The 140,375-nt window shown below is 46.2% G+C and overlaps 4 protein-coding genes and 1 long non-coding RNA gene across 12 annotated transcripts; 3 read left to right on the top strand and 2 right to left on the bottom strand.

Moving 5' to 3' along the window:
- Window positions 1-27,185: 27,185 nt before the first annotated feature.
- Window positions 27,186-29,210, bottom strand: FAM43A (family with sequence similarity 43 member A). The gene has a single exon (XM_056359063.1). It carries the CDS (start codon window positions 28,962-28,964, stop codon window positions 27,876-27,878), a length of 1,089 nt encoding a protein of 362 aa, XP_056215038.1. The 5' UTR covers window positions 28,965-29,210; the 3' UTR covers window positions 27,186-27,875.
- Window positions 29,211-37,715: 8,505 nt separating this feature from the next.
- Window positions 37,716-50,056, top strand: LSG1 (large 60S subunit nuclear export GTPase 1). Its single transcript, XM_056358769.1, has 14 exons — window positions 37,716-37,856; window positions 37,939-38,056; window positions 38,366-38,486; window positions 39,074-39,160; window positions 40,019-40,105; window positions 42,186-42,246; window positions 42,951-43,127; window positions 44,362-44,784; window positions 45,088-45,189; window positions 45,995-46,138; window positions 46,453-46,576; window positions 47,225-47,304; window positions 47,955-48,128; window positions 49,481-50,056. Exons 1-14 carry the CDS (start codon window positions 37,776-37,778, stop codon window positions 49,658-49,660), a joined length of 1,959 nt encoding a protein of 652 aa, XP_056214744.1. The 5' UTR covers window positions 37,716-37,775; the 3' UTR covers window positions 49,661-50,056.
- Window positions 50,057-67,261: 17,205 nt separating this feature from the next.
- Window positions 67,262-69,551, bottom strand: LOC130158206 (uncharacterized). Of its 2 annotated transcripts, none has more exons than XR_008825206.1 (2): window positions 68,983-69,551; window positions 67,262-68,856 (listed from the first exon to the last, which is right to left on the bottom strand). It is a non-coding gene; the product is annotated as an uncharacterized LOC130158206 (long non-coding RNA). The 2 variants fall into 2 exon arrangements; XR_008825205.1 differs by having other exon boundaries at window positions 67,262-68,853.
- A 276-nt stretch (window positions 69,552-69,827) lies between these two features.
- ATP13A3 (ATPase 13A3) lies at window positions 69,828-128,570 on the top strand. 5 transcript variants are annotated; one of them, XM_056358286.1, is made up of 35 exons: window positions 69,828-69,995; window positions 71,274-71,327; window positions 89,567-89,695; window positions 91,933-92,026; window positions 94,024-94,197; window positions 94,983-95,153; window positions 95,474-95,544; window positions 99,214-99,294; window positions 100,936-101,005; window positions 101,864-101,998; window positions 102,767-102,839; window positions 103,570-103,701; window positions 104,733-104,912; window positions 107,861-108,018; window positions 108,676-108,864; window positions 109,786-109,847; window positions 110,394-110,544; window positions 110,998-111,114; window positions 112,136-112,153; window positions 112,241-112,394; window positions 112,481-112,601; window positions 113,808-113,932; window positions 114,865-115,043; window positions 115,510-115,632; window positions 115,716-115,795; window positions 116,471-116,513; window positions 116,615-116,724; window positions 117,575-117,671; window positions 118,537-118,609; window positions 119,417-119,594; window positions 120,245-120,432; window positions 120,882-120,970; window positions 121,144-121,224; window positions 125,080-125,169; window positions 126,693-128,570. In XM_056358286.1, the coding sequence occupies exons 4-35, from the start codon at window positions 91,976-91,978 to the stop codon at window positions 126,888-126,890; spliced, it is 3,762 nt and encodes a 1,253-aa protein (XP_056214261.1). In that variant the 5' UTR covers window positions 69,828-69,995; window positions 71,274-71,327; window positions 89,567-89,695; window positions 91,933-91,975; the 3' UTR covers window positions 126,891-128,570. The 5 variants fall into 5 exon arrangements, with proteins under 5 accessions (XP_056214261.1, XP_056214260.1, XP_056214258.1 ...); XM_056358285.1 differs by lacking the exon at window positions 89,567-89,695 and adding an exon at window positions 78,079-78,146; XM_056358283.1 differs by lacking the exon at window positions 89,567-89,695.
- A 138-nt stretch (window positions 128,571-128,708) lies between these two features.
- Window positions 128,709-138,576, top strand: LOC130158025 (platelet glycoprotein V-like). Of its 3 annotated transcripts, none has more exons than XM_056358289.1 (2): window positions 128,709-129,164; window positions 135,092-138,576. In XM_056358289.1, exon 2 carries the CDS (start codon window positions 135,118-135,120, stop codon window positions 137,008-137,010), a length of 1,893 nt encoding a protein of 630 aa, XP_056214264.1. In that variant the 5' UTR covers window positions 128,709-129,164; window positions 135,092-135,117; the 3' UTR covers window positions 137,011-138,576. The 3 variants fall into 3 exon arrangements, with proteins under 3 accessions (XP_056214264.1, XP_056214265.1, XP_056214266.1); XM_056358290.1 differs by lacking the exon at window positions 128,709-129,164 and adding an exon at window positions 133,195-134,146; XM_056358291.1 differs by lacking the exon at window positions 128,709-129,164 and adding an exon at window positions 133,195-134,161.
- The last annotated feature ends 1,799 nt before the right edge of the window (window positions 138,577-140,375 follow it).

Here is a 140,375-nt window from a genome sequence, read left to right as displayed (position 1 = left end):
ACAGCAGGAGATGGGGTGGTGGGCAAGATGGGATCCTGAGCAGCTGCTCCTCTGCTAAGAATTTTTTATTTCATTGTAGCTCACAACAGTAAGTCATCTGCTCTTTTTTCTTTTCCCCATAGTAGCTTTTAAGGATCCCAGACAGAGGAGGGCCCTAGAATGCTGATGGTTGTGCAATGAAGCAAGGTCTTGTGGTGCCTGCTCTTAGTGGCCTCACTTGTCAGCATCTATCCTTGTCACCCTTGCAGCAATCCTGGCACAAACTTGGTGACAGACCAGGTGTGGGATATAAATGATAGTTCAGACCAGGGTCAAGATATTCCTAAAAAAAATGTCAGGGGGTCTGAACCTAGAGAGAAAAAATGAAACTGAATGAGGCTGCAGAGATCAGAGGGCTAGGGTTATGAATGTGCTGGTCCATGTCCTGGGGACTCTGGTGGTATTTCTATACAAAAAAGAACTGGCAAAGCACACAGTAGTGAGCTAGAAAGGCATGTCCAATTTATTTTCATCTCAGGAACCAGAACTTCCCCGGCAGCAAAGCTTCTCAGTCATTAAAAGTCAGTTGAATGGAAAGGTTTTTTGCAAGTGCTCTCGGCACCAGCACAGGCTGTATTGCGGAGACGGTATCTGCAGCAAACCAAAGCTGTAAGAAGTAGTGCTAATTGACCACTATGGAGTGAATTTATCATCCTGCTCAAGGTGCAGGAGTTAATAGAATAAAAGCCTTGTAGACAGTATGGAGGTTATTATTTCAGGCTATCATCAACCTTAATTCAAATTTCTCATTCCAAGGATGCCTGAGTGAACACTTGTGCTACATTAAAAGCTGAGTAAGCCTGGAGTTTCATTTAATAAATTCTCTCAGTATTTTCCTGTCTCTCATGATGTAATTGCATGATTATAGTGTCATAATCGATTGCTTAGGTTTAGAAATTAGTGTGATATTTAGCACCATGATAAAGAATTCAATTTGCTGGCCTGGGCTTGGGTTTTGTGTGAAAGAAACTGAAATACATGTGAGAACCATTCAGCACAAAATGTAGCTCAGCCTTAGGGAACTGTGTCTCCCAGTCTGTGCTGTGCTGGGGTCCCAGGGTCCCTCAGACTGTGACTGAGTTAGGGAGCGGTGCTGCATGTAGGGGAAGAGGAGAAATAGAGGTGGTGTTAGGAGCAGTATGCTGCAGATGCCTTGTTCCTATTCCAGGAGTGGAAGTCATGGGAAGCAGCGCCTTTTGGGATGAGACCTGCAGGTGTGTCCCCATCCTCAGGGTCCAAGTCTCGTGGCAGCAGTGCAGGAGTATCCTAGCATGCTGCTGCAGGCTTCTTCTGGAAAGGCCTGAGCCCCTCTGGCAGTGTGGTACCAAGCTGGGACATGCAAGCATTTGTCCTGCATGCAAAATAAATCTGCATTTGCAAAGTGTGGAAATGGGTGTTTATAGGCTCTCCTACCAAGTCCATATTCATGAGTGCTTTTCATGTTAGCATCGTGCTGCACTCTCCCTATTTCTTCAAGTCAATTCCTGCTTTCATATGGAAATCCTTCCTTCCCTCCAGATTTTCACCCGTGCCAGGTTCCTGGGGCTGGAGCAGGGGTTTTCTCAGAGATCTGGGCCCTTAGCTAGAAGAAGCAAATGTCCTCTGGTGACCTGGGGAGTCTGAGGTGGCCGGCTGAATGCTGGGAACTCTCAGTGCTGATCCACATCAAAGTGCTTGGCTGCCTTTTCCACTTTTCTTTATGGCTCTGTGTAGAGATAAAAACCTATGAAAGACCCAACAGTAGATTCTCATGCCTGTCACAGGGCTAAAAATGGTGATCCATCACGTGCCAGCCATTCCTCCCTCCCACAGTGCAGCGCTGGGGATGTGCTGGGGCAGTTTCAGGCTGAACTTCAGAGAGACCAGTGTGTTATGGGTAACACTGGTCACAACTGGTTGTTGTGTCATTCCCCTCACAAAATCTGAGAAGGTCACAAGAGGTCTTTTATGGGGTGATTTTAGGCTGAAACCAGACTGGCTGCAGGAGTGGCTGTGCACTGGATGGGGTGCTGTGGTGGGAAGGCAGCTTGGGTTGGGGAGGGTGTTGAAAAGGACGCGTGCAGGTGTCAGATCGCTTACCTTTGTCAAAATAAACAGTTAATTTGCTTTGCTTCGACATTGCAATGCATGTGTGCTTCAGGTGGTGTGTATCCCAGCAAAGTTAAATAGCAAACTGAAGGTTCATGCTGTAGGAATAAATATTCCTAAAAGTAAAGAGGGAGTCTAAAAGCAAGCCCTGCTCTGAGACAGGCAGCTCTGGGAAGGGACAGGGTGTTCCTGCCCCGTGGGAGTACGCTGAAGCACTGCACTGCTGTCACTGAGTTAGCAGAGTCTGGGGAGGGAAGGGACTGCCGGCACAGGGCTGAAGTTCAGCTGCTGAGCATCCCACACCCAGGGCCCTCTCTGGGGTAGATGTGTGGCTTGAACTGGAGAGCTCAGTTTGTTCCCACACTGAAAATAAACATGTAGGAACACAAGACCTGAGAGGGAGACGGGCAGCAAGGCTTTTCTCATGGTACCTCAGAGGAAAGAAGAGCAGATACCTGCAATAACTTGCAGTATTAAGCTTAAGGGCAGCTTCAGCATCTTGGAAGCAAGTAAAGTAATTTGTGGTATCCCGTTACTGTAAATATGGTTCTTTGCAACCAGAAGGAACGAGTCATTAGTGACACTGAGAAACCACTTGAGGAAAATCTGCGTGGATTGATCTGCTGTTGTGGCCAAGATATATTCTGCTGTCTCTTAGCAAGAGGACGTGTTTGTGACAGACTCCTATATAGTGTGTATTAAAGATCCCACTGCAACCTCCAGATTTATTTATGAAAACACTCCTGAGGCACCAACTGTGCTCTGTGCAATTTCATTCAGGCTTTTCAGTGGGTAGAGTTTGAATTAAGCGTGTAACTGCCCACAAAAAAACATTCGTTTTATTGCTCTCCTGATGAGAGAGAGCAGAAGACACGGCTGGGGTTTGGAGGGCTGCATATCAAATCCACCAGTGTCTAGACAGAAAACAAATACAGTGCTGAGAGAGATGTGGCAGCCAGACCCTTTGCCATGCGGATGCGGTCTGGGGAGGATGGTGAGGACAGAGGGATGGGGAGCGGGGGAGAAACACTGCTGATGATGTGGGGGCTTGATGGCCCGGAGGGCTGCTCTGCCAGAGCAGAGTGACCACGAAGGGATGGCTTTGTGCTGGGGACTTCCCTCTGCCCGGCTGTGATGCTGTGAGGGCTTAGTGCAGTTTAAACATTTACCTGCCTTAAGCGTTTAAGACCTGTTTGATGGCCTCAAGTGCTCATCTGCATGAGGAGCTTAGGGTGTTCTAAGCAGCCTTACCTCCTTTGGGAGGCTCAGTGCTTGGAGCTGCCTTTAATGGGATTTGTGCTTGGTGGCATGGCTCTGCTGCCTCCCTGCCCAGCCTGGGAGGGGAGGATGGAGCATGTTCTCCCGATGACACCCCTGGCATGGCATCCTGGTTTTTGCTGGGATAGAGCTAATTTTCTCCTCAGGAGCTGGTACAGTGCTGTGTTTCGGATTTAGTATGAGAATAATGTTGACAGCAACAACTAAAACATCAGTGTGTTAAGCAGTGCTTGCTCTAAGTCAAGAACTTTTCAGTTTCTCAGGCCCTGCCAGCAGCAAGGCTGGAGGGGCACAAGACACTGGGAAAGAGCACAGCCAGCACAGCTGACCTGAACTAGCCAAGGGGATGTTCCATACCATAAAGTATCATTCTCCGTATATAAACTGGAGGGGTTGGCCAGGAGGGGCCAGTCACTGCTTGAGGACCGACTGGACATTGGTCAGCAGGTGGTGAGCAATTGTTTTATGCATCACTTCTTTTTCTTTTGGTTTTTATTCCTCTCTTCCTCTCTCTTATTACAATTACTACTGTTGTGGTTATTTTATTTCAACTGTTAAGTTCTTCTTAAATCAACACACAAGTTTTACCTCTCTCTGATTCTCCTCCCTGTCACACTGGGGGTGGGGGGTGAGTGAGTGGCTGCGTGGTACTTAGTCGCTAGCTGGGGTTAAACCACAACACATGGCCACTCAGCTGGAGAGCAAAAGGGTGGATGACGACAAGCCTGTCATCAATTTCACAACAGCTTGCCTTTTGGGTACATGAAGGTCCCCAAAAAGAGCTGGGTACCACCAGGAGCAAGGGCCAAGGGTGCTCCTGAAGTTTTGCATTGGCCTGATGTGGCTGGTCTGGCTGGGGTGCAGCAGGGACCCAGCCTGGAGACTGCACAACCCCCAGCATCCCTGACTCAGCCTTTGCTGCCCACAGCTCTAGCAGTGCCCTTGCTAATGCTGCATTCTGGCTGCCAGTGAAATAATTAAGTAGCTGATAGGAAACAGATGGAGCTATGGCTGAACTTACACATCAAAAAGCCTCTCAAGCAGCTTGCTCAAGCAGCAAGGTGGATGTGCATCGATCACCTGAGCAGGCATGACTGGAAGTGAGCAGGCTTCTGCCGCAAGTTTCACAGAAACCACAGCATTTCATGACAAGCATCTTAGAAATTCACCACTGCCAGCCTCAGCTGCAGCCTCCCCAGCTCAGTCGATGGTTCCTGGCAGCCCAGGCGTGTGTGGCAGGGCTGTGTGCTGGCAGCAGGATGGAGAAACCTGCTGTCCCTCCTGTCCTTTGCTCATCAGAGGTGTAAAACTGGCCGGTGGGCACATACTGTGCTTAGCACTTCCAGTTACCGCCTGCTGCAGCCACCAGCAGCATGCTGGGGATGGGTAAATGAGCAGCGGAGCTGTCAGCACAACCCAGGGTTTACAGCTCTGGCTGCTTTTGGGAAGAGGTGCAAGCCCCCTCCTTGCAGGCAGGGGTTGTGGTGCAGCACAACCATGCCCAGCCATGCTTGCAGGGGCTGAGCCTGGCTAGTGCAAGGCTGCAGAGCATGGCTCCACTGCCGCAGGCATTGCAGGGCTGTCCTCTCCCAGCGGGACTGGACAACTGCCCCCAGCACTGCTCCCCACCTCCTTCGGCAAGCCCCATCCCTACTTTCATCTGTTCAGGCAGAAATAAGGCTGCTGTTGTCCTGGTTTCCTAAGGAAACAAGGGTTGTGCAACAGTGGGTGCCTGCCTGGTCATCTCCTTGCGTTCCAGGGATGTCTAATGGCATGTTTCATTTTGGGACCCCGGAGGTGAGCCCATGCAGGCACTGTGTGAGGGTCCCTGTGCCTGGCAGGGCTGCAGAGGGAGCCTGGCACTCACCCACCGTGCACGGGCTGCCCAGGGCACCAGCAGCCCCCCGCCCAGCCAGTGGTTTGAAGGGGCAGGAGGCAGCTATGGGCAATGTGAGACGGGGCTTTTGCAGGCGTTGCAGCAGTGGGAGGTCTTGGGGGAAGAGATGTATGTGGTTGTTGCAGGGGCGTAAGGTGTTTGCCACATTCATGGGATGCGCTTGGGGGCAGAACAAGCAAAACCATCCTCAGTTCTGCATGGAGGCACACTGGTGGCTGGCTGATCCCCTGCTTCATGAGGCTGCAGTGGTCCAGGGACCCTGGGGATTTTGGCAGTAAAATAAGAGAAGCAGGGCACAGCCTGCTTGTCCTGGAGGTGGTACTCACGCAGCCTGCAGAGCCAGGAATGTTTGTGTGGGAGCTTCACGTGTCATGGGGATAACAAGCACAGCTAGTGGACAATTTATGGCTGCAAAGAGTCAAGGTTCTGCTCCCAGCATACATTATCCACTCAGGGCTTTTTGCTTCACTGCAAGGGGTATGTTTTCTCCACAAGTACTCCTGCTCGGCCACATACAAGCTGGACATCTGCTTTGTGTGCAGTCGGCACATTTCTGGGAAGCTTTTAACTCCCAAATTTAGTTTAATAATTGATTAATGGACAGAATTAAATCCTATGGTTCATGTGAAGGTTTTCTGGGGGTCTCAGAAATGCAGTAACATGGGAGTGCAGGCAGGACTAGGAAAAACATGTTCATTGCTGTGTCTCTTACCCCATGTTTCCCTGTCCCAGCCTGGGCAGGGTGGGTGCTGCTGGGAGGGGAGCATGTCTGAGCTTTCCCCTTCCCATCTTCACATGCATTCCATGAGGGAAGGAGACCTATGGCACGGTACATCATCTGGGCCCTTTTCCCCTTCCCTGCTGCAGCCAGCACAGATTGCCTTCCCAGCTTGGCACTGATGTCTTTGAGGATGTGAAGCCCCCATTGCCCCGGACCAGCTGACTGGTGACTGCTGAGTACACCCAATGCAGTGAACTCCCCACTCCTCCCTCCACCACTGTCTTGTTCCCAAGGCTGTCTGATGGTCTTTCAGACCAGGCTGACCTACGGAGACCAGGCTACCTGCCTTGGCTCTAATGGGACACTCTGCTGATCAGCACTAACTAAACACCCCAGGGGAAAAATCCCTCCCTATAATTAGAAGTAGCCACCTGCATCTTGCTCTTGCCACCCTGCATAAAAGGGACTTATGGTTCGGCTCTTGAGCAACAACAAGTCCTTGGCTGTGCTAGAGCAGGCTGGCTTGGAAATCCCACTCCAGAGGGTGAAGACGCCAGTGTATTAATAGACACGGCTCCATCTTTAGCCCTCAGGCTGAATGTTATTAGCATTTCTTTTTAACAGTAAGGCTAAACCTAATTTAACATGTCTGAGTATCTTGGACAAAACTAGAAAGGCCCCAAAACAGCCCTGGATGACAGCGATGTGCCAGCTGTTATCAGGGTTATTTAGGTGCCCCCGTGCTGACAGCCTGTGCCAGCACCGCATGGTGGGAGAGCCTGACAGCGGGGACTGAGGGGACACGCTGGGGCTTTATGGGACTAGCTTGTCCCTCTTTGCTGTCGGAGGAAGTCACTGCCAGGGCTTTTCAAACTTGCAGTGCAGCAGCCAGGGTCAGCGGTGTTGCTGCTGCTTGAAAATTAAGATAATCTGGTTAAACATAGTGACTCCTGTGTCCCTTCCCAAGGCCAGTGTCCTGCCAGCTGTCCTCCCTGCACCAGGGCATCCTCCAGGTGAAACCCAGGCTGGCTGCCCCTGTGCCTCCTCCTCCTCCCTTCCTAGCACTGGTCCTGGTATTGCTCTGCCTTAGCCTTGCAGCTCTTCCAGCTATGGCACGCGATGCCTGGCATAAGCACTGGGGATCTGCTGCCTTGCCAGCACTGCCATGGATCCTGAAGGCACAACCCCTTGCCTCGTTAGCAGCTGCAGGTATGAAGCCAGTCTTGCCTGCCCAGATTGCCTGCCCGCTTGGCAGGATAAGACAACTTCTGGCAGAAGCACAGAGGAGAAATCACATCCCTGTGCTGGAAGTCAAAAACATTAATTAAACCTGCGGTATCATTGATTGCTATCTCAGGGGAGAGGCAGAGGGTGAGAAAAAGCTTGGGGGAAGGAAACAGGGGAGGATCTGCTAGGAGCCTTCCTAACCTTTAAAAATGGACTGATTATTTCTGGGATGTCAATGGCTTCCTAGGGGGAGGCCCTTAGAGCAAACTAAGCCCATCCTGTGGGTGTGCAGAGAGCACAGCCCCCTTAGGGCAGGGGGGACACATGGCCCAGTATCCCGGGACCCCTTCCAGCTATACATTTGATGCTGCCCAGGTAGGAGCCTTGCCTATGCTAGAGGACTTGGCTGGTACTCCTGTGGCGGGCACCCTAGCAGGCACAGTCAGATCCTGGGGGGAAATCAGCATCCTGGGGAAATCATCCCTTTTTGTCTGGGGATGGAAACTGGGCCCCGAGAGCTGGGCCAGGAGCACTGTCACAGAGCTCTCTGCTCCCCATATAATGGGATAGCACAAACCCATTTAGGCTGTCTGTGTTATCAGGCAAAGCTGCAATTACTCCAGAAGTATTCATCCAGCTAAACTCCCTCATTATGAGCCATTTGCACCTAGTAGCTTTATCTAAGCACAATTGCTTCAGCTGGATTAAGCTGTGCCAGAGGCTTTCCTCTTATACTGCAAATATCTAGCCCTCAAATGGCTCCTGAGCTCTGCAGCTTGTGAGCCTCCAGCAGCCTCTCCTTCCCCATGGATCCTGCCATCTCCCTGCTCATGTGCCCATGCAGAGGGTAGCTGTGTGGGGACAAAGTCCCTTTTTTCCCCAGTGCCCTGTGTGTGCCTGGTGCAAGGCTGTGGGCACAGCCCTGCCTACCTGCCCGTGCCCAGGACAGTGTCCTGCTTTACCAGCTGGAACCAGCTAACCTGCTTTACCAGCTAACCTGCTCTACTGACACCAGCTAACAGCCCTGGCCACACCGGGTGTCCCTGTGGTGTCATGCCTTTGGGTAGGGGATGCTAACGTGCCTCAGCACGCTCTTGGGGGTACCCAGAGGGGTGCTGGGCACTCCCACACTGGGGAGTGGTGGCCATGGTCCCCATCCCTTCCCCTGGGGACAGGCAGTGAGTGGCCTGGTGTTTGTGACTGCTGCTTGGCATGCTCTGTGCCCTCCCATGCCAGCTCTTTCGCAGGTAGTACTGCTCCTGCTGTCTCTCTCCTTCCCGTTGCCCTCTGTGCTGCCCTGCTGCCCGCATGGGCAGGGGACCAACAGCCCCTGGCCCCTCTCCCATGACCTGACACGTTTTCCAGCTACTCGTGCTCGTTCATCTGGTGTGGGATGCAATGAACTACTCAGCTGGCTTTGCTTTTAGCGGCAATAGAGATGCAGGAGCAGTATGAGGAGGCAGGACTGAGCATGAGGCTGTGGGGCGGCATTAGGTGTTGGGCAATGGGTTGGGTGGCTGCTGGGCACAGGGTTGCACAGCGCTTGGGCGATGCCCGCAGCCGCCGAGCCGGCCATGCAGCATGCTGGCATCTGCTGCAGGAAGTGCTGCCGCTAATGGGAATCTGCTCTGGTGGCACTGACAGATCAGGCAGCTGGGCAGGTGAAGGGGAAGGCAGGTTATCTTCCAGGGCCAGCACGAGAGGAGCCCCGACTCACTCCAACCCTGTGTCTGCATGAGCACGATCAGCACAGGAACAGCAAAAACGTGGTGGCATTTGTAGGCAGCCGTTCCTGCCAGCCGGTCCTTTCATCCCAGCTTGTCTGACATGAAATCCTGTGAACAAACCTCCCTGCCTGTTTGACTGCTTCCCAGGGATTCCTCTATTTGCATTATAATGAGGTCTTATTTTGCTGTATAAATAAACCTGAAAGTCGACATAGAAAGGACTTATCGGCTCTAAAGGTATTTGCACGCTCCCCAGGAGGAGTGAAAGAGCCACACAGGGATTAAGTAGGGACAAACTTGAAGTGCTGGTGAGGACAGTGAAGACTTGCAGCAAGATGCTCTCCTGGCACTTAATAAGAGAAGTTGTGCCCAGGGCTGTCACGGAGCAGCAAGATTTGGGTTGCTGCTGGGGTAAATGTCTTAAAAACTGGCCTGAGCCAACCCTTTTAGTAGTAGTGCTCCTCTGGCTGGTTCTGTTCCTGTCTGAACCCAAGGGTGGGATAAGGCAGTGAAAAACATGGCATATACTGTGTGTATATATATGAGTGTATATACTCTTGGCACAGTCTCCAAGTTTCCCACTGACAACCCAGCTAGGTTTAGAGAGGGAACATGAGCAAAGCACTGATCGTGCCGGTGCCCTTTGCCACAGGTCGTGATATGGTTTGGATGCTCTGGGCAGGCAGGTACCCATGTTTCTGCTTTTATTACCTGAGCTCTCTGCTTTCCACCAGCACTAAGGAGAGCAGAGGAGTCAGATGGGGGGTCAGGTCAAGCTGTTGTTGCCTGGCACAGAGCGGGGGGCAACCCCACCCCTTGCCTTGCAGATGTGTGCATTTACCCCTCCTGTGTCTCCTAGTGCAGGTCAGGTTGGTGTTCAATGGATGGGACAGTCATGCCAGCCTGCTTTGCACCCATTTCAGGACCCTTGCTTGACTCCCACTGAGGCCCACTGACACCAGTGGGTTTGTGGTTGGGTTAAGTCATGGTGGCACGTCAGAAAACATAAATACCTGAGTGGCTGGCACTTGCCTGTGCTGAGCCATGTCTGCGAGTGGTTTCTGAGTTTCTCTGAAGGAAAGCAGAATGCTGGGCTTGATCTCTTGCAGGCACGTAGCTCCAAGCTCTGGCCGGTCTCTGCAAAAGCTGTTTCCCTGACCTGCTTACTCTGCAACTGCACATCTCACCAGAGACCAGCTCCTGCTAGTGCCAACAGACCCGTGTTTAATCCACAAAAAGTAAACACCAGGTTTTGCTAAAACACTTGGCAGGATCATGGTATCGGAACGTAACCTGCAAGCCAAGCAGCAATGCATGGCAGCACACCAGCTGCAAAATCAGGCACATTGACAGCCCTCTGGGTGAGGACATAAGCATGGCTGCCCTGGCACGGCCCTTCATCCAGCCCGCCTGGCTCCTGCCAATGCCATGCTGGCTGCTGGAGAGTGGTCAATGCTCTTTCCCTTCTTAATCTCACGGTTTCATAGACAAGCATTAGGATAAAATGTCCCTGTGCAGAGCAAGGCACAGTGGGGAGCGAGTGTCTCCTCTCCTGGACAGTGGTGAGGCTGCTTCTGGCCAGCTTTGGCCTCTCTGGATCAGGGGAACTGGAGAGCATCCAGAGGAGAGCTGGTATACTGGTCGCAGCTGGTGTGGGGAGGAGAGGCTGTGAGAGCAGGGCTGCTCCAGGGAAGGGCAGGCTGGCTGGCCACAGGCACAGGCATGGGTTCTCACTGCAGGCAGGCAGCAGAGGATGGAGCCGGATGCTCCCAGGAGTTGGACAGAAAAGGGGCAGCAGCCCTAGAGTGGGCCTTGGGGTGTGTGTGTCCTACTGGGTGTTAGGACAGTGGCTGGGACACACCTTCTCTCCTCTGGGGACGGCTGCCGCCTGGCCCCGTGTTGGGCTCTGCCCAGGTGACCCACATCCCTGCAGCAGCCCCACCACCCCCAGGAGAGCCAGCCCATGCTGGCTGGTACCATTACACAACCCTGCTGCAGCCTGCTGCCTGCACGCTACAATAGGCACTATTTTTATTCCCTTTATGGTTGTCACAGGCAGCACAAAAGTCCTTGGGGTGGAGGCTTCCCTCCCCCGCAGTGTTATGTAGGACATTTCAGCCACTTGTCCTGGTGCCCTACTTGTGCCTGTCCCTGCCAGCCCAGCACGCTGGGACCAGCAGGGACAGGACATGGGGTCGGTGTCCTTCAGAGAGCAAAGCCCCAGGCTTGGGCACTGCTCAGCCTGCCGTCACCAGCTGAAGGAGGCATGCATTTCTGGGGAGACAGCGCTTTTGCCCCTACCCCACCTCTGCAATGGCATTGGTCCCCGAGATGAGGTTTCCCCACCAGTCCCTCAGAGAGGCAGGGAGCAGTTGAACACCCAGGTGCTGTGGCTGCCTGGCCACGGGCCCCGCTGATCCAGACCTGCATGTGGGCTGCCACCTTGACCTCAGCCGTGAGGTGGGCTGGGGCTGCCCCCAAGTGCCCTGCTCTGGGTGGTGGGACAGGCCCACTGGGAGGTCCTGCCCTGCTGCCCCGGGGGTAAGGCCCCCGCAGCACCCTTACACTGCCTGATGTTCCCAGGAAGCTGCTGTCGGTGGGGGGTCTGGCTGCTGGTGACAGCCAGTTACTCGGAGCAGAAATTCCTCATGGGCATGAAGTGGATGGAGTGATTTTCTGCACAATTACTCCAGTTTATTCAGGGTGATAAACCAGTATTAAAGAAGGAGGAGATGAGGCATGGGAGTGATGTATCTTCCTTCTGAACCTATTCCTTGCCATATAACACAGCCTGGACATTTCCTAATGGGGCTGAAAGAAGGGGGGGACCTGCAGCATAGGGATTAGATCAAACTAGAAATAAAATTCCTGCGCTTCCTATGCTAGAGATACATGTACTGTGGTTTCAGACTTCTTAGGCTTAACAAAATTATCTCTTTCTATGTGCTTCATGCAAGTAACAGGTGAGGGAAAAGCAAAAGGTGCTGCCACGCAAAGTTTTGTTAAGGAGGAGGATGGGGAAAATGAACGTCTCCTGACAGACAGCAGTGATGCTGTGCAGTAAGTGGGAGAAGGTGCTGGGGGATGAAGGTGCAGCATGAGCAGGGATGGCAGTGCATGCAGTGCAGTGCAGCCCCTGGCAGCATCAATGCGGTGCCCTCCTGTCGCAAAGCCCCCTCCCAGTGCCGCAGATCTCCCCCCAAAGGACAGCAGACAAGGCTGTAATTCCAGCTGGCTGACACGACATCGAAGTGCTTCTCCCCGCTGCCTGCCAAGTCATGTTTTGCACGGCATGATCCTGCATCACCACATTCACATGTTCTGGTGGATTCTGAGGTGCTTCATGCATCCCTTGACATGCTGCCAGGCATGTCCCCTTGGCAGTGCAACTTCCAAGACCTGGGGCTTGCAGCACCCCTTGGAATAGTCCTGCTCCCCTCAGGGCTTCCCCGCTCCCTGTGGAGTCTCATGGCTGAAGGTATCGGGCAGGCAGTTTCATGGGGGGAGCCTGGGGTAAGATGCATAGCAGGGTGTGCTGAGGGAGAAATGTGGCTACGATTTCATCACCAACTGGATGGACACCTTGTTGGTGAGGGAGCCAAGATAAGGATGAGGAGAAGGGCTGTTAAAGACGAACCCCAGTGGCTTAGTGCTTTTGTGGCTCCAGAAGCACAAGGCATGCTCTCGGAGGCACACTGCCAGCCTCCTGCCTGGCTTTCCCACCGCTGCCTCCTCTCCCCTCCCTGGACTCTATTCGCTTTTTATTTCTCCTTCAGCCTGGATCTGCCCTGCAGCTCCTCAGAGCCTGCTCAGAGCCTCCCCTCCCTGGGGCAGCAGCTCCCTGCGCCTTGCCCTTCCCAGGAGCCTGTTGCAGTCTCTGGTGGCATGGAGCCTTGCTGCGCTCAGCAGTAGTTATTCCTCTTTGCCCTTTGATGCACTGCACTCCATCGCTTGGGACCGCTGATGGGGACAAGCCCTGGCTGATGATCAAAGTCTCCCCGCCAAAATCTGCCGCTGCAGCCTGGCTCAGTCCCTGGGATTTCCAGGTGGGAAATCCCTAGGTATTGCTCAGGGTGGTGGTACAAAGCATGGCGTGGTGACCAGTGGGAGCTGCCTGTGTGCTACTGGGACCAAAGCCAGCATGGCACAACACCCAGCTGCTGCAAACTGGGTGCAGAACAGAAAAAGCGTTGCTCAGAAAAATCAGAAGCCACTGCAGCCAAACCCAGCCACTGGACAAACTCCAAATATGTCAATATGTTACTGGTGTCTACCAGGCGAACTGGCCAGGAACAGCGCGCTTGGCACTCGGTTGTTTGCGGGCACGGGCCGCTTGCCGAGGCTGGCTGCCTCTGTGCAAACCTGGCCGTGCTGCAGGCGGTTGCAGGGGCATCGGCGCTGTGCAGTTCACAGCCTTCTCCATGAAGGCCAAGTTAAACAACGACCCTGCAAAACTGTTCCACTCCCAGCACTACGTTCTAGAGCAGAGTGAGCTGCTCTAGAAACTCAATCCTTCCATATTTTTAGGAAAAGCAACCCCTTCACCCGCCTTCATGGCTGGTGCTGGGCTGGCAGAGGCCGATGCTGTAGTGCGGGTGCTGGCCCTGGCTTGCAGGCTCTGGAGCTCCTGAGCAGCAAGCACGGGGGGCAGGTGGTCCCTGTGCTTCCCAGGGAGAGGGCTCCCCAAGGCTGTCATAGGGAGCAGCACATGGTGGCTCTAGGCCAGTGGCAGAGCTGGTGGGACCCGTGGATTTGCTCACACCCTGCTCAGTATCTCATGCTTCTCCAAGGGGAGAAGCCACCTGCCTAATTAAACAGCAGTAACGAGCTTGGCATCACCAGCCATGCCTAAGCATGCTGCAAACTTCAGTGGCACTCAGAAGAGGAAATGTGCTGCCTTCTGGGTCTCTTTGCTAATATTTAGAAGGCTGACAGCTGTGCCCTGAGCCCAGTCAGTACAAGGTATAATTAGAAAAGCTGCTTGAATAGTGTTGTTGTAAAAGTGATGTTAAAATAATGGTGTGGAAGGAAAAGCTGGGGCCGTATGTTTCTGAGGTGTGCATGCTACACTAGGCACTGTGCCCAGTATGCTGCAGTGATACATTTAAGGCAGCCTCTGCTGAGAGAAATTAGCATCTTTGTGCTGTATGCAAGGTACACTCTGTTCTTTGGATGCAAGTTGAGAGTCACATTTAAAACCATCCAATAGAACATTTTCCAATTTTTATTTATCAACAAGCGTCTATGCTTATTCCTGGAGAATGAAATATTTATCTATAGGCACACGCGTGCAGAATGTGAGAGTGCCAATGTATTATTTATCACTGCTTCCCTCCTGTAGGTTATAAATAACTCACGAAGCCTGGTTGCCCAGCACAGCCTATGACCAGCTACCTAAAGCAGCGCTGGCTGCCACTGCATGCCAGCTCCAGGCTCCTCACCCCAGGCAGAGCATCCCCTGCCTCAAGGCCCTGCCAAGGAGAGGGCTGGCAGAGGCTGGCAGTGCAGGGTGGCAACGGCCTTGCTGTCAGATGCCTCCACGCAAGTCCCGCTGGCTCTCCCCGTGGTGGCTGGTGTGGGTCATGGCTCCCTGCCCGCAGAGTGGGTGACGGGACCCAGAAGCCAAAGGGAAAGCGCATGAGTGGAAGGGTCTTTGCTGTGCTCCCGTGGAGGGAGAACAGAGGGATGGGGGTGCTGGCTCTTGGATCAGCTACCAAGAAGGGAAACTGAGACAGCACCAGCCATGAGCCAAACACGGTATGCTGGGTTCTACAGAAACGGTCATCTCACTGCAGATGTCAGACAACGAGAGCTGTTGTGTTAGTAACATCCCCTCCCGATGTGAGATACATCATTTGTAATGAAGCTATGAGAGCTGCAATGGAGCAAGACACGCTGTCTGGGAGGGGGGGATCGGAGCGGCAGCTCAGCTGACTCCCCAGGGAGGCTGAGGCAGGGAGCCCTGCTGCGGGGCTGGGGCTTGGCCCAGAAGCCAGGCTGCTCCCTTTGCCTCCCCGGCCTCCGGGAGCAATGCAGTAGGCCTCATGGACACCACAGGGAGGGGGGAATCACCCAGAGCCTGTTCTGTGGTCTCCCAGGATCTGTGGGTGCAAATTGCGACCCCATGGTGCTGATCTGGGACCCTATATTTGAAAGATACTGTGTGTGAACGAGAGCAGACAGGCGTCAGACACATATAACTCTAGTTTTAATCACATTAAAAAAAATAAATTACCCTTCTGCTGAGCTTGAATAACACCTTTCTCAAGTGCTTAAGATGGACACAGATAAAACAGACGCCAGGGAGCTTTTTGCTTCCCCTGTAGAGTGACTGCAGATAAATCAGTGCTGCTGCAGGAGCCCGGCACCCTGAGCTGGGGCAGGTTACAGAGGCTGTTCCTGTGACACTGCAGGGGACAGGTCTGGGTCTGGTGCTGAAGGAAGAAGGGGAGAGGGTCCCCTCGGCAAAGCCAGGCAGTGGCTAAGGAGCTCACGCGTCTCACAAGTGGTGCTAAAGCAGTGCACAGCTCTGACTCTGGGACAGCATGAATGAGAGCAGGGGAGAGATTACACAAGACCTAAAAAAATAGAAAGCACAGTATTAATAACTAAGAATTGCACTAAATGACTTGATAAGTGAATTATCCTCCCTGCATTACCTGCTGACAGCAGGAGCATCCCTGCCTTCTCTGCAGAGAGAGGATGGACGGATGGGAACATGGCTTTCTTGACTTGGCCCCTCCAGCACTGCAGGTCGTTTGCTCCATGCAGAAACACTTGCAAATGGTGCTCACATGGGTGAGGACTCACTTCGTTCATGGATAAATAGCAGCTGCTTGGGGAATGAGGTGCTGCAGCCACCTGGCTTTGCACAGCAACCCTCTGCAGCAGCTGCGGGCGTGGGTCTGGCTGGGGTGGCAGGAACTCCCTCAGCAGATTGTAATGGCCTTCACTGTCCTCCATCCAGGGCCAAGCAGGCAGCCCACTCCTGGCCAGGGTCAGGGCTTCTCCAGCAGCCACTGAGCACCGGGTGCAGGAGGAGCTGGGGAGGGGGGCTCGGGGGACAGCCACCCCACAGCCAGCTCAGGGAAGTGGCAGCAGTAAAAGGGCTGTGTGGAAGGCTGGGGAGGGGGCTGGAGTGGCCTCGGATCTCATTGCTGGAGCATCCCTGGCCCCACAGAGTCCAGATGGCTGTGCAGCGCAAGGCTGAGCAGGACTCGGTGACACTGAGAGGGCACCTGGTACTGCTGAGATGCTCCTGCTGAGTACTGGCATTTTCCCATCTGGAGTTGCTGCTGGAGCTCTGTCCCCTCCCAGGGCCACATCTCCAAAGAGAAATGGAAACGCTACCCTGGCAGCCCTGCATGCTGGACTTGCTCGTGGGGGCAGAGCTCCCGGGGAGGCCAAAGTGCCTGCAATGTTTGCAGGACCAGAGGTGTTTTCCTTCCATGCCAGGAGCAGAGCTGCTCGCCTGGCCAGCTGAGCAAAGCCCAACACTCATCAGACACGGGTGCTGCAGGTCCTCAAGCCAGACCCTCGGTGCTGGTGAGCCGAGGGTTGGTGTGGCCAGGTGGGAGACAGCTGCAGGGCTGCTGCAGAAAGTCAGCAGCATCCATCAGCCTCCTAAGAGCATCATCTAGCACCGAGGTATTTCTAGGCCACGGTGGTTATTGGGAAGGTATTGCAGGGCTGTGATGTACAGCATGTCTCTCAGCTGGAGGTGTACTCATCAGCTTGGGAGCAGCACACGCCAGCTGTCCTTTGGGGGCTCGCTGGCTTTTGACTTCACTCCACATCCAACCCCGGGCTCCTTCTGTGCGTTTTAGCGACGTTCACACAATTCAGGTTTCTAGGGCAAGCGAGAGCTTTCATTCCATGCTGCACTCAGCAGCTCTGCGTGAAGGTAGCCTACAGTTAAGTAAGGTGAGAGGCTGAAAGTGGTTCAATTTTGCAACAATAGCTGAGAACAAAGTACAGATTTTACCATTTAAAACTGGGACAAAACAGAGCTGGAAAGTTTTTGTGGGGTTATTTTTTTCCATTTTCCTTTTAACACCCAATAGCCTTTTTTGAGTTGAATACAGTGTCCGTGGCCTTTGCCTCGTGATGGAGCATTCCCATTCACATCTGAATGGCAAAGCCAGGACAGGGCAGCAGCACCTGGGGAAGGAAGGAAGCAGAAGGGGAGGAGAGGGACCTCAGCGCAAGCTTGCTGTCCTGCCAGGGCTCATTCTCGTCTCTGCTGCCACATCCTCTCAGCACTATTATTTTTTTCTTCTTTTTTTGTTCTGCGCCTAGCTCATCCAGCTCACATCTGGGCCTGGAGTACATAGGAGTGACACCAAGACAAGCAGTTAATATTAATAGAGTTGGCCTGGTGGCTTTTGTTTTCCTTTCACCCAGGGCTGACCTGTAGAGCATCTCTTTACCTTGCCAAAGAGTATTTTTATGTTAAACAGCTAAAAGTCATCATCACCGTAACGGTTCTTATAGCAACCCAGCACACTGAGCTCTTAAAATTTCCTCTTGCTTAATGCATCTCTTGTATGGGGGCCGTTACACTTACCTTACCCCTGGGAATATGGGAAAGCCCTGGAGCTGAGCCAGCTCCTCTCTTAGCTGCCCCCCACACACACAATGGGAGAAGAGGGCTCACCCATGCCTGCCGAGGGCACCTGGAGAGCAAAGCAGGTGCGATCACCCTCATCTCAATACCCACTATTACGTTCCTTATGGATGCCATACGGTTCATAACAGCCTTGGAATCATTTCCCTCCTTACAGTCTGAATTTCAAATCACCCCACAGCCTCCTCCTGAAAACCTGCCAAGCTGAAGCCGCTGCAGGTCACGTTGTGCAATTTGCTGTTGCAAGACAAAGAAGACAAGTTCTTCTTTTTCACAATTACCAAACCACTTCATCAAGCAATTTCCCTGCTTCTGCGCTTCAGTTTCAGTTAACAGTATTCCTCGGGGAGGGAAAGTCTAACTGCACCTCCGAGTGCTGGTTCTGCTGTTCCAGAGATTGTGAAAAGTTGCTTAAGTGCCGTAACTTCCAGCAGCAGCTTCTCTGTGCCTTGCACTCACTAGAGCCGAGCCCGGGCCCCTGCTGGGACTGCAGGTAGACACTGGCCGGGGGGGCCACACAGCCTCACCCCCAGCCCTCCAGCTTTTATTTGCCTTTCCACAGGGTTCAACCCCATCTGCCTGTCTCAGTGTGGCTCTTGTTGGGGTCTCTGCTCTTGCATGCGAAAGTCCTGGTGCTGATGAAATGGCTGCTGCCAGGGGTCCCAGCACAGCCCCAGGGGCTTGGCACCAGCCCGGGAGGGGGAATGTCACTCCTCTTCAGGGCGGGGGGGCTGTCCTGTGGCACACAGCCGTTACCGGGGGGAACCACAAGCCTCCGTATGAAGCAACTCTCTGCAGCGGCTACTCACGTCCTGGGGCATCCCCACCACCCCGTGCACGGCTCCCCACACTGCAGCAGGCACCGATGCCGGTGGTGAAGCTCAGCCGCACCAAACCAGGGGACGCTGGTGTCCTCCCCATCGCCCCACAGCAGGAGCTGGCACTGGGGCTGTTGAGGCTGGCAGGTGCTCCCAGGAGGGCCGCGGCTGTCCCAGGAGCAGGCGGGCCAGCCCACCACCACCAGCTTTTAGGACCGAGCCATGCCGAGCTGCGGGATCTGTGTCTCCGCTGCCGCCTTTCCCACGCTTCAGGACTGCCCCGCTGGTGCTTCCCCAGGGATGGGGCCAGCATCGGGGCCAGGCATGGGGACTGAGGGCCAGGACCCCCCATATCAGCTCCTCTGCAGTGCAAGGGCAGCACCCCCATTCTGCGGAGGGCAGGACCCTGGCTCTGGGCTGGCTGCAGCTCACTGCCAGCCCCTTGAAGCCCCCGCAGCCCCCAGGAGCCCCCAGGGGTGCTTTGCTCCGATGCCTCCAAACTTCCTGCGTTTGTTTCACTTGAGTTATTTGGGGGACATAGGGTGGTGTTATGTCTTCAGCTCAGCCTCTATTTAGAGAGGGATAATGCCGTTGTGGGGGAGGACAATGAGAATATTACATGCCTAAAATTCTGTCTCTCACTGTTTTGACTAATTTCTTCTTTTTTTTTTTTCTTCTTTTTTTACAAACGGGTATTTCCTTGGAAAACTACAGTGAGATGTGATGGGCCCCGGGGGAGAGGGGTAAAGTGTGAGTCCAGCCCACCGAGATGAGCCCAAAAGGATCCCTGCTTTAGTCCCACTGCAGGTGGGTGAATCCTGCCCGCTGGCTGTGCAGGGGCAGAGCAGAGGAACGGCAGGTTAGGGCAGAGCATCAGTGGCCAGCGCAGGGGCAGACCTGCCCAGGGGACCTTGCTGCAGAGGACAACACCCCCACCCCATCCCCCGCCACTTTCCCAAGGCTATGTTTAGCTTCTGGCTTGCTCAGGGAACCCATATGAGCACCTGGGATGTCTTAATGTCATTGTCCCACCACAGCTGGCTTTAAGGGACATTTTCCCCCTGCAGGATATAACTAATTGGACCTGACACCAGGGAGAGCCATGCTGGCTCCTGAAATAGCTTTCTGCACAGCGTTACTCACAAGGTGCCGTGGGGAAACGTGGGTGTAAGTGCCCACAGAGCTGCTTCCACAGGCGCTGGAATGCTGCGAGGTCACGGAGTGTACCTGAGCTCAGGTCATGTCTCCACTCCTGGCAGCCCAAACTGTGGAGCAGAACTACCGACCGCTTATGGCCTGGCTGAGGAACCCTGGTCTGGGTTAACCTAGGGGTGCAGTAAGGACTCTCGGTCTTTCTAGCACTGTGCAGAGGTCCTTGCAAAACCCTTGTCCACAGCAGTCCTTGCTTTTCTGCCTCGCTTGCCAGGAGTAGCCTGGAGGGTCTTGTTTCCTTGGCGTTTCTCCCTTCACTAACAGCAGTGAAAGCCGGGCACAAGCAGTGGGTTCAGCTCCCTTCAAAGCAGCAGTAACTGAAAGGTCTCTGTGGGGTTGGGCTGGGAGTCCACAAAGGGAGAAGGCAGATCTTCCTGTGGCCTTTCAGGAAGGTCCTGCCAGGTCCAGCAGATCCTGGTGGACCTTAGGGTCTCCTGCACAGCTCTACCAGTGCTGCATGCTCTGCTAGAAATCTGCTGAGACCTCGCTCCAGCCAGCGCTAGAGCCAGAGTTATTTTACAGCGAAGTCACGTGTGTGGGATAACTGCTGTACTGGTGTGTATGGAGTAACCACTGTACTGGTGTCAGGGGTATAACTGCTGTACTGGTGCAGGGACTCTCCTCCTTGCCATGCAGAGCCTTTGCATTACAAGGCACTCTAAAGCCTGGACATTGCTTAAGAAAGTAAAATTAGATCAGAGCAGCGCTAAAGATAAGCAGCTCAGTTCTCATCCTGCAACTTGCCAGAGCAGTGTGGCAGGTGGGAGGCAGGATGGGACACAGTGTCACTTGCAGGGACAGTGGCAGACTGCCCCAGGTGAGCCTGAGCTCATAGACCTGCCCCAGCCTTGCACTGATCAGGGCTGGATGTGCGGAGGTATTGGGGATGCTGGGGGCATGCAGGACATGGACACAGGATGTTGCTGCTGCTGAGCCAGGGCAGAGCAGGGCAGGGACCTGTGTGTCATTCCTGTACTGGGGATCCCTCCAGGTGCGTCAGGCTACATCCCACATGAAAACAGATGGTAGGACAGAGAAGGGCTTCCCAACACCCTGGCCACTCTTCATGCGTCTGTGCATGATGGAGATGCAGCACATACCCTGCTCGCTGGCTGCATGCTCCCCTTGCTCATTTGCCTCCTGGCCACAGTGCCTGTTGCTGCTGGGGCCCTGGCAAGCTGCCTTCCATGCAGGCTCTCCTGGGACCCCAGAGAAGGTGGTGGGCAGGGCACTGACCCTAAGACCTGCCCCTGCTGCTGGGAAGCCTCCATTTCCTTCCAGGTGGGCAAAGGCAGAAGCAGGCTGCAGAGCAAACACCGTCCCGTCCGTATTCAGAAGTCATCATTGCTAACGCTCAGCTTTACTTTGCTATTGCCAACGAATGTTCCTGGCAGTAGCTGCCTGGGGCTGGCTCTCCGCTTGCACTGGTTTCATCTCCTGGGCCACTGCAGACATGGATGGAGCCACCCTGGGTGTCAGCAACCACAGTGTACACAGGCAGAGAGAGCGCAGGTCTCCCCGCTCAGAAGCAAGTATTTCTAGACTACTCTCCTCCACTTTCAGGAGAAGAGAAGATGTTTTTGTGCCAAAGCAGGCTGCTCTTGGACAATCCCATTGCTGATACTGGAGCTGAAGTTAAAATCCCTGTGCCAGGCAGAGGAGAATGAGGCTTCCCAATGCCCAGAACAAGGCTCTGGGGAAATACCACATCCTTACCTACTGGCTGCCTCGCCATCTCCGTGGAACTGTTTCAAACAGCAGAATGAGAAGTTGCTGGTAGGGAAAGCAGGCAGCTGCATTCACGTTTGGCTCTATTGTTTCATAATTATTAGTGGAGAGACTGAAAATGTAATTATGATAATTAAGCTAAATCGCAATCTTCCTACAGGAGCTACCGAATTATTTATATCAACTTTTCATCCTAATTCCCTTAACTGTTCCCTGCCCAGAGGAGGAGGAGCCCTCACTACTCCAGGCTGCCCACACTGTGTGCCAGCACAGGCAATCCTCGCCGGCACTTGCTGAAACAGCAGTGAGTGGCAGCTCTTACTCAGCATGAAACTGGGGTGGGAAAAGAGCCTGTGAGAGACAGAGGCCCTGAGGGCTGGAGCGCTCCAGGGGCCAGGAACCACAGCAAGAGCAGGGAGCTAGAAGGGAGCATGCAGAGCTGGGAAAGGCAGCACCCAGCTCCCTGCAGAGCTGGCTGGAAAGGGCAGAGCAATGCTGGGCAGATGCTTAGCAGGAGGTGGCTGCAAGGGCTGGATTCAGGCACTGCATCTCGCCTCCTGTCCCTTGGGGCTGAGCATGTACCTGCCACCATGATTTTGGAGCTGGAGTGAGCACAGAGCTCAGTGCAGCAGGACTCAAGGGCTAAGGCATGCCCAGGCCAGCCTGCTGCAGAGCCCGGCTCTGCGCACAGACCAAGCAGCAGTGGCTTCGGTGCTGTCACTCAGCCAGCTCCCTCCAGGAACGCTGTCAGCTCTAATTAATGTCACAGTTTAGCTTGCTCATGCATCTGAGCAGACTGTGCAACTTCACAGTGCCGTGGGAAGAGTGATGAATCCAATCCCAGAGCCTTTTCCTTGCGTCCCTTGGGGTCTGCAGAGCGCCTGCGCTAGAGCAGCAGGGATTTCCAGACCTGGATGTGACGCCCAGTGTGTCACCCCTCTATGTGGGGTGGCAGCAGGACCAGCTGCAAGACGCAGGCTGCCCAGCTACCCCCCATTTTGGAGCAGTGGAGCATGGGAGGACTCCATAGGCACAGCCCTTTGCTGGGGCCAGTTATCCAGGGGAGAGCTCATGTCCTTCCCACGGAACTGAGGACATGTTTGGGGCATGGGGATGGACGATGGGGCAGAGCTGAAGGCTAATAGCATGAAAGCCCAGGTGCCTGCAGCAAGCAGCCCCTGCCCTTCAGCAGTCCTGGGCTATCCTGTCCCAGACCTTGCCCAGCTCCTGCCAACAACGGGGCTTGGTTTAAGCCCACAGATGGGAGCTGGGCTCTGGCTTACTGAGGCTGAGCACGCAGAGCGTCTCCCAGCTTGAGAAAAAGCATTTTGCAGCCTTTCGCCTGCCTCCACCCCTCAGCAGCAGCATGGAGCGCAGTGACCAAGGCCGGATCCTGGAGGGTGCTGGGCAGCTGCAGCCTGGAGCTCAGCTCCTTGCAGAGCCACCATGTCGTGCCGAGGGCAGAATTGGGCCTATGCCCTTCATTATATAACTGTTTCTCTGAGTGTTTTCATAGCACTCAGCCCTCCCACTGGGCAGAGCCCCCACCGGCAAGGGGAATGTCATGTTTTCTTGAATGCACAGCTTTGATTTCATGCCGGGTCTTAGCAGTGGCCAATTCCACCGCCCCCAGCTCATGCACCTTGCAGGGCATTAACCAAGATGCAGCCCCCCATGACCCACCAGCCCACGAGCTGGAGGTGTCACCTTGCCTGGCGTCGGTGATGGAGCTGTGGGGAGAAGCAGAACCCCAGAGGCCAGGCCAGGCCAGTTCATCTGCAGACCTCAAAGAGCCCCACAGATGAACTGACCTGGCCTGGCCTCTGGGACCCCACGCTGTCTGTGCCCTGCCCTGGCTGCCTGCCCTTGCATTCCTGTCCCTGCACATCATCTCCCTCCAACTGCTGGGGAAAATAGCCCCCGCTGCTACCAGCAGCTGGGATGAGGAGGGGGAGCTGCCTTCATGGCACGTGAGCTCTGCAGGAGCTGGAGCTGTTGCTGGCTTTGGAAGTGCAGGGGTTTTTCCTCTTGGCTCCAGGAGAAGCAGGAGGTGAGGCACTGCTTGCAGCACTGTAGGTTTTTTCCATCACCAATGGGACCCTAGCCACCCTTGCCCAAGAAAACCAGGGGCTGTGCAGCGCTGTCACCCACACGCCCTTGAGTAGTTTGAAGGAAGGAGACCTGCCCTGTGCTTCCTTTGCAGGCTGAAAGTTGGGGATTTTCCCCTCTAAGTAATGGAGGGTTTAGTGTGATGGCAAAGTGACTGGGTAATGGGACAGTTGTGGTGTCTTAGGGATGACTAAGCAGTGGGACAGGTCAGCTGCTCTTCTCCAACACACAGCCAAGGAGGAAATCCTGATGCCTTCCTGCTTCCCCGTGACAGTCGCAGCATTTGTGCTGAAGGTGACTCAGAGTGGCCCCAGGGGCTGGAGCTGTACTTGATACTGGGTATTGCCTGTAGACCCCAAAAAGCAAGAGGTTTTCACCACTGACCTGGTGACATGCAACCAGACCTCGCACCTGGGAGTCCAGAGCAGCCCCTCGGCCAGCAGTTCTTGCAGCATCACCCCTAGCCAGGGAAACTGGATGTGCCTCATGCAGGGCATGTCACCAAACTGAACTGCAAATAATTCAGGATCTAAATCAGTACTGCAGTCTGGGACAAAAGTAATGTCATGACCTGGCTCACTCCACTTGACCACTGGATAATTTTTTCTCATTGAAGATGATTATTTTTTCCTGTTGTGGATGAGGAGGATGTGAGGATGGGAGAAGGGCATGCTAAGGGCAGAGAAAAACAAGCTGCATATGGGATCCTGCAGACACTTCCACATTTGTGTGGCCCCCCTTAGCCTTATCACTTATGTGCAGGAGCAAGTCTGTAGTACACCAGCAAATACACAAAGTTAACAAAGAGTGTTAGCAACAAGTGTTCTTTTTCCCTTAATCTCTTCATGTTCTGGGAATCATTGTTGTTGCCTGAAATAGCCACATGCTCTGTTTAGATGTAACACGTTCTGGAAATCTCAGGCACCTGGTGCAGTACCTAAGTTGACTTGCCAAAGCATCAGCCTCATGTGCCGAATTCAGAGCAGCAGCCAAAGCCTGCAGAGCAGGATCATTGCCTTTCCTGCTGTTGTATCATTTGCTGTGGGTACTTTCTGGCCGTTTCATCACATGCTGTCTGCTAGGTCAAAGCTGTGTGGAGCTCAGTGTTGAACCTTGCCATGCTGGAAACCTCCAAGGGCTGCCTGAGCCCAGGCGGGAGCATGGCCCACCGAGCCCCTGCTGATATGTCAGTGAGCAGGGCAGTGATCTGTACCGGGGGCAGATAGCAATGCTTAACTTCTAATTCTGCAAACATCTGTTCCCACATTTGACTTCTACCCACACAGTCCAAGCCTAGCTGGCCAGCAATCAGATTGCCTTTGCTCTCCCTTTGCAGGTCCATCCCTGGGAAAGCAGGGGTGGGATGGGGCTGCTGGCTGGTGGGGAACAGAGTTTCAGAGGCTGCGCTGCTCTTCGTGCATCCCACATACCTCAGCTGCGCCCGGGGCTGATTCACCATTCCCAGCCGTACAGCTGATTTAGTGCTGATGGATGGAGCCTGATCAATGGGGCAACGTGCATCTCTGAGCAGGGGCTGTGCCTTGCTCGGTGGGACACTGCACCTCATCTGTGGCGAGCAGCCCTGGCACAGGGGCTGGCATCAGCCCCAGTGCTGAGCAGAGACCATGGAACAGTTTGTCCTCTACTGATGGGAGCAGTGCCTGGGACAGGAATGGTTTCACAGTGATCGGCAGAACCTGCATCTCCCACAGAGGCCTTCCCGAAAACCCTGAGTTTCTCCTGGGCTGCCTCCCCATCAGCCGGCAGCAGGTTTTTCAGCTTGCCAAGAAGCTACTTGTTCCAAAGGAAAATCATTAGCAGCTCAGCCCTTTACTCAAACCTATTGCAGAGAAGGTCTCACTGTCCTCTCCTTTTCCTAGGGAGATGCTCCTTCAGACTTGCTGTGTAGAAAATATAATGGCTTTTTTCTCCTCACCTGCACTTGTTCTCATTTGCAGGCCCATGCATGCTGCTACAGGGAGGGCACAGCAGCTGATTTCTACCCCACCCCCACCCCCCACCCCCCGTGGTCCTGGTACCAAAATATCCCAGGTACAAAGGGATGTGGACCCTACATTTACAGCTGATGATCTGTACAAGCCTCTAAGAAAACTACACAGTAGCCCTGCTAATGGCTTCAAGGGAAAATGCTTCAGGCCCTGGCTGCTGCTAGTGCAGCTCAGGGAATTGGGCTTTCAGTTCTGGCATGCGATAAAAACCTTTCTTTACTGTTGCAGGCACGATGGCCCTTCTGGAGAGAGGAAAGGCACTGACTGAGCTAATGCCTTTAACCACCCTTAGGCACACACAGAGGATGCAAAGCAAGCACCGCTTTGTCATTCAGGAGCTGGGGTTAGCTCAAACCGGGCTGTGAACTCCCCAGTGCGCCCCGCTCTCGGGGTACTGCATCACTGCCCTGCTCCAGGCGCTACCTGCTCCCTCCACCCCAGGAGAGAGCAAGCAGTGGCAGAGCCCTGGGCGCAGACCTGGAGCACTTGTGATCTCCAGGGCACTGAAGGCCCCCGGCTGCAGGCAAGGCAGCCTTGCAACTCCCACCCTGGGGAAAGCACTGCGGGATAAGCTTTCCCTGGTGTCTCCCTTCCCCCCGCTCATCACCTACCCCTTCCCTCCCTGGGAAAGGCAAAGGGAGCCTGGCCAGAAAAAGAGCAGCAGGGCCGGCTTTTTTCTTTTGAGAGGTGTGTCTGAGCAGTGCCAGCCTAAGCGTGCTGAAATCCAGCTGCAGCCACTGTCACCTGCTGCATCTCGCTACCCATCACAGGCTGAGCGTGACCTGGACAAGAGGGTGCCCGTCCTGAAGGGACTCCCCCCTCTCACCATTTTCTTTCCCGTGCAAACCATCCTCCCTCCTCAGACTGACTCACTGAGGCAATGGTAAAAGCTTCTTGTCGGTGTGGTGGAAGATTTTGCAATCTGTTTTAATGAGGTATTTACAAGTTTGGAGGCTGCCTCCTTGCACAAGGAGCGTGGCCTGCCCCAGCAGCTGGTTGGGCTTTTCATTGACATTCTTGCAACTCACCCAATTGCAGCACAGGCACAGTGGAAAACATTTAGACATCAGAAATGCCAGATTAATTATCTCTTAATTGATACCTCCACTTGGGGACAAATGAAACCGGAACATCTCTACTGCCCTGGGAGCCTGCCACTTACAGATTTACAGCTAAAAATACCACGGCAGTCCCATGGCTAATCAACTGCGCTGCTTACCCTGGGTGAGGTTATGAAAGTGTCTCAGGCTGGCACTGTAAGCTGCAGCGGGACCAGCGGCAGCACCCAAATACAAACGCTGCGAGGGCTGCGCGGTGCTGCCAGCACCCACAAGCTTGCTGCCAGGCAAGGGGCAGCGAGCCCCACAGCAGCCTCCGAGCTGCGCAGCCAGGTTCCTGGAGCCTAGGACCCAGCCAGGAGAGCCTCGACACGAGGCTTCGCACACGTTCCTGCCCGTCGGTAGACTGCAGAAAGAAAACCTCACCCCTGCGTCTCAGGGGACCTTAATTGCCCGGTGCATTTCCCTACAGCATAAGATTTCCAGCTGGCTCAGGAATCACGCTCAGTGCTTGGAAGGGCCTTTCTGTGCGGTGCCCTCCTGCAGCTACACCACATCCCAAGGGATCTCTCTCCAATTCCCCCCCCCCCCCCCCCATCTCCTTACAGGAATGCACACACAGAGAGGCCAAATCGCCACAGTGACCCATTTCTTTTAAATTACTGTCATCTTTATTTTCTTCACGTATGTGCAAACAGAGGAGATCGCAATGGTGGTGTTCTTAAAAATAACAAAATGTATTTGCATACATTTCCCTATGTACAGGTGAACAGCCACAAGTAAAGTCTTCTTTTGCACAGCAAAAGACCTAGAGCATTGAGACTGGGAACAGGACCGGGGCCCAAAAAAAGGGTCTAACTTAAAAATAATAATAATAAAAAAAAAGAATTTCACAACAGTGCAAACCTCTCGGACACGACAGCACGATGGAGTGACTTTAATGGAGAATACGGCGCTGGGGGGGGGGGGCCCTCTCGGATGTGAGATTTCTGACTGTAAACAAGGCGCACACCTCCCTCCCGCTGCCCTCCCCGGGGAAAGCTATTCCAGGAATTTGGCAGATCTTCAAGGGCTGAGCCGGAGGTAAACAGCCGGCGCCCGCCTCCCCTCCTCGGACCACGGTGGGCTGGGGCCCGGCTCCGGCCGCCACCGGCACCGGGAGGGGCGGTCGCTCCCCGGGATGCTGCGGGACGCGTGGGTGCGCAGGGAACCAGGGCGCCCGGGGGGGCCGTGCGATCCCGGCGGGGCCCCGGCGCGCTCCCGGAGGGGACCGTGCGATCCCGGCGGGGCCCCGGCGGCTCCGTTCGGGCCCCGCGCCCCCCCGGCGCGGCCGAGCGCTCAGCCGGTCTCGGGGTCGCCGGGGGGCGGCTGCTCGGCGCCGTTGCAGGGCGGGGCGGCGCCGTCCGGGCCGTTGCTCTCCAGGGAGGACTCGCTGCCCGTGCTCTCGCCGGAGAGCAGCCGGCGGACGCGGAGGTCGGCGCGCAGCGAGCGCAGGTCGTTGCCCAGGCTGAGCTCGCCCAGATCGCGGAGGAGCTGGCCCAGCTCCGGGCCCTCGCCGCGGCCGGCGCCGGCGCGCAGCAGCTCGCCCTCGGGCTCGCCCAGCGCCTCCAGGATGTCCTCGCAGTCGCAGTGCATGGCCCGCTCCTCCTGCTCCTCGCCCAGCAGGTCCTCCGTGATGGAGCCCAGCTTGGGCGCGCTGCGGCTCCGCTCCACCGGCGGCTTGTAGCAGCACTGCCCGTTGAGCAGCTTGCGCAGCGGCACCAGCGGGATGCTCTGCTCGCCCACCAGCTGCTGCTGCTGGTGCCGCGCGTCGTCCCGCTTCTTCAGCCGACGGAACTCGGCCAGCGCCGTGGCCGAGGTCTGGTAGAGCAGCAGGGCCATGGCCTTCGCTTTCTCGGGCTTGGAGACCAGCACGGCGTGGCAGCGCAGCATCACCGCCTTGTGCTTCAGCTCGTGGCGGTAGATCCAGGCGAAGACGCGCGGCAGGCGCGGGTCGGCCACGCAGTAGGTGACCCGGTGCAGCAGGTAGAGGTGGCCAGGCCGGCGCAGCCCCTTGTCCTCGGCGTGGGCCATGCGGATGCCCTGCGCGCTGATGGTCAGCTTCATCTTGGTGCCCTGCCGGCCCGCCTCGCTCTTGCTCCAAATCTTGCAGACGGCCAGGTCGGTGCAACCCTCGCCCTTGGACTGGATGGTGGTGGCGTTGCCCAGGTAGAGCACGGTGTACGTGGGGTCCTCGCTGGTGACGCGGAATTTCCGCCGCTTGGAGCGGAACATGCTGCCCACGCGGTGCAGGGCGCTCTCGGGGCAGGCGCGGGCCAGCGAGGTGAGCGCCGAGTAGTGCACGCTCACCGCGTACCCCTTGGGCTTGCTCTGCCGCCGCGCCTCGCCCGCCACCAGCTCCACCTTGCTCCGCTTCCAGGGCAGCATCGCCCCGCGGAGCCGCGGCTAGGCGCCGCGCCGACGGCTCCGGGCGCGGGGGGGCATGCCACGGCGGCGGCGGCTGGGCTGCCCGCCCGCCTCACATCCTTGCGGGCGGCGGGCCGCCGCGGCCGTAGATATAGGCGGGCGCCGGCGCTCCGCGGGTGCGGAGAGGGGAGGCTCCGCGCACCGAGGGCGGAGCGCCCGCTGCCCGCGGCCCGCCGAGCCGGCGGCGCGCTGCTCGCCGCCCGCCCGCCGCCGCCGCTCTGCGCCGCCCGCCGCGGCGCCCCGGCCCCGGCCCCGCCGCGCCGTGGGGCGGGCAGGGGGCGGGCAGGGGGCGGTGCCAGCCCGCCCCCCTCCTCGCTGGCTCCGGCCCCCAGCGGGGGCACCGGCCGCTGCCGCCCCGGCCGGGGGCGCGGGGGAGCGGGGCCCGGGCCGCGGTGCGCCCCCCGCCCCGCCGGCTCCCCACGGCGCGGCCCCCGGGGGCTCACGCGGGAGCCGTCCCCACCGCCAGGCGCGGCGCCGGGGTGCCACAGCGCTCGCATGCAGCAGGGGCGGGGAGAGCGGAGGGGGCAGCCGGGGGCGGGGGGAGACACACTCTGGCAGCTCGAACCCTCCCAAACTGATAAAAATTTCGGGGCCGATGCGGGAGCCCCCCCCGGGAGAGCCCAAGCCCCCGCAGCCTGCCCGGCCAGGGCGTGCCGTGGAGGCGTCCCACTCTTGCAACATCATCCTCCCTTTGATTCGGTTCGGCCGGCTCTGAGAGCCGAAGGGCCTGCGGCGCATAGAAGCTATTATGTATGAGTAATGCTTCACCCTTTATTTATATGCAGCAACCGGGTAACAAGAAGCTGTCTTGTAATTTCTTGCTGGGGTTGCTCGAGTACAGTCACGGACGTAATGAGAAAGTTGGTCTCGGTGTCGCTGCTGTAGCTTCCCGTGCCATGTATCATAGCCTCTGCCGGAAAGAACTGAAATTCCGGGGTCGCAGGGGATGGCGCTTCATCAGAGGTTGAATAAACCCTCGACAAAAGGGGAGCCGTACGTACTCGTGCGGTAAAATCTGTAAACGCCTGCTTAAATTATTTGACAAATCATTTCTAGTGTTTGGATCGATTAAACCCGGGTGTCGTTATTACCGTTACTATTATTACATTATGCCATCTAGCAGATTGCTCAGGAACTGCAAGTAACCACAGTGCGTCTAATTACTAAAAACACTTGGCCGTTTGCTTACATGTCAAAATCCCCCCTCACTGGAGGGCAGCGGCGGCAGCGCCGTCCCCTGAGGCCGCTCAGCCACCGCGGGTACCAGGGGACGCCTGCCCGCACCTGTGGCTTCCCGGGGCTGCTGGTGGGTGTGGAGCTGTAACGCGCTGCGTTTCCTGTCTTCGTCGGCTCCAGCGCAGCGCTTTCGCAGCACTAGGAAGGCCGTCACTGGCCCTGAGAAGGGAATGCATTAATGCTCCCATTTTCCTATGGGAAAAATGCAGCCAGAGAGCTGCATGGGGCGGGCGTGCATGGGTCAGCGCACACGAGCTGTTGCGTGGCTGGGGCGAGCTGGCCAGGCCCCTTGCTGTAAAGCCCAGCACCCACTGAGATGCCCCTTTGGGCTCAGTGAGCCGAGCCCCCTGCCTCTTGGGCCCAGTCCTGCTGGGAGTGCGCAGGGGGGCAGGCGAGGGGCTGAGGTCTGCCCCAGCCGGCAGTGCCCGGCAGCAGCCCGCGGCAGCTGGGGAGGGGCTGCTTTCGGCCCTGCCTGGCCTGATGCAGGCTGAGTGCTGGGCACCCATTGAGACCCCCGTGGTGCTGTCACTGCAGAGGGCAGGGGGACTATGTGCCATGCTGCAGCCCGTTGCAGATAGCTCCTGCCAGCCTGTGGGACCATCCAGGGAGAGACAGACTTTGGATTGTACAGTAATTCATTTCACCTCCAAAAGCACCCAGTGTGCTTTTCCTTTGTCTCCTCTTGTCTTGCAAGGTGAAAACATGCCGCTGCTGCGCACATGAAATAAATCCAACAGCTTAGGGTAACATGTGACACCCGCACATGGTGTGGCCCTCCCACGGTGCCCACGGAGCTACCTCTCCCCTCCAGGTGTCCTGCTGAACCACTGTGCTGAGAGCCCGCAGCTCCCAGCTGGTGTCCCCAGACCCACACCTGCCCCGTGCGCGGTGGCTGCTACCTCCCTGAACAGTGCCTGGGAGCTGCAAGGCTGAGAGCAACCGCGGCTGCTCCTCCGAGACGCGTGGGCACGGCAGCCTCTCCGTGGGAGAGGGAGTTGCCTTGCCAAAGCCCTGCCTGCCTCCAGCAGTGGGCAGAGGTGGCTGTCCTGGGGCTGGGGCTGGTGGCTCTGCAGGCAGGTGTTTGCTCCAGGGGGGATGGAGCAGGCAAGGACCCACACACACCTCCCTGCAGCGCTGCCTCCAGAGGGAGGTTGATGCCAGGGGGCTGGCACTGGGACACAGACACTTCTGATCATGACTCCCACATTGCTGTTTGCAGAGCCACGCCGGGGTCTGCCAGCCCCATGAAAGTGACCCATGTTCAGGAAAGAAGACCTTAAATTTTCACTGCACAGCTCCCACAGGCTGCTGAGCCCTGTGTCTCTCCAACAGCCCTTGGGCTGTCTGCTACCCCAGCGGTGTATAAGGTGAGGAGCAGCTCGGACACCCTTGCCATCTCCAGCCCCCAGGTCAGCAGCGCTTCCATTTCTGCGTTGCCTCCTTGGGGCAGAAGTTACCTTATCAGCCACCCAGAGACCCGCTGGGGTCTCCACGCAGTGACCAGGGAGCAGCAGCACCGCTGACATATCTGCCTCCAGGCCAGCCTGGAAGTAAAGCTGCAGGGAAGGTGCGTTGTGGTTACATCCTTGCTGAAGGATGGAAACTGTCTCAGCTCAGTTCCTCACCACGCTTGCTCCCCAGTTGGTGTGCCAAACTGTCACAGACTTCCCTGCTTCATTAAGGGGCTTCAGGACCATCTCTTTCTTGCAGCGTGGTGGCTGCTTCAGTTCTGAAGTTCAGTTCACGCACTTCAGCAACAGAAGAGCACACTGCAAATCCTGGTGGCTTGTGATGGCGATTCCCAGGCAAAATGCTGACCCCTCCTAGTCCCATGCTGGGCTGCAGTGTTTGTGTGAAGTCTGTCAGCAGGGAGCAGCCCAGTTAAGCTTGGGGCACCTGCTTAACTGCTTGAGGCTATTCCTGTGGCATTGGATGTCTGTATTTCACTGCCAGGAGAAGCTGAGGCACAATGAGAGGGGGGTCTGCCCTGTGGGGGCCAGGCATGCTGCCTGGTTCCCAGTGAACACAAGGCTCCCTCCCTGCCCGTGAGGCCAGCAGCACCCGTGCTGTGTAGGACAGGCACACTGGGGGCTTATCTGCACGGTCCTGTAGCCTGGGGGAAGCACAGCAGCCTGCTCTCCATTTATGCAATGCCCCAGCAGCTACCGAGCATCACCTGCCTGTGTGCATGCACCTGGAAAGCCTGTACGAGGCATGGGAAAGTCTGTAAGATACCATCTCTCCCCGCGGCCCAGCCTGCCGAGTGCTGGCAGCGCAGTGAGCGCTGCACTTGGCCCTTGGCAGACCCCTCCTCACTGCCTTGCTCCATCCTCCTCCTCCCCTAGCTGCTCCGGTCTGTGCTGGAGCCCGCGGTTGCACCCCACCGGGAGCCCGTAGGCTGTGGGGTGTGCACTGCCCTGCTGGGGCACAGGCAGGCGGGCAGCTGCCCACCACCCCTGCTGGAGGGGGGTGCCCGGCTGCCCCTGCAGGATGCCCTGCTGCAGTGTGGGGAGATGAAGGGGCCTGCCCCATGGGAGAGGGTGAAACCCTGCAGAGAGAGCAGCCCTGCTGTGGGGGTGACTGTTGTGCCCAGCAGCTGGAGCTGGAGCTGATGCAGGTCTCTGGTTGGGGAGAGTAACGAGAAAAGGTGCTGGGAAAAGTTGGTATGACGAGACCAAAATACTTAATGGGATTGTATTGATTTTGTCAGTGTATGAAGACATCTCAGGCTTTCAGATAGCAACAGAGCTTGTGCCACAGCAGTCGAAGTGACACAGTCAAAGCGAAACGTTTCAAACCGGCATTTCAGTATTTTCCAAAACACAGTACTTCAGAGGCTCTGTAACTTTGCTAAATGTCAAAGTTTCAACTCTTTGTACCAAACCAGGACAAAGGAAATGCTGAACTGTCAGGATTTTCCATGAAACGGAAAGGCTGAGTGGCACCCAGGCCCTGTGGGCCATTGATGGGGACAGGTGGGGCCCCATGGCCCCAGCCCTGCCAGCTGTCTGGGTCTCCCTGGCAGTGGCTGCAGATGGCTGCCTGCATCTTGCAAGACAAGTTGGTGGGGCAGGGGACAGCGTCTCCTGCTTGGGGACAAGGGTCCTTAACAGCTCTTAATGGATGCCTCATGCGCCCCTGCTGCCCTCCTGCCTCTCCAGAGGGAAGCAGCCCCTAGTCCTGCTGGCCACTCTGCCCTGGCAGGGCTTGGGGGTTGAGGCTGGGGGCACAGGTGATGCTGGGACAGTGTGAGGACTGCAGGGGGTCCACGCGGTGATGACCCTGGGTGCACCCAGGGTGATGCCAGTGCAGCTTGGGGTGCTGCAGCCCAGGGGCAGCCCTGGGGCCGGGGCTGTGCTGCTCAGCAGGGCTATGGCAGTGGTGGCACACCTCTGCCACCGTTGTTTTTCAGTCACCAAGGGCGGCACACCCTGCTTCCTGCACAGGCGGCCCCGGTGCTTCCTGCACCCATAGCTATAATTAGAAGGGCAGCCGGCAGCCAGGGGTGCATATCCCTCCCCTGGGGGTCATGGCACCCTTGGCGGGGCTCACCAGGCCAGTGGGGCTGTGCCAGCCACCTTTCTGCCTGCCATGCTGCCAGGCAAGGGACAGGGAGATGGTGTTGGGGTGGCATTCTCTGCTCGACACCCTATCCTGGGAGCTGCCACCACAGGGCCATCAGTGCCTGTGTGGAGGGGGAGCTGCTGCAGGCAGCAGCGGGCAGCAGGGATGAGCCTGCCCAGGCAGAGCCGGCACATGGGGAGCTGGAGAAATCCCCTGCCGGCTCCCTGCTCAGCGCTTTGCACCTTCAAAGAGGCAGGCAGCTCTCTCTAATTAACCTTCCCCCACCCGGCCAGGCAGGGAAGCGATTTTATCTTCATAGAGCTGGTGGAAGAAGCAGAGTCTAAAAAACTCGCCCGAGGGCCCCGGCAGGGTCTGTGCCTTCTCAGGGCTCAGCCTTAGCCAGGCAGCCCTGCTTCAGAGCCTCCCCAGGGTGCAGCTCTTCTTAGAGGGGACTGAGACCTTCACCAAAAGATGGGGGAGCTTGTGGAGCAGGCTCCCCTTTTCCTTCGGTGTCAGCATGCTTCTGAGTACGGCTGGAAAGAAGGGGGTTCGAGCAGCTGCAGTTGTGCACAGAGCAAAATTGTCTTGGTGTTCTTGCAGGGGTGCTGTGGCAGGGTTTCTTAATGGGTCTGCTTGTCAGGCTGAGGCTGGCAGTACCGCTGAATCGAGCATTATGAGCCTACATGAATAATGAATAGCTGTCACATGAATATTTTAGAGACACAGTCCTGAGATCTCCCAGTGCTGCCTTAGAGGAAAATGGAGGAAAAGTTGTCCAGAAAGAACAATGTTTCCTTTAGGCAAAAATGCACGGGTGTCGTTGGCTTTTGAAAAAGAGCTGCTGCTGCTAAATAATTCTCAGGATTTGCATCAAAAACTGGAACAGTGGTTTGGCTCCAAGGCAGAAGAAGTTGGGAGGGAAGCCAGCCCTTTTGACACAAGTCAATGATTACAGTGTGCTAGAAGGACAGCAGACTTTGCTTCATCTTATGCAATGGTTTTGCAAGAAGTCGCAAAGACACAGCCACTCTTCAAATAGCTGGCAGTGCTGGACACTCAGTTAACGCACTTCAAAGGAGCAGCGGGAGATTTGGGGATGCACAGGAGGTGCTTGCTGTCTCGTGACAGCATTGCACTCCAGCTTGAGCACTGCTGTCAAGGAGCTGAGTTGAAAAAAAAGGCCCAGCTGTGAGACATGCTCATTCTACATGCCGTGGTAGCTGCTGCATCATATGGGAGTGGGCTGCAAATCAACAGGTTTATTGGACTTTGCAGCAGCATGCCCCTCTCCTCCACGCTCTCTGCACTCTTGGCATGCAGACACAGGTGCCAAATCACCCCTGTACAGCTCTTGTGACAACATCTCTTCCTCTGTGGCCCTTTTCACAGCATGTGATTAGTCCACTCGTAAATGTCTTTTAGGGGAAGCAGTTATCGTGTTCAGGTAAAACCATATGAAGCCCATCTCAGTCAGGTGGGCGCAGCAGAGCCGTAAGAGTGGGCTGAGAAACACGGCAATCAGGAGTAGGTAGTTAAGACTAGCTGAGACTCTGATGTCTCTGCTTGGATCACCCAGTCTGTATCTCCTTCAGCATTGCTCTGCTCAAGGCGATCCTTGCTGTGCTGCTGGCGTCAGCAGACAGAAGTAATTCCTTAGTGTTTATGAAGTGCCCAGAAGTGTAGCAGTTGCAAGAATGAGGGCAACTTGGGCATTTCTTTGGGAGCTCCCACAGAGGGGGCAGAAGATATCTGCAGTGACTGTCCCCGGAGTGCTTCTGTCTGGAAGTGGGAAATAGTGTGGGGAAAAAAGAGCAACGTATGGGAAAAACATCCCAGTCAAAATGCATAGATCTTTGCTCTTCAGGCTACCCCCAAACCTCACCTCCCCCAGGATGCACAGAGGGTTGCAGGCAGCAGGAGCAAGCCTGAGCCAGCCAGCCTGAGTGCCAGCACTTCTGCCCGTCCCCAAGTGTCTCTGTTTCCAGCTCACACCGCTGGCCACAGCTGCCCATGTCCCATGGAGGTCCATCAAGCTCTACGCTCTGTACTGGTGGCTGTGTCACCGGCCAAGGACCCTGGCGGTGCCGAGGCCAGGCTGCTGGGGCTGCGCCAGTGGGGTTATTAAAACATTTTGCTTCTGGTGGGGCAGCCTGGGAACAGCATTGCACGTGCCTCAGCTGTGGGGTTAGAAGTGCTGCCAGACCCAGGGCATGCAGAAAGGCTGGGCTGGCTGGCTGCTCTGGCTGATGATTATGCAGTGTAGAAGGAAGGTAATTTTTAACTGAAGTACAAAAGAAATGTAATAATGAGCACTTACATTACTGCCTCGGTGCCCACATAAAGACCTGAGATGTTTTTATTAAAGATGACTTGAGTAAAAATGAATTTACTAAATCGCTGCATGCAGTCTGCAGCCCACCAGCCTTCCACAGAAGCACCTTGCGTAAATGAAAAGGTGAACGCTGAGTCCCCTTTCATCTGTCTTATTTGCCTTTAGGAAGCAAAGGAAGGGCCGGGCCGGGCTGGCAGTGGTGGCAGAGCCTGGGATGGGCATGGCAAGGGTTCAGACGTACTTGGGAAATTTATGCCGTACGGTTGCCGGCTTTGAAAAGGAGAAGAAAGACAGAATTGCGTCTTCCTAATGAGTGTTTATCATGGGCAGGCATCACGTAGTGCTGAGCATGAGAAAAGACCACTCCTGCCCATGGGGTTTTGCATGCTGCCAGTGCTGCTGGCCACCAGCACCTCAAGTTAAGCTTTGCCTGCCTGTGTAGGCAGTACCTGTGTTTTCCAGGGATTAGCCAGGTTATTCTCTGATTACAACTGATACACATTACAGAGTTATAGTAAAAAATGTCTGGCCTCGACTCAACACCCATAAAGGATAAATGGTTCATAAATCAGTTCGCTGTGCAAGAACAGGTCGGGTTGTTTATTAATTTAACCTTCTCTCCCATCTTGACCTGGACCGGCTGCAGTGGCTGCTGCCAAAACCCGTTGGATGGTTCCCTGGCTGGGTGCTCAGCGTCCTCCATCCTGCAGGGATGCCTGGACCCTGGCTAGATTTTGGCAGCTGCCTCATAGCACACCTTCCACCGCCGCATCCACGGTGTCCCTCTGTTGCTGTCATTCCTCGCATGCAGCACTCGCTCTGTCGGGATGATGGAGACCGGGGACGGGGATCCCGCGCTCGGCGGGGTTTGTTGCAGGGCACGGGGCAACCGCAGCCCTGAGAGCCCGTGGCTTTCCCTGGAGGGACACACAAACCCCTGCCCCCATCACCAGCTGCCGGGACAGGGTTTCGCACGCCTCGCTGCCGGGGTTGGCTGTGTCCCGGAGATAGCATCTGTGCCAGGCCGAGCCGAGCGAAACCGGCCCCACCACCAGCACCACCGTGGGCTCCGTCGGGCCCGGCCGCTGCCCCTCTGCCAGGCCGCCTGCGCAGCCTGGGCCTGGGGCGCTGGCCGACGTGCCCTGGGCTTGGCTAGGGCCTGGTGGCGGGGCTGGCGGGGCTGCGGGACTGAGGGTTAGAGCTGGGCTTGGGGAGGTCAGAGGGGCTGTGTCTGTGCTGAGCACCACGGGGAGGGATGGAGGGACAGACGGGGCAGCGTGGGGAGGGATGGAGGGACAGGCAGGGCAGCGTGGGGAAGGATGGAAGGACAGACGGGGCAGCGTGGGGACGGAGGTGGGATGTACATGGGTGCTGGCGGACGGGAGGCCGGGCCGGGCAGCGTGTGGGTGAATGCCGGCCGGGCGGGCCGCGGGCGCACGACGGAGGGACGGAGCGGAGGGACGGAGCGGGGGCACGGAGCCTCAGGGCGCCGCCCGGCGGCGGGCGCGGGGAGCGCGGAGCCGCGGCGGAACCCGCCGGCCCGGAACGCTGCTCCGCGGCAGGCGGGGCGCGGCGGAGGAGCCCGGCGGGACGCCGGAAGCGGGGCGGCAGCCTGAACCACTTCCGGCTCCGGCGGCGGCATGGGCAAGAAGCGCGGCGCGGGGCTGGGCCGCAGCCTGCAGCGGCAGCGCGGGTTGGAGCGCCGCGGCGCCTCCTCATGGGTAGGACGGGGGGACCGGGGCGGCCGGGCCGCGGTGAGGGGCCGGGACGGCCCGGGCTGACGGCGGCGTCTTGTCCCGGCAGCTGCACGCCTGCGAGGTGGGCGACGAGCGCGGCCCGGAGCTGCGGTCGGCGCCCGAGCAGAGCCCGCTGGAGGAGTTCCTGGCTACGGCCGAGCTGGCCGGGACCCGCTTCGTGGCCGGTGAGGGGCCGGGTCCTGGGCGGCGGCTGGGCCCGGGGGCGCCGTGGGGCCACGGGGCGGGGGGTCCCGGGGCTGGGGAGGGGGTCCCGGGGCTGGGGAGTGCCAGGACCGGTTCTGGGACGCGGGCGTGGGAGTAAGTCTGGGGCTGGCGATGGGGTTGGCCAGGTGGGCGTCCAGGGGATGGCGGCTGGGGTCCTGAGCTGGGGCTGGGGGCCGGCAGGATGGGCTGGGGCGGCAGGGGCCTGCAGGGCTGGGCGCAGGCAGGCATGGGGCAGCTGGCTTTGGACGGCTGTTTCTCTCTTCCCGCAGAGCGTCTGAACATCCAGATCGTGTCTGCCCAGAGCCGCACGGGCCTGCTCACAGCCCAGGAGACCCAGCGTGTCCGGCAGCTGCATGAGGAGAACCGGCAGTTCCTGCGCATCCCACGGCGGTGAGTCCTGTAGGGCCGGGCCAGGATCCCGCTCTGGTGAGTGGGCTCAGCCCTTCGGTGGTTGCAAGCCTGGGGACAGCCCTCAGCTTCGTCAATACCCTGTTTTGGGGAAGCTGACGCCTATCCTGCATGGGCCTGCTGTAAGGTGCAGCACAGGTGCCTGTCTGCCATGTGGGCGCTGCCAGCACGCATCTGTCCTGATTGTGTGGGTTTCCTGCTCAAAGCCTGGCACTGCTGGAGCTGGTGCACCCAGGCCACCTAGTAAGCCTTTCCAGAGCTCTCTGTGTAGTGGACAGAGGAATGAGTACCCCATCTTAAATGCCCTACAAATCTCAGCTCCAGGAAACAGTTTTGTGAGATCTAGTGTGTGTGTAGGATAGTGCTCTGTCAGCTAGTGGAGTTCAAAAGGAACAAGTAAAAAAGGTGTACTTAAAGCTGCTGAAAGTAAGTGCATGCACGTCTGAACTATAAGCATCTCTGTGTAGCTGAATGTGTGGTGCCTGTGTGCTTTATGGGTGTTTTTTGCAGTAACGTAGGTGGTCTAACTGCTACACCTGACCACTTACTCCAAAATGTGCTTGTTTCAGGCCCCGTTGGGATAGGACAACCAGTGCGGAGGACTTGAAGCAAGCTGAGAGGGAGAGCTTTCTTGAATGGAGGCGACAGCTTGCCCAGTGAGTATGCCAGTTGTGTAGGGGTAAGTAGATGGTAGCATTTGGAGACAGAGGAAGCAGTGGGTTGTATTTATCCTTGCTGGACCAATAAGATTAACATCAGTAGCTCCCTGTATGCATTCCGGAAGGCTGGACGTCCAAGTCATATCCTTGTGGTGAGCTCAGCAAAGCTGTCTTGTGCGTGTGTGTTCTTGTAGTGGTTACAGTTAACATTCTTCAGGATGGAGTGTGATGTTCTGCTTTTGCCTGTCAAGTGGAGGAGTGGTGAATGTGTTCTCTAAGAGCAACAGTGCTGCTCTGAATAGAATGTGGTGCTGCTGGCCTGCATACAGCAGCTTGTGCAGGTCTGGCACTGCATCTGCTCGCCTGGAGAGTAGGTGGTATTTGTTCATACCCTGCAAACTCACGCTTGCCCTGAGTAAAGTTGTTCAAGCAGTGGTAACAGCAGGTCAAGGGTTGTATAGTCATTTCAAGTACCATCCCCAAATTAGTTATTTTTTCCAGGTGGTACTTGATTGAGTAATAACTTCTGGCATTTGAGATAACTTCTGTGATCTATTATTGTGGCTCTGAAATGTAACGGGCATACTTTTGATGAGTTTTTGCTCTTCCCGTCATTTACCATTTCTTCATTGGCATGATCAGGAGCCATTAAGTCAGTGCTGAACCAGTACCACTAATACCAGTTTACCCACGTGCTTGATCTGTTTGCCAAAGCAGCAGAAATAGTACCTACGTATGAGTCGGACTTGATCGTTTTCTCTGAAACTGAAGCCTCCTGGATGTAAGGAAGAACTGGTGGTGTGCTTATTGCCTGACGTGGGCCAAGTATGACGTCTTTTTTCTGTTTTGCCTTAGCCTTGAGGAAGAAAAAAAGTTAATTCTAACCCCATTTGAACGAAACTTGGAATTTTGGCGTCAGCTTTGGAGAGTCATTGAAAGAAGGTAAAGTTTATCACCATCCACTTTTAGAAAGTAACGTTTAATGTGTTTTCCCAAATTGAAGCTTTTGAGTCAAGCTTCAAGTGTTTGAGCATGGGAAAAACAGTTAGTAATGCTCTGTTATCAGCACCAAAGTGATCTTGTTTTCAAGTGATCAGAATGTGATGAGAAGAAGGGCAGCTGCTTAGTGGTACACTCTAGCTCTCAGTATGATTCTGCAGGTTCACTTGAGTCTCTGATGGTTCTTCAGATGCTGTTGCTCTTGGCCTCTTTTGAGAATGTACCTTTGAAGTCTTTTGCCAAAATTAACCCTTTCCCCTCTTTCTCAACCCCGGCTACAGCCTGACGTTCAGGAGCAGGAGGCAAGGGACATCAACTAAATAATCTTGGGAAAGAAAGAGCCTCTTGGTCCTTGGCCGCTTGCCATGCAGAGAGATTGCAGCAGTGCATAAAAGACAACAGCATGTCATCACAGAAATAGCTTTGTTTGCTCTGCCGAGCTGTAATACAATAGGAGTACTGTCTGCTATGTTAATCTAACTGGGGCATTTAATTTCACTAGTAATTAAGTTTGAGATCATCTCGTCTGATTGTCCTAAAATTGAAAAATACTTCACCAGTGAGGTCATGGGGAGCTGGTCCTTTCACAGAAGTGGCTTTGTACTGGGTGCTGCTGGGCCTTTGGCCGGGAGAGAGCTAGGTCAGGAGCATCCACTATAGGGTATCAGGATGTGTAGCGTGAGTGTATTGTGTGTTTTGATGTGGCTGGAATGTGTTATTAATGCCTTTCTGCTCTTGGAGCTTTTTATTTCATGTAGGGTGAGGATGCTGTCTCAGAATCAAACGGAAAAGTCATCCAGTCCCTTACCTTACCAGATAATATGATCTGTTGTCAGCTTTTTCTTGCATTTGCTTCAGACTAGCTCCCAGCAGTGTGATTCAGTAACTTCTCTGTATCCCCTCCCAGTACCATGGTGTCAGCTTTCATACTGATATTTGAGTTTCTGTAATCGTTCAGTACCTCTTTCTACCCATGTGGCTTATTAAATGACTCCCTTGGGGAGTTTATTGATTTTTATTATATTTTTTTTTTTTAAAACGTGTAACCAACTGCCTGGCGAGGCTTGAAATTCTTCCATTCAACCTGTGGTGTTCTGAAGCTGTCCTGAGTTAACAGAAATTCTCGTCAAACACAGTCAGTACATGGCAACCAGTATTTTAAATTACCTCCCTGGAGAAATTCTAGTGAAAGAGGCTGTAGTTAAATTTCCTGCTGCCCGCCCCCCTCTTGAAAAAGAAGCATGGATGCCTCTGGTATCCGAAGCCAGTGCTTTTAATTTGCATGTAGAACTGATGAGACTTGCTCATATACGTGGTGGCGACCTGGTATCTGGATTTGGAAGCGTTTTCTAAAAGCACGCTTGCAAGGCCTTGCTTGCATCGTGGAGCAACGTGTTTTACTAGAATGTAAGACTATTCTTTCACTGATTTATGATTTGTGTGACAAGAAGAGCACAAAGGAAATTCTGAAAACGCCTGATAGCAAATGCTTTGAATCTGAAGCATCTGAAGCCTCCTCCATTTGTGGGAGGCTTTGTACATCTTGCTCTGTGCGAAGAGGACAACAGTTTCCAGAAGCAAAACCACCTCTTCTTCCTCACTGCAGTCTGGGGATGAGAATAGACAAAGTTGTGTTATCACAGGTTTTTTAGTAACATTGTAAAGGATAGAATACCACTACTTTGGTTCTTGCCTGTTGAGCATTTCTGGAGGGTAGATGAATTGGCAAAACTCACCTGCTTCCTTTCCCCTAAAAGGGGTGCTGGCTGTACAGGAGAATTGGCCAAGTGGGACAGAAATAACTGTCCAGCAATACTGGCTTGTAGCATACGCATGGCTCTGTTGGGGCACGTGAGACACAGAGACGCTTTGTTTATTCAGTAAAGGTACTTAGTAGGATAATACAGTTAAAACCATTACAAATCCAAGCAAAACCTAAAGATGAGTAATGTGCTGTGCCTTGGTGCTTTCTTTGAGGCAAGGTAAGAAACAGTACTTTACAGGCTTTCTTTTATTTTTGCAGTGATATCGTAGTCCAGATAGTAGATGCTAGAAACCCCCTTCTGTTTAGATGCCCAGATCTGGTAAGTAAACCACTTTTTTGAATCTTGTTTTAATTTTATTTCTTAGTTTACATGATTTATTTTTTAACACATTCAGCCACCTTGAAGCTGTGCTACTGTTGTGTCTAACTGAATATCTTATTTATTTATGCAAGTATTCTGCCATCAAATTATTTTTCTTCGATTTTTTTTGATATTTCACACAGTGTCATGGATTTAGAGGCAGTTCTGCAGACGCTGTATTGCAGATACTATATTAATACTCATTACTCACTAGAAGTGTCCGTACTTAAAGGAATTGTTCTATTTAAAAGCACAGTGGGATAAAAATGGGTGAGAATTACAGCACTGAAAGCAAAGGATCAAAAATTATTGACGATAGCTTTGTAATGGTAAACTATAGAGCATTGTGTGCAAGAGAGATGAAATTGCTCAAATAGATCTTGAGTTCCTTCCCTGAGGTGCTGATTAATACTTCGTAGCTCTGAGCAGGCAAGGTGTTAGTGCATGTGGCCAGAAACAACCTGTATTGCAGTAGTTGTATGCTCCAATCTGTTCTTGTAGCTGTCTGCTAAACACCAGTTCCATCTAGCCCAGGGGACAGTAAGCTTTACACTCATGTGGAGCTGGATGGCGTAACTTGTCTTGCCGCTCTTATATCACCTTGGAGGGAGGAGTCGTCCAAGCTGGAGTAGGAACTGATCCTTCTCTTGTTTTTTCTTCAGGAAAGTTATGTTAAGGAAGTCAGCAATGACAAGGAGAACATGATCCTGATAAACAAAGCAGACTTGCTGAGTGAGGAGCAGCGGGCTGCCTGGGCACAGTTCTTTGAGAAAGCGGGCATTAAGGTGGTATTCTGGTCAGCTCTGGCAGAGTGCAAGCGGCTGTCTGGAGAAGGAAAGGTACTGTAGATGAACCGTTCAAACTGGGTATGTGCTGGCTGCCTTTGAGAGCTTGCTTTGCAGTTGTGCTTGTGATTTCTAGGAAAGGCACAATCCTTGTTTCAGGGAAGGATTATTCTAAGGACCTGTGCGGCTATAAAACATTTTATTGACCAATTCAGAGACAATAGTGAGGAGAATAAAATGGTGAACAAAGTGGTACACCCTTCAGTCACTGTAGTGCTTGTAATTTCTCTTTCAAGGCTAATGACTTGATAAATAATACTGAGCTAGAATGTAACTTTGTTCCTTGAGGCTGCTGCTGAATAGCTGTAGAAACAGCCCTTGTAGATCTGGTTGTAAACTTAACTCGCTGAAAGAACTGCAGTCCTTTCCAACAGGGATGCTGTGAGGGACGTGGTTATCCGTACTGAGTATTTTTCTCTCCCAGGCAGGGGAGGTGTTTCTTAAAGAACCTAAAATATCCGAGAGCCTTTCTTTGTCCAGTGGAACAAACTGTGCTGCTGCCCCAAGTTACATGTTAACAATAGATGCCGCTTGCAAATTTTACTGGGTTCACCTGTTACAGCTATTTAGCTATGGAATATCCCATATCTCCTTCCAAGAATACCTGGTCTGTCCAGCTGGTTTGCAGTCCTTGGATAAAGTGTTTTTACAGGTTAATTTGGAAGTGAGGCTGAGAGCGTTCTGTTTTCTTTTTTGGAAAGAAAGGTCAAAATACTATTGTTATGAAAAGATCTTTCTCTTTGAATGTGAACTGTTTGCAGGGAAGAAATGTAGAGACTTGGACGGAAGACAAGACATCTTGACGTTATTTTAATGAAATATTTAAACATGAAGCAAAATGGCTTTGTTTTGAACACTTTGAAAAATTTACTTTCACTCCTATTACTAGGAATACTTGATAATTAAAAATAATGAGCTCTGCTACTGCTTGTGTAAGGATGCTGGGGGTGCGTGTGCATTCAGGGTTGTGCTTCTGGGGAGAAACCTGTAACGACTTTACAATGAAGTTAATAATCCTGCTTGGAATGCTTTTTTCATTCTCCTAAAGCAGGCTAGTTATTTCTACATCCTACTTAAGACCTCTTAAAAAGTCTGTGTGATGTAAGCAGTGAATTATCAGTCCTTGGCATCTGGCTGATGGAAACAGTTGACTGTGCTGCAGCAACTGCAGTCAACAGCAAGACTTAGTGTTGTCTTTGCATTTCACCCTGAAATACTGTTCACACAGGTCCTAGACACTGAAGAAGTAGCAGAGGATCTGAGTGATTCTGAAGATGAAATCTCCAGTCAAGAAGATGACACGGCACAAGACAGTGCAGAGAGCACATCCACAGGCAGTGCTTTGCGAACTGTAAACCAAGTTCTGGTTAGTGGTGGTGAAAGTAGTGATGAATATGAAGACTGTGAAGATGATGAAGAGGAGGCCTGGCAAACCTGTTCTGAAGATGAAGGTGGGGACAAAGTAAATGTTATTGCTCCAGAGAGGATGGAAAGCAGGGCTGATGGTGCTGCAGTGCAGCATGTAGCGCAGGAGCAGAACAGGAACATCAGGAACTTCAGCCATCTGGTGCAGAGAAATGAGCTGCTGGAGATATTCAAAACCATGCACAATGGACCAAGGGTGAAGGATGGGGAAGTAAATGTTGGGCTGGTGAGTTGGACTTTGTGCTTAAAGGAACTTGCTTAATCTGAATTTTAATTCCATATGCCTTCCATGGGAAAAATTTTCTCCTGTAGACTGGCTTCCTATAAGGGTAAAAAAACTAGCAAGCACAAATGACTGAGGGTTTTGTGCAAAGATTAATTCTAAAGTTCCTGGAGCTCAGTGATCCCTGCTGCTTGCCTTATTTTTTTTTGGTATACGTTTATATACTTTTAGTATACAAACTAAACTTTTGTCAGAGTTCTGCTGCCCTGTCTGATACCACTGTCACCATTCCATTTTGTCATCTAGGTGGGTTACCCTAATGTTGGCAAAAGTTCAACCATCAACACAATCCTTGGAAATAAGAAGGTGTCAGTGTCTGCTACACCAGGCCACACAAAACACTTTCAGGTATTACTAACAGAGTATTGATCTCTTTACTATTTTTTTTTCCCAGTGGACAAGACCTTCATTATGAACTAGTTGCAGCCATGTGGACTTACTGAGAACTGTTTTACCAACCTGAACTCTGCCTGGCAGAGTAGGATGGAGAGGGGTGGGCTTGATAGTTATAATTTTAGAACTTCAGTTCTTGCTTCCAAATGCTTGCTCCAGTTTGAGAGTCACTCATGAGAGCTGCTTTGCAATGGGAGATATTTTTCACCTCCTGATTTTATTTACATAGCTTGGCCCTTCTTTTCAGCACCAGTCATGAGGAGAGAGCCTCTGAAAAGTGAGTGCTCCCCTGCATAATTCATGTCAAGCTGTCAAACTGTCCTTCTTGTCCACAGTCATTGCTGTGAATAAGTCCAGTTACGCTGCCATTTTCGTATTGATCAAGCTTTTAATTTTGAAGTAGCAACTCCAGTGCTATCATGAGCATTGTGGGACTTGTACAATCTGCTATCTGTTTCAAAAGGTCCAACACAGGTTTCTGGAGTGTGTGCTTCTCTCCCATCAGATTGGAGAGCTGAAGATCTTGTTGCCCCCATCTGGATACCTTATTTATGAGCTTTGGAAGTGCTGCTGTCTTCCACAACAGATTTCCTTAATTCATTGGCTGGGACCAGCAGGGCAGATGTCTCTTAGTAGAATTTCTGCTTATTCACATTTGCATCTATGTTTCATCTGTGCATTTGATTTGATTTTTTTTTTTTCCTGTTCCTTTTTCCTCCATGGACACTGACTTGCCTTGGTGAACTAATTTATTGCGTAGACCCTGTATGTGGAGCCTGGCCTGTGCCTTTGTGATTGCCCTGGTTTGGTGATGCCATCTTTCGTCTCTACCAAGGCAGAAATGATTTGTTCTGGAATTCTGCCCATAGACCAGATGAGGGACCATGTCCCACCTATTTCTCTAATATCCTTTGCACGGGGTTTATGAGAGTGATTGCAAACGTTGGATCTGGAATATGCAATGTAGCATGTTCCAGCCCTGCTAGGGGCACACGTGCTCATGTGCTGAGGGCAGTGGGGGCGCATGTTGGATAAGACGGCCCTCCTGTGTTGGTCTTAACCCACCTCGTTTCCAGCTTGGCGTATTGTCAGACTTTGATTATTTTTCTGATTTGTGACAAAATCCAAAAGTCATTCTGAATGTGTGCTCTTGGAGTTTTTAGGGCAAGATTACTTGTGTAGCTGAAAATCACCAGGTGGTTTCCTTCACTAGCTTACGTTTGCCAGCATATCCCACGAAACATTTTGGAAGCAACTTATGGAATAAGTATCATAAGGCCAAGGGAAGATGAGGATCCAGATCGAAAGCCCACAGCTGAAGAGCTGCTGACAGCGTATGGATGTGAGTGATGATTCCTTTAAGACCTATTGCCTCTGCTGTGTGCGTGGTCCTGAACACAGCCTTAGGAAAAGTTTTGTAAAGTTGGACCCTAGTTAGGTTTGTCATGCGTTGAAGTTCCCCATTAGGACTTGCCCTCCTCTCAGGAAGGGCCTTTGTTAACAGCTAATCTCGCATGTCTGTTACAGTGGTACTTTTCCAGTTTTGTCTGACAGATGTAGTGATTGTGTTGAGGATGTTGATGAAATGACCTGCCAGTCTGTGTAGTGTTGTGCTGTTGTCCTTTTAGATACTTCCCATAGACTTTGAAGAGCGCAGTGAAAGTTTAATTCAAGACATAGTTGATTTCCCTTGTCTGATTCTGTGATGCAGTTAATCTTCTCTGGCCTTAAAACAACAAAAAAAACCAAAACAGCAGGTTTTCCGGTGGCAGGGAGATGTCAGCTCTCATCATTATTTTTGGGTTAGGATGTTTCTGCAGTACCTCTGCAGTCGGCAGTGTTCCCTTTTTCCCCTGCTCTCCCCAACAGAAGCCTCTTTCTAAGGGAGTTGTTTTGAGAAAGGATACAAATATGCAGTTGGGCAGCACAGAAGAATGTATGAACTCTCTTGTTGTACTGATACAGAATGTGCTTTGGATTTGTCTTTCAGATATGAGAGGCTTTATGACAGCTCATGGACAGCCAGACCAGCCGAGATCAGCTCGATATGTGTTAAAAGACTATGTCAGTGTAAGTGCTTCCTACATCTGGGTTTTATTTCCTGCTAGGAGGTGAATTGAAGGTTTCATGGGAGCATGAAGTAGCACAAGAAAGTGAATTCTTTCTCTGGATACAATCACTGTATATCAAAATGCTTTTTATATTGGGCTCTTTTTGTGTTTTAAAAGAATTAATGGGATTTCTCAAGCTGCTTAATCTTAAAAAGATGATTGCTTAAATATGGTGCTAGCTAAATAAATTATATCCCTAAAACAGGCAGCAGATATTCAGGAAATGAACTCATGTTGTATGGTTGGACCAGTATTTGGCACTAAGGACTATAGTTCTGAGTGTTGTAATACTGCATGCTTCTACAACACCTCTCGGCAACTTATTGTTGAGTATTAATAGGATCCTCCAGTATTCCGGAGAGTTTTTTGCTGTCTTGCATGCAGCTGCGCATTGCAGCTGGAAATGGCTTTGAAGTAGAGGTGGAACAGTACTTTAGCTTAGAAGTCAAGCCAGTTGTTGCATGGGAGGAGAAATAAAGTGTACTGATAGTCTGCCAGTGTAAGCCCCTGGACTTTCAGGGCCCTTCTTAGGTTTGGAGTTGTTTTCTTTCCTCTCTTGAGTCTGTCTCTGAGGTTTTTGGTAATAACTGTATCCCATTACTTTCACAGGGGAAGCTTTTATATTGCCATCCACCCCCTGGCATCAACCCAGATGATTTTCAGCACCAGCGTCAGAGATGCCCAGAGAGCAGAACAGTGCAGGCCAGTGAACAGGCGAAGCCTGAGAAGCATACCAAAGCCAAACAAATTGAAAATGTGGTGGACAAAACATTTTTCCACCAGGTAAGTTCTGGAAGAGATTTATTCTAGGAGTTTTTACTGCAATGCTGTTGTGTCATAGTTACTGGAAAAAATAGCTTTGAGGATGGAGGAGTACTGGGTTGAGTTAATGGTGTTAGACGCTACAGGATCCGCATGTAATTCCTACCCAACAGTTCTCTGTTCTTTTTATTATCTCCTAAATCACTGGGAATGTGCTAGGTGACTGAAAGATAGTTAATAAGTTGCACATAGCTGACTCTGTAAAAGGTCAGTGGGGTGACTCTTGTCATTATGGGCCTAACATCAATCTTGAGTAAACAGGAGAGTGACTGGGAAGAAAGACAAGGAGGAGGGTGACGTGACGTAGCAGCTGTCCAGGAACATGGTTTTGGATTAACAGGTCTTTCAAACTAACTTTCCTGTCTTGAGACATCATATCTAGGGGATGTGATAAGCTTATTTTTAAGACAGCTGATTTAGTTACATGGTTGTTTTGACTCAGAACCTGAAGTCAGATGAAAAGAACACAAACCGATTTAAAATCTAATGGAGAAATCTCAAAATGAAGTGGAAAGTGGGACTCTTTCTTAAACTTGTATGCTTCTTGGTAGGTCCCACAGGTATCTGTTTTGCCCCTACGCTACTGAAGAAATTTAATAGACTTGTAATGAAATGTCAAATCCATAACTGATTAAGTCTGCATACCTGACAAAGATCAGAACAGGGTGTTTAGCAGCGAAGAGAATGGGTCATAGATAGCATGATCCATTCTTCTGGTTAGCTGGGTATGAACAGTATTTATTTCAGCACAGCTAAAGGTAGTCACACATTTTGAAACCAAAAACTCAGGCTCTTTTCAAAAAAAACAGTGAGCTGTTTCAGAAAACTATGACCTGAAAAGAATTTTTGGGATTACCAGACTCTCTCTCTGGCTGCCCAAAGTGCTGGCACGGGCTGTGAGCCCCAGCAGTACTACCCACGCTCCAGACTTAAGCAAGTTATTTTAGTCTCTGGCTTTCACAGATGTCAGATTTATTTGCAAAGACAATTTGTTGTATGCAAAGCAGAGACTGTGAGAATCAATCCTAGTGCCATAGCTCATGTCTGTCGGAGCTCAGTGTCTCATCAACGCTCTGCCTATGCTTGCAGTGATAGACGCTGAGGACCTGGCACAGCAAGGCATGGCTGTAGACAGAACTGGAGCATGCTGGCAGGCTTTGACTCGCCTGTGTGGCATGACCTTTCCTGCAGCTCTGGAGCTGGGGGCTGAGCAGGTCTTGATCGGTTTGAGCTTGCCTGTGTCTGGTTTTATTGAAGTATCGCAGTACCTTCTTAAATATCTTCTCATCAGTGATTATGTCTCGCTCTTCCAGGAGAATGTTCGTGCGCTGATGAAAGGGGTCCGGGCTGCAATGGGATACCGGCCTGGCAGTGGCCTCGTGCCTGTGACTACACCCAATCCTGGGAATGTGGTAGGAAAGCCATGGAAAAAACATGGAAACAGGAACAGGAAGGAGAAAATTCGCAGGATCACTAAGCACCTGGAAGCTTAGCTGTGGCACTGGTATCTGGCCTTTCCAGGGCAGGGACTGCACTGTCACGCAGGCCTGAACTGAGTGTGGGGGGAAAGGATAAGTGAGCATTGCTAGCTCACCTGGGAGCAACATGCTATGGATTGGCCTGGGCAGCGCGTAAGAGTGGGGTCTGATAGTTGGAGCTCATCCTTTCTGAGAACAAAAGAGGCCTGGCCATTTGTGTTATATCTGGAAGCCAGCCCAGACGTTTGACTGCTGCTGAAACATCCTTTCAGTGGGAGCAGATGGAGCTGTATGGGAATGTTTTGGGTTGGTTTTTTTTTTCCTTCCATAAAGGATGTTTTTTATTGCTGTTAGGATCAAAGCAAGCCCTGTAAAACTGACTTAAAATCTTTATAAACAGTTGAGTTTCAATGAGTGACATTTGTTACATTTTGAGACACTATTGCTTATCTGGGTTTTTTTTGTGTTTTGTTTTTTTTTCTTAAGCTTGTTTGTTGGTTTGACAGAACACTTCAGTGTATTGAAAAATGAGGTGAAAGGATCTTTATTGCCCTCTTCCTTCTCTGCTATACCAGCCCTATTCTGTAGAATCTGGTACTGAAACCACTCCCTCCCTATTTCCCAGCTTAAGGCAGAGCAGAGCACGGCAAACTGTGCAAGGAAAATGCTGCTTTTACATCCTTCACACTGAGCTGGTATCAGTTGTTTTTCTGTGTGACTTCCCATTGGATTTTTAAAACATTAGCTCTGTATGACTGGCCAAAAGTCATACTGATCATAATTTGTCCTTAAATATATTTGAGATTTTTACTTCCTGTGTAGTGTCATGTTTTGCCTCGTTGACCTGTCAGGCATTGACCTAGCCACAGAAGTATCATAATAGCAGATTTTAATTGGGTATATTAGTATTTGATGCTGAAAAGAGTTTCCTTACTTTGGGTCAGACGTAAGTGAGATTTACTCCTTGGTTGCCCTGCTGAGAAAACGTTTGTGCACTTGGCCAGTGCTCTTCATTCCTAGTCCAACACAGGGAGTAATGATAGGACTGGAAAGGCTTGCAAAGACAAGTTGTGCTTTGTCTTTAGGTGGCAAAGCAGAGTTACAGATGACGCTGGTCTCCGATACTAAAAAAGGGATTACTGTCTTCTAATTTGTACTTTCCAGGGCTTAAGTGTGGATGGAGAGATGAAAGCAACTGCTGAGCAAAGCCACAGCAGATGCAAGGCATGCAACCGAGCTGGTTTTGGCTTTGTGACCCTTTGTGTGCTTGTCCTGTACAGCCAGTTTGCACTGTGTATGTGGAGGGTCCCCTGACAGCAGAGCTCTCACCTCGGCTCCTGCTTCCCCTGGAGTCCCTGGTCACAAGTTCTTAATTACATCACTGGAGGGAGGGCATTTCCCTGCCACCTGTAAAACTAAAGCATAATTATACTGAATTAATATGGTCAGTGGTATTTTAAGTCAGCGTACCGTAGCAGAAAGTAGATTCTTAGGAGAGACTATTTGATCTGTTTCCCTTGGAGGTAATTTTTGCCTTTGTTGCCTGAAGACGTCATGCCCTAGCCAAATCGGTCTCTGATCAGGCTTCCCCACCTTCCTTGAAGGGATGGTTTCTGCTTTTGTCCCTTATAATACTTTAGGGACCTGATTGCTCAGAAACGCCTATTTATTTTTGTGGTGTTTTGTGGGAATCTGTCACATTACCTGTCAAACTCAAGTTGGGGTATCGTTTATTGAAGTTTTAAAATACTTTTCTATTCTGTTTTTCTCCTTTCAAAGCATTTTGAATTCTTAGCTCACGTTGAACATACCTGGTTTTTCTTCTTTTGCGTTCTCTCTCCTTTCCTGCCAGCTGTGTGCTGGACAGGCTGTGTCCTGGGGTACACTTCCAAATCCAGTGAGTAACAGAAATCCCCAGGGCCCGAGACCTGGCGTGACTTGCCTGTTACTCACAGAAACCTTTGGCCACAAGACCTGCCAGATCACTTGCAGTGTTTCCATGAGTGAATGGAGGATAATGTAAATACAACTGAGCAAACATTATGCTCAGGTTTGTTAAATGCAGACTGCTCCTTGCTGTGCTGAAGGACTCTTGCCGATAGAAGAAAGACCATAAACAGCAGTTTTGGACCTAAAGGCTTGTTAATATTTTATGTTGCTATTGAGCAGTGGGCAAACTAGGTAGTAGGCGAGGACCGCAGTTAAATTAATGCTTTCCTGTGGTGGTTTGGTCTGTTGCTGAAGTGCATCTGCCCTACCCTACCCTTGCTGGGTAGTGCCGGCAGGGCCGTGTTGACAGCTCAATACAGCGCATACAAGCAGCTGGCAGGCGTGAGGCAATGTGGGGACTGCTGTGTTGTCAGGAGCCTGCACAAAGGAGACGTTGTTCTTAGCTCTGGCCACCTGCTGAGCGAGCCTCTCTGCTGCTCCTGTGGCTTTCTGCAGAAGCCAAGTTTCCATTTTTGAGTTCTGTTTTCCTGAAGTGCTTTGTGCATGTAAGAGGGAGCATGCAGGCTGCAGCCACGTCCAGTCTGTTCTTTGGGATCTGCAGCGCTTTCAGCACCCCCTGCCTGTCTCCCGCTCCTGGCCCTGTGTGCTGGGCTCTCCTTATCCAGCTCCTCCAACACTGCCTCCATCAACCTTGAACTTGAGGTCAGTGCCTGCTCCTGGCTCTTCAGATGCTGTTTATTCTCCCCTGGGGCTCTGCCCTGCTGCAGCATGTACGTTAAGGCAGTGACGCCCATAATGGTGAAAGCGCTGGTGCTGGGGGCAGGTCTACAGCCCTGTTCAGACAAGTGCTTCCCAGAGCGGTGCCCAGGATGCTGCTGAGGTGCCCAGGATGCTCTGCAGAGCAGAGCTCAGAAAAGGAGTGTGGAGACTGGTTTGTTCTGTCAAGGTGTGGGTGAACCACCACAGCATCCCTGCATCCCTGTGCGCAAGCGTGTCAGCCCTGCTTGCAGCATCGCCTGCCTGCCTGGGGAGTACCTGTCGGTGGCTGCTCCTGGAAAGGCTGGAGCCAGGGTGAGCTCCAGGCTGTCCCAGGCTCACTCAAAGGCCTTTTTACTCTGATCTGTAGCTGACATGGTCCTGCAGAGAAGCTGCTGTGAAATGAGGGAATTTCATAGGGCTCCTCTTGCTGGGGTTACATTGGCCCTTCTCTTTTTTTGTCTGTCTACTAGTTAGTGATTTTATTATCAGGAGTGAGGCAAGACTTGTACCTTTTCAGAGCTTCCCTGCTACCTTCTACTAGTCTTGCTTAGTTTCTCCTAAGGGCTTTTTCTCCTCAGGCTGCTGCTCTTGGCTCTAAGAGGGTTTCAGTGCAGGTCACCCTGGTGCCCCGGTTCTGTCCTGGAGCTCCAGAAAGCTGGGGCTGTCCTTCACCCACAGGACTTGCTGATACACATCAGAGCTTCTGCCAGGGCCATCCATCTACTACAAAACTGCTTTGCAGACTGTTTTGAGGGAGTGCAATATTTTTTTTTATTCTGTCCCTGAAAATAGAAGCACTGTAGGTGAGCAAGTGGGGGGGGGGGATGCCAGGATGTGTTCACTGACTGCAAATTCCTGAGCAGCTCGGCTGTGGGATGCTGTGGCTCTGCTAACGCTGCAGTCCACGGCAGCTGATGTGCAAGCCTCGCTCCCCTCAGCCTGGCAGAGCCAGCACTACACAAAATAGCTCTTTGCCTGTCACCCCGCTGCAGACCACGCATGGTGTGTGGCTGTCAGGGCCAGGCGTCTCTGTCTTCCTGATGTCGAAGCTCAAGGATGGGTGGGATGATGACTTTTGCCCCAGGGAGTCCTGTAGCAAGGGGCTGCCACGTGTGCATCTCGCCAGCTTTCTGCAGTCACTGCCTGGTCCAGAAATACTTGGTGACTTCTCTGGAGGATGCTGAAATCCCGCTTCCCTGCCGTTAGGGGCCAGCCTTTCCCAGGCAGAGGGAGAGCAGCGCTGGCTGTGCAGGCGGCATCCCCAGCCCAGCGGTGCTGGGTCCTGTGCCAGTCAGGGATCCCGGCAGAGGCTCGGGTCCCCAGCGCCTCCCCCCCACGCACCCCTGCGGAGTGGCACACGAACCAGCTGTTCCCAGCCATCTGCGCAAGAAGGTGGTCAAGGGTGGTGGGAAAAGCAGCGCTTGCCCTAGCAAGGGAAGAGCCGGGTGCAGGGCCTCTTGGCCTGTTTCTACAAAAGCTCAGCAGCTCTTTCCTGGTTGTCCTGAAACAGTGTTGCTTTAAAGTAAGAAGCAGCCTTTTTTTTTTTATTTCTTCTTTTTTTCCCCTCCTCTGGTCGCAGCTCCTTCCCTGCTCCCATAAACTTTATGCCATTGCCTGGCCGTAGTCATGGGGACCCCACATGTCTGCAAGGAGCAGCATTGTGCTCTGTCACTCCCCCTGCATGGTGGCTCTAGTTCCCGAGGTTTGATTTTTTTTTTTCTTTTTTTTTTTTTTCTTTTTCTTTTTGCAGCAAAGTTATTAGGGAAAAAATATAACTGGGCTGCTCGGAGAGAGGCAGGGAGCAGCTCTCAGGGCTAAATGCCTGGGGTGCCCAAGACATCTTGGGACATAAAGAGAGGTCATGGTGAGGACAAGAGGAAAAGAAACTGCTCCTGAGTCAGAGGAACTCTGCCCCAGTGGCTTTTTTTCTTGCTGCGGCTATGGGAAAGGGGCCTGTCCCATGGGTGGTGTCAGGGTGGGAGGGCTGCACTCACTGGGTGGAGCAGACTTGGGTTTACCCTCCTGGAAATGTCCCATTCTGATTCCCAGCCCCTTGTCACCTGGGAGTCATAGCAGTTGAGGCAAAGAAACAGAACCATCGTCGTGTCCCTGGCAGGGAGTTCCTGCAGTCCAGCCAGCCTGCTGCTGCCTGTGTAGAGCAGAGGGAAGGTGGAAGCCTCTGCAGAGCCCTTTTGTGTTGGTGAACCACCCCAAGCTTCATCTGGGGCTTCATAGGCTTCTCGGCAAGAGTTATCTTTGCTTGGCTCTCAGAACTGGCTATGCTTGTGACAGGGCAGGAGCACACTCAAGAACCTTTGCTGTGGGGGTCCCAGGGAAAAGGGATTCTCCCTCTCCTGACACGCTCCACATCTCACTCTGCCACCACCCTGTCTGCTTCTGCTGTTCCCTGGGCAGGGAGGGAAGCGCGTGAGAAAAATGGAAACTAGCATTCTTCTGCTTTGTGTTTTGCTTCTGTTGTCATGGAGAAAGAAGAACCAAATACTTTCTAGTTTCAATCATAGCCAATTCCCCTTTCTGGAAAGAGGTGGTGAGGAACCAGTGCTGCCTGGTGCTCCCTTGCACCCAGCTGTGGCACCACCTGCTCCTTTCTCTTCACAGTGGGACTTTAAAGACATGATGGTGTGGTGGAGCTGGCCTAGCCCTGTTCCTCAGCCTTGCTCCATGCTGTGCCCAGACACATTTGAACAACCTGCAGGCCCTTTGAGATGCCCTGAGCACCCATCTCGCTGGCTGAGCAAGCAGTAAACAGTAGAAGGTGCTTCCTCAGGGCTCCCCTGGGAGAAGTGATAAACTCTGGGGTGCTATCACAGACTGCCATGCCATGCTGTGCCCGGAGCACTGTCTGGGTGGAGCAGTGACAGCTTCCAGCATCTCCTTTGACCCTTGTCCTGCTGCAAAGAGGTGTGGGGGTCCCCCTTCCTGGCCACTGTTAGCTGCGCTCCCTTGACTGGGGCTGCAGGAGAGGTGCAGCCTCCTGGCTGGGTTTAAACCCAGCAGTCTCCTCTCCTGGTTGGGCTGGTGTTTTCCCCAGCAGTAGGGGAGACAATTCTGGCCAAGTCATGCTCTGCAGGTCCTGGAATTGAAGCCTGCTGATCTCCCAGCAAAGCAAGGGATAGGGACGGTCCCCACTGCTGCTTCCTGCTTCCCAGTCATCCCGGACTGCTGAACACTAACACCATGAGCCACGGACCAGCAAGACAAAAACCCACCTGGAAAGTTATATACGTGTCTTAAGTGCTGTATGTGGGGGACTGACCTATTGCTCGTGGCCTGACTGATAGGTGTCAGCTGACGTAAAGGAGAACGCTGCCAGCTCCTGTGCTGCGAGGTGAATTTTTTGCCCTGGGATGATTTTGTGCCTCAAATGTGTGTGGTGCAGACCAGAGGAAGCTGTAGCAATGCAGAAGCCCCCGCGAAGGTCAGGAGGGATCAGCCAGCTGGCGTCCACAGCGCTGGGTGCGTTCACGTGCCTGGGGCCATGTGTGCGCTGGTGAGGCTGCAGCTGCAGCGTGGGGATCCCCAGCACCCTGCAGCTCACACTGATGGACTCGTTGTACATGAAGTGTTGCTTTGTCTCAAACCTTGCCTGTGTCTTCCAAGTCTGTGGGCCGTGCCCTGCTGCCTCAGCACCAGGGTGCTGGTGAGGGGGAGCCTAGGGTGTCCTGGACACTCATCTAGAGCAAGAGGACCCAGGGTGGGGACTTGGGGACTGCCTGGCTGCTCTCATTCTCCTCTCTGTTACAGGGCATGGGAAGAGAAGAGCTTCCCGCATGGGAGAGCAGTTTGCTCCCTGTGGCTGGAGCTTAGCTTTTTGCCCCGGGATGGGTGGTGGCTCCTACAGGGAGCACATCAGGGAAAGAGCCTTTGCTATACCACTGGGCTGACCGTGTCTCCCATGGTCTTTTCTAAGGTGATGGTGACTTGTAGCTGTCCCTTCTTCCCAATGGCGCACATTCTGCCCTGGCCTCTGGGCTTTGCTCCACTCAGTAAAGCGGAAGGAAGAATGAAATGCAAGACTATGGGTTTTCAAACTCATGGTCAAATCTCAAGCCATGCTGCCTGGTACTGCCATCCCTCCAGGTGAATGGCTGAGCTGGCACCTGCGTCAGGCAGTGGAAAACGCACTCATTATGGCTCATAAATGGCTTATTAGCAGCATGGGGATGGGGCCCTGGGGTGGCCAGACCCCGCCTGGTTTGCCTGCCCCAGCAAAAGGAGCCTTTGCAGAGCTCCTGCTGATAAGAAGTGCCTGCATTCATGTTTCCAAAGGCGAATTGCTGAGTGGCGAGGCTCAGAAATCCAGACGCCAGACAATGGAAAGGCTGGAAATATAAAGGAAAGGAAATTCTTCTGCTGTATTGCCTTTCCTATGGCGATAAGATAACCCAAAGTGAAACAAAAGTCTCCGCTGCAGACGGTGGGGTGGGCACCTCAGCTGCTTTCTAAAGTGCAGGAGGATGTATATCTGCATGGGCCAGGATCTCCTGAGCCAGCACGGTGCAGCTGGTGTGCATGGCTGTTACACTGGCGCACAGCGGCCGGCGCTGTTTGCAGTGCTTTGCAATGACTCCTGAAGCAACAGGTAACCTGGCCTGCTCCTGCTCCATCCTACGGGAACATCCATGTCCTTCATTTATGTGCTGACAAGAGAAATCTTACTTTAAATGCTGTGGAAGAGCTGAGAAAAGTGAGGCCGCATTTGTTAGTGATTCATAATTACTGGGTGTATGAACATTGCAAAACAGGTGGCAGAATGTCGTGAAAGGGTCTAGCACTGCTGAGTGGCTGGGGGACAGAGCGACAGGTTATATTACATGTCAGAGTGGTGGGGACAGGGACAGACAGTGTGTCCACAAGGAGAGGGTTGGGAGCAGGATTAGCTGCTGCCGTAGGGGAGGCAGGTCCTGGGAGTGCAGTGCTGCGTGGGAGCTGCTGAAGCAAGGGCTGCAGTGAACCTGTGCCGTGCCAGCGTGTACAGTGCTGGGCATCCCCTAGAGCACCTGGAGCTACGCAGGCCATGAGAGGAGGAGCAAAGGGCATGGATGGCATTTGCGTAAGGATGGAGGTGAGCCTCTGAAGAGGTGTTGCGTCCAAAAAGAGGGCATGTGATAGGCTGGGTTCCATTGGGGAAGCAGAGGAAAGGAAAGGATGAGTGCCTCTGCTGTGTCTTGGAGCACAGGGACAGGGAGGTCTGAAATGAAGCTGGCCAGAGACAAGTTCAGATTACAGCCTGCAGGCTCAGAGCAGGCCCAAATTAACTGCGGAAATCATTGTGGGCTATTTTGGGCAGTGAGACTGGGATGAATGATGAGAGGAGTTCAGGGAGGCAGGCTGGGGCTGCCCCTCTGGCTCAGGAAGCCCCCGGGGCTGCGGCCACTGGGAGTGGCAGGGTGGGCTGCAGGAGGTCACCCTGCGCTGCCCTGCTCTGCTCTGGCCCCAGAGGTGAGCCTCTGGTGCGCTCGAAGGGCTGCCTTGGTGCTCCGTCGTGAACAGTTCAGCGTCAGAACCAGCGGGTTGGGTGCTGTGCCTGGCAGGGCAGCGCCTGCTCCTTTCTCTTGGGGGGTCCTGGGGTGGGATCTGTGAAGGCGCATGATGGCATTTCTCTGGGCTGTGGGAAGGGATGCTACAGGCTGCAAGGACCCAGGTGAAAGGAGGAGCTGCGCGGGAGGGGGCTGGGGCTGGGGCAAATCACACATTACTATGGCTTGCAGCTCCCCAGCGGCTGCGCTTCTGCCCTGGGGCACAGCTAGGGTAGATCAGCAATCTCAGCCCTTTCAGGTCTTGTATTTGGTCCACTTGGGGGGGTTTCTGCTTTGGTTTTACGCTGATGGCTCAGCTCTGGCAAATGAAGGGCTGAGCTGTAGGCATAGGGAAACAGGCAGGAACCAGGACAGCAAGCTTCAGTCAGACGGTTGTGACACTTGCAGCACCTGGAAGTCTGTCCTGTTGTCCTGCCCTTGGGAAGCAAGACCCAGTGGCAGTGCAAAAAAGGGCACAAAGCACCACAGCATTTGGCAGGTGTTGCACATCCATGCAGCGCTGCTTGCTGTAACCTCTCTGCCCATTCCCTATAGCCCTTGGTGGCTGCTTCTGCTGGGGTATTTGGGAAGCTACCGCTGGCACTAGCACCTCTTTCAGAGATCACCCCACCAGCAACCACGGCCATGCCGGGGGCGATGAGGGGCTCTTCCCAGTGCAGAGTGCACTGGAGCTTGCCCAGCACTGCTGCCAGGCCGGCCCTGCTGCAGCCATGCGTTGCACAGGCAGTTGCACAAGGAGGGTGGCTGCATGCACTCGGCATGGCCCCCCTGCTGTCACCCTCCCCGGCAGCTGCACTGAGGCGGCCAGGCAGCCATCCAGGGTGTCATTGCGGGCTGGTGCTGGCTGTCCTGGTGGCCACTGCAGTTGCCTTTTGGGTCTTTTCCTGCCCTGTGGCTTGGAGTATTGATGAGCCAAGGACCTGCTCTGCCAGAGGCCATGGCTTGCAGGGTATCTGCACCTTTCAGACCCCCCAGCCCTGCCGGGGAGGGTCCCTGGGTGGCCTTGCAGCAGCGGGGAGCGGAGAGATGGCAGGAGTGACCTGCTCCCCTCCTAGCAGAGGTGCTCCGCAGGTGGAGATGGGCTCATGGGCTGCTCTTGATGAGATGCCATAAGCTTTTCAGGCAATGATCCTTTTTGCCCTGGGACCGGGAACAACGCATCTCCTGTTGCAGATGGTGTTTCAGACCGAGCTGTCCCTGGGGTCACCCTGAGTCCCAGGGGTAGGGTGGCCACTGTGTCCCGTGCCAAGGCAGCGCAAAGCTGAGTGCCTTTGAAGTGCCCTGCACTGTGCTCTGCACGGCTGTTGGACAGGATCTGAGCAGCCATTGTGCAAAGCACAACAAACCCTTCCTATCGTGTCAGAGTCTCGGAGGGTGGCTCTGCTTCCAGCTGCGGGGCTGAAGAGTGAGTGCAGCCCTGCCAGAGCCCGTTGATAACCATCTCCCCTTGCAAAAGAGTTCAAGTCCCTGCTCCCAGCAGGGTGATGTCACCTTATCAGCGCTTGAAGGCTCCTGATAAAGGGATCAATCTAACTTCAGCTGCATCCCCACCTGCAAACACAATGTACGGGAGGCAGCCAAAGTGAGCGTGGCCAGGGCCCGTGTGCTCTTTTGCTTTCGGGGTGGGGGGGGGGGGTGTCGTGGCTGCCTGGACCCCGCACGGCACAGCACTGGGAACAATAGTGGCTGTGGCAGTGCTTCGGCCAGGGTGGGTGATTACTGAAAATCATGTGCTTACCCCGGCTGTGACAGAGGCAATTTGTCAAAGTCCCATTTTCCTTTCCCTGATAAGATAGGGCTTTTGGAGTACAATAATGCTTTCCTGAGATACAATTGTGGCTCTTCTACCCAGCACACACTCAGGGGAGGCTAATTTTGGCCTTGCTGGGCTGGCAGGGAGTGAGCAGAGGACTCTGTGCCAGAGCCACAGTCCAAGGGGCAGAGTGGCTCTCTGAGCCCTGAGGACCAGGACAGCCCTGGGGGCAGCGAGGTCACCCTGCCTGTCGTGGGCTGGCATGCTCCCTCCTGGCACGCCTGGAAGGTGCCACAGCTGGAGAAGGAGCTGTGGTTTTTGGCTTCATGCTACGGAGCCAATAAAACGTGGCACAATGCTGCCAATACTCTGTAAGCCTTGCCTGAGGCTGGGGCAGCCGGGATCATCAGTGCTCCCCCTTACCCTTGAAGGCACCCAACGCACCCTCTTCCCTCCTGTGCTTTGAACGTCTCCTGATCCTAAAGGTGGCACCGTGATGTGAGGCTGGTATTCATGCCCTGGTTGAGGAAAGCTGCCTGTGCAACGCATGGCTGCACCGTGGCTGCTGGCCGAGTATGGGTGGGAGGGTGACCTCGGCTGCCTGCTGCGAGCCTGTCCCTCCGCAGGCAGCTCCTGTGCCACCACGATCTCAAGAAGAAAGCAGTAAACGGCACCACTGACAAAGCTGGTCCTTATGAAACCCCCAGCCTCCCTGGGAACCAGACCTTTTTAATAATATATATAATATTTGTAGGTGCTGGATCTGGCCTTCCTTGGAAGGGTAATGAGCAGCACACCCCTCCGGCGGAGCCAGTGTTTCCATTTTGGCATATTGCTTGGGATGCACTTTCCGCACAGTTTGAAATCTAAGTATAATACTATCTTCATGAACCACATTCACCAGTCTGATAATGTGACCTGACAAAAGGTCAATGGAAAAGTTAATATAATTTATTGGCCGATTTAAAAAAAAAATCTAATCATCTGTTTTTCCTTTTTCCTGACCCCCCACCCGCACCCAGCGCCCTGCTGACATTTTCCAGCCATTCCCAAAACAATGGCCAGGGTGGGAATGCTCTGAGTGGGAGCAGCTTTGGAGGAGGCTTTTCCTGAGGGGCTGCAGCCACATCTGTCTCCTCAGCTCCCCTTTCCTGAGAGGTGTGCAGGGGATGCTGTGCTCAGCTGAGGTCACCAGCCTGGCCAGGGACAGGGCTGGTACCAGGTCAGGTCAGTGGTTCCACTACATTTGCTGGGTGTCTTCTGCTCCATGGGGTGACTTGAGCTCACCTGCTGTGGGCTTGAAGGGGGACATTCATCTCTGCTGGTTGTATAGCTGTGGATAGGAGGGAAGGAGGGTCCAGCCACCTCCCTGGGTGTCAGGCACATCTGCTGGAGCAGTGTGGCCACATGTCTTGGATGAATCCCTCAAGGGCTCCAAGAACATCCTCTCCATGGACACAGCCCTTTGGGGGAGGTCTCCATCAGCACGTGCACGTGGGAAGGCTGCAGGAAGCCCCAGTGTGGTCCATAGGTGCGTGCACATGGATGCATTTCTTTGCACACGTGTGTGAGCAGGTGGAACACGCTGCCAGGCAAGCACCCCTCTTCCTTGCACAGTCCTGCCTTCGGGTTTCCCAGCCAGCAAGAGCCAGCAGGCTGCTGCTTGCTTAGCCAGGGGCTGGGGCTTGCAAGCTCTTCACCCCATAGCTGCTCAGCAGCCACTTGGTCTCCTGATGCCCGGGAGCCTGAGCTGTCTGCAGAGCCCCAAAAGGTGAGGTGTCTGGAGCAATCAAACAGCCAGGTGGTTGTCAGGGCATGACCTGTCCTGAGGAGGCAGATGAGCTTGCTTGTTAGGGTGGAGCTGCAAAAGTAATTAGTCATTTCTTATGCTAACATCTTACAGATGCAAAAGAAAGGACCCCAGAGGGCAAGGGATGGTGGAATGGATCCAGCAGCTTTTCGTTCAACATTAGCTGCTGTTTAGAAGTGGTGGCTTTGGAGCTGTCACCCTGTTGAGCCATGGGAGGGAGAGCATGGAGAACCCATCTTCTGCTGTGGCTGGGGGAAGGAGAAAGCTCCGAGCTGCCTGTTTCTGTCAGGCTGCAGCACTGCTGGGCCCTGTCGGGGTGCTACTATGGCCAGGCATGGAAAACCCTGGCCTCTGTCAGCAAGTGACTGTCCTTCCCCGACTTCTTTGCAGCACAGTCTGCAGGTCTGGCTGTTGCTGAGGAAAGGCTGGAGAGATGGAGGGGGTCTGAGCAGCGTAGCTTGGAAAGCAGGGGGCAAAGGAAAAGCAGGTAACTTCTAAAGCGTGTCGCTTCAGGAAAGCAAAATGAGCCTCAAACACAATCTCCTCTTGTGTTTTGTAAAGCTGGTTTGTGCACCTTGTTGTGTGGGACTGGCTGTAGCCTGGGGGCTCCCTTGCCGTGCAGCTCTGCCTGCTGCCCACCCTGCCTGGAGTTCTGGGGTGCTGCTGCCCACCAACAAACCCAGTCTCCCTGACGTATGGAAACTGGGCTGCTATGCTGGGGACACTCCCCTGCCTCGCTTGGGGAGCTCAGGAAGGGAGGAGAGCTGGAGGCCTGGGCTCCGTGGCAGGTAGCCCTGGGCTTCTCCAAGCCAAGCCTTTGGATGCTGCTGTGCCCAGCAGCCCAGCGTGCAGGTACCCCTAGCCAAGGCCAACAGCGGGCGTCCCTTGTGCAGAGCTGCCTGCCCCTGGTTGCTCTGTGGTTACCAGGCTGTGCTGCTTGCGTTCCGGAGGCTTTCTGCCCAGCCTAGAAACTGCTTTTCAATGTCTTGCGGGTGAGCTGATCTTCTCTGGCTCTTGCACAAGATGTTCTTTGCACATTTAGCTCCCACTCTGTTCCAGCTGGTGCTGGGCCACACTGGCTGGGCACGCCGGTCTGCGGGGCAAATGGGGAGGCAGAGGGCATTGCAGAAGCATAGCTTCTCAGACCGTAATAAACTTGTGGACTTTGCTTGTTTAGTTGAAATAACAGAGATGAAAAAGTTATTAATGAGGATGACTGATGGTGGGCCAAATGACCAGACAATGTAACCTGCCTAGCCTCCTCCAAGGCACCGTGCCAAGGGGAGGAGATGCACGCAGGCCCTGGCCCCTGTGCTATCTGAAAGCAGGCATGGTCCAGCCTTGCTCCTGAGAGCACAAAGCAGAAGAAAGGCTTCCCAGCCCTCCGCTTTGTTGTAACAGCACCGACGGCTGGTCTGCCAGGCGGTTTCCCAGGAGCTGCTGTGAGAACAAGGTTGCATAAGTCACTTCAGCAGTAACTCTACTTGCTCTGCCCTGGACCATGCTGATAAAATTGTGTCCTGTCTCCAGCAGGGTTTTGGAATTGTTCCTTAACCTGGCAGAAGAGGAGTATCTTGGTTTTAAATCTGTCATGAACCCCCTGGAGAGGCCATAGATGCCAAATACCCCCCCATCCTGCCCATGTCGCAGTCCTGGCAGTAAAAGGGAGATCAGTGTTTGATTCCCTGATGGGAGGGTACGCAAGCTGTCCCCTCACCCTGGGTTTCAGTGCACCTCAGCTCCTTGCTGCATGCCCGCCTGATCTGGGCCAACTCCCGTCAGAGATGGCCAGGATGGTGGTCTGCTCGGACCTTCAGCCTAGCCCAGGGTGGCTGCAAGATCTGCTGCCTCTCTGCAATTGATGTTGAAGGGCAGAAGGTGAAAACAAGCATTGCATATGCTATAAAAATCAAATCCAGGGTGGGTTTTTTTGGTGATGTTTTTTTTTCTTGGTTCAATAGGGGAACTTTGCTATGATAAATATGTCTCGGAAACTGGGAACCCAAACAGCAATAGTTCAAAGACATTTTTCCGGCGCTGCAAATCTAAAGCTGCTCATCACAGCACAGCCCTTGTCGGGCTAAGTGTAACGGAGATTGCATCCTCGCTTCCTGCCAAGGGTATAAAAGCAAGGCACTAATTTGCAGATCTTGAAGAATGTGCCAGTGGTATTTCAGCAGCTCTAATGCTCTGCAGCCTGTGAAGGCTGCACGGTAACTGAAAGGAAATATCTTTGTTTTAATTTACTTGGCTTTATTCCTAATTCACTCTTTGATGCCATCAGCCTGGGATAATACGTTTTCAGAGATATGCTTGATATTAAGGAAATGAGTCTGATTAAGTCCTTTAAACATACTTTGAGGGAGAAACGTACAACAATAGAGGTATTAAAGGCCCTATTTTCAAGCAATTCTAATATGAAATCAAAACATCGTGCTGCTAGATGGTGAGGTCCGTTAGCGGTGTGTGTGCATTCTTCAGCTGGAGAGGACATCTCCTTCTCCAGCTAGGAAAGCTGCCAGAGAGCTTGAATCTGTCCTCTGTGCTGGGTGGGCAGAGAGAGGCAGATTTGTTTCACAGTCTCCTTACTTGCAGCCAAATGATACATGCACAATCACTTGCCCTTTGCCAGTTGTACTCTGCTAAGTAGAAGTGATGGTTTCTCAAGAGTCTAGCATTTAAGGTTTGCCTGCATGTTTGTTCTTTTAGCTTTGTTTAAATAGTTGCTTTATTTTTCTTAGCTGTCCTGGGGTAATTTAGCTGTAAATAGGTTACCTAGTATTGTGTTTGTGCTGTCCATTGGTATGGGTGGAGGTCCCTCCGCTACTGGAACACTTCCCAGTGAAGTCAGTAGCTTTGCAGGTACCTGCTGGGTCCCCTTGGCAATTTTTCCCTCTGGCTTGGACAACTGCTACCAAACCCAGCCCTCCTTGGTAGTGTGGCAGCCTTTGCTCTGCTGTTACCGTCACCAGTGCTGATGTGGTGTCCAAGGATTTCAACCTGGCCCAAGGGCTGGATGTGACAACACTGGTGTCCTTGGTGGAGATGATTCATCACTGAGCTTTTGGGTGTGTGCTGCATGGCAGTGTTAAGAAATAATATGTGGAGGCATGGAAGCATGTAAAGGCACTGAGATCCCACTTTTTAGGTATGATACTGGCTAGGCAAAGTCTGACAGTCCTATTGACTGAAAGATTTCTGCATTACTTAAAATAAAGAGAGGAGGTGGAAAAGGGACAAATACCAATGAAAAGGACGTGCCAAGTAGCTGCACAGTGATTCATTTATGGCTTTGTGGCAGCCGGGAGCTGGGAGAGGAGAGGGGATGGTAACTTCTGGGGAGGGAATAGTCTTCAAAGGGCCTGAGAAGTAACCTGGAGACAGGCGTGACCTCCTTTACTGCTTCTCATGGCAGTCATGGGGCTAGCGAGAGGAATGGGAAAGCACAGTATTATTTATTCTATCTACTATAAGAAGTGACTATTTAAGATCTTGTTTGAGTAAATGGAGCAATGAATTCCCCTTTCACTCTGCCTGCTGCTGAAGGCATGTGATTTATTAGATATGCTGCTGTGGTAATGGAAATAACTAGCCAGGCTATTTTAAACCAAAAAGAACTGGGTGTCTGGGGAAAGGGGGGGGAAAAGGATTGGGTGGCACAAGAGAAAAGAGAGGCTTCATCTGTGACAATCTTGGGCGCTTTGTACAATTTGCTCTTTAAGCTGTTTCACAAGCTCTTCTGGCAGAGAAGTGATAATAAATTGTTTAACAACTCAGGCTTGCCAAAGTAGTTTAAGAAGCTTTCAAAGGAGACTTTTAAAGTCTTGTGGCTTTCAACTGCATGTGAATCATCTTCTTGAAGAGTGAAACTGTAACTGCAGATTGCTAACCACCATTTCACGGGGCGCCGTATACCTGTCTGTGCATCCACAAGCCCTGGCAGTCAGTTCAGGTCAGATGTTCTCGGGCAGATCCCATGCCCACGTCCCAGGGCCCAGCGCGGCAGTGGTGCCATTGCTGTTGCCAACCTGCTGAACTTGAAAATCTCAGCTGGAAGAGCCTGCAAGCAACTGAGGTCAGGGAAAAATAAAGGTGAGAGAAGGAATGTCACATGCACCCACAGCCAATTCCTTCCCCTCAGTGACTCAGGGAAAGCATGGAGCCTTACCCACTCTCAGCCCCTTTTCTTATGAGGCTTTTTTTTTATTTGGCTAAGGATGTATGGGGATTAGATAGAATGGTCCAGAGGGAATTCACCCCCTAAGCATCTCTTTCCAGGAAAGTCAAACAAACAGGGCCAGGGGTATCCTACAGGAGGCCAGCCCCACCGCTGTCCCCAGAGAGGGCTGGGTGGCTCAGGGCTAGCAGAGGCATGCTTGCAGCATCTGGGATCACATGTGGCCAGCTGGGTGCCTGTGCACTGTGGAGGTGGGGTCCCATAACCTCCTCTGAGCTATGCACATATTTATACAGCCCTACCAGAAAAGGCAGGGTGGAACATGCTAATATAGACACATTAAAGAGACTGAATAAATAAACAGTAGGTTTTGATTTATTTTCTCTACTACTTGGTTATCTTAGTTTTGGCACATGATGGATCTTGTACACAAATGTGATCTCCAGATAGTTTCTTGTCCTGGCTGATTTAGAAATCATGTGCAAAGGAGAAAAACTTTGCAAATGTTCTTAAAGCAAAATATTTATGCTGTTTACTGCCAAAGCATGTAAAATCCTTGGCCCCCATCAGCTAGGTAATATACAACAGGTAAGAAAGCTGGCCTCTGCCCTGAGGAGTTACAGTTTAAGATGGGATGTAACAGTGCATACAGTTGGACTGGGAAAGCACATAAAATGTGATTAGTCAGCCTAAGACTCACTAAATGCTGTACTCCTAATGAGCACCGTTTAGCACGTCTGTGCTGTGAGGGCCTGGGAGAGTGCAGGGTTTGGTGGGGCAAAGCTGGACATGGAAAACACTGTACACCCTCGACACTGAGGAAAAGGTGGTGGGAGGGAAGCAACTGAGAAATGTCATGTGTTCTAGTCACAGAAGATTGTAAAGGACCTGGTAAGTTTTATCGTGGTGCTTGTACCCAGCTCAGGTTCAAGTGGAATATATGTAACTGAAATCAAAACAGTCATGGGAAGCCTGTTTAGACAGGCTGTAGGACTTAGTGCTCCTTCTGTCCTCAAGCTGCTTGCCTGCCCCCACATTACTGAGCAAAGTCTCAAGGAATTACACTGGCTGTGAATGGCTGTTACATTTCCAGAAGTGGTGACAGTGCTGGATTGTGTGTTCTGGCTCATTTCCTCATGTTAACCAGTCTCATTAAGGTGAACTGAACAGAGAAAAGCTGTTGATTCTTTTCTTGTTTCTACCACGTTCAACACCTGATGCTTTAAAAGCACTGAATGCCATGATTTCTAGGTATATACTTAGAAATAACTCCTGATTCCCTGTGACCCGTCCTTTACCTAGGGAAGCTGCAGCCAGTGATGCTGCAGGAGAGTGGAGGTTGCCAGGCACATCCAGCCGTACAAACCAGACTGATGCCAAGAGAGCTGGAAAGCAGCTGAGAAAGAGCTTAAGGAGATGGGTGGAGGGAACGTGCCAACCACAAAATTAATCTCTGAATTATAAAAGCCTGCACGGTTTGAGGTTTGTGAAGCCATAAACGAGTTCAAATTTGCCAGCAACTGAAAAAGAAAACCAATTAGGTGTTAAGGGAAACCTTCTAATGGGGATAAAGATAATACATCAGAATATGCAATGGGTTGAAAAATCTGATGAGAAATTAACCTTTAATTGAAAATGACTAAAGGAATTTTGATGAAGAACATAGAAATATATGTATCAAAGCAAATAATTTTACTCTTTTTATAATAGGGAATGACAGAATAAAAGCTTCTGTTTAATAGCGCTAATAACTTAGTAATATTTTTCCTTTGAGTCATATGGTAGGCTCTTTTTACCAGTCAATGCTTAGTCCAAAAAAAAAAAAAAGCTCCTCCTTGGCTTCTTCTCATAATCATGTTTCTAGGTCTGTATGGGTGTCTGCTGCTTGTTTTGCCTCTGTTCTCTTTCCACCAATATCCAGGTGGAATGGTACTCATTTGAATCCCCCTGACTCTGCTGGGGACACTGTCGCCAAGTTTGCAAGGCTAAAAGCAGTTACGAGCAAAAGCCAGTCTGAGGAAATACTTCAGTGTGATCCAAATGGAAATTGGGGGAGTTCTTCACCAATGTGCTACTAGGTGACTCAAATGCTCTTAATTTCAATGTCACCAAAGGAGGCTTTTCTGGTTTTAAAATGAAACAAAACATCCTGCTTGGAAGAGGAGGTATGGGCAACATAAAGACATATACAGGTGGAAATTCGGCAAGCTGTTAGCAATGGGTAGATCAACAGTTTGCAAACAAGGGTAATGAATGAAATTCAATGAAAATACATATATGGCCAATACCATTGATCACCATGCAGTGCTATTTCCTTGAGATACAAAGAAACTTGTACCAGTGATTTAGGTTGGATGTTAGACAAAGACAGCAACAATTCAGTGAAAAAAAACGCTTAAATTATTCAGTAAATTTTTCTGTTCTTCATTTGGAAGAGGACATGAAGGTATTTCTGTTTTCCATGTGTAGCCGGAGTGAATGAAAATGACTGGTTAATGCTCATCTTTAAAAATTACATGCGAAAGTCTTCTTAACAGCTGCCTGAGATCACCAAACCCATAGTACTGACTTAGCAAATACTGCATCACTGAATTTCCAGAGAATCAGGGGAAGTAACTGTTGAATCATTACATACGTGCCAGTAACTGATGTGTCCTAGGTAAGCGGGAACCAAAGCTTTGGCAAAAGCAGTAAGGAGGCCGATGAAGCATGCAATCAACACAGAATTGAACTGTGACAGTACCAGAGTTAATGCATTAACAGAAAATAGATGGTTTTAATTTATTTTTTTTTTTTTAGTAGAGGGAGGCAACCGTTCTGATTTGAGTCAGAGCAGCTCAGTATTATGCCTGATCTGTGGGTGGCTGCCAAAAAGGGGCAGTTTTGTTTCTCCTTTTCTTTTCCTCTCATTCCCTTGCATAGTAGTCACATGTCTGCCCAGTGAATCAGTTCAACTCCCTGGGCTAACAAAAAACTATGCCTTTTCTTTTGATTATTGGCAGAGTTTCCTGCTGGATCCCTGTGCTGGGCTGACTCACCCTGGAGCTGTGGGGTCACTGGAACCGGCAAGGGAAGTTGAGCGTGCTGCTGGGGTGATGGGATGCACTGCCAGGTGGATGTGGCCCTTGTTTGGTCACTGCTGGGGTTGCACGCAATGAGACGTAACAGTCAACGGCTCCCTTAATCTGCAATGGAGAACTGCTGGGAAAAAACCACGGCTATGTCAAAATAAATATAGACCCTATTGTGGTTTACAGATCCCCTGAACAGTTTACAGTGCTCTTCAAAATCTTTAACTGGTGCATCTGAAAACAACCCGTCACCCACCTGAGGGTATGTTTAGTGAAGTCACGCGGGTGTCCCTTCTTGCCCTGACAATATTGATGATCTTTATATGTTACCTGGAAGTAGTAAAAGTAATTCCTGATGTGGTGTCTGGAGAGATGTGCAAATTGGGACGTCAGGTCCCAGGTGAGCGCAGCATGGACAGCAGTGGCACGGGAGGGGGCTGCCCAGGAGGCAAACGGGCAGCTGGGCACGATGCGCGTTCCCTGGACGCCGTCATCGCGGGCGGGTGGCAAAGGCCGCACACGGAAGCAGAGGTGGGTTATTAAAAGCAGGTGTATATTGGGCGGAGGGGCATGGGAAGAGCCCTTGGCCCTCCTGTTGGGCTGAGGGAATAGGAGCCCAGTGACCCACTGGCTTTCTTAAACTGGGGGGACTGGGTTGTGTCCCGCAGTGGAGCTGGGGGCTGTGAGGGAGCTCTCACGGGGGTGCCCGTGAGCCGACCCCCGCCCTCTCTCACCACCGCGGAACACCTGCAGGGTCACACGCGGTTACACAGCCGCCTGCTCCTCCGGTGCTGGGGCGGCCTGTCAGCCCACCACGGTGCGAACTCGGCCCGGTGCCCCCCGCGGCGCTGCCCCCCGTCCCGCCCAAAAGCGCCGCCCCGGGCCCCGCCGCCCCCGGCAGCCCCTTGTCCTGCCCCACCGCGCCCCCAAGGGCCCGCGCCCCTGCCCAGGCCCCGCCCCTCCCGGTGAGGCCCCGCCCCTCCACCGGCCCCTCCCCGCCCCGGAGCCGCGCGGCACCCCGCTCTTCCGGCGCGTGACGCGCGGGGCGGGGCGGGGCGGGGGCGTGTCCCCGTAGCGTCACTTCCGCGCCCCTCCCTGCCCCCGCCCAGTCGGCCGGCGCGTGGAGCCGGTTGGCGGCGGATCGGGTCGTGCCTCACGAGGCAGCCGCGGGCGCGCCGCCGGGCGGGCGGGGTGGGGCGGGGGAGAGCCGGTCCCGCTCCGGTCCCGCGCCCGCCCCGCCGGCATGGGGCTCAGCTGAGGGCGCCGCCGGTGAGTGGGGCCGCGGGGCGGCGGGCCCGGCCCGGCAGGTGAGGGAGGGTCCGCGGGCCGCGCCGGGCCGGGCCGGGCCACAGCGGCGCCCGCAGCCCCCTCGGGCTCGGCGCGGCCGCCCGCCCGCAGCGCCCTTCAGCCGCGCCGGGCGCCCCTAAGCCCGCGGCAGCCCCCCGCGGGGCGGCCCGGCTCGGAGGTCGTGGCGGGGCCGCCGCCGCCAGTAGCGGCCCCCGCGCTGCTCCCGCGGCCGGGGGAGGGGTGGGCGTGCGGCTGCGGCCGTGTGCGCGGCCGCCCGAGGTCTCCCGGCCGCCGGTCTGCGCACACGTGCGGCGCCCGCCCAGCGGCCCGGCGGTTTCCCCCCCCCCGGCCCCGTTCCCGCCCCTCGGCTTCGCGCCAGCAGCGCCCGGCTGCCCCCGGGGCTGCCCCGCGGTCCCGGCGGCACCGCCAGCGCTGGGGCAGGGGGGCGGCCGCGCTGCTTCCGCCTGCGCTGCCCGGCGCTCCGCGCTGCCGGCGGGCTCTGGCTGCGGCGTGCGCTGTAGTGCAGGTCGGTGGGACGCGCTGGCGATCCCGGGCCACGGAAAAAGTTTCCCCGCGCAGTGCGGGACGCGGGCGCGGTGCGTCTCGCTCATCGCTCAGCAGAGGAGTCGGTGCGCGGTGCTGCTGCTGCCGGGCTGCACGGTACTCCTCTGTCAGCCGAGCTGTGCAGATGGTGACCTCGCACCGCAAGCACCGCTGACAGCCACTGCGTCATCCCCGAGGGGAGGCCCGTTTACGTTTGTTCAGGGATAAACAACCGTTAGGTGAATTAAACGCCGAGAGCTGCAGTGGAATTGACAAGGCAGTTTTTAAAACTGCATTGATACCTAAGGTGAATGAGAACAATTTGACTGTCTGCAGTGTTGGCTCTAAAAGCTTGCTGCTGCCACCAGTGCTGTGGCTTGCCTGCCAGGATCTGTGTATCCCTGCAGGTGCTGTGCTTGGAGGATGCTTTTGGAGCCCTTCAAGAAGCCGTTGTCTCCCTCAGCTGAGGTAGTGCAGCCTTCAGCAGTGAGGATGGTTAACTAAACCGTTCTTGACATGAGCGCTGACAGTAGTCTGGCCACACTGACTGACTGCTTCCTCTCCATCTGAGCTTGCTCAGAATTTTGTCCAGTTTTAGCATTTGTTAACGTGTTTTCTTTGCTGTAGGCACTCACTGGATCTGTACGGTACTTTCTTAAGTTCCATTTAGCCTATTCATTCCTCTGACTGTATTTTTTTTTTTTTATTTTATTGTAGGTGACTCAGCCGTTGCATGTATGAGATTTGTCCACACACTGGCTCTTCAGACAGGTTAGCTATATTTTTCTGCCATCAGCTCTATCATACCTGAAAGAGGTGCTAGTTTTACCTTTTATTAAACTAAAGCTGACTTTTGTACAACACTGGTGTCTCCTGTAGAATACTGATTTTCTTGAGCCTGTGGAGAAACGTCTTTTTTTGGCATTATTTAAATATACTCTATGGTGTGAGTCAGGCCCTCATAAACTTAGTGTCCATGCGGCAGTGTCACGGGTGACAGCAGTGGATCTTTACTGCATGTACACTGAGGAAATGCGTGTGCAGCGTGACAGTAAGGGCTACATACTGCTGGTTTTGTAAGCAGCTCTTTCTTGTTGGCTAATCACAAATGCAGTTTTACAAAGTTTAAAGAAGATGTACTATGTAAACTTCGAACTGTATAGTTGACTTGGAAATTTATTGGTACTAGCTTAACTCTCCTGACTTCTAAGAAGCGTATCATTAAGGTGGCTTGGTAAAAGAAAAATGTCATGCATTGTTGGTGTAGTCACCTGTGGGGGAGAACACTGGCTTCTGGCAGCATGGAGTGTTCCAGTGTGAGCGCCTAGGTGAGCTAGGAGAAACGTAGTGCTTCAGAAAATGGCTAAGAGAGATCTTGTAAACCTTGGTTTTGGCCAAAGCTGACTGTCCATGCCAGAAGGAGGAGAAAGCAGTGAAAGTGATCTGAGCAATTCTACAGACTTGTCTCCAGCAGAGCTGCTGGACAGCAGCTACTGCCTTCCTGACTACCTCCCAGGAGCAGCAGTGCTGTTCTAGGTGCTCCACTTGGTATCTTCCAGTAGTGCTCTCTAGACGTTGAGCTCATTGTGCTCTCATCCCTTAAATTTTTTGTTGTCTTCTAGAATCAGGTGGCTATTCCTGTATTTCTTTTTGAATCATCCCTTTCTCCTCTAGGGAGGGCTTGATAACTTGGGCAGGCAGTAATTCATCCCTAACTTGGAGGTCAAGGGATGAAAGGTCCTAGCTACTTGCTCAGACAGCTTGCAGTGCCTGGCAAGGGAGTGTGGGGGCTGCCTAGCAAGGAGGGAAGTTGCATCATGTTAGCTGAGTATGATTGAGAAACTTTATGATTCAGTTCTCTTCTGCTGGTGTGCCATGTGACAGGCATGGTACATCAGACAAGCTGTTTTGCTGCGGACCTAATAAATTATTTTAAAAAAGAAATTAAAAAAATATGTTGACATGGAGCCCTCAGATTAATTTTTCTCACTTGCCTCGAGGACATAGTATCCTCGCTGTGTTCTGTGTGGAGTATAAAACAGTCAACAAGACAGACAATTTCAGTGGTATGCAGACAAATTCCATTTATTCTGTGGGAGTAAAATACCTTTTTATTGTTAAAGCCAGGTCCAAGTGGGTTGCCCAAATCATAGGGGAAATCTGTACTAGAACTGGGAACTGACATGGAAAGACCAGGTTTTTGTCAAGCATCTTAACCACTGCACCCTTGTTCCTTTTTCTGGAAACCTTAAGATACTGTTTGCTTTGTATCTGTAAGGTACCAACTTTCTTTTAGCTTGTCCAAGGTCTGCTGCAGGGATTGGTACTTCTCGTGTGAAAAATGTCCGAGTTGAGTGATATGCTTAAGCATCTTTAACAGCAGGCCAGGGACAACTGTTCTGACACTTTGCTTATTAAATGTCTGTCTGGTATGAATCTGATGGTAGCTGGCACGGAGGGAAGAGGTTTCATTCCTTTAATACCTTGTGAAACAAAATCCTTTAGTTAATTCTTCTAAAACTGAGTTTTAGAAATTAGAAAAAAGGGCTTCCTTAGTTTTCATTTTCTGAATGCCCAAACAGTATTGGTGTAATGTAAAAATCTGTGCTTCTGCAGTGTATGTTTAGACTCGCCTTTTGAATGGCTTAAAGACATCCATTGGAGAACTGAGTGTGTATTTAAGTGCATGCTGCTTTGGGCAGGGCTTACTGGACTCTGCAGCATGAAATCTACTGTGGCCCAACCTACTTTGGGTCTGTAGTCACGGTATTGTGCCAATTAGTAGGTTCTGTGTTTTTTTTAGTGGTGAAAAAAACCCCAAGATTCTGACTAGTGTTTGGATCTGGTTACGTTTAGCATGTGAGAGTTTGTACAAAAATAATCCTAGTTTGAAAATCCTGATTTCTCAATTTGACATTAAAAAAAATATTTTAAATAACAGTAATGCTAAAGTGTTTCCCTGTCACCATTACACAATAAGCTAAAAATAGTTTTCATTCATAAAAAAGCTACTTCCTTTGTTAAATAATCTGCTCAGCAGAGAACAAAAGTTCAGTTTGTAGCAAACTGTAGTTGCATTATAGCCTCAAATCTGACACCTTTATTCCTGTTTGAAATAAGATTGTAAACTTTAATCTTCAGTAGCTGAAAAGCAGACAAATAAAAAAGGATGCATGATTCACAGTTACTGTTCAGGAGTTATGGATGTGATCTGCAAAAAATCCTCAGTGCTGTATCTTGCTGCTCCTTTTCTGAAATACATAACTTCAGCACCATCTACACAGAGCACTGTGCATGGACTGGGATTGGGATGGGATCTCCATGGCTGTGAAGTCTAGTTGCTTGCTCTGAAGTGGTGCAGTGTCAGTTGTGTTCATAATCCTATCAGTCCTACCAGAATTAGCTGTGTTTTGCATTCATTCTGTATTTTCATTTTTTCATGGTGTAATTTTCATTTGAAAGGATTTAGCCCTTTTTTGTGGTTCTGGTTTCTTAGAATGTTGGCTTTGCATTGTTCATCTTAAAGCAGCCCTTTGGAAGAGGACCAGGTACTGGAAGTGTTCGCAAGTTCATGACTACTTAGTTGGATTGAGTTTTCATGTGGTATTTAAAACCAAAAGACCATCCTTCAAAATCAAAATACTTACCTCTTCATTTTTTGACCTTTTACAAATTTATGTGATGGTGACATTTTCAGTTTAGAAAGTACATATAGCAACAAAAATGGCCACTCCTTGAGATTTTATTCTGGCTAGAGGATGCCAAAATGAAAGGTGATAAATGGCAATGGCTGTGATATCAGAGCTCATGATCCTTATAAATGGTAGGAGACAGAACAGCAAAATGGGAAGGATTTTGATAAATAAAGTTGTAAGACCAACTTATGAGCTTTTACTGACTTTGGATGCAAGAAAAAAATATATGTAGAGCATGAAAATAAGTCATGTTACGAAGAACATGTATAAACGAATAGTAGTGGTAGATATTGGAAAGGCCAAAGTGCAAATGGAATTGCAACTAGCAAGAGGCATAAAAGCTAGCAAGGTTCCTGTAGAGGTATGTTAATAGCAGGAGGAAGATTGGGAAATGTCTTTCTTGATTCAGTGGAGAACATATGTATCTACGAAAGATGCAGAACATTTAAAGCGCTCAGTGCCTATTTTGCTTGTGTTCTCTAAGACAGTGTCATGCAGGTGCTTAATCTTATTGATACTTGTGATAAGGTAATATTTTACACTAGAGTGTGCTTCCATTAGATGTTTCTGCATCAGCTGGCCCTGATAAGCTTCACTGTACAGTTGTCAAAGCAGCTCAAAAAATGCAAAAATATTATCTGGAAATACTCAGAAGTACTAGAAGACTGGGAAAGAATGAGTCTTCAGAGAATTATAATGGAAGAGAGCTGAGGAAGAGGAGTTGAAGTCTGGTAGTTCACTTCATCTCAGTTTTTCTGTCAGTTGACATTAATAAGCAAACGCTCTATTTTCAAGTGTTTGGAAGATAACTATGAGAAGAGTAACAGCATGAACTGATTTGTGGGAAAACTAATTGTGTCCAAAGTCTAATATATCTTTACTGAAGAGCAGAAGGCTTTGTGGCTATGGCACAAGCAGTGGAGGTCTTGTCTCCTGATTGATTAATGTAATAAGGTTTTCCACATTTTAATGGCCTTGTAAGTAAATGGAGACATGATCTGGGGAAAGCAGTCTAGGAGACATGCAAAATTGGGTAGATGATCCTATTTGGATAACAGTAATTAATGATTTAGTGTTGAAATGAGAGGTTGTGTTGAAGGGTTCTGTCCTGGGTACGGTTGCCTTTAATGAAAGCATCAGTCAACTGGCAGATTAAATGTGCTTATTAAATTCCCAGGGACTATGTGTTGGAGGATATTATGAGAGTTCAAAATGACCTGAAAAACAGGATGGGACAAATGCAGAGTACTGCACTTCAGCAGGAATTATCAGCTGTGCAAATGCAGGGTGAGGTTAGGTACTACAAAAAGGACCTGGGGGTGTACTGGATCACAAGTTGAACGTGAGTCAGTGTCATGCTGTTTGCAGAAGAGGCAAATATCTTACTGGGATGTTTAAATGGCAGTATTGTCTGTGAGATGTCAAGTTTAAATCCGTTGGCTTTATTTGCTGTTGGTATACTCTCAATGTGCAGACAGCATCGGTTTGGGTGCCAAAATTCAAGAAGAATTTGGACCACTTGGAAAGAGTTCAGAGGAGAGAAATGCAAATGATCAGAGTTCGAGGAAACAACTTCATAAAGATGGAAGAAAATCTGAGTTATTTTGGCAAGAGATGAGGAGGTTAAGGGGAATGTAAGACATTTCAAATATTTAAAAGATTCGTAAGAAGGAAATGCTATTTTCAATGACCGTGATGGGCAGCTTGAAATGGGATTAAGTTTCATCAAGGAAAACACCAATTAGGCTTTTAACTTTTGCACAGTAAAAATGGTACTTTAAAAAGTCTTTTATTGGTGGCCATGAATAACAAGTTCGTTTGTTGAGAAAGACTGGTATAGTTGGTTTAGGATGGGTAATTGATGTCCCCTTCATCTCATTTTATAGGATTCTAGTTTTAGTTTGTGTGAAGTTGGGGCTGAAGAAGACATACACAGGGTTCTTTGTCCATTGCTTGGTCATATAATATGAGTTTAGACCTTGCACAGGTTCAAATGGCCAGACCGTGCTGTTTGTATTGGTTTGGAAACATACGGTGTTCTGGATGTTGCTGTCTTCTCAAGGATGCTGCCTCTTGCAAATGGAGCAAGTTTTCTTGCACTGTCATGTTGGTTTAAACCTCCATGTAAACCCACAGGACAGCAATGTGTGTGTCTGCGTAACTTCAGCGTAGCAGAATGCTGAGGAACTTTCAATCATTTTAGTACCCATAGTAGCTTCAGATTACTGCTTTAGGCTCAGGTGGTAGTCCTAATGCTTCTGCTTCATACTTACAAAAAGCCTGTTTTTGACTTTGAAGATCCTTTTTGAAGGACATATGCTTTGGTATATTCACCAGTACAGGGTGTCTAAGTGAGGATGGACAGATTTCAAAGTGGGAAAGTCCAGCCGTGAGTATAGACATGCTGTTATTCTATATGTCATGATTTTTGTGCACGTTTGTAATTGCTTTTGATTGTCTGCAGTAGACTGCATGACAAAACAAAGGATCCAACGATTCCTTCTATTTCAGCGATAGATTTGTAAGATAACTGGAATGTGCAGAAACTTTTAAATTAATCCAGTGCATTTTGCTGTCAAACCATGTCTCCAACTCAGGGAAGAAAAATACAGTTACCCTTGTGAACCCTGGCCTTTAGATCTGCCACAGTGTTTAACGTCAGTAGCAAGAGCTTATCTTCTGGAGGATGTGTTCAATGCAGCAGTAGATAGCAGGAGCTGAAAGTTCAGTGACGTAGGTAAGGGTTGGCTTCTAATGTGGAGATTGTACCATGTGTTGGCAGTTATGTTGCATTACCTGCCTGACTTTAGTGTCACATTGTAATAGTAGTTACTGAACTGTGTAACTTTTGGGTACATATGAATATCCCAAAAAGTCCTCTTACTGTTGGATTGCTAGAGAATTTTTTTCTCTCAGCAGGATAGTTTTTCTTACCTCTGTTTTTCAAACAAGGGATCTGTTTTTGTCTTAAGAGGAGTGGAGGAATCTTACATATATGCCATTGTCACTAAGTTGTGAAGGCTTGATCTGAAGCCCAGTGAATTCAAAGGATTGTTCCATTGGCTTGAGCAGTCTTTGGCTGAGGGTGCTGCTGTCTAAAACTGGTGCTTCTGTCACTATAGCAGTACTCCAGATCTGACAAGCCAGCAAAAGTTCTTTTCAGACCAACTGCTAATTCAAACAGGAACATAAAAGGGCTTTCAAATGTGCAGTCTTGCAGAGTGCATTCTTTGGATTAAACCTATCTTCATTTGGTCCGTTTGGCAAGGACCACAAAAAAAGTTTAGTGTTTCAAGAGAGGGTTTTGACATTACGTTCCTGCATCATAGCCATGTGTTATGGCTAGAGGCAATCTACTGAGCCTTAATACTGGCAATATTGAAGACCTGTTGTGTGAAAAGGAGTAATGGTGTTGGCGCCAGTTTGGACAGGCAGGTTTTAAATGTCAACAGTGTACGGCTGAAACACAGCTTCTATTTGTGTTCTGTACAATTGTACTGCAGTGACAGTTACCAGTGCTTGGGTGAGAGCAACCCATAGTGAAGGGCATGTGTTTGGAGCAGAGGTAGATGTAATGTGTCTGAGTGAACAGAAGCACTTGGAAAGCCACCATCATGTAGTCTTCATTGGTTGGAAGTGTACTCGGGGTCCTGACTTCTGAAGTTTCATTAGTACATCTACAGATTCTAATTTTTGTCTGCAATATAAATGGCATTTTCTTATGACCATGTCTTTTCCAGCAGAAATAGCTTAACTATAGTAATAAATAGGGAAAAATGTAGGAACACACATAATGTTTCACCACACAAATTGTATGTCTTTTATAGGGGGAGAGCACAAGGAGAAATAATTTAAGGTCTTGTCAGCTTGTGTCCTTACTCTATGGCATGTAAATGTAAGTATCCTCATAGTGCTCTTCCCTGCGCCACCCTTTCCTTTATCTGGCAGCATCCCTTCCCAAGAGACAGCTTTTGTCAGTAGCAAGACTGCTGGCATAATTGTATTCTGAGCCTGCGTTATGAAGGATTTTGGTGCGTCAAGCTGGCACTGGTAAGCTAGTAGCATTTATAACACCATTTCTCAGCCTGTGATCATTGTGGTAGTGATTATCTGGTGTGCTAAATTGCTGCTGTGTCTTTGTTGAAGATAGCTGGTTCACCTAACTCCATTGGTAGAATAGATCATAGGAGTGTTTTGCTCAGGTTTCACTGCAAAGTATTTTGAATTTGTGTTAGCTTGCATCATGCATGTGGAACAAATGTAGAGTGCCTCAGTTTCTTCTGCTTGCTGTTACCCTCCCATGGCATAAATGTCTGGGAAGCAATAGGATATTAAATGCCATAATTGTTTGTCCAGCTGAAGTTGGGTAACGCTTGTTATATATAGTATTGGTGGATGTGGTAGGAGAACTTACACGTACTATAGTCAGATAGTAATTGTGCTGGCTCATTAGCTACTGTCAACAGAAGCTCTATCAGGTGGGGAATGTTTTGGTGTGCACTCTGAGGAAATGCTTTTTATTGACTTACTGCTAAACTGAAGTAGTTTACCTTTTTGTAAAGCTCATTTTCCTTGGAGACTGTATTTTTTATATTGTGGACATTGAGTCATACCTAGGTATTTGAGTTTGCTAAGTTCATGGGGCAGTATTTTGTGGTGAATCATCTGCTTAGTGTTTCACTCTATCCTCCTGTTTTATCTTTGCTGGGTTCCTGGAGTGTGTGTGTCATCTATGCTTTCCTCTGTCAGGGAACATCCTTATTCCTTGGATCTTAAATTTTGTTTTAGCTAAGTTAATAAGTCATAATTTTCAAAGTGTCGTAGTGAATCTGTTGAATACAGCTATGAAAATGGTCTTGGTATCTGTAACATCCATTTGAAAGATAGCAAAAATACAGTAACTTGTAGCTGACTCCCTTCTTAATGTTCCATAGAAATAAGGTAATTTTCAGAGCTTCGGTCTTTCTCAAAACCTTTTTGATTGTTTTACTTTCATTCATGTGAAGTAGTTGCTTGTGGATTTCCTTTGAGTGCTGTGGTCAAGGAGAAACCAAAGTGAATATTCATACAGCAGTTGTGATATAGCCACTAGAATGCTTTCCTAAGTTCTTTTGTTCTACCTTGATAATGAAGGCATTTTAAAAAAACTCTATGAGATGGTTGGTACGCTTGCAGGTAAGACGGGAGTTGAGTTAATGTTCGCCAGAAAGTTGCATGAGTGGATTTCTTAACTGTATTAATCCTAGTAGTTTGCTAGCTATCTTGGATAAACCCTACTGCATCTAAATCAGGCTACTTTGCTGTGGTTTCTCTAAGGAGCGTAGGAATTTGAGGACTGCAGAGCCTCTACAAGGCATTCAGTTTATGCTTAAGTCTTATGATCCAGTTGAAGCTTCAGGGCGAGGTGTCAGCTTTGACAGACCTGCCCCGTGATCACTTCTACGTAAACTGTGAATGTCCACCCCCTTCCGTTGTGTAGAAAGCCAGGCTAAAAGAAAAATTGCTTACTTTGTGCTTGAAGTGCTTTTAGATATATTCTGTGCTCTGCCCTTGATCCCTTTACTACGGGGTTTGAAGCGCAAGGTGAGGGTGGGGATTTGGATGCTGTGGCACCATCTGGAATAGAAGTGTTAGCTTCATCCCATAAACCAGAAATCCAGAAAGACATGTGATCATCAGAAATGCATGTGGGAATAGTCCTGGTGGGAACTTCTTAAGTTCTAGAGGTATTTCAGGGATCTGGGATTAGATGATGAGGAATTTGGTACTTAGGTAATTGCCGGTTTAATTCCATGATGCCTTATGAAAAATCATTAAAATGTTTGTTATGAATCTTTCATCTTGAGAGCCACCATTGTTTGAATGTTCTTTTGTGAAAATGTTCTGGGTATGATAAATGGAATGGCAGACTCACGGGATGGTTGATGTTGGAAGGGCCCTCTCAAGGTTACTTTTTCCAGTCCCCTGCTCAAGCAGGGCCACCTAGAGCCAGTTGCCCAGAACCAGGCCCACCTGGAATATGTGTTTTTGTGATGTACATAATGATATTTAATGCTTCTATTCTGTAGATTATTTTTTAAGCATCAGCATTTAATGTAACCAGCAGGTGCTTCTAGGAGTGTGTGACTTCTCTTCTGCTTACCCGTAAAGACTGATGTATGAGGGAAAATGGATACTTCTGCTCTTGTAAAATGGTTTTAAACTAATCTTAATTAGCGATTTGTGTAGTGTACTATTTTCTAATTTATTTGTGGTATTAATATGTTGTTTGCCACATGCACATTCTTACAGAGGATGAGGCATTGTATGAAAGATACATAGAATTGTGAAAGATGCTGATGAGCATGATCGGAAGTATGGAATATCCTCTGTAAGGGAAGCAGATAGTAATTTCTGTGTGGAGTGGAGAGGACTGCAGGGTGTGGGATAAAACAGTTTATAAAAGAATCACACCCTCCCTACCACCTATGATTAAGGCATAACTTCACTGCCCTTTCAAACACAAGAAGTAGGAGACTTCAGCTGACACTAGTACACGAAGCATCAAAATAAGGAAAAAACCCCCTTCCTCATGAACTTGGGGGTTCTTTGCAGGATGTTGGCAAGCTTAAAATGTGCCCCGAAGTAGTAGTAGTAGTAGTAATAAAAAATTAAGAAAAATCCATTTAGTATTAAATAAGATGATATGGTATTTGGCTTGTGAAGCTCTTGAACCACAAGTCACTGGGATTGGAGAGAGTCTACTGGGAAGTATCATTGTATGACTCTACCTGTGATGCCTCCTTGACTGTTGCTCTTCAGGATGCTAGGCTAAGGGCACATTCAATCTGACCTTTTAGGGACTGTTACTTTGTTGCTCTGTTAGCCTTCAGGAGTCTTCCTATTTGTTTACTTCCATTCAGAAGGTATAAAGTAAAAGCTGCTTATGCATTTAATGTATGTGGAAGATTGTGGCAGTCCTTAACGGTGCTTTAGAAAGCTAACCTCTGTTTTCACCTAACATTTATGAAAAAAGAAGGCTGATGGGTGAAATCTGAGTAGAGTATCTGGACCAGAGGTATTTGAGAAGAGCCTGCTTGTGAATATTTGGCTAGACCTTGGTGATATTTCAGTTAGTGAGATCAATGCTTGAGGGAAGAGTGCCCTGTGATACAACTAATGTACGTACTTACAAGATTTCAGTCTTGCTTTTAAAAAACCCCAACTTCTTGTAGCAGAGAAGACTGATAGTTACATCTCTTAGTGCTGTTATAAAAAAGTTTATAGTCTAGGAAAGAAAAAAAATATTAAAAAGGTAGCTCAAATGTGGACATAAATACTGCTCTAGACATGATATGTTAAAGGAGAATTTCTCCTTTTAGGTAAGTGTGCAGAATGAAAGTTACCTATAAACGGAGTGATAACCAAAAGCTGTTGCTTACTGGGAAAAGCAAGCCTGAACACCTTTTCTGGCTGTCATCAGTGCTGAGAAGATTGCAGCAGCTGAGGGGACGTGTCAGATTTTTGCAGAGTCTGTTTCCGTTATATGGAAGACGTCTCCCATTCCTGATGCTGTGGGAATAATTCCCAAGAGGTATACAAGTGCTGTGAAGTATCATTTAGGTCGAGCTATTTGAGGCAGTGATGAAACTTACTGTAGTAGGCTGCTGTGGGGTCATCTAATTTCATGAATTGTAGAAGTCCTTTTCTGAGGGGTAACTGTTTACTAAATAGCTAAAGCTCTTCTGGGTTTGTAGGACTGTTCTGAATGACTAGGACATCGCAGATAGATGAACCTCAGCCAAAGTTTACATTACAGGTGTGGAGGCATTGTGTTAAATGTTACAGTCCTGTTCTCTTTTGTCTTTGTCAAAGCTCTGCTCATGGACATAGAGAGTGGAACTTCTGCCCTTGGTTTTCTCATCTTACCTCATATGGTAGTTCTGAGAGTAAATTAATCATTTCCAGGAGGTAAGCTGTCAGGTTGTATAAATTCCTGTGCATGAGAAAATAGTCTTCAGCAGTAGTCTGATCTCTGAATGGAACTGGTTTGCAGATTTTTCTCTCGCTTCAGTTGTTAGAATTTGATCAAGGTGAATAAATTGTCCTGCCTGACATCTTAAATTGTGTTAAATTTTGATGCAACCTTTTAATTTTAAATATCATATAACAACACTAATAATTAAAGTTTTAGCAGTTTGTCATGTGTATTTCAATTGATTTGTGGGTTGGTTGCACACAAGAAGAGCTCTTCCCTTAAAGTGTTTCCGATCTAAGTAAAGTGAATGTGCCGCATACTTAAGGCTCTGTATCGATTTATTGTGACTGTTTAAAAAAATTGTACTTTCAATAAACATTAGAAAACCCAGGTTTAAGTGCTGAAGTTGTAACATATCTGCATGTATACATCTTACTGAACACATTTTTAGAAGTGAGTGCAATTTGTTGCTATTTCTGTTAATCTGAAGGTACTCTGTGAGTGCATTTAGCAGTCACGTAGTTGAATGTTAAGATTCTTGAAGTCTTATATAATGACTTCAGGAAAACATGAAGAAATACTGCTGCTTTGTCTCAGAATCCTCGGCTGAAAGCAATGAAAGGTCCTAACTCATGCTTACAATGGGAAAGCAAAGAAAGACGCTAAAGCAGATTGCTTGCTTGTGATGAGTATGGTTCTCAGACTATGCTGTAGTCTTAGCTGTATGTCAACTATATGTGCTTTTGAGGAAACAGAAGTTGAATGCCTAAACTTCAGAGGAAAGTTCATCCCTTGTGATTAGTCTGGTTGTGCTTGATGATCTCCTTGTAGGAAATCTCTGATTTCCAAAGAGAAATTTGATTAAAATGTTCTTATGTTAACCTCAAAAATATTTTCCAAGAATTTAGAGGAAGAGGAAAAAAAAGTCATTGCCTCCTGTTACTGAGCATCCATACTACAAAAGCAAATATATCCCAGGAAGCAGATACTCTACATTGCACAATAAGGCGGCAGCCACACAGGAAAGGTTGGGCTCTTGGCACAGCCCCTGAGGGGAAATGCTTCCTTGAAAGGACCCATTGTTGCTGGATTTGGATCTTCAGACTCCCATTTCTCCACTAGAATACTTGTGGTTCTCTAGGTGCTGGGATGGGACATCTTTGCCGTCTCCATTATCTAACCATAATAGTCTTGGTTATTTAATCAAATAGAAGGACTGAGTAAAGTTCACACCCCATGCAAGAAAGGAACGTCTTTTTGGAAAAGGCTTCAGCGCTCAGCTGGGTGTAATGGCGCCGTGCCTTACCCAAGGTATTCGAAACAGTTTAACGTTCTCTTCCAAGAATAAATAAAACATTTCATTGTGTCTGTTGTCAAAGTCTGTGAATTCTAACCCAAATGTTGTATACTCTTCCAAGAGACGAAAGAAACAATAAGCATCCGAGATAAGCGTTTACTTTATTGGATTCCCTGACTGTGGGACAGGTCTACTTCCCTCATGGTAGCCAGGTAGGAGATCCACAAATCTAAAAAGGAAACAAGGAAAGACTGTGTTTCTGTGTGCCTGAGAGTGGGAACAAGCTCTGGGCAATTTTGACTTTTGGTGCTTGATTTATCAGTTGAAAATTTTCATTTAATAGCTGCTGCTTGAAGGATGATAAATGAGATGCCAGGAAGGCTGGGCAGTGGAGTGCTTGACTAGTTGTCCTTGATAGGACCAAGTGCTTTCCTATATTCTCTTCTAACATGTCTTCAACTTGTGCTTGTGCTGTTGCGTTAATAAATAACTTGTAAGTGGTCTGAAAATAATGATCTGAAGATCAGTTCAAAAGTAAGTTTTGAGTATAGTATTGGCTGTAGTACTTTATCATGAGCAATTGTGGTACTGAGTTTATTGTTAGATTTAGAATTATCTTTCCATAATGTAGCATGTAGTCTACTATAAACATTGCAATTGCTATTACAGCCTGCAAAAAGTATACTTTACAAAGAATACACTCTACAAATGTAAATACAATTTTGGTTTGGTGATTGTTGGATACAATGGTCTTCCTTAAGCCTAAACACAGAAACAAAAGCTTGTATTATAACAGAAAGCCCGAGATGGGAAGTGATAAAATAGGTATTGAGTGGAGGGCTTTGTTAAAATTTAGCTCGTGTACTTGTAAAATTTCCATGTATTCATTAAACTATTATGTCATTCTTATTGTTAGAGCTTGGTTAGTTGACTAAAGTGTTAAGCTTTGTTTGCAGTACAAATTATAACCTTAAACCCTTTCAAAATATAGCTGGAGGATTTTTGATCTTCCATAGTTCTTTTTAGCTTGTATGTCTTACGCAAACATTTATTGTACGTTATGTGGAAATTTTGTATTTAAGGGTTCAGCTGCAAGCTACTGGAGAAGTGTAAATTGCATTGGCTTCCATCCGTGTAAGGTGCATTTCTCAGGCTGAGGGTGCCTCTCAAGGAGAGTATCTTTTGTGTTTGTAACATGGGCAACAACCTTGTAAAAATATTGATATGTTAAAATAATTCCGAAAGCCTTACAAATTTAAACTACGCATGTAAGCTTATCATAGTGTATGTTAAAGTAAAATATGATAACCTTTGGGTTTTTTTATGGTCACAAAAGTGATACCTCCAGACTTTGCTAAGTTGTATATTGGGTATGAAGCAATCTGTGTCAGTTTTGAAGTGGTCTTTGAGTGACATGGCTTTTCTGTTTTGGGGGTAGGTGAAGACAGGCGCTCTCACATGGTGTCAGGCTTGCCAGGTGGTGTGAGAAGTCTGCAGCGTTGTGCTGCAGCTCAGATGTATGGATCCCTCCAAGTCCTGGGTGTAACGTAATCCCATCTGCCACATATCATGGCTGTGGTCCTAGATACTAAGTGGAAGTTGTCACTGCAACAGTAGCACACATCAGGGAAGGAAAAATGCCAAGTGCAGGCATACCTGTATACAGAAGCTCCTTGAAGATTCTGATATTCCCTAAAAAGGAACTTTGGAGATTCTTTCCTTTTGAGGAGGTACTGAGACTTAGGAGTACCTTGAAGACAAGATGTCATAATGTGGATTTTAGCAGGGCATTCTTATAGCCTTTAAAATAGACTCCCAGCTTTTTTAGTTGCAAGTCTAGTTAAAAATGGTCATTTTTTCCATTTTGAGTGGCTGTAGGTTCTGTCAATCTGTTTTGAAAGCAGCCAGTGGATAAATTTTAGGGAATAGTACTTTATTTTTATAGGTACTGAAATAGGATCCCTTACATAAAGGAGAAAGACTGGAAAGCAAATATGGGACTTACATCCAAAACACTGAGCAAAAGCTTTAGTTTCAGTTCTTGAAAGCTTAAAATGTTCTGTTGAAGTTTGCTGGAGGTTTTTTTGGTCGCTGATTTTTAACATACGCAGCATGTTACGTGATACGGTTTGAGAAGAATGTGCTCCTAAATCTTTTTTTATCTTTATTTTTTCTGATCCTTACATCTTAGCTTTGTTCCTTGTCCATTCATTTATTGGTACAGCACATTTTAAGTCAGCATTTTAGATCCAGCTTTTCAGGTATTGTATGTGGAACTCATTGGCAGTTGGCATGGGCAGGAGCTGCAAGCCCAAGTAATAATAACTGATAAGAGTTTTCCTTCTATTTTTATAGCTCTATTTAAAAGTGTGCTTTTTCTAGATCATTGTCTCTTAAGCTATACCTAGAACTTCTTTCCTTGGCTGCTGGCAATTCTAGTATCAGGTTAAATATTGCACATGCGTTAAAAGTGATGTATTGAATGCAGCTGCAGCTTTGCATCATCAGTGCTGTCAAGTCTTGTGTAGACCAAGAGGTCTTATTAGCAGAATGGCAAAGGAGATCTTGAGTCACAAACAGATTTTTTAAAAAACTTTTTTTTTTTTTTGCCTGTTGAGAAAGGCTTCTGTGGTGCAGAGGAAAAAAGTTCTTAATCTTTCTGGAATAACTTTGAAGAAGCATTTTCATTGGTTTTTTTCTGCTGGTTAGATAAGGGGTACTTTGTTTTATATGCATGTGGACATATCAATTAATATTCAGAGCATCTTTTGGTATTTGGCCTGAGGTGTGAGTGCAGAACTGTCTTCCAGAGCACCGACTCCTTGGATGTGCCGAGTGCTCCGGTGCAGCACCTGGGACACAGCCCCTGTAGGGTACTGTGGGAAGCTGCATTCTGAGGCAAAGAATACATTTTTCCTCTGTCGGTTGCTCTGTAAAATGAATTGCCATCCTCTTCTGCTAAGGGTCAGCTGTATCCCAGGCTGTGTTTTCATCTTTCCTAAGACATCAGATGTGTTCTGAAACAGTGTATTCTCAGAAGATACATCCATGCTTTTTCCTGGTCTGTTACTGTTCTTCAGCTCTAGCGCCTCTTCATTTTTTAGTTTCATGACTGCCAGTTTGGCAGAGATTGGGCGTTATTGGTGTTTTGTATACGTAAAGCAATTGCTTACCTCCTGTAGGTCTGTTGCATGAATGCTGAAAACCTTTACTGTAATGTCTGGAGAAAAATGGCCTGTTTGGTAACTGCTCTCAGTGTGTGGGAGTTGCGTGTTCCTGGAGCAGGAATGTGCCCTGGTGGTAAACATCACCTTCCTAAGGTCCGTTACCTTGCGGGGTTCGTTCCGTCATGTGGGAAAGGGTTGGAAGTATGGGTCTAAAGTGCAGAAATGTTTGAGTGCCTGAAATAATGTTTGGCTTTCTAGTTTCAAAACAAAACGGGGTTTTTCTATGTTCTGACAGCTAGTCAGGATACAGTTGAGGGTGATGCCTATCTGCTATGCAACAGGCGCTAGTTGCAGTTAAGAATGACCAAGATATTTTTTCAGAAATCTGAAAGACTTGTAATGACATCAAGCTATTTATAAACTTAATTTTCGACTCCGGAGCTGTCAAGTGTCTTAATGGAGGAAATATTTCTTGGAAATAAATTCTGGAAAGGGATTTTTAGTCTTTTCAGTAGCCCTTAAAGATACCGTAATGGATTCTTTTGGACCCAGTAGAGCCATGGGTCACTTAGTAAGACACTAGATCAGGTTTTGGGAATATGATTCCTGTTTGATCTGTACCATGATCTTTTTCTAGACAGGTCAGGTTTTGTTTTGGTCTTAATTCTCTTCCTGTAGAAGTTTATGGTGCTTGGTTCATTTAATGACAGTGATTACATGGGGAGCTGGGGAAGATTGACTTGTATTAATCATTGCATATAGGTGGTTTTTAATTTGGTCTTTTTCATGCATGTCTCTTGTTTTTCCTGTCTGCCTTGCTAGATCTTTTAATTTGCCCTTTGTGTTCTTGCTAAAGCCATGCTGGTTGATCCTTGTCTTGTACAGAAAAGGAACTTGTTGCTGTGACGTTCGGATAGTGGCAAAGTTCCCTTTTTTAGCTTTGTAGCACTTGATCTCTAAAGACTGTCTAATTTGGTGTATGCGATTTCTTCATTATGCTTTGTGATAAACTGTAAAATGCAGAGAGTAAGAAATGTATTTCTTAACTGGTGCCTTTGTCATCTGCCAGCTCCTCAAAATTAATGTTGTTGTCTTCACTCACGACAGCTGTAAATAGAAGGAAGGGCTTGGTCAGAAGCATATATGCTTTTAGCTGGGCAGATAGTATCAGGGCTCGTGCATAGACCTGAAATTGTCTGCAGGCTCCTGGTGAGGCATTTGTGGTTTGAATAGGAGCTGGACCGGGCGGCTGATGCCTGGAAGCGCAGCCTCCGCGCCAGCCCGCCACAGTCTTGCAATTGTTCAGCCACACTGGAGGGAAGAAGGAAAAAAAAAAAAAAAAGGCATTCCAAGCAGTGCCAAATTTTCTTTGATATGTTAATCTTTTGATAACAGTTTGAAAAGCCCTTGGAGACTTTTTTTAGATTTTAGACAAAATAGTTCATTTGTCAGGACTTCCCTTGTAGATAGGGTCTCAGTTATTAAGAACTGCCTCGGTAACTCATGATAACAAAAGCAAGTGCAGAGGACAGCTGCTGGACTGCTTGTTGGTAAGAGAAACTCTTAGTTATCTCAGGATTTTAACAAAGAGCTGAAAAGGATTAAATAAGGAATGTTTAAGACACAAGTTTGTAGGTTTATTTACTTGCATATTTTAAGCAGACAAATAACAGAGTGTAAGCATATGGTAACAACTTGATAATTTTTTAATGCATATCCATACATGGATTTAAAGACTTGAGGAGTCAAAATTATATTTTTGTCTGAGAAGGTCGGTATTTTAATTACCCAGTGACTGCAGGAGATATTAGAAGTTTCTTCTTTTATAGCTGTGGTCTTTCCAGACCTTGGATTTTTTTTCTCTTGAAATGAAACTTGCAGTTAAAATGGAAAACTGGAAGAATAAACTGATGGCAACAATATATGTATGCTAAAGCAGAATTAGTTTTTAAGGATTATGGGCTTGGGACAAATATTGAGGAGAACAGAAGGAAGATCTTTTTGCTTCCTACCACCCCCCAAATGAAAGTTGAAGGGTAAAATTTGCACTGAAGTAGTTTATTATGCCAGCTATTAGAAAACTGACTTCAGATAAGCTAAATAGTCCTTATTGAAAGTGTGGCTTGTGGAACTCTTCAGGCATACTGATTGAAACTTACTGTAGTTCTTTTGCAACATTTTCCTTAATAAATATGCCATGAGTTCACTTGCAACTTTTATACAGTTGCTACAAATGTTTATTGCCTATAAATATTTTGGTAGAATACTTGGTATCCTGATTGTTTACTCAGGATAGATCAACAAATAGATACTGGTGTTGTAATCCAGAAAAGGTGCAACATTTTCTTCACTGGGGGGGATGTATGTGGTTTTAAGGTTTGTACCTTACTGTTTTAATTTCTCCAGTGATCCAATTTGTGATCTACTTTAACTCCAAAATAATATTGACTGAAATCTGGAACTGCAGGTGCTGTCCTACTGATAGGTACATACTCTTCAGGACAGAGACAAATAGCAAATGCAGTTTAACTTAATTTTGATAGGCTTTTTTTTTTGACAAAGTTGCAGATTTACTGTTTAAGCTTGTGTTTCAAATGTGTGCTCTTAGAAGTACTTATGGTTCAGACACTGCTCAGCTGATTGCTATACCATTTGTTAAATCTATACCGATGTTCTGAAATGATGGAAGTGATTACATTCTTTTGCTCTTGGTGGCAAACAGCATTTCTTTTACAGACTTCAGCTTTTCTGACTCTAGAATATGCTTAGCTATGCAGTGGTAGCTCAGTGAGTAAAAATTATGTAAGTGGAATAACAGTAACTTCCACCATTTCCATTGGTTTTGGCCCTTTCTTTAAAAGGAATAAATAGTGCTTTTTGGTTGTTATTTTCAGTTTGTTAAAGGGGGAAAGACCACCTCCAGCTATTCACTCCAGGGAACTTGTGCTGGGGAGAGGCTGAGTGGCAGCCCTTGCATCGGAGGCACTTGGTGTTTGAGTATTCCTGAGTCCACACTGCTGCTTGTGAGTGGATTTTAACCTTCCTTCAGTTCATGTACTAGTAAAATCTCATACTCCATTGTAGTGCAAGGCTTATATTTAATTATATCCTTAAAGTATTAAGATGTTTAATTTCCCACTGTATTATAGAAGAAAGATAGATCAATCAGATGGCTGAAGTCTCTTCTGAATTGGTGAGATGCTGCTATTTATTTCTTCAGCCTGAGCCAGCAGCCTTGAAGTCACCTCCAGAGAGGGCACCTCTGTGGAACTCCTGGTGGTTGAGTTCAACCCCAACTTTCAGCAAGGCAGTGAGAAACGAACACAAAGCTGTTAGCATTTGAACTTTTGATGATGAGCTTTGGCTGATGACAGGGAGTAGACTCTGAGTGCTGTTCTTTGTTGCTGAATAGTAATGATTTTCATGACCCATCAACTAAGGAAAGATCTCTTACGTTTTCGAAGTTTAGAGATTTGAATTTGAGTTGAATAGAGAAACTTACAAGCACTGTATGAAATACTGAGAATGTGTGTTAGTTTAAGGTTGTTCAATAAATGAGTATAAAATAATGCAGATGGAGCTAATGAAGTGAGTCAAAAATAGCCTCCTAATGCTTCTCATATATTCCCTGTGTGATTCTACACAGCTGTTCAAAGAACTTTTTGAATCACAGGAATTATTGCTGGTGCTCTCAGTGCTGAGATTTCCCTTTCTGCTTCTTCAGACTGACAACTTGCCGCTCCTTCCTAGCTGTGAAACAGCCCTAAATGAAAGCAGTTGCACTTCTCTCTCATGCTGCCGTGGCGTCCCATAAGGTGCCTGTTCTGACGTGTTGGCCATGTGGAAATCTCAGTTGAGATTTATTGATCTTGAAGCTGTTTGCATTTACTTTGCCACCTGGTGCTTTCCTGTACAGTTGTTGCTAGATACGTTCATCAAGATTGGAGTTTTGCCTGCAGGCACTGTTTTTGATGTTGCAGTACACTACAGCAGGGAAATGCATGCTTGTTTAAGAGCAGGCTAGTTCAAGTATGATAAATCTAATAATTCTCTCATGGAGCTGTGAACTCTAACAGAAATATAATTCTGTAAATAAAACTTTTTGTGGCTGCATGACTTATTGATGGAAAATGCAATTGAAAAAGTGAATCCTTAATATTTGAAGACAGCTTATGTGCTGTAGTAATAAGTACTGTCTTCTGAGAGACATATATGTGCAGTAATTAAAGGCTGTACGATGTCACTGCAGAGAATGATAGTTAATCCATGTCTTGGCAGGTGAGCACTGGCTATTCAGTGGTTTTACCTGTGGCAGGTGTTCCTGTGGAAATATGAGATGGGTGCATTAATTATAAATTGTATACAATTAACATGTACAAGAGCACCCAAATGAAGGTTAGGTGCAGTTTTGATTTCAAAAATTTAGCTTTTTGACTTGGTATCTTTGATTTTCTTTGTGTGTGTGATACTGAAACTTCTGACGAGCCTTATACTGTGTTGTAGCTTTTTATTTGTATTCCTTATAGGGATCTGTGTGCACTATGTTAATCTCATACAGCTTCATATTTTTTTCATGCCTTTCTGTATTTGTGAAACTTGTGATCATAATCTGTCCTCAGAGTACCCCTCGAGATTTGCAACTATGAGAGATATACAACAAGAAATAAACCCATTGATACAAATTAAATAGTAAAATAATTGGAAAGAAGGGAAAAGGCTAACTGACCATTAAGCATGTCTTGATTTATAAATATTAAACTAGGGACTAAACTTTATTTAGCATGTACTTATTTTTCTGCTCAGGTGAGAGATGCACATCTCTTGAAGAATAGCCTGGCTTCTGAAAGCAGCTGATTGGAGCTATTACATATGGAATGATAGAAATGTATATTCTTGACCTACTTGTAAGCTTTTTTTACAGGTTTAATTTATGTTTCCATCTGAAGTGTGTAGAATGTACCAAAAAATGCTTGCTGCATGTGGAATGTAACCAAGTTAAATTGGTACAAGCTCTTTTCTGTCCTTCAAAGCCTGCTGTTTCTGAAGTATTTCACTTGTATTCAATCCAGTGTTCAATCACAGAGCTTTACTAGAGCTCCTTGGGTTGTTACTACTGGAAACTAGTAACAGTGCAAGCTTGAGATCAATTGTTAATATGCGTCAGTGTGTTTTATGTGTATGCACTTAAAGAAAATAAAACAACCTAATACATATAAAATCAGCAATGTTGCTTCAGTTTTTAATTCTTTTGTTGTTAAAGGTCTTCCATATCTCAAGTTGAGAAGTTCCATATCATACTAAACATGGAGAAGGAAGAAAAGAAATTTGTCAATAAAGCAGAGGAAGATGAGATGGTAATGAATTCTGTGTGTCTACACATTTTCATAGTTTTCACTCTAAATGGGGCATGTTACATCAGGAAGTAGACTGTCTTAGTTTAAATCACTTTAGCAATTTTATAAGGTTATCCTCAATAGTATTTTTTTGTATTAAGAAATCTTGTCTTTGGATAGGGTACATTTTTGTTGAAAGCCTTTGCAAAGTGCTGGGTTGCCTACATTGAGGTCATTAGTCCAGCAGATAGCACCAACAGATTTTGGTGCTGCACTTTTTTTTTTTTTTTCTTTTTAAGGAAAATGGAAGCTAAGTGGCTTGTGGTTGGTTTTTTTGTTGTTGTTTTTGTTTGCTTCAAATCCTGGAGCTTTTTTTTTTTTGTCGTTTAAAACAGGTTAATTTTCCATAATCTGACTGTACTGAGCATATCCTTGCATATTTGTATTTTTGCTGATAAGACCCATTCCTTAAAGCATGGCAAACAGTTTTATGGATATTTGGTAGCACATAAACTTTCCTTCCTACCAGAGCAATTATCTCTCTTCATTTGTCCTGGAAGATGCAGCAGTTAGCTTTGACAGGAAAATAGTGGCAGCTGATCTTTAAATTTCTAGCCCTTTCTAGAGACAGCAGAAAGTAATTGGGGTATGCAGGAATTGTTTTAAAAAATGGTAGATTCATGTGAATTGAAGTCCTTGTTCTGTCTTTGTGCATGCTGCTAGGAAAAGCTGTTCTTCGCCAGACTAGCTCTGATATGGAGAGTAAGCAAATACACCTTACAACAAAAAACGAAACTGAGATGCTTATGGTCTGATCACTAAACCAAATGCTTTTTGGAGGAAATAACTTTGTTTTGCCTTAAAAGAAGCATTAACCTCTCACACTATCTTTCACCCACCTGTTTTTATTGGTAAAGAGTGAATACTAGCTCCAATGTTTTGGGGGTAACAGAGAATGGGTTTTGTCTATGCTTTTTGTCAGCTGAGAAGGCTGCAAAACAAACTTTTTGAAAAGCCTTTTCTTAGGAAAGGAATTTGAACAATTTCTAATACTGTTTAATGAAAAGCACAAAAAATTTGCAAAAAGTTGGTGTCAATATGAACAGTGTGGGTGGGACTCAATGGGAAACTTCACTGCCCTTTTACAGCAGGAAATATAATCTAATGATGTAATGTGAAACTCGGGAATGTAACACAGCATGCAGAAAGTCACTGAACTATTTTCTGTTCCTGGCTGTCATTAGGTTAAGTTGGTACTTGCCTTTGACCAAGGCACACTTAATACTTTGTGGGTTGTTGGTTTTTTTTGGGGTTTTTTTGTGGTTTTTTTTTTTATTTATTTAAAATGGGTGAAGAGGATCTTTCCAGCTGGTGCAAGTTACAGAGCCTTTGACAGCGTGGCTTGCTGTTTCTAATGTTTCACAGTAGCATTTCTTGTTAAATGGAAGGCAAAATAAGCCACTTTCTCTACTAAAAAGCAGTATTTGATAAATATATTTACAGGCTTGTTTAGAAAGTATGAAATACAGCTAGTACCAGCAATTCAAAACTACGCGTGCTAGCTGGTCAAATGCTATTGTAAAATCAGCATTTGACAAAACCACATAGACTTTTGCTCTTAAGTGCTTAGCTGACTTGTGCTGTTTTATGGTCAAAAACTCTGCTGTTCACTCAGTTAAGGCAGGTTGCGCTGCACCCTCAGGCCTTAGGGAGCAGTGCAGAGAGGAGACAGGTCCTGCAAGGAAACGTTTTAAACAATGTGGAAGTTCTGCCTTTGTCAGGCTATTACTAATATTTGTATTTCTGACAGAGCGAAACAGTGTTCCTTTTTGTTGCCATTCCATGATGTATTAAGTCTTTTAGAACTTTCCTTCCCCTAGAAAAGCAAAAGGAGAAAATAGCTTTGAAATTTGATTTGCTTTAAATACCGCACTATGTGAAGAATTAACGTTGGCTTCCCGAGTCAGAGTAGTTAAGAGGGTCATTGTTTTGTTATTTGTTTCCCTGTTTCCATGCAGGAGATCTATGGCTATGATCTGTGTCGCTGGAAGTTGGTGCTAGTTACTGTAGGAGTGATCTTTTCTGGTGGCTTTCTTCTCCTCCTCCTCTACTGGATGCCTCAGTGGCGTGTGAAAGCAACGTGCAAAAGGACTACGCTTAAAGACTGTGAAGTGGTTCTGCTGAGAACAACTGTAAGTCTATAGGAGGGTGCGCTTCTCCCAGTTTGCAGTTGTTTGGCATCCCTCACACTGCTTGCTAAAATAAGTAAATCCTTGCCTGCGATGATTTTGTTTTACAGCACTGCAGAGCTGTGCTCCTTGGTAATGCAGATAAATTTGCTGCTCATATGAGACGCCTGACAGCTGTTTGCGGAGGACATAGCAAAAAGAAAGTCTTTGCTTTTGGATTTTAAGAATTAAGTACATGAATGTGGTTGTCATCAAAAGTTACAGAACAGGTGCCTCGCTCATGTAACCCAATAACATGGTTTTCAGGTTTTCCTTCCCCTGTTCAGCAAATATACATTTGTTGAATTAAGGTGTAACTATGGACCCAAGTGCGGCTTGATTTCAGGTGATTTTCTTCCTGCACAATTGCTGTGTACAATCCCTGGTTATGATCTGTGTTACTTGAAGTTGCAGGGTGAGTGCAGCTGAATGCATAGGAATCCCACAGTTCCTCCAACTATAGAACAACTATATTAAATTGTGAAGGGCTGAAGGTGTCAAAATTCAAGTACCAAGACTCATTGCTTAAAACAAAACCAAAAATCTTGCAGTGCAAAATATATGCTTTTAGAATTGTGGGAAGAAAATGTATTCTTAAGGTAGCTGCTGTTAACTTGGGGCTATCTTCTGTGGTTGTGTGTGGGCTCTGCTAATCTCCGATCTGTTGATGACACATTTTGCTACAACTGTTGCAATAAATGCTGCTTAAATGCTGTTTCAACCAGCTTGGTGTTTTCCTTCTTTTTAAGGATGAATTCAAGATATGGTTTTGTGCAAAGGTTCGCAATATGCCTTCTTTGGTAGCCAATCCTTTACAGAATCCTAACGCCACTGTACACAAGGTTTCAAATGGCCATGCTGTTCATTTTTGTGATTCTGCTGCAGAAGAGAATAAAAATGATTTGAAAAAATATTTGCCTGTAAGTAAACCTGCAGTACTACACTTGCTAATTTTCAAAGTATCTGAAGTAGTATCTAGAGTAAACACACAGAACACAGCACATGTGAACTGCCACTTTTGTCTAAAAGGCTAACTCATTCTTTGGGTGGAGCACAAATCTTTTCCTCAATAAGCTGTTACTGGAAATTGTGGAATACTTGGAAGGTTATTTTGAAAGAGAAGTATTCATTTTTCAGTGAAGTTTTTCTAAATTCATTCTGTTGCTGTTCAGAATAAAGCCAGTCAGAAGAGAGGTGTTAAGCAGTGCTAGTTTAATATGTGTGTCTGTTGCCCTTGCAGATTCGTTATTTCACACATCACAGCGTGAAGTATTTCTGGAATGATTCAGTTCAAAGTTTTGATGTTGTACGGTAAGAATATTTTCTTTTGTGTTGTGCTTCAAACTTTTTTTTTTTAAATGCAATAGCATGCCTAAGAACGTAGTGAAAATTGGTAGCATATTCTGACCAGCTGTTTTATTTCATTGAGTCTTTGTTTGAACCACAGTGAGAGCAGGGAAATTTTAACTCTGTGTGACTTTGGAAGGAAGGTATTTGTTTAATCTACCTTTATCAAGCATGATTTGTATAGGGTGACAGGCTGCATGCCTCTGCAGGCTTTTTGCCTGCTCTTGGAGTGTTATTTGAGAATCAGAGCACCTGTTTATAGACAGTAGTTCTCCTTCTATAAACTCTTAAAAACTTTCCTTCTGATGGAATAACTTGTATTTTCTGCATTGCTGCTGAGCTAGACCCAGAAGGAGTATCTAGGAATAGGGGAATTCACTGAATACCTTGTTGCTCATCTTTGTGTAGGTCTGTTGCTACATTTTAGTCCAGTTGAGCTGGATTTGATTCCTGTTACTTTTTAGTAACAAAACCAGATCTCTACCATTGATAGAAAATGGGTTTTAGTAGACAGTACTAGCTGCGCTCAGTGAATATGATACACCATATTTTCTGTTGTCATGCAACAGTGCTGCTGGATGTTAGGCTTGAGAAGAAAGTTCTTTTTTCTGATGCCACTGATATGGCCTTATCATAGTGCTAACAAGTCAAATGAATACAGACTTCTCTGAAAACTACTTGTTAAAATGAGAACTTCAGATCAGAAATATAACCTCTTTTTAACCTAAATCAAAGTTCACTGCATTGAATCATCATGTGGAAAAGTCCAAGCACTACATATAGACAAAATTAATGACCAGTGACTGAAGGAGAAAAAAAGCCAAAATTTCTGTAAGAAGAAACGTACTCTGCAGACATTTCTTAACGTTTTTGAAAAAAGTGTGTGAAAACAGTATGGCAAGTTATCAGCAATGACAACAATTTAAAGAAATGATCATAATACAAGCAGTTACAAACCTGAGCACTCCTCTGGAAGGGTGTAAATCTGTCAGTTCATACATCAGTAATTAAAAACATAAGCATTTTTTATGTTAAGCCTCCCTTGAATCACAGTCTTACAGGTAGTGACGCTTGTCATTTTGCATTACAGGGTCTTGTTTCCATGCTTGTAGTGTTGCTAATTTAAACTGTTCAGGGGGAATATTTCCCATAGATGAGATTAAAAAAAAGACACAAACCTAAATTTTCATGCTAAGAACAGGTATGGGAAAAAAAATCATATGACTCCATGTGTTTAGAAAAAATGTTGTTCCTTAGCATTAAAGCAGTGACTTGAAAATTGGCATTTGTTGGCTGTTTGACTGTGCCTTTTGATGTTCTTGAGATAACTCAGCCAATTTATAAGCCCTGGAAAAATCTCAGATATGCCTGTGAAGTTATGTGAGCATTTATTCAATTGCATTCTTGCTGATATGCCAAACTTTCATTTGTTTGATGTATTAGCAATGACTGAGCCTGACCACTTGTTCAGTCAGGTACTGTAGCTGGGCTGCACGCCATTATTTAGCAATTGGATAATAAACAGGAGAAACAGCTGGATTGAGACATATCCAATACTGGCAGAGTACTAAGTCACTTTTGCACAAGGTCAGATAAGAATGAGTTTGCTATAACTGTTGCCTAAAAAAGTGAAAATTGTGTATGATCATGTAGTGAAGTACTAGGTACCACCTGCAAGGTAACAGCTGAACTAAGGAATGATGAATATTTTGAAAAAGTGTCTTAAAAATTTGTCCTTAACAGAGATACTTCTTAATCTGCTCTTCAGTTTATGTAAAAAACAGAAATTGGTATTAGGTAGTAACATGGTTGAGAATCAAGTTAGTATTTGTAAAGAGGTGGTATACGAGACTGAAGGCTTACTTTGTTTCCTGCTTTTTTTCTTTTATTATAGTATAATCCGTAAGGCAAGCAACACAGCTATAGTTGTGATATAAGCACAATACTGCATCATGAAGATAGATTCACTCAGTGCAGTTCATTATGCAGGTATCCAGAGACAGAACAGGTTGATCACATAATTAAAGACTTAGAATAATACAGAAGGAAGGCAAATAAAGTTTTCTTGGACCACTAATTCGGTTATGAGAACTTGAGTTTCATATCATTGTTCTTTTTATAATAATGTAATACTAAGGTCACTGTTTTAAACACAGGAAATGCAAGTGTAATTGTTCTTAAACTAAATCAGACTTGGTCGCACAGCCAAAGAGGATGCAACTTTGACCTTCTATGTCTGTTTGTTTTAGCTAGTGTCAACTGAACCTCTGAGTGAGTTGATGAGTGCTTTATGTAATAAACTGTGTGCATGCAGGGATTTTTTTAAATGCCCTGGGAATTCACTACTGTAACAGTACTGTAAAAGGCAGATAACATCCTGCGAGAAGCTTTGTCTTGCGTGGACATTACACACATAGGTATTCATGTTTACATACGAAGTACTTAGTGTTAGGGACCCTTCTTAAGCCCACTGTTACATTCCTTTTCATGCAGGAAAAGAAAAATCGGGTAATTTGGGATAGAGTGGGATGAAAGGCACAGTTATTAACAGAGAATTGTATATTTATTCATCTAAATATCATAATTTTAAAATCCTTGAACTAGAAAAATTTTAGAGCAGCCTAAACCTGTGGCCAGATTAATACATTAGCAATTTCACCTTCTCTTCTTTTATGAGATGCTGGTGGAAACATGAGCCTAGCATTGGCAATAGTGGAGATGTTTAAAGCTTTCCCTGCATTCTAGAGATTTTCATGTATGCACAAGGAGGTTTTTTTCACTGGGTCAACGGAATCTTTTTTGGTAGATAACTTAATAGATACCCGATGTGAAAAAAGACTTGTGTTGAATAGTGCTGGCTTTGTCATGTCATCTGTGAAAGCCTTTTGGAAGGTAGTGATGTTTGTTTGCCTGTGCATCCAAAGTCTGTCCGCTAGAAAACGCCTGGATATTGGGCATGGTAGGTCTGATTTACTGAGTCTGATAGTTGAAATGATCCTGTAGCTGTAGACATAGTGATGTTACAGGTGTGCTTGCTAATCTGCAGATCTTCTAAATCAGAGCATTTGCTTTCACAGCAGTTGGAAAAGTCCTGTGAAGATGAGTCTTCCAGTGATAAGGAAGTACTTAAAATGTAGACTGTACTTTACTTAGTCATGGATAAAATTTGATACCAAGATGCTGCAAAATAGCTTCAGTATAGATTTGGTAAATTGATTAATAATTGTTTCCAAAATGCTTCCATTGCTAGAGACAAATGATGATAATTTGAAGAAATATTAATCCATATTGATTTCATATAATGTTCATATAATGCTTTATAAACTTACTTTTTAGAGGCCTTTGAATACGCGTTATGCTAGTATTTAACTTAATTTTTAAGTATAGCTCCATTTTGACTGAAATAGTTATGACTGTCCTGAGTAAGATGTGTCAAGGAGGGAACTGCTTTTAACATCTCATTGGTATCTGCAGTTGTGACAAAAATAGCTAGAAAAACAGTAATCCGTAGACTTTGCTCTTTTATAATTCAGTGTAGCTCTTGGCAAAGACCTAGCTCTTCTGAGTTACTGAATACTTAATTTTAAATATCAGGTTTCTTAAATAACTCATTGACTTTTTTCCTTTACTTAGAGGCCTAGATGAATCTACATTCTGTTCTTCAATTCATAACGAACACAGCAGAGGACTGACAAAGGGAATGCATGAATACAGGTAACACTACAGTATTTGAGGGAAGAATGGTTTTTGTTCCAATACTGGTGCAAACTAGAAGACAGTTGAGTGGTTAGTGTTTACAGACAGGCTCTTACACTTCCTCCGAAGAAGGCTGTTAACGTATGAAGTTCTTGTTACCTGTACTTGAGTAGGAACTAGATTCTTGATATTGTGTTGACTGACTTTTCTCAAACTACACTGACCATGGGAAGTGGAACTGTTGCTTAAAGTAATTCAGAATGTATCTCTGAATATTATTCCTTCCATATAACTCGCTTTTAAATGACATAAATGTTACCATAACATATTGTCATTATTGAAGGGTGTGTATGGGTTCAGAGGCAAATAAACCGATTTTCAGTGGAAAAGTCCATCAAGGGTTCTTTAGCTGGAAAGCTGGTCATTTGTCTCAAGCTGCAGATTGTTGAAGGCTTGAAGGGAACGCTGAGGGAGATCACTCTGCTGCTTGTTTTCTTTCACATCCTTGGTTAATGGTCATTGTGAGAGAGGGGATAGTGTGCTAGATGGATAATAAGGAATATTGGATGCCAGAGAGCAGCACACCTAGCCTAAACTGTAACTGATTTCTTCTTTTAGGAAGATCAGGCTGAAACTTCCCAGGTCTCAGGACTTTGGCTTTAATTCTAAAAGCTTAGTTAGTATCACTGGTGTGTCCCGTAACTTGCTTGGGTCTGTCTCTGGCTGGTTGGGGCTAAATGCATTCCCCACTTTTTCTTTTAATTTTGGTTGGCAAGAAATAACTGGGGGAAAATATATTAATTTTGTAACATACTATTTTAGACTAATAGTGTAGATATGCCTCTCGAGGGACACAGCTGAAGTGCATAGTTAGAGAGGAACTTAGTCTAGAAAAAAACCTTTAAAATGTAACTGGAATGGAACATAGTTCAGGGCTTTATTCTCAAATGTGAACAGCAAGCTGGAATATTTATTGTGAAATTGTAGATATGTACTTAATTACGGGTGTTCTGATTTGTTGATACACTACCCAAACTTGCATTCCTGGCTGGCTTTTTGCAAATGAGACTTAGAGTTTAAAATACAGAAGCATCTGCTTGCTTATCATTCCATTTTCTGTCATTTTGTGTCTTTTCCTGCAGTAGAAGCTTTTCCTTAAGAACATCTGTTAAGGGTCTCTTCATGTCAATGTCATTTAACCAGCTCGGATCCCATCAGAGATTAGTTTCTTGTCCCCCCTTTCATGATTTGCCTTTCTTCATGCTAAGAATAAAACTAAGATACATGACCATTAAAATAGTGTCTTACTGCAGGGTAAGAGTTAATACTTGTTTGAGCTTAAGTTAATGAGAACCCCATGCTGGCTTTCAGAATGACATGTTTAATAACATTGGACCTATACAGAGTTTACAGGGAAATCTTACTATGAAAGAACCTAACATTAAGTTATAAATTGAAGTATAAAGTAATTATCTTTGTATTGGAATATCTCCCTAGGTAAATGTTTTCTAATAAACACCTTTTGAAACAATATGATAAATAAAAGGGGCCACTGATTAACTATTATATTATACTTTCTCATACTAATGGAATTTGAAGTCAGTAAGATTTCTAATAAAAATTTTAACTGTCTTCATATTTTTCTTTTTTTTGATTCAGAAAAGCATTCTATGGAGTAAATGAAATTGCTGTGAAAGTGCCTTCCATTTTTAAGCTTCTGATTAAGGAGGTAAGATCTTTACTTTAACAAATTAAAAAAAGAGTATATAATTAAAAGTTACTTTAAGTACAATGGCTATTGGACTGATCTTCAGATAGTAACATAAACCAGAAACCTTCCCCCAGAGCCCAGCACTATAAAGCAAAATGGTATGGACCTTTATTTTTGAGCTCTCCAAACTTCAGAGGCCTTAGCTGTAAGGTTTTCAGAGCTCATAACCTGGTGCCTTAGCGAGGATGTTAGAAAATGTGTCAGAATTCTTTGAGAGGGTATGCATCTTATTTTTTGTTGTTAATTTCAAACGTAAAATGACTGTGTTCTCCATGATCAGCCCAGGGATTATACATTACAGCATTATGCATCAAATCAAGTCTGTTCTTGCATATACTTCTGTTGGATTTGTTTAATTTTCCTTGTGTCAGGTGGATTTGAATAATTAACTTGTTACCTGTGTGCTGTAATAACGCATGATAGGAACGTGAACAAAGAAACTCTCCAGCCTAAACTAATGGAGTGAGAACTTGAGGTGTCAGTGCATTTATTAATAAGAAGTAGATATAACATCCAAATTAATTTAAGAATTGGAACTTACGTGTATCAGATGTTCCTATCATTTTGCTTTGAGATATATAGGAAAATGCACGCAGTCTTAGAAGTATGTATTCTTGTATTATTTTAGTGAGAACTGTGCTTTTGAGGGGTTGAGGAAGTAGTGAAGAAGAGGGATCAGTTTAGCAAAACAAACAAAATGTATAAAGAATTGAAAGCTTTATCTCCTCCATGGAGGGAGGAGGATGACTGACTCTTTTCTGACGGAGAATACATGCGACCTTTTGGTGTAACTTTAATGTTCTGTCATTCTTCTAGGTTCTCAACCCTTTTTACATTTTTCAGTTGTTCAGTGTGATATTGTGGATCACTGATGAATATCACTACTATGCATTAGCAATTGTGATCATGTCTGTAATATCCATTGTTAGCTCACTCTACACCATTAGAAAGGTAAGTTCAAAGAAAACAGATGAATCTATTCAGCTTTTTACTGATGGGTTTATTTTGATGTGAAATTGCCTGCAAATCTTTCAGAATTTCAGAGGTATACAGATAGAATATCGTTACGGTTTCCCTCTGAGCTGAAAGAATTTGAATTTACAGTTCTCTTTGAGACCCTTCTCTGCTGATTTTCCATACTGTTGATCAGTATGGAAAATACTTCAATAAGATCTGGACACAAGTTTATGTACAAAGTTGTATTGACAGTAGTGATTCCATCTTACGTTATTTTCTTCTGTTTGAAAAAGTACAACAGAACTGAGTGCCAGCCAAGTGTGTGGATTGTTAAATTGGTGGTGCTTCTTTCTCTGTAGACTTTGCTGTAGCTGATGGAAGTCATAGCAATTACTCTTAAATGGCAATCTCTGAATCCAGACCAGAGACAAAAAAACCCCTTACTTACCCAGATTCATGCAACTACTGCACTTTTTACTTATGTATGTTAATGACCAAATGTATCTGTAACATTTTATGTGTCAGTGTATAGTTGCTTCCAGTAAAAAAAAAAAAAGTAGGAACCTGTACAGGTTGATGCACTCAAACTTTTATTTGCCCATAAGTTTCTTAAACTATGTTCAAGAGAATGTTTCGAGTAACATTTTGTTGTAAAAGAACATTAGTAAAGAATTTCATGACCTCTACCTGAAGAGACTGAAGGTGCGTTTAGAAAACAACAGGCTGTGCTTCTAATAATGAACTGTTTTCTCCCCTTTGCAGCAATATGTTATGTTACATGACATGGTAGCAGCTCACAGCATTGTAAGGGTTTCTGTCTGCAGAGGAAATCAAGGTAAATCTCACAGGCAGTCTGGAAGTTTAAATTGTTCATTAAGTGTGAGTGTAAAGTCATTGTGCATCTGGGTTTTCTTTGACCAGCTTGAAATGCTTGCATTATTTAGCAAAATTGCATGGGAAATGGAGAAGTTGCAAAGTGGAACTTAGGATAGTCATCTGTTCAGGATTATCCTTCTAGTTTCAAGGTTTGTTCTAGGTTAGGTGCTTGGCCTGCTCCTGTTTCTCATTATCTACCAATCTAGATACATAACTGTTATTGTAGTTTCTCTCTTAGCTTAAAGATGTGCATGCGTTTGGTTTCCATTGCAATTTATTACCCAGGAGGGGCTGCAAATTGATTTCTGGACTTTTGCTCGTTTGGATACTGCAGTAGTTGAAGATGGTTAGGTTATGGTGTGTGATACTGTTTTGTAAGACATGCGTTTGTATTGGACTCGTGTCTTTATGCCGAAGTCATACTGTAGTTAATTGTTATTATCTTTTGTACAAGCCTGATCAATTTATTATTATGAACTATAGCCATGTGCTCTAGAGTTTAATCTGTGATGGAATTGGGCTTATCAATGACTTTTTCTGTATCTTTTAGAAAACTTTTCATAATGCCATTAATAAAATGGAGTATAATTGTAATTGTCACCACCTGGGTCTTTGCTCATGAGGATTTTTATCAGGTTTTGTAGATGGTGGCTATTTGCAGGTAAACTTGTTTGTGTTTTAACACTCAGAAACAGAAGAAATCCTTTCCACTGACCTTGTGCCTGGAGATACCATGTTGATTCCATCTAATGGGACAATTATGCCCTGTGATGCAGTACTTCTTAGTGGTACTTGCATTGTAAATGAAAGTATGTTAACAGGTAAAGTAAACTTGATACAGTATTGCGTGGCTAAACATACCGGTTTGTAGCTGTGTGCATGCTTGACTTGCAGTACATTCTAGCAGAAGTGGATATGCTTATTTTGCTTGAAATGTGGATGTTCTTGCAATTACAGATACTTCTAAGTACATACTTAAGTACTTGTGTTTTATTTATCTGCAACAGCTACCTGGTACTGCTTAGGCAACTCCAAAAATGAGTGATGGTTTCTTGCTGAAAAGCTTTCTTCTTGACAGTTTGTCTTCCTGCCTCTTGACTTGGTGTTCTCAGTGCAAATTGAGTTCTGCAGTGTGTTTCTTCAGAAAGCTTTTCCCTAAGCTTTTTAGCTGTTTCCAAGAATGAAGGTAGTGAGTGGAGTGTTCTGCTGTATTTAAAAACAGAAATTATCTCAAGTTGTGCCTGCATACTCTGAAACTAGGGACCTGATGTATTTGAAGGACAGCTTCACTGAACAGGATGGAGTTTTTGTTATTCCTAGGACAATCTGTCCAAACTGGCAGCATTTAGAAAATTGTAGTTCAAAGAATGTGTGTTTTATCATGTTCAATTCTTTGAATGTGCTTGAGCTTCTTGCTGCTGTTAGCAACTGATAAAGATCGATTGCAGCCCTAGCTTGAGTGTACTCAGCCACCAAAGGAGCTGAGAATAATATTCTTCAGCTTCTAGTTTTTCTGAGTAAGGATCAGGTGATGGTGATGCCTTGCAGCAGAAGGAAGCTTGTCCTGTTTTCTTTAATGAACTCTATTTTACATCAATGTGATTTGAAGTAAGAGGCACAAAAGCTGTATTGGTGAATAAAGAATAGAGTTAAATAAGATTTGGATAAGAAATCTGGTGAGCTGAGGCTAATTAGGTGCGTCTACCTAATAACGTACTGAAAGGAAGATGACTTCTTCCATAAGTCTGCCTTTGTGCTGATCAAGTGAGTTTATATTGTTCTGTTTGAAGCTGTGAAGGAGAAAATGTCTGTTCTTATTTGATCTTGTTTAGATACTCTTTTTCCATTTAAGGTGAAAGTGTTCCTGTCACAAAGATTAATCTACCAAATCCTTCAGAATATCCGAAAGCAATGGGAGATGAAATATACAGCCCAGAAGTGCATAAACGACATACTTTGTTCTGTGGAACCAATGTCATTCAAACCCGTTTTTATACTGGAGAATTGGTCAAAGCTCTAGTAGTAAGAACAGGTATCATACAACTGTTAAGTGTGTTGCTTGTTAACATGCTGCTCGCTTCTGTAGGTGTATGTCAACTGATACTTTGGAGTATTGTGTTGAGTGTTGCTAAACTTGGATAAATGAGTACAACCCAAAGAATTTGATAAATGTCTTTAAACCAGTAATAGGACTAGATAGTGGCCTGGAGAGTATCAATTGGCAAGCAAGAAAATGGGTCAGTCTTTAGCATCAATTTAAAACTTAATCTGAATGCATTTTCAGATCCTTTAGATGTCTTCTGCTGTGTGTTGGTTAATCTATATATGCCTCTCTGAAAGGTTTGGCATACCGTTGGATTGTAGGGGAGTAGTGGGGAGTGGGTTATTTTAGTGGAGTCATTGGCAATGTCTTTTCTCTTGCCCATAGTTTTGTCAAAGCACATAACATTTGCTTAAAAAATGTGTTTGATGTAGCCCTTTCTACAGCAGTCCTTACTTACGTGTTAAAGGTGTGGTTTTAGATAATACAGATGTTTTATTAAAAACAGACGAGTGTAGTTGCGGGATACTGCTTTACAAAAATGATCTTAAGAAAACCACCACAAAATAGGTGAATGTAAGCTATAATCCAGGCTGTAATAAAATTTGTTAGAATAAATTTGACTACATTGACTAGAATACTGCTTAAAGCAAGCTTTCCAGCAAGTAACTTCATCCTAATCAGCAGCCTCTTTCTCTAATGTCATCACCTTCTATTAGTCTGTTTTAGCAGTAACGTTCTGGGGTTTTTTTGTTAAATTCATTAAATGTCTTTCTAGTTGTTTTTTTTTTTTCCCCAAAGAAAAATATTTCTCTTCCCTTGAACAGATCTCCCCTTTAATAATATCCATCTCAACTTCTGTTTCTTAAATAAGAAAGTTTGTGCCCAGCCTGATGTGTATATACAGATAGATGGTTCAGAACAGCAACAGAAATGAACTGCTGAAGACTTGCTACTTCTGCTCTGTGGGAAGAATAATGCTTTTTTAAAAATCTGAAACCATGGTCTTGAAATTTGACAAGGAGAATTGTAATTGCTTCCAACACACTGAGCCTTACTGCCCTGCCATCTGAAGTACTTTTCTAATTTGCTCTTTGCCCATGACAGGGCAGTTAGCTCCTATGTTGTAAACAGGATGAATTTAGCTTTGTGGACTTTGTTCAGATTTTATGTATGGGCAAGTACTCTTGTCTGCTATGACTATATGTAGAGAGAGGAGCAAAAGGATACAAAATCCTCTGTGTTCTCCTGTTTGGTTTACAGGGACATCTTTTAGGCAAGTAGGGAATTTCCCACTCCACAGAGCTGGTTAGATGTCACAGCACTTGTAGCTTCCTGCTCCTAAGGTGTTTGATAGTAAGAATTAATTTGTTTCTAGTGAGATAAGTAAAAATCCCTCCGTCTAAGGGAGGGGGATACCACAAAATTGAAGGTACTAGAGAATTTAGTCCTTAAAAGAATTCTAAGAGAGCAGAACTCCATATGGTTGTGTGCAAAGACATGTAGTCTTAATCTTGTTATATATCATGATATGAGATTGATCTGCTGGGACTGTATTGACAGTTTAACGTGACAGTGTAACAAGCCTTTAACATGAAATGTTTGATGTTACAGCTGAAACACACATAAAATACTGATGAACTAAATTATTTTTTGTTGGTTTTTTGTTGGTTGTTTTTTTTCTCCTCCTGAAACTCAGTTCATAGATATGTTAATGTGTCTGTCATTGTGGCTCCTATTGTAATTCTAAAGAATTCCAAACTGGTAATTTATTTTTTATTTTTTTTTAGCAAACAGAAGCGTGCACTAGAGCTATCTGTCCAGTGTGTTCTCTCAAGACACCACATGAGGTTTTAATTTATTGTTTTACCCTGCTGTGTTCTAGCCTATGTGGCACAGAACATTCTGCAAAACCATTAAAAACGAAAACAAAACTAAATTAGTTCTGATATATTTTTTTTTTGACTGCTGTGTAGAATTACAAAGGATTCATGGCTAAATACTTGAGTACATACTGACACGCTGAGCTTCTCTGAACAGGCTCATGGTTTGTATTCTGCAGTAGCAAATTCAAAGCCTGGAGGCTTCACGCCTTGTTCCACTTGTGACGAACTTAGCCTCTTGAAGGCTGATGCAATAGCTTCTTCATTCTGGTAGAATCCTGAATGCCAGATATCGGTGTGGAAAGCTTAACCTTTGCTGTGATGGCTTGCAGACGGAGAAGCTGTTAAGGAGCTGTGACTAATGCCAGCAGACCTGACACTGATATTGAGGTTGTAGTAATAGACGCTGAAGTCTAAGCAGATACCAAATGTTTTGGACATACAAAATTTGTGTTGGCGTTTTCACATACTGAGGCAAAGGTTCAAGGAGGATCTCAGGGTTGTTTGACTCTTAAGACTCTATTTAAAGTCTAGTCTCCTAGTTTAGGTGTCAAAATGCAATCAAGAGGTAGGTTTCTCCAAAACGTGACTGTGCACTGCAGTTTTTTCCTGCCTTTTTCTTTCTGGCTGTCAAGGGAGTTTACAGAGGCTTGCTGTTTGAGTACTTATGGTTGGACTCTGAATAATTCATTTGCTTTTTGCAAGGACTGGCTTAACTAGACAACTAATGAACATACCCACTTGCTCTGCACTTTGAGGGACAAAATGTAATACAACAAACTCTTCCAGGCCAAATCATTTGAGGATTTAGTGCTGCTGTAGAAGAAAGGTTCGTTTGCATCAGCTGCATGTCCTTGCCGTGGGAGAGAAGTGCTTAGTCTGATGTGCATATACATTTTTGAAGCACCTTAATTACAGTATTGCAAAACATCTGTTACTGTGTATTGAGAGTCTTAATGAAATGAGTAGCTTAAGGGTTTCATTGAGGTTTTAAATATATTTGGATAGCTTTGCTCTTGTTTATACTTTTAATAACTTACTCCTTTTGATTTCTAGGCTTTAGTACTGCTAAAGGACAGCTTGTTCGTTCCATACTATATCCCAAGCCAACTGATTTTAAACTCTACAGAGATGCCTATTTGTTTCTCCTGTCTCTGGTGGTGGTGGCAGGCATTGGGTTTCTTTACACGGTTGTCAATAGCATCTTAAATGAGGTATGTTTTCATTTCTGGTCCACAACTGCCATATTTTAGAAAACTGTTGGTCGCAATTTCCAACACACTTCAGATGATAAGAAACAATTCGTATTTAAGTGAAAATGTCTTTGCTTTATTTTATGTCAACGGAATGAGAAAGGCAAACTTGCCGAGAACAAAATTCAGCAGAGGAGTGGAATTTGAATATACTACGGTGAAATTTGAGTTTATCTCGATTTCTACTGACCCAGTTATTAGACTTTTATCTTTATTATATCTAAGATTACCATCTGACTGATACCTAGTTGGAAGAAATAGGATAACAGCACATCTAAAGCATGCTGCAGGCAAAAAAATCCTTACCAAGAAATTGATAACTGATTAATGGTAGTTTTTTTTCTCTCAAAAAATTTTGCGTTATTCAGTAACTGTGTTGAAGTAATGCATTTGCAGGGGAAATAGTGAAAACTTGAAGTTATGGGTGGTGGATAATTTAGGACTGGATTATTGTGGTTGCTGATGGTGGGTGAAGATTATGCTAGGTTTCTGGGCAATCCAGAACATGCTGTACTGGAGAAAGCAATGTGTGGATTTTGCTTATGGTTACACGTTTGAGTGGGATAGTGAATCCTTAAGTAGTGAGTTCTTGTTCATTAGCTCTGATCTTTATTGCAGGTTCCGGCTCATACCATCATCATTGAGTCTCTTGACATTATCACTATCACAGTGCCTCCAGCGCTCCCTGCTGCCATGACTGCTGGCATCGTTTATGCACAAAGAAGGTTGAAAAAAATTGGTATCTTCTGCATCAGCCCACAAAGGATAAATATTTGTGGCCAGCTCAATCTTGTGTGTTTTGATAAGGTTAGGTGAATTTTGAAACTTTGTGTTGCCACATGGAGTGGTGTTGCATTATATGTGGGAATTCACACAGACTGGCAGCTACAGGAAAATTCATTGCTTTTGTATAAATTAGATAATTTATGTCCGGTTAGCTTCCAAGTATTCAGTGTTTACTACCTGTAATGCACTTAATTCTGTCTGTTCTAAAAAGTTGTTAAAATACAGAGCTGTTTTATCATCTCAAGACTCTAAAGTACTAACTTACTATTGGCACCCCTGAAGGTGAGAATTGGGGTCTGTTAAGAGTTTTATTTAGTACCCAGGCTTGTGGAAGATTGAAGTGTGAGGTCAGACTTGTTTCTCATTTTCATTTATTTCAATGAAAAGCCAAACCAGCATATTTTGTTGTTATTCCTTAACTGGGACATTAGTGGAAGACAGTAATGCCACTAGCCAGAATCGTTTGCTTGTATCTAATTCTTAAATAAAATTTATTTTCCTCCTTAGATTTCTATCTGAAATCTTAAGTACCTCCACAAAATTTGTGGCTATCCTTATAAATATATTTCAGTTTTAGCTATGTAAGAAAGTAGTACTAAGGGTTTGGTACCTCTTTTCTGTTGCTCCCAACTCCTGAACATAGAGATGTTGAGCTGTCATCCTTGGAATTTAAGGGTCTGTTTCATTTGTCCTGTCTCCAAGGAGAGGCATGATTGCTTTGAGTGGTTTAAGTTATTTAACAGAGTTGGAACTTATTACTAGCAAAAAGCAAGGTAGATACTCTATTTCCTGTCCTGAAGTCTTGATTTTTAGATGAAAACAAAAAAAAGTGTATTGTTCAGGTGTAATTTGGTTAATTAACTGTTAATTTTTGCTGTGTCTCAGGATAACTAGTTTCTGAAAGCTTTTTCTTCTTGCCATGCCCCTTGGTTTATTTTGCAGACTGGCACACTTACTGAGGATGGCTTGGATCTTTGGGGAATTCAACGGGTGGAAAATGCTCGGTAAGGAAAAGCTCAGGGCTGATAGAAAATATAATACTTAGTTATGCTTTAACAGCTTCAGCAGAATAGAGTAGAAAATTCAATGTGAGCTCATGTATGTTTGCATTTCTGTAATGAGCTGTAAGAATGCAACTGAAAATATGGTTTAGGTGTAATGAAAGTCATAACTCTTACACAGCTGAGGTGGAATTTAATTTGTAAAGCCTGAGACCTCATTAGGTTCACACTGCAGAAATGCTGAAGTACAGCATGTTTCCTTAATCCTAAGTGATGACTTTTGGGGCTGCTAAAGTGCAAAGTGACAAGAGGACTCTGTCTAGTTTGATTCCTTATATAGTGAATTAACACAGTTTTTGAAGGAGACGGAAGTTGTGACTGTTTCTGAAGATTCCAGCCCAGAGTCTTAGTCTATTTGCTGTGATGTGTGAAAATACAAGTGAAGAGACTTGTGCAGTCAATTTTCTTCTGCTAATCTAAACAAACCTTTTGAATTGGCTCATAATAAATAATTATAGTGCTAAGTATATTATTACTTCATTGTTTTAGTTTCCTTTTGCCGGAAGAGAGGGCTTGCAGTGAGAGCTTGCTGAAGTCTGAGTTTGTTGCTTGCATGGCAACTTGTCATTCCCTTACAAAAATTGAAGGGGTACTTTCGGGGGATCCGCTTGATTTGAAGATGTTTGAAGCGATAGGATGGGTAAGTGTGTGCTTGTTTCAAGAGGTGCAACGTTTTTAAGGTCGGTAATTTGAGATTTCCTACACTGTTACGTGCAAGATAAGCTATTATACGCTGTAACTGTAAAACGGTGGGCTTTTGATAACGCCTGTGTGTCAAAGGAAGTCTTAATATGAAAATGTTCCTAAAATGTGTTCAGTGCAACAGTTTATAGAACTGAAGGGATCTGAAGAGCTAATTTACGTCTTTCTGATGCGTGTTGCAAAGTGTCAGTGCATAGAATAAATGTGTAAAATAGTGAAGTGGATCTTAAGTTAATTGCTAAATTAAGACATTTAATTCTCACAGGAAATCCTGTTCAGAAAGATCATTGCACTTTGGGCTGACTTCCAAGCCTGTTTATTTTCTGAAAATTACATTATGAGAAGATCAAAGTTAATGAAAGTATAAATTAGTTGCTTATTTTTAATACAGATTTTAGAAGAAGCAACTGAAGAAGAAACAGCCCTTCATAATCGAATTATGCCGACAGTGGTTCGACCTTCAAAACAACTTCTCCCAGAATCTAAGCAAGCAACAAATCAAGAAATGGTATAAAAATTCAAACCAATTATTTGAGTTAAAGTAGTCCTTCGTGTTAAACACACACATTTTGCCGTATGCTGTGGTTCTAGCTGATATAATTCAAACAGGATCAAACCTGTGTGGTTTGTGATGGCAAAGAGGGAAAACATGTTTAAACTGTTGTTGAAGGTAGTGATTCAGTATATGCCACTTTAAAGGTGAGCAGACTGATTGTCAGCTTTACCCTTATGGACTGGTTATGAAGTGCTGTAATGCTTTTTGAGCTTACACATTTTAATATTACCCAATTGTCATTACCCGATTCTTACTGTGGTAATGAAGTGCTTAGGTGTGCTAATGTCACTGCATGGCATGGAATTCTTGCCACCATTGTACCTTAGAGATGTGTGCTTTAAGTGCCAAGTTAAAACCAAAATGTACTTGGCAGATTTAACATTTTCTTCTGTCTGCATTTTGAAGCATTTTTTAATACTTCAGGAGGGAATATTTAAGCATGTGACTGTAAAACCAGACTATCCAGATCAGTGTAGTGGGAGGGTATAGCAAGCTTGTTCCTCTGTATGTCTCTTATTCTGTAGTAGATAGAAGTGTCTTTTTTTGTTCAGAACTCCATGTAATGCACAGCAGTAATTACTGTGTAGTTAGCTTGACACGTGAACATTCTCGAAACTTATTACATGACTTTTTAAAAAATACGTACTTAATAATCATGGCCTTATTCTCAAATACCATAGCACTTTAATCATTTACATAGCTAAACAGACACAGGTTGGACTGAAAGGTCTTGCAAATTCTAATCGAGGAATCAAGCTCTGAAGTTCTACTGTCTCTCACTGAAAGTAAAGGATACTAAACAGATGCAGTATATTTGTATTCAGCTTTTATGAAATCCATTGCAAATACAATGTGAATTTATATTGAGTGCTGTGTAGATTAATTTACTGATTTATGTTTAAATAGTTTGTAGCTGAAAAATACTTAAAAATGAATATTTACAGTAAATGTATTTTTTTTTTCTTTTTTTTAGGAGCTGTTTGAGCTTCCGGTATGTATGCTTTTTCAATTAAGCATGTACCTGTTTTCTTAGAATGTATATAGGTGTAACCCTTTTCTTCCTTCCTGTATGACACAGACCAGTTATGAAATTGGAATTGTGCGCCAGTTTCCATTTTCTTCAGTTCTGCAACGTATGTGTGTAATAGCGAGAGTTCTAGGGGAGAAGAGAATGGATGCTTATATGAAAGGTGCCCCTGAAGTGATTGCCAGCTTGTGTAAGCAGGAAACAGGTAAAGGAGCAAACTATTCTTATTTATTGTGTAGCTCACCTGTAATCTGAATAATTTTAATAACTCTAAACTTGACCTCTTTAAAGTTCCTGTTGACTTTGAGTGTGTCCTGGAAGAATACACTAAGCAGGGCTTCCGAGTTATCGCTCTTGCTCACAGAAAACTGGAGTCTAAGCTTACATGGCACAAAGTCCAGACTATTAATAGGTAAGAGTGACTTCACTTTTTTAATGAGTAACAAGCTTTAAAAGGAGCATGCTTTCAATTAATTATGCAATGTTTATTTTTGTTTTAATCAGTTACTACTCTTCTTTAGCTTTCTTCTCTCTTGACATATGTAGTTCTGTGCATTCTTTATTTGTACCCTGGACAATACAAAGAAATGTAAGATACAGAAGTTTTTCTGCAATAATGTGAATTATGAGGAACATCTTTAAGCTTGAAATGAACTACAATATTAATTTCTTATGGTGTTTATTTTATGCTAATGTGGCAGGAAACCTCATTTGATTTCTTTGGTATTTGAACATACTTCTATCATCTGTGTCTATTAAAGATATTAGCCCACAGTGGAAAGTCTCCTGTGCATGTTTGATATAGTTTCTTCATCTGCTATAGATAGCATGTCCATTTTCTCATTGCAAAGCTTGTCAGAAAGGTTTGGAAGGCAGAAAGGTTTCTTCCTTTAAAGAGTAGTATTTCCTGTTAATTGTTTTTCAGCTGGTCCTAGTTTTATAGATAATGCTATCTTTTCCATTGTGTTTGAAAGTGTAGCATCGCTATGAAAATGCCAGTTTTGACTCTTCTTTTGTATCAGCTCTGTGTACAAGATGAACTTTTTGCAAAGCAGTACAAAGAGTAATGGGTTTTCCAATTTCAAGTGTAAAAATCTACAGTAGCAGTAAAATACTCAAGACCTGTAAATACGCTGACTTTCATGTAAACCAAAATTAATTAGTTGCTTTATTTAATTGGCTAATGTCTGTTAATCTTGCTAGCCTTGGTTAACACAACTTGGTACTTGTATGTTAAGTATTAGCTAATTTGGAAACTGAAGATGTGCATTCTGAACAAATCTTAAAATTTGGCTGTGAATGCAGTTAGCTTTAGAGCATATTTTCCTAGCTGTAAGCTTTTTGAGAATGTGATTTCTTTTAGAAAGCGTTCTTGTGGAAAAAACTAAAAATTGTGCTTGAGCGGAAACATTTTGTTATACTGGTGTTCAATTAAAAGAAGGGAAATAAGTATAAATTATTATATATAATCTTGGGTCCTTTTTTATAAAGCAAATCCTTTACTTTTTGTGGTTAAAAATAAACATCTCCCTTTGATAAACAGAAAATCAGGCTTTTTAAGCTACATCTAATAATTCTAATTCTTCCAGTGTTCTCTTCCTTGCCTCCTTTTCTACAGAGATGCTATTGAAAGCAACATGGATTTTATGGGGTTAATTATAATGCAAAACAAGCTGAAGCAAGAAACCCCTGCTGTACTTGAAGATTTGCATAAAGCCAACATTCGCACCGTCATGGTTACAGGTTGGCATCTAAACATTCATACTCAAAAAAATAAAAATCCATCTCTTTTTGGTCTTTAATTACAGTGTATGAAGTCAATTTTTAGTGTCAGTAGGCTGGGATTACACTGTATTTATAGCGAGAGGGAAGTTTAGAAACTATTGTGAGAATATGCAGACACCAATCTCTTTCTTCTTGGATAAAAGTTGGTTTGGTAAGTCAGAGATCAGAAACCAGTATAGGGCTTAACTCTACTTCATAGCTTCCTCTCCCCGATTCCATGCACAGGTTACTTTATACTGAATTGAAGGCTGAAAAACCTAAGAGGTCTTCCAGGTCAAACTAGATCAAGGTCCTGGTCTAATATTATGCCTGATCCTGCTTTGAGCAGGAGATTGGACTAGGTGACCTCCTGAGGGTCCCTACCATTTTGAATTATAAGTAATTTTTTATTTTTTTTTTTTTAGGGGAGGGTGGTAAGAATGGCTTAGCTAGCCTGCTTACAGGGACGTATCTATGCTCAGTGTTTTCCATGCAATATGTGTGCTTGCTTTTTAAATCAGTTATTGCAACTTTGGAATAATGTTTTGATAGGTTTGCAATACAACTTAGTGTTTGCATGTTCTGTGACCATGTTTAAAAAGCGGTATTATAAATGGCTGCATGTTTTCTGCCTGATTTTCAATATATACTAAGATCTGGTCAATAAGAATCTAGATCTTTATGGCTGGAAGAAGCATATGGAGTTTCTAGTGATGTTAGTGCCGAGGAGGTGTTTAATGGGCTAGGCTTTGAATTTTGTCTGTAGGCTTGGCTTGCCCCAAGGTTGTTACTGGTATGTTAGGCAGTCCTAGTTTCAAACTGGCTTTGTTGGTTTTGTCTTACATGGAGTATCAGTATACACTATTGATCCTTTTCTAACTGAAACCTTTTTAAATGCAATTGTTTAACAGGGGATAACATGTTAACTGCTATCTCTGTGGCCAGAGACTGTGGAATGATTCTACCTCAGGATAAGGTCATTATTGCTGAAGCACTACCTCCAAAGGATGGACAGGCTGCCAGGATCAACTGGCATTATGCAGATACCCTTGCAAAATGCACTAGTTCATCACCAGCCATAAACTCAGAGGTAATACAAACATTATTATGTTCTTAAAGTGTAAGCAGTTAGTTTTACTGTTGAGTTTCTTTCTTTTTATCTTATTCCATTAAATAGAAAATCTGCTGTTAAATGTCAAATCAGAATTGATGTACTTGTTAACTTTCAGATCTTAAAACACCAGAGTAGTAAAACAGCTGGGGGAGATAGTCTTTCAACTGTGATACAACATTTGACATGTTAGTGGTGCAGGAGGCAGGGTTTTTTCCCCCACATTTCAATCTCTTAAGACTGCTCTAGCTGCTTGCAGTTGAAACATTAAACTGTATTTTCTTAATAGTAAGTGTTTTCATTGTATGAGGTTTTTTTCAAGTAACATTCTTAGAAACCTCCTCTACTGTGAGATCTGTGGGATTACTCCTCTGAGTATTAGCTTGAAATTACAAGGTATCTGTGTAAATACATTACAGCTAGAGTGTTAAACTGCTTTTGATAGGATATTCCAGTTAAATTGGTCCATGAAAGCCTTGAGGATCTCCAGATGACCAAATACCATTTTGCAATGAATGGAAAGTCATTTGCAGTGATTCTGGAGCATTTTCAGGACCTGGTACCCAAGGTGAGCATTTTACTTGAGTATGGGCACTTTTGATGGTGAACAGACTTTGCCCTGTGAGCATTAAGAGATCTTCTGTCTTCCAGCTTGTGTTACATGGCACTGTGTTTGCTCGCATGGCGCCTGATCAGAAAACTCAGTTGGTGGAAGCTTTACAAAATGTAGAGTAAGTATTTGCTTAAGCATAGAAAGCCGGGAGGGTTGACTGAGTGGTGCAATAGGAAGAAAAAATTGTGTATGCTGTTAGCTGTTTTACCAGATGAAAAGGCTGGGCTAATGTAACATCCCCGAGTTGGTAAATCAGCCTGTTAGCTGAGCAGGAATGAGAGTAGTACCATCTGCTGGCTAGTTGTAAAAGTTTCAGACTTTTCATGAAGTTATAAATAATGAATAACTAAACTGACTAACATGTTTTATAAATCTGGTTGCTTGGCTTAATAAACAAATGCACCAAATGTCTTTTGTGTATTACAGAAGTACTATTAACTGGGTGACTTCTGTTCATACGTGGTCAGTATACTACTGTATGGTGTCAGGCCTTGTAGCTATGCAAGACAGACAAAAGTCTGTCTGCCTAAAGCAAAGACGCTTTAGACCATCTTGGAATGATAGAGGGCTGATAAACATGATTGGTTTGGCTGACCTGGCCAAGTCATGTTACTTTTCTGTCCACTTCCTTGTATGTATAGTGGCAACAGTAATTGCTTTTAGCATTAACAGTCACTCATTACTATGCAAACCCTGAATAAGTCAAATAATGTAGAAGTATTTAATGAAATAAGCTAAACAGACTATGGTTAGGGAATGGTTCAGAATGCTGACATCTGTTTGGTTTTTATAGTTACTATGTGGGCATGTGTGGAGATGGAGCAAATGACTGTGGCGTAAGTATATTTTTATTTTCCATACAAAACTGTTCAGTTATGTTTTACAGCTGAAAGCAGGTTTTAAAATGCGCTCTTTCTATTTCAACATTAACTGGCAGGCACTGAAGAGGGCACATGGTGGTATATCTTTGTCTGAACTTGAGGCTTCTGTGGCATCACCGTTCACTTCCAGGACACCTAGTATTTCCTGTGTGCCAAAGCTGATCAGGTAATGCCACTCACTGTGAACTTAACTGCATCTGTGTAACTCCTTTTGCCTACCCTATACTAGTATATGTTTGATGCTGTAGGAGGCCAGTTTGAACTAAAGAACAAGCCGTACATTTTTAGTAGTTCTGCTTCTTTAATGAAGGTACTTTGAGCAAAGTCTTGCCATAGAATGATGTAGTATTTTGTTACAAACCCTTTTGTCCATGTAAAGTTAATTTTTTTAGAGTGTGAGCAAGCTTCTACATGTTCATATTTAATTTGATGTCTTTGTGACTCTACTAGTTTCCATAAAGGCTGTGTGTAATTGGAAGCAGTAAAACTCTCCAGATAACTGCTCAGCAGCGTACAGAGTAGAAAACAAATTTTCTAAATAGGGTTTGACCAATTTTTGCTTATAGAATTGGAAGTTGGGTAGTAATTTTGGATAAAGGTCAGCCAGAGAAGAATCTAGTTAAGTCTGTGTGGAACTAATGAGGTAATGCGTAATTGGAAACATTTCTGAAGTCAGCAGCTCTGTGGCTGACTGCATGTTTGTTCAGTCTGTGTAGTAAACTAGTGCTTCATCGATGCTTTTTCAAGCAGACCTGCATTTTAAAACCTTCCTTGGAAAACCACATAAAGTCCAAAGAACACTGAAGTCTGGTGGCAGCTCAGTTCAGAAGGCATGCTCACGACTCTGATGTACTTGACAGTGTACCGTTGCAACCCCTTTCTCTCTGTATTTCTTCAGCCTAATGTCCCTCGAAGGCTTTGGTGATGTGTTTAATTGCAGCTAACATTTTGCTAAGCAGAATTTAACTGCTTGCACAGGAAGCTTTCCAGTTACATGCTTGCATTTGTTTTAACAGGGAAGGCCGTGCTGCTTTAATAACTTCCTTCTGTGTATTTAAGTTCATGGCATTATACAGCATTATCCAGTACATCAGTGTTACTCTGCTATATTCTGTAAGTATCCTGAGATTTGAAAATGGATAGATATTGAATATAAATTGTTCCAAGTCTTTTTTGGGTATGCAACACCTGCATTCTAAAAAGTGTCTTTGGACTAAAAGTATTGTGAGTATTCTTTCAATTTTTTTTTTTTAATATTAACTGTATGAAAAACATGGGAGTATCGATTTTTAAAGAGGCAATAACTAATGCCTATGGATAGAAAGTCTCTACAGTGTGAAGTCCAAAAAAGCATATCAATGGAACAGAAATACAGTTTTCAATTGTTTAAAAAACATCAGCATTTAAAAATAGCCTAACTGTATTTAAAGGGCAATGCATTCCTTTTATGTAAGGATTGAAAGAGAGCAGCTTGCAAGTACTGAGTTAGGAGGGAGAAAAAAAAAAGAAAGCCAAGTGAGGTGTTTCCTATTAATATGATTGGATTTGCAATATGGCATGTGGTAGAAATCCTGTCTTTTTTAATTTGCATTCAGAGTTAATCATGGAAAGTACTAAAGGACCTTGGCATTTCTGTATGACTACATAGTAAAGCTATGGTGTTTAGAGAACTGTGGGCCTAAGCTATTATTTCATTGGTTTGTAAGATTCAGTAATGTAAGTTTGATTACAAACAAATTTCAATTACAAATAGCTTATGCATCTTGAAACTGAAGTGGTTTCATACCTTGATACTTCAGGAATTGGACCTGTGAATTGTAGAGTAGTCAAGACCCCTGCAGATAAAGGAACACAGTTTGCCAAGAGACTGTCTTGTTTACAGGGTGATAATTAAAGAATTAATGCCATAGGAGTGTCACTGTAAGACGTTTCTTGGTATGAAGAGATTACCAATGTTTCAAGTGTGTTTTTTGTCTAGATCCTGAGCAATTTGGGAGATTTCCAGTTTCTCTTCATTGATTTGGCAATCATTTTGGTGGTTGTCTTCACTAGTAAGTATTGTGTTGAATTACTACTGCTGGCTTCTATGAAGCAGTTTTTGTTTGGTCAGTTTTTGTTTAACACCTTATTAGGTGCTCTTTGGAGTAAGCTAAGCACTGTGACATACAGTTGGGATGTTACACCTACTACAGTATATGCATTAAAAAAACCAAACACTGTGTACCGAGATAGATTCATCTGAAGCCTGTGAAATGCCCTCATACAAAAAGCAGGTTGGGGCGTGATCATAGAAAACTAGTTCTTCACGGTACAGGAAGTGGTAAATCTGTACTGACACAAGGAAACCGTTTTTGGAATCAAAACGGGAGTTGTTCCAGTATCATCTTTCTCAAGTGTTTTGATTTCTTGCATTTTTAGTTGAATTTCTGTCCAGAAAATGTTATACTCGGAAACTATTACCTAGTGAAGTACTTGATTCCACAGAATTCCATTTTCAAGTTTAGTAGAAGCTGCTGCTTTGGAGCAGTGGCAGACCAAAAGTGAGGAGACGAGCTGTAAGCCCTTGTGCCAGACAAAGGGAATTTGGCCAGACACTACTAATTCCTCAAGTCTCATGGCTTCTATTATTGTCCCCTGCTGTCCTGTGCTGCTGCTGGGGGTGACCAGCCTGTGGAAGGCACTGTGGCATTCTTCTAGTGCAGTATAATCTTTTCAAGGTGGTTTCACACTTGCAATTCTGGACTAATTTTTAAAGTGTTGTCATGAGCAAGCCATTCTAATTCTGCAGAATGTGAACAGGGTAACTCTCGAAAACCATAATGATGTAATGTGTCATTTGTTTTTCTTTCTCTTTGCAGTGAGTCTGAACCCTGCTTGGAAGGAGCTTGTTGCGCGAAGGCCTCCATCAGGTCTTATCTCAGGTCCACTTCTGTGTTCCGTTTTGTCTCAGATCGTCATCTGCCTTGCTTTCCAAACCTTTGGGTTTTTTTGGGTGAAACAGCAGTCCTGGTATGAGCCTTGGACAATGGAATCTGAGTAAGTGTTTCAGTGGCTCCATGCAGGACCCAGTAATGACTGGAAAGCTACAGACAGTAACTGCTCTCTTCTTTACTGACCCGCTTTGGGGACTTTGTAAATAAAGCTTCTGTGTGGCGGCTTGTTAGTCTACTGGGTTTTTTTGTGAAAAGCTTACTAAATACATAGGAGTTACCCAATGGCTGAAATACAAAACTGGGTCAGAGCCACACCGCAAGGTCTGAGGACTCCATAACTTTGGGACAGTTGAGATCAAAATTTGAAATTAATGGTTAAGATCTATTTTAACTCTTCTATATTGTAAAGGTTTTTTCCTGTTAGAGTTCCAGTAAGTCAAATTCATATTTCTGAAAAAGAAGAGGTGTTTTAATCCTTTTTTTAGATAGCAATGGTTTTTTACATGTGTGTCTGCGGTGATAGTTTCTAAACAATTGATGTAGTGAACTTATAAGCAGAAAGCATAAAAAGTTAAAGTTCAGAAATCACGAAAATTGCTACCTCCCTGACACAGTTTCATTCCTTACTACCTGTTTTCAAAGATAGGATTTTTTGCTACTGTAGTAATTTGTTCTGTCGCTACTTTTCTTAGTAAGTAGGCCTTGTTTGCTTCTTCTCCTTAACGCAGTGTTAAATGTTATTTTATGTTGTAGTGCATGTAATGTATTGGATGCCACAAACACCAGCTCTGCGCGCCATGGGAATGAGACTCTTCATGATGAACATTACATTAAAAATTATGAAAACACAACTTTGTTTTTTATATCCAGCTTTCAGTACCTCATAGTGGCAATTGTCTTTTCTAAAGGAAAGCCCTTTAGACAACCATGCTACAAAAACTGTGAGTCTTTTCTTACTATATACGGGTCGAAATTAGACTCTTAGTAACTGAGCCTTTGTTTATCCATGGCTCGCTTACAACTCCTTTGTCCCACTTCAGCAGTAGTAGTGTTACTAGGAGAATGTAGTATAGTTATTCTCTGGTAATCGGAGATAGAAATATGGAAGTGTTGAACTGTATGGAGATATTTGTGCTAATAGTTGCTTTGTTTGTAGAAGTATATGTATATATACATTTCAGCTCTGCAAGTGAGCCAGTGAGAAGCTAAGTCTGGCAGTCTGTCTCTGTATGGCGATCAGCACGCCTTGTATCGTCAAAATCTGCCTAGAAGGGTTTTAGAGGGAGAAAAGAGGTTATTGCAAGGGGTAACGAACCCGTGATACATGGAAAAACTGTCTAAAACTGATTGTGAGATGGTCCAATTAAAATATTTTTTTATTCTTTTACAGTTCTGTTTGTTGTATCTGTGATAGTTCTTTATGTCTTCATATTTTTCATCTTGTTGCATCCCGTTGAATCTATTGACACATTTCTTGAGGTAAGATTCAGCTGATATGCAGGTGTCTGTACTTCCTAGGATAACTGATGGGCTGCCTTTTGGGGAAGCTTGACTCCCTTTAGAGCTTTGTGGGGGGGAGGGAGAATTTTTAACTGTTGGATGTGTGTTACTTCATTTGTGTGTTGCTAATCTCTGGCAACTTTTTCTCACAGCTCGTGTGTGTGCCATATGAGTGGCGCCTAAGAATTCTCTTCATTGTTATTCTCAATGCAATTGTGTCTGTGCTGATGGAGGTAAGAAATTAAAATGGAAAAAAATGCTTGTCTGTTAAATTTTTCAGGGTACATGTTTGTCTTTTGTTTAGAAGGTATCTCTTCACAGCATGCCGGTGTAAGTGGTCGCTGTTTTCATAAGTTTGTATTCCTAAAAATGTCCTTGTAAGCTAGATTTAAGGTGTCGAGGTTTTCTGTGTTAAAAGCAGAATTTTAAAACCTTTTTCATTAATTAAAAAAGGAGGAAAACTTGAAAGACATACATTATTTCAACTATTTCATAGGACAGTACTCTCCATATTTATTTGCTTGATTTGTGTTAATTCAGTTCAGAATAACATAGCATAGTAAAGAACTATATAAAATTTTAGGGGAGCCTATCTTCATTCAGTTGCATCATATGAATAGCTTATTGTTCAGGATAATGCAGGTCTGTATAACTTGTTCATCTAATCTGATCCAAGTCCAGAAGTAGAGATGTTCTTGCAGAGATCTGCTTTTTCCAGCCCTGAGCTTATCCAAAGTCAGTCACTCTAGATATTGACCTCTTCTGCTGTAATGCCAGAGTTAATGTGGGCAGAAACATGCCCTGCTTTTCATCCAGGTACCCATATGTTGTTTCCGAGAATCAAAGTTTGACAGGTACATCCTCCAGAAGGAGTCTGGATTCAGTGTCAGTCGTTTATTCCTGTGGTTAGTTCTTCTCCCTGTGATAGTAATGCCTTATTTCCAACATGGATACGTTTGGGTTTTGGTTGCAGCCATTGGTCACTCTCTTTTCCTGCAAGATGAAAAGCCTTTCAACATTATCTAGCACTTGCACCTTATAATTATCTGCTTTTACTGTATAATGTTTTCTCCAGCTTCTAGTCAGTATTTCCATTACTATGGAAGGGATTTCTATCAAGGTAACCATCATAATGTTTACTTGGATCATACCATTTTGGCCTTTGAAGGTTACTACAGCGTTAATATTCTTCCTGGTTGATTAGTTTTTTCCCTTTTATTTGTGACTTAGTAAAAATAAAATCAGCCAAAGGTTTTTTAGATGCTTTAATCAAAATTGTCAAGACTTTGTGCTAAAAATGTTCCAAATAGAATTTGCAATATATGCTATTATGTTGCTGCTTATTGGAACATGTTTTTCAGTGTTTTGACCTGATAGGTGGTAACTTGTCTTTTCCAGAACATGGCAGTGGATGCTAATTTTTTTGGACCTTTGCCTTGTTAACAGACTTATCCTCTCTGAAAGATCCTGTGACTTTCTTACATTGTCCTGTATTTACTCTTAACTGTGCTTGTGATATTTTCTTTTTTATGCTCTTTAACTCTTTAAGAGTTTAGTAGTAAAAAAAATATGAAATATTTCTTTTTTCCCACCTTTTTTATTTGTTAAAAGTTAAATTTTATTTATACTGCTGTCCTTGCTACTGAAACAATAGTTATTCCGATACTGCAGAATTGTGGCTTTTTTGTCTTCCAGTAAATTTAAAACAAACCTTCTAGATAGAATTTTTTTTTCCGTTTAATGTTCTTATTGCCATCTGTGAGAAATCAGCTTTTTTGAAGTACTGAGATTAGTCCTTGGAATTGAGCTTCATGTTGATACATGGAGTGTAAATAGGTGGTCGTTGCAATTTTCAGTCCAGTGATAAATATTACTGAAGGAAATAAACTTACCTTCTGCTGAGAAATCACTTTGTTCTGCAGGTGATCTTTCTAACTTTTATACAATCTGGTGATGTTTCTGTTCTGGAAGTGTAAGGGCTCCAGTAGCAAGTCTGTACAGTGTGTTAATCCATGTATCAGCACGTGCCTCTCGAGGACAAATGGTTCTCCTTCAGTTGAAATGTTCGTAAGGTTCCACTCCTGGGCCTTGTTGGTTGCCACGTCAATCTGTAAACTTCTGAATTTCTACTAAGTATAACATAAGGCATGTAATTACTCCGGAGCGTTTGCTTTCATCCAGCATTTCAAATCCCACCCCACTCTTTCTCCAGTGCAGGTTTGAGTTAGCATCTTTCAACACTTTAGTCACTTAACTGTAGTGACCAAGACTGGTAGGATGACTTGTCACGTTCCATTTAAACAGACTTTCCTATTTATCTTGTTGCCCATACTTCAGTAGTGGAATAGAAGTACCTATAGAATTTAGTTTTCTTGACATTAAATTTTTGGAATGTTCTGCTTTGACTTAAAACCTATTTCTTCCGCTTTCCCCATTAAGTGAATGCTTTTAGACAGGTAAGTTGTCTTACTGCACAGCAGGTGTCCAACAGAAGCATTGTCTAGTGAGCCTCGCATCCCAAACCTTGTTTTAGAATACACACTTCACCTTTCATAACTTCAGCCTGCTTTTGTCCCAGCTTTTGAACTGTATTTGTCCAACTCCGGCAGTATTACTCTAGGCTCTCTGAAGCTTTTTCACGTGATGCCAACTCACTGGGTCCGATGTGCTGTGTGGAAATGTCAGGGTATTTTACTCTTTCACTTCCAGTATAGCTCATTGCCTTTCTGTCCTTGTGTCCCTGGGTGGATTTTCTGCTCACTACGCTTTTCACTGCAGAGTTAGCGGGGTACTACAGGTCATATTCTGAGTATCTAGGAAAACCTGCTGTTGCATTTCCTCGTTTCTTTTAACAGGGTAACTCTGTGTGTGTATCACCTAGCGTTTGTTCTGCTGGCACTAATCCCTCAGTAATCACCTCTTGAAGTATCTCATAAATATGAAATACTTGAGGAATTGGATCGATCTTCTTCTGCCACACTTGCCAGTTTGACACTTGTGTCACACTACGATCATATGTAGTTTCTTCATTGCTTCTACAGCAGGAATGGTCTCTGGCTGTGGTTGTCCCAGACGTGGTTTCTGAAATGCTGTGTAAAGCTTCTGCTTCTTCCATGTGGGTGCCAGACGAGGTTCACAAAGCACGCATATTCTTTCTACCAGATGACAGAAAACACTGCATAACAAAGGCAGATCCTAGCAGATGTTCCTCCTTGCCCCTGGTGCCCGGTATAGACATACTTAAACTGACTGGCTTCAAAAGCAGACATCTAACAAGCTGAACATTTGTTGCAAATGCTTTATAAAAGCACCGTAAAATTCTGGTATATTTTAAATAATAAGCATCATAAAGTCTGTTATAGAAGTCTGGCTAATCAGCTCCCCTATCTAGTGGCAGAGGTTAGTGAGATGTCAGAAATGGAATCTGTCCGAAGATGAGTTGTAGGCTCAAGGCCATGGAAGATACAGGTTCACACCTGTGTTGCCAGATTTGTTCAAGGCTCTTGAGTCCGCCCGCACAGCCATGTGAGAATAACCAGATGTACTGAACATACCATTCAATTTCTGCCCTCCTTTCCAAAATCTGGAACAGCTCCTACAGAATTCCTTCAGACTTCCTGCTGGTGGCTCAGCTTTGCTACCCCACTGAAGCTTTTCTGGGAATGTTGCTGGTTTAAAACAAACTATGAACAAAGCACGGCTCCAGCATGAAGTACACTATAATGTTAAAAATGGTTTGAGGGGAAACTCCTTTAAGCACTCATGTCTGCAGTGCTTCACAGGGTTTTTTTTGAGAATTGAAATGTGCTAAGAATGTGTATTATTCTTACCTGTATCAAAGGATGCAGTTTTGGTCCTTGCTGCTATTGATTTAAAGTACATGTTCATATTCTTAAATCTCATGTGAGCACTTTAAGAACGAAAACATTTATCACTTAATTACTGACAAGTAACGTAAACTCAGTTTTGCCTGGCACTGAATTAGTTATGCCTAACACACTATTTCAGGTTTTATTTGTGATGTGCACACTAACAACAAATGATCATTAGTTTCTTTAATTCTTCCCACTCACTGCAATGTCTCACAGAATGTCCTCCTTGATATGATCCTTTGGAAGGTTGTGTTCAATCGAGACAAACAAGGAGAATATCGCCTCACCATACCCCAGCCGCCTCAGGTTGGAGACTAGTATTTTGCTGTCATCATTTGAGTGCATGCAGATTAATTCAATTGTGTCTCTTTATGATCGATAAGTGTCCGTTGCTTACCTTAAGCTTAAGACTGCCTAAATTAGATGTCTGTAACTGGAATGTTAAAAGGAAAGGCTTCTGGTTTTTAGATTTTTCTCCTTGTTGATACTTAAAGAATTTAGCTGTGTATACAAGAACTGCAAAGCAAACCCAGAGGATTGCTTTTAGAACTTTTGTCACTTTATCTTCAGTTTGTATATTAGCAAGTTCTGTGTTTTCACAAGTTAGCATGCTAGGACTGGGAGCGTCTTGATTTGCTTGGAAGCTGAATTGCTGATGCTGGGTCTAATCCAGTTCTTTATTGAATTGATGTGGTTTAGAATTTTAGATCTTTCTGAGAGCAGTAATTTTATAGCACATAGAAATGAAATGAAAAAAAAAATAGCAATTGAAAGTATGTTATTACTACTTCAGATTGTTTAGGAGGCTGAAAGATTTAGCTTCTGCTTTTCAGGTGACCATGAATCTTGGTTTGGTCTGCCCCTCTGTCATTAACACGTGAAGGAAGTCTATGTGCAATCCCATAAAAACTAGCTTTTTCTTTAAGCCTCTGGGCTTATTGCATTTAGCTGGTTGTGAATTTGTTCTTGCCAGAATTGCAATGGTTTATTTCTCAGCACTAAATTTTATTAAATGTATTCAGTTCAGATTTACGTTTTTCCTTTTGAGGCTGTTGAAGAACGAATTGGTTTGTATTCACCAAAGAATGGAAATTGTCCTTAAAGGCTCTTGTTTGGTTCAGTTCATCAACTGGTAGAATTTCAGAGCGTGAAGAAAACCATAGAATATATCTCCATTAAAATGTCAGCCCTGCAGACGCTAGGTGCTGTCTGAGACATGAGAGGGATCCAGTCTTGAGAATGAGGAATGGTGTTTCTCTTCTCCAGGTAGCTGTTACGTGCATTTAGGACTGGGAGGGGAAAAGTAGGAAGGAAAGAAGAGTTAAGTTCAATAATTTGTCTGTTTTAATAACTGTTAATACCTGTAGGACTTAGGTTTCTCAGTATCAGCAAGTTAAATTCTGCCACTTTTGGCTGGCTGGTTGCCTGCAGTTAAACAATTTATTGCTTAAAAAGTGTTTTGAGCCTCTGGGAATTTGACTGCTTTTTCTAGACCAGACTTTCATTCCTCAATAGTAACATTATTTAATGGTGTCTGTTATACCTGTGCTTATTGAAGCTATTATAAAATCAGCCTGAAAGCTGTTGGTGACCTTAGGTCTTACAATAATGCAAAATACTTATTTTTTTTCTTAGTGTTTTTTAAATGTCATTGCTGCCATAGTACAGAAGAGATGACACAGCAGAAGAGTTTCTGTACTACACTTTCTAGGTCCAATGTGACAATGAGATAGTAAATTAGAAACTAGAACAATAGTTTTTCTTCTATTGTTAATTATATTAATTTTTTCTTATGGTAATCCAGTTTTCAAATCTGTTCACTTCTGCAGGAGGCTGTGAATCGCTGTGGAGTCTGTTTCCTTTCTTCCGTGTTTGGTTGTAGAGAGAAGACACCAAAAGCCAAGTATATGCATCTAGCTCAGGAACTGCTGGTTGATCCAGAATGGCCGCCGAAACCCAGAACAACAACAGAAGCGAAAGTACCAGCCCAAGAAAATGGTTCATATCAAATCATCACTGTAACGTAACAGTGGATCTTGGTGGCATGTGTCTCTAGAAGTATTCAGAAGAATGTAATTTTAAGGCTTTATTTGAAATTGCAGGATACTAAATGTCAAATTCTAATGCAGATGTTTCCAACTGTTTTGTGTCTCTGAATACGGAGTTCAGAGCCAGACATCTTATGGCTATACATTTTAAAAATGTAGGTGACCTTAGGCAGAACAAAAATGAGTGTTTCCTTCCACCTTCTTTCAGATTTCATTATTCCTAAATGAGATGTATTTGAAGGTTTAAACTGCAGGGCAGTTAAAACAGGTTCACTTAATTTGCCTGGAGTATCTTAATCATTGTTCTAACCCGCTTACCTGGGCACGTGTTCATGTAAACCCTATGATGTAATGGTTTCATGGTAGTACTAGAGGCACATAATAACTTTGTCATGCCTTTTTTTCTTTTTTTTTTTTCTTTTTTTTTTTCTTTCTCCTCCTAATATATTCACTGTTGAAAAGCTTTGTGCCTCAGAACGGTTCTAAAGTTTTGGTGTGTATACCTCTAAGTTTGTCCCTACTAGTAAGGAGTGTTTCCAGATGTAATGTTTGGAGTTTTAAGTTTAACTCTTTAGTTGGCCACAGCAGGAATTAGGAATGCGACAGAAGCAATATGCTCTGTCCTTAAGAAGAAAGCACATTGCTTTCAAGTGGGTTCTTAGCATCTTTTCTAGCTAACCCTAAGGAATGGCTTAGGTGGCCTCCAGAGGGGGAGGCATTTGGCTACACTCAAGTTTTTGGAGAAGGAAGGCTGGAGAATCTTAACACTTTCTTCTGTCTCATGTTTTATTACATTTAGCTATGCATTTCTCCACAGACCTTGCTTTTTCCAGCAGAAGGGTTGGATTATCCCTTTGTGGACCATGTTTTATTTGTAAATATCAAGACAATTTTCCTATATACCTTGAAGTAGTAAGGCCAGTTACTGCTGCAAGAGAAATATGGGGGTGGGAGGGAGGAATATTTTCACATGCCCATGCTTGGGACTGGTGCATGTTAAGACCATACGCATTTCAAAGAGTCTGCCAGTGTCTTAAGCACTATATGTAGCTGTATGAAACAAAAATAAGAGAAAATAGATGAGCTAAAAATCTGTCTTGCTACAAAACTATAAGGCTTATGTAGGTTTTATTTATTAAAAAATAATAATAATAAAAAAAAGCTTGCATCACCAATAATGCTGCTTAAGCACTTGGGGTGGCGATACGTCATTTTGCCATTAGGCGGTGTCAGAACACAGGACCACTAGAAGAACAGGTCTACAGAGATGTAGAGGTAGGCATCGTCTTTGTGCAAAGGTTAAAACTTTTTTAAACCACAAATTACTTCTCTCCAAACCATCTTCAACTTGCTAAACGTTCAGAAAAGTCTCCTTTGGTTGTCTTTGAGAAGATGATAAGATATTGACTCCTGATCAGTATGTTTTGACCAGGTGTAACTGACTGGTTCAGACACCTCCAAGCTTTGGGAAGGGATCTGGGATCTAAAGAAGTTATGATTCTGTAGAGATCCTTTGGAGAAGGAGGTCGGGTCCTTTAGAGTAGTCATGAAAGGAGGGCCCCAAACTGCCTGGCCAGCTGGGTTCATTTTGAATTGTGTGTATTCTGATGATGTAATTTGAGGTTTTGGTTGTCGCTGGGTGTTTTTGGTTTCTTTTTTTTTTTTTTTTTTTAAAAAAATATTCCTGTGGAGACAATTCCATTCCAGCATTGTTTTAATAAGGGAAACTTTTCAGGTCGAGCCTAATTCCCCTGTGTTCTGTAAGGCAGTATGGACAGTGTCCTCACTGCTCACGTTATGGTTTCTGCAGTGTTGAACATACTGTGCCAATGGGGAGTTTGAAACTGGTGCTAAGTGGTTTGGAAGACTTTTTCCTAGAACTTTGGGGTTTAAGTTACTAACACTTGCTCCTCATAAATAGTATGCATGTGATGTACTATCCTCCCGTCCAGCTGTCAACTCTTTTCCTGATATTTTTTTTTGTTGTTATTGTTCTTTGTTTTCGAGGGGTTGAGCAGGAGGAAGGGGGAAGTGGTTTCTTCAGCATTCATTCAACAGAGCAATGTACAAGTCCTATTATCCTAGCTTCTTAAAGTCATAAACATCAAACAACATCAGTAGCTTTTCAGGAGTCTGCAATTGTGGACTTGGCTAAATTTATGAGTCTTGAGTCAGTTGACTAACTTCTGTCAATGTTGATATTACAGAAGCTTTGTAGCATGGAATAATTGATGAAGAATAATTCTTAGCTGCGTAAGTAGTATTCAAATTTGAAGAAAAATAATATTTCAGTTGAAAAAAATGTTGTGAAGCTATGCATCTTGGACCTGGGAGCTGTGACTTATCCTTAAATGCGTAAGCTTTTACTTTCCATTTCCTTGACCATTTCAGCTTGCTTGTTCCATCAGAAGCGAAAGAAGATACTTGTGTCTTTCCCTTTTATATGCTTTTGCTTAATACTTTCTCTAAACTGATAATTTCTCTTGGCTTGTTTGGTTTCTGAAGCTAGTCTTTCAGTCTTATGCTAGTTTATTATTAGACTTACCTAGAAAGTGAGGAGGAAACAGCTTATTCAGGTGGGCTTGTCTTCAGAGAACATTTTAGGGAACTCTTATTAAAACTGAAATTGCCAAGTGTCTCCATTTGATTGTGTTGACTAATGGGTCATAAGCCTGTTAAACTTGAACACTGTGCAAATGGGAGCTTGTTTCCTCAAGGTATGCGCTCGGAGCTAGTAAATGTTGAGGTTGCATGCTTGAGCTCTGACCTTGTTTGCTTCTGACGCTTAGTCAAGAATAATAAATCAGCTTTTCTGAGAATCCCTCTTGTTGTTGCAAGTTCAGCCACAAAATAAGCTTTTGAATCTTCTGCGATTATTGGGGTTTATGCCTTCCTGCCCAAGAGCTGAGTTCAGCCACCTATCATTTTTCTCATTTTGAGCAGTTTCTCTGGTTGTCAGAAACGCAGCAAACTAGATCTGCACTAGTGCATTCAGTTTCTCCTTTGAAGTAAGATAAAATTCAGTTTGTAGTGGAAAGAATCTCTTCTGATGTTCATCTTGGATGTCTAAATTCAGGTGAACAGACCAATTTAGTGAGCTCCACTAGATACTCGGTAGACATTTTCTTCCTGCTGTATATTTTGGCCTTACGTTGAGGAGTTTGATTTATTATTAAATTATTTGTGTATGCAGACTTTAATCTGTACGTATATTACTTTGATGTATTAGGATTTGTAAATATTACTGATTTTTAAATATTATTTATGCACATACTTAAAGGACTGGTCTATCCAGAAAAGCAATTGCTAAATAATAAATGTTACTTTTTAGAAATAAATTGCAAGATCATTAAATTGTATATCCCTCAGGGTTATTTTTAAAGGTTTTTTTTTTCTCTTCCCTTCAGATTCAATTAGCAGTAACTAATTTCATGTACTATAGAACTAAATCTACTGTAAAAAGAAGATGCTGCAAATAATGCTTGAGTAGAAGCGGCTAAAACACCACAGAACTGACTGTCCGTGTTCATCGTAACTTTAAATCGGAAACTCTTACTGTTGCACTTTTTAAAAGTTGTTGGATTTTTAATTCTATTTATTTTTTTCTTTCTTCATGAAGGTTGTGCTGAACAGTCATCCCAAATCGGGTAAATAATCCTGTACTGTATATGTATATACAGTATAATACTAAGCAGATGTGGAGTCCTTTTTATGCTGCGAATTTTTAATGCTTATGTTGATCATCACAAAATGAGAGAGCTAAAGTTCTGTAGGATTTCTCCCATGAAATTCTGAATTGTAAACTTAAGGTTTTTGTATGTCTAAGGGAAAGCTGTGGGTTTTTGACAATTTTTAGAGTCTTGAATATGTTGATTTTATACAGTAAAGCTTCAGGTTTTTAAAGCTATTTTCAACAAACTGCAGCTTGTTTGATAATTATGTGAACCAGAAACTACTCAGTATGTCATTAATTCCTCAAGCCTAACACAGATTAAAAGGTTCGTCATTACAGCACGCTCTAGAAGCTCAGCCTCCTTTTTATTTTTAGATCTGAAATGATACTACATCTTTGTACTTAAAATATGTATTGCTGCTCTAGAATGGTACCCTGTTGTCAAGAGGCATACATAAATAACTGTACAATAGAATTGTAAATAGACTTGTAAATCATTTTTGTGACTGAAGCTCTTTGAAAATAAAATTAAAATGAACAGATATTTTAACTCTTTTCATTAGTTTCATGACATTGTTTTTAATTATTCTTTATGCAGTTAGATCCAAGGTTTGGTGAAGAATACAGACCTATTCCCACTGATGCCATGGGTATCTTGTTCAGTGCCTCTGTGTTTTTGAAGGTGGGGGTGCAGAAGAACGCATGCGGTGTGCTAGCAGTGCACAGTTAGCTCTGCTGTTCTGCAGTGGGGTAATACTGACCAGACTTTTACCTGGTGGCTTATGAGAGCCCTTTGAAAGCCAGACCTTGTGCATGCAATAGCAACTTGTTTCCACCTTCTGTTAGCCAGATGTTGCTTTTGTTCTTTGGCGCATAGGAGGCATTATCTTGAAAAGACTTTGGGCAAATGTTCCCAGTTGTGAGCTGTCACTATTGTTGCACTCGTCTTCAGAAAAATCACCCAGAAACGAAGACATCTTTTTCCATCCTGTGGCTCACCTTCCATTTAAACATCCATTGGCAGAGCACATGATTTTAAACTTGAAGATGCTTGAAATACCTGGGTACTTAATTACAAAAACTTTGCTTGAAATTGAAATATTAATATTTTGATAACTTAAAGCTTTTCTCTCTTCAGAATCTTTCAGGCATTAGGTTTTGGTGGTCTGTGACTCCAGAAGACTAGGACGAAAAACAGATGCCAGATAGGTCAACCCTGGGTTGCTTAGCCAAAGCATTAAGCAAAAAAACTCTTCATTTCTTACTCGTATTGCTTTGACTTCAATCCTGCAAGAAAGTAAAAGTCAGAGCAGCCTTGCGAAGGTACATAGCAATCACTTGGTGGTTTAAAGTAGATGTGTCCACTCCTTCAAAGCCTAATGCACCTGGGTAGCAGATTGTGGTGAAAGTGTCTAACAAATTTGAAATCTCTGATCATAATTTGTGCTGAAAAGTATATTTCTGACTTCACCCAGATTTGCATTGGGTTGTTTGAAGCACATACTCCAATATCACTGTCAAAGAAGCTACAGGTGGGTTTTGTGCCGTCTCATTTGTGACTTCAGCCTTTCTCCTGTTCTGTGAGTGCTCTCAAATTCTACTTTTGAAATTGTATACAACCTGTGGAAGCTGGTTGCTTACACAGCTAAACGTAGGTGAAATCTGCTCCGAAGCTTAAAATATTCTTTGGCCTTTCACAGTAGTTACGCAAATATGGGTGAAAGTGTTATCTAGAGGATGCGTTTTGCTGTTTTACTTCCCATTTAAAGTGCAGAATCATGGTGAAGCCTGATTGCCTGCTATGCTCCTACTAAGTTCCTCTGAAAAGCAGATAAGTTTCCAAGGTACAGTTCAGAATTCCTTTTTCATGCTTATATGAGTTTAGAAACTTGCAAAAAAGAAAGTTAAGCATCGTAGTAAATGATACTTCTGCTCAGTATTCTATGAAACTGATTTCAAAACCAATATGTGACTTTTGATATGGTAACAGTATTAATGTATTGCTTTGGCATCCTTTCACAGTCTTGGGAAAGATGAAAGCGGGTGGTATAAAGGGAAAGAGGCTGTAGACCAGAACATGGTAAAGGACCAGCCAGGCTGGTGTCCTTTCTGGAATGCCAGGTGTCTCATGTGAGGGTTTGAGAAAATGTTAATCCACAGGAACGTATAACTGTGGCCCTTATGTTGATCTTACTGTATTCTCTACCATTAGAATCTTCAGTTACGGAAAATCAAATATTTCTTCAAAAAATACCATTAGCAGGTCTAGATGCTTGAGATCCATAAGATTATCTAGTTCCTGTGCCAGTCATGCGCTTGTGGCCCTAATCCCCTGCAAAGAATGTCTATTATTTCATTGCTTGTGAAAATGTATGCCTTCTAGCACTTCTGAGTGTCTTAACCTTGTCTCACCGAGTACTGTCTTACCTTTTGTTATGAGACCCGGAAAACAGACCCCAGTCTACAGTCTAGCATTAGCCTGTTTCTTGTTTTACAGACTTATTTTACTTACTGGCCTGCAGTCTTGCCCCCTGAGGCACCTGCATTTGCAGTCTGTAGCATAACAATTTGGGGTCTTCCCCGACCCCCCCCCCCCCCCCCCCCCATTTGGTTTTCTAGGTCTTTATTATTATTTAGTTAGTTAGTTGGGGTTTTTTCCTAGTTATTATTTAGTTCAGCTGTGGTCTTGGGTTGGGTTGGTGCAGGCTGAGGTGCCAGTCAGGGCTTGAAACAAATTCCTGGGTGTGTTCCTGCCCTGCGTGGAGGGTTGTGCTCACCCACCGTCCAGAAGCGGCTCACCAGGGCTCACCGACCAAGGGGCTTGCCCTGGGGACACAGGGATGTGCCCAGTCACCACCATGCTGGGGTGGGGACAGGCAGGATCAGGGACAGGCTGGCTTATGAGTTTATTGAAGTAAAGCTGTCGCTGGCTTATAGAGATGGTCAGGTTTGGAGGGAGGGGGGATTACTAGGAGGGTGAGATTCACTGAAAGATTCTTGCTTGACACAGAAAAGTCCTTTAGAAAGGTGAAATCACATGATCCTTTTTTTTTTTTTTTTTTTTTTGTGGCTTACAGTCTCATTCAAAGAGCTGTAGAAGGGCCAGCAAGAGCTTACTTTGCAGCAACATGTTGCTGGTAGTTGGTAACACTAGGTGCTGTGTCCTTCCCTTCCTGAGCAAGCGATGCACATTTTACCAGTCTTCAGTACTCTAATGATTTCTGGCTTAGGTTCAGTTTTTACTTTAAGTACTCCCTTTTGCTGTTTCTGGTGCAGCAGCTGTTTTTGATCCATGATGGTATGTTCCTGGCGGCAGTTCAGGCATGTGAGATGCTCTGCTCTCCCACCTGACTTCTTTTTGAGTGATGGGCTTTGTACCCCTCTCTGTGGGGTTGGTATGGGAGAGCTTCATCCTTGCCCCTGGAAAAGGGTATGCTGGGATGGAGCCCTCCTCTGCCCCAGCCTTCTGGGTGCTGAAGGCTGACACTATCAGCTGTTCCAGCTGTGCCTGCAGAACTTGTCCAGCTATTGCAGCAGTCCCACTTCTCCTACGACCAGCCAGGTGCCTGACTTCCAGGTTTCTGATACACTTGGACTTGTTGATTTCACTAAGGAAGTATTTCTAAACTGTGGATTTCTGTTTTACTTGCTCATTTAAATATTATCATTTATAGCTACAATGATTGCTTTCCTGTCCCTCTTTTTGTTTGGAAATCTATACAACTTTGTGGTATGTTTCATGCAGATCTACCTTTATTGTTACAGCTTTCCAGCTAACTTCATGGCACCTCTTTCCTCTCATTTCATTGTGTTTTTAATACCGCTGGTAACTTAGTATTGGGTTAAGCTGTTGAAATGAGACTTGTTTGTTATCACAGACTCACTATTGTCCTGTGCTGCATGAGCTCTTGTGTGTTATTTCAGGCTATGTCAAAAATAGCCTGTTGCTTCTTGTGTGTTCTTTGGCTGTTCCAAGAAGTGATCGCTTGCAAATGCTGAGAGATGATTTAACAGAACTGTGTGCTGTTTTGCTTTTGGCCACTTAAAATATAGGACACTCTTTTTACCTCCATTATCTATTTTTGCAGGCTAAACTTTATTTTAAAAACTCAGATAACCCAAAATTAAAAAATATTGTGGTTGCAGGACCTTTTGATATTTTTTTAAAATATTTTCTGTGTGTAACTTGGTAAAATGCTCTTCTGTTCAAATAAATATGTGCCTTATGATTGCTCGAGAGTTTCATCATGGTATTCATACACTTTTATTATACTTGACTAGTACAAATATAAACAAAGAATATTTGATTTGTGAAAGAGTTTTATGTGTACTTCTCATTGTACACTGTAGAAATATTTGCAGTCAACAGTAATGGAGATCTTGGGGTTTGCTTTCAAGCCAAGAGAAATTTTGCACATGTTTTTAGGTTATTCACGCAACTTTGACAGCTGCTAAGTTATTAACTAGCTGTGATCATATCCTGACTCTCTCCTATCTCTTGTAACAGCTAATGTGTCTGGCACTTCGGCAAGGATGTTGGTGTTTCGTTTGTTAGTGGTGATCAAGCTTTTCTTCCAGCTGGATGCATCTGTTTGTCCTGAGAAGTGCAACTGCTCTTCAAAAAATGCAATTCATTGCTCTGGTCCTCACATAAAAGACCTGGAATCATTAAATCTGCCTTGCAACATGACAGAAATTTACATAATGGACACAAATGTAGCATACTTGCAGGATGAGTTTTCTAGAATGGTGGAACTGCAGCATCTCATCTTGTCTTCGAACAACATCTCTGTGATTTCACCAATGGCTTTTAAAGGCTTGAGAAGGCTAAAAGCCCTCAAGCTGCTAGATAATAAGCTGGTTGAACTTCCCCCAGAAGTGTTCGATGACATGGTGCAGCTTCAGCAGCTGATCATTGAAAATAACAGGTTGAAATCCATCACAGAAAACCTGTTTGACAAACTAGCTGGTTTGGAGGAGCTTTTCTTGAACAAAAACCAACTAAGAGCACTTCCTAGTGGCATGCTGAAGAAACTCGCCAAACTCAAAGTACTGAACTTGTCGAGAAATTATTTGGCAGCACTGCCTCGAAATATATTCAGTGCATTAACCAGGCTCGAGAAGCTGATGCTGTATTTTAACAGGCTGTCTTCAATAGAGTCTGGTATGTTTGACAGCCTGAAGGGGCTGCTGGAACTCTTCCTGCACTCCAATAACATCCAGTCCATCGCCCCTGGTGCGTTTCATTGTCTTGAGAAACTGAGAATCCTAACGCTCTCCAGAAACAAGCTTGAAGTTTTGCCTCCTGGGCTCTTTCTGCACTTACATGATCTGTCTAAATTGACCTTGTACAGGAACCCACTGAAGTCTCTTCCAGAAGTATTGTTTGGGGAGATGAGGCATCTTGGTAGCCTGTGGCTGTATCACACAAAGCTCTCAACAATACCAAATTTTGTGTTCAGTAACTTGACAAATTTAGAGCTTCTTGTGCTGAGTTTTAATCCAGAGCTTAGTGTTCTTCCTAAGAATGTGTTCAGTGGTCTGAACGAACTGCGGGGCCTTTCTCTGCATACAAACAATATTTCCAGTTTGCCAGAGGACATCTTCCTGAGCCTTCAGAAACTGCAGAACATTTCCCTTTTTGATAACAGCCTCGAGGTTCTTCCTAGAAACCTCTTTCACAATCTCAAGCATCTTCAGAAAGTTTACCTGAACAGTACTAAGCTGCAGTCTCTCCCTGGAGACTTCTTCACCGCTTCACCTGAGCTGCAAGAAGTCTGCCTTGATGACAACCCTTGGAAATGTGATTGCCAAATTCTTGGTTTCCGAGACTGGCTCCAAAGGAGCTTGCAGATAGTTAAAAATGTGCCCTCTCTGACATGTCACAGCCCACTGGCACTGCAGAGTGTTTCTGTGGTGGCTCTGACAGCTGATCACCTGAAGTGCCTGCCAGCCACTGCTGGTACGTACCCGGCATTCAGCTCGGCTTACTCCCGGACGTCGACTTCCCTTGTGATGGAGCATTTAATGTCGTCTTGGGACACAGATACCAGCACACCCACATCAATTCCTCCAGGTGTTACCTATTCTTATGTCAAAGACGCTGCACAGCCTACATTTCGTTTCTCAGAAGTTCCAACCCAAACCTATCCCAGCATCGTCGTACAAACCAGCAGTGTCAGGGGAACGGATTTAACTACTCTGGCCTGGTGGGAAGAGTTGTCAGCCCACAGGAGTGCTAAACCCTATTTTAATGCCAGAGTTTCTTATTGTCAGCTATTCTTGTACCTTCACGGTTTGATTTTAGCACTCCAGACGGTAACCATTGTGCTCGGTGTGTATGTGATGGGTAAAACCAGGCAACTCTTGCGCTCCAGAAATGCTCCTGCTCGGCCTGTAGTTCTGATAAAATTTTTAAGAAGATAGAGAATACCAGCCAAAGGGAGGATTAAAAGCGTTGTTTTGGATGCATTTGGGGGGTTTGGGCAGTTGACACTTGATTCAGACATGGATTACAAACCTTCATAGCAAGAACCATAAAGACCTCGTCTTTATGGCTAAAGGCATAATGAAAATGTGCTTTTATGCACCTTACAACCACTTTTGGCAGACACTGTAATCACTGTATATTCCTACAGCATTGGTGCATGAGCCTGGAGAACGAGCTGAAAGAAAATCTGTGGTCACCTCTGCACGTGTACTACTGGTGTCCTGCTTTGGACTGCAGCCCTGTCCCTGCCAGACCCCACTGCTGCCGTGCTCGCGCCGCTCAGGTGGAGGTGGCATCAGCGCAGGGAAGCCTACATAGGAACACGGCTTTAACCACGCTTGGAAGGTTGCCCATAGTACTTCAAATGCTATTATGCCTTATGCTGCCTGCAGTGTTTTGTCTCCTTATTGAGAAAATAAATGGTGTTTTGGGGAGGAGATGCTTTGAAAAGGGGGGGGGGGGGGGGGGGGGGCGCAGAATGGTATGGCACAGGTGGTGTCTTTTTTTGCTGTCTGTCCTCAGCCCCTTTGCAGGGCATATCAGGAGAAAGGGGTACCATTTCAAGCTGACAGTGCTTTCCTCTAGCTTAACCAGAGAAAGATCGTTAAGATGCTGGGCTGGGAAATGTAATCTCTATGTATTTTGTTGTTTGGGTTTTTTTCGGGGAAACTTTGTAAAGTTAGTACAACTCTGAATTTTATGTGAACGCTTTCATCCTTAAACTTTGACCAGTGGTCTGAAAAGCAAGGCGTTACTCGCTGCAAGATGTAGTGAGCCTTGAAACCAGAGCATGGGGCAGATGCCCAGGACTGAGCCTTGGCTCCACAGGAGCATAGCTGGTTTGAGAACTGGTCTTGACTGAGCTGGGAAAGAAAGGGATGGTCTCTCCTGGGCTTGGCTAGCAAAACATAGGTGTGTAGCAAAGTGGCAGGGAGCCTGCCTGAGCTGAGGGCCCTTGAAGTGTCACCGCCACCTTTGAAGTTGGCTGAGGAAGGTATGCATTGCCATCAAGCTGCAGCATGCAGTAGCGTATTCAGCCTGGGTGGTTTTATTTTTTCTTACTACGTAGTATTACTCCCTGACTTCCAGCCCTTTCAAGTGTTGATATGCAAAGGCAACTAGGAGGCAAGAATATGGGGTTTGAAATGTTTGTTAATAATTTGAAAGATATTAATCTGTCAGACTGCATGTGCTTTGGTAACTCTTGTATGTAACTATTAGCTTTTATCTTAATTGTGTGACTTAGCTTGTTCTTAAAAGCTCTGACATTGTGCTCAAAAGCCTCTGGGTGTGCTTCCCCAGCTCCTTGGGCAGGAGACCCGATACTCCGGGAGTCCTTTCGCAGCCTTACTGACTTTCTAACTATTGAGGTCTTTCCTGGACGGCCTTGAAAAATGGCACATTATAAGGCTGAGGTGAAGAGAGCTTGCATTTACTGCAGGTTTGTGGCTTGTTCCCTGCTGTGTGTTAGTCTGGGCAATGAGAATAAACTGTAGTCTACTTTGTTGCAGGGTGCTCTGCTGCTGGACTTGAATTCTTCTTCTAGGCTGTGAAAAGAGACAAAGTGCTTCTCTGGTGTTAAATAACCATTGCCTTGCTGGTGAGGTTTAACCAAATCTAGCAAGCCTGGCTAATTAGTAGTTAGAGCCATCTCTAAAGGAGAAATACGAGTACAAAGCGAACTGGGACTGGATTCATAAACAGAAGCTCCAGAATGGTTATTGCAATATGTTTGAGAGAGAAGCACAAAACCAACACAAAGCTTTTGTGATGGTAGTTCTGGGCGGCTGCATGGTAGTGCTTAAAAGGAGGCAGTTGGTACAAATTTAGGTTCTTGGTTGGACATCTGTAATGACCACTTAGTGCTGTGCCAGTTCCAGCGCTCTCGTACTGGTGCCACGCAAGCATCTGCTCCCAGCAGGCAGGAGAGGAGCATGATCTGGACTAATGAGGAAATTGTACAAACCATGCTGGTTGTTGTTTTCCTTGGTGAGGCAGTGAAGTGCGCTCATGGCTATGGGCACTTGTATGAGCACTGTCTGATTTTGAAGAAAAAGCAAGTTCAGTTGCTGTTTGGGTGTAGGACAGCCTGGTGCCTGACCTCTGGAGGAGCAGTGGGTTGGCAGTAGCTGCCACCTTCCTGAACCCTCCTTTGGCCGCCCCAGCCCTGCAGTGGGACCAGCTGGGTCTCTGCGCCGCTCCTTTGGCTCCCGTTCTGCAGTCACCCCTTTGGCTCCCGTTCTGCAGTCACCGAGCTTTGGCACGTGGGGGCTTTGGCACCCGGCTGCGAAGAGTCAAGTGCTAAGAGGACTGAGAGGAGGATGATTTGTCTTTACATGCTGTCATCGGGCTTTCCCCATGCTTGCGCCAGACGGGGAAGTGAAGTCAGCAGACAACAAAAGGCTGGAGCAATAATGGCCTGGGGTGTTTTACTAACTCTTCCTCTGAGGTGTCTCGATTTGAACTGCCTCTGATTCATTGCTTGTTCCCCAGCAGAGCTCAGCCCTTCCTCCAAAACTCCCTGGCCTGGGAAATCCAAGGATATGCTTATTTATATCCCATCTCCGGTTTGCCTGGAAAAGGAATGGTCTTCTAGGTCAGCATGATGGTGGCTGTGGCAGGCAGGGAGGCAGCAGGGAGGGCTCTGAAGCGCAGCTGCATCTCAGACCCTCTCTGGGCAGCATTGCCTTCCTGCCATCGCAGGGCACCCATGGCTTTGCCATCACCACTGTATTGGCAAGGTTTTGCCCAGCCCCTGCAGCCCAAGCTTCTGATCTACTGCCCAGCCTTCGCCACCAGGCTGCACCTGGGGGGCAGTGGGTTGGAAAAGGTTGGAGGTGTCTAATCAATCGCTGGTCCAGGGGTCCCTGCCACTGGGGAAAGGGTGGATGCAAAGCACACCTGCACTCAGCACCTAAGGGGATTGACTCCGCACTCCTGGCTCCCGTACAGGATGCAGCCTCGTGGTTAACAGCCCTGCATGTTAACCAGACCACCGAGCCCAGGAGCTGCCTCTGGGGCCACATCCGAGTCGGGAGCGCTTGGGGTACGTCAGCAGCACAGCCTCGCCAAGGGTCTTCTGGAACTGGCTCGGTTCCCTCAAACACTTTTTATGTGGTGGTTGCTCCTGCTCTCTCTGCTTTAGGAAATCCCGGAGCAGCGGGAGCTCTGACCCCTGTGCTGGGCCACGGGAGTATGCAGTACGTTTCCAGCCTGATGTCACTGCAGTGCCATCCTCCTTTGTTTGTCAGAGCTTGAATGCACAGAGTCCCGCAAGAGCCGGGCCGTAAGGAGGGAATTA

The sequence above is a fragment of the Falco biarmicus genome, chromosome 13, assembly GCF_023638135.1.
Source record: "Falco biarmicus isolate bFalBia1 chromosome 13, bFalBia1.pri, whole genome shotgun sequence".
NCBI classification, from domain to species: Eukaryota; Metazoa; Chordata; class Aves; order Falconiformes; family Falconidae; genus Falco; species Falco biarmicus.
Note: the sequence above shows the minus strand (reverse complement) of the source record. Positions and strands in the feature narration are given on the sequence as shown.

Coding starts and splice junctions, on each gene's coding strand:
- ATP13A3 (XM_056358283.1), top strand. CDS start 71,290: ATGTATGAGATTTGTCCACACACTGGCTCTTCAGACAG. Junction 109,848..110,393: donor CAACGGGTGGAAAATGCTCG/GTAAGGAAAAGC, acceptor TCATTGTTTTAG/TTTCCTTTTGCCGGAAGAGA. Junction 116,514..116,614: donor ATGGAGCAAATGACTGTGGC/GTAAGTATATTT, acceptor ATTAACTGGCAG/GCACTGAAGAGGGCACATGG.
- FAM43A (XM_056359063.1), bottom strand. CDS start 28,964: ATGCTGCCCTGGAAGCGGAGCAAGGTGGAGCTGGTGGCGGGCGAGGCG.
- LOC130158025 (XM_056358289.1), top strand. CDS start 135,118: ATGTTGGTGTTTCGTTTGTTAGTGGTGATCAAGCTTTTCTTCCAGCTG.
- LSG1 (XM_056358769.1), top strand. CDS start 37,776: ATGGGCAAGAAGCGCGGCGCGGGGCTGGGCCGCAGCCTGCAGCGGCAG. Junction 38,057..38,365: donor CGGGACCCGCTTCGTGGCCG/GTGAGGGGCCGG, acceptor CTCTTCCCGCAG/AGCGTCTGAACATCCAGATC. Junction 40,106..42,185: donor TGGAGAGTCATTGAAAGAAG/GTAAAGTTTATC, acceptor TTATTTTTGCAG/TGATATCGTAGTCCAGATAG.